Source organism: Callospermophilus lateralis, chromosome 2 (assembly GCF_048772815.1).
Source record: "Callospermophilus lateralis isolate mCalLat2 chromosome 2, mCalLat2.hap1, whole genome shotgun sequence".
In the NCBI taxonomy this organism is placed as follows: domain Eukaryota; kingdom Metazoa; phylum Chordata; class Mammalia; order Rodentia; family Sciuridae; genus Callospermophilus; species Callospermophilus lateralis.
Genome location: NC_135306.1, coordinates 204,158,014 through 204,269,408, shown reverse-complemented (window position 1 = coordinate 204,269,408; position 111,395 = coordinate 204,158,014). Strand labels below are relative to the sequence as shown.

Genomic DNA, 111,395 nt, shown 5'->3' with positions numbered 1-111,395 from the left:
CAGGGCTCTGCGGGGAGCAAGGCCAGACCTCTGTGGCCCTGGGGGCCTGGCTCACAAAGGATCAGAGAACAGAGCTGCTGGGACAAAGGGAGGTCATGTCCAGGCACTGTTTCTGACTGTGAGGGCCAAGGAGGCCTGGCCGCGTGTTGGGGCTGGACCGGACAGGCAGAGTGAGCCTTTCAGGATCTTCGGCACCAGCACTGCGAAGGGTGAGCGGGCAACTGCAACCCCTTTTACAGGTAAGGAAACAGTCTTGCAAAATAATGTGACAAGAAGAACAGACAACCAAAAAGAAATCAAATACCTGAAAGTGCCTGAGAGGCAGGGAGTACCTAGTGCGGGTTCCAGTCCTGCCCCACACAGCTTAGGCTCCAGGACTCAGCTCCCCTTGTAGTGTGGGGCAAGGGTTTTTCTGAGAATTCAGCATTCAGAGAGGTTAAGGGAGGAGCCCAGAGTTACACAGGGAAGAAGCCAGGACCTGGAGGCTGGGCCAGTTGGCCCTTGAATACCCACCCTGGGCTGTGTTGGGGTGGGGATAGGGAATCAGGATGCCCAGTCTGCGGTGGAGTACGGGTAGCAGAGAAGTCCGTCTTACTGCCTAGGACTCCTTACCTGCCCCCTAACTCTGGCTGAGAACTCGATTCCCGCAGAGCGCCTGCCCCTCCCCTGGTCTCTGGCGCCCCCATGTGGCCCCCTCTTACCTTCTCTGGGCCCCACCCGAGCTGGTCCCGAAGGAAGGCTCAAAATCCCTTAGGTGAGAGCCAGAAGGCCTCAATCAAACCGTCCAAACTCCGTCCCTACCCTTCCAGGAGACCCAGATGCAGTGATGAAGATCCCCAGATTTGAGTTTTAATCCTGGCTCCTCTTCCCACCTGACGAATTCGAGAAGCACCCCAATTTTTCTTCCATTTCACACATTGTGAGCCCTAGGAGGCCCCAAGGCATCATGTCCGTGAAGATCACATTGAACACCCGCTGTGTCGAGAAGACCCAGCCTGCAGCCAGAGGTGTCCAGCTCCGTTTGGCAGACATGACAGAGCGTCCCTCCCCCAACCCGGGAAACCCTCCCTGTCCCATCCCAAGGAGCTCCCTAGTCTGGAAGGTGAAGGAAACTATTAAACAGGTCTTCTAATGAAAGAATGTTTGTCTAAAGTGACTAAAATGTCCTCCCCATGGCTTCGGGTCCAGGCCAGCTGGTCACAGCTGGGCAGAAGTGAGAAACAGCATTAGACAGAGTGGGCCCCTTCCCCCCGCGGGGCCTGCTCCAGACATCTCGGACCTTTCCTGCCCTCCACATTCCAAGTCGGGCCGCAGGCCCTGCTCAGCAAGCCTGTGGTGGAGGTGCCAGGTCAGGCCACATGGGGTCTAGCTTCGGAGTCTCCTCACACTCGACCCTCATTCACCTTCCTCCTCCCAAGCCTCAGTGTGCTCATCTGCCAAATGGGTGTGACCAAACCTATCCGATCTACCTCTCATGTCACTTCTCACGATTAAAAAAAAAAAAAAAAAGTATGATCAGAAATTTGGGGTGGGGTGAGGGAGTGCTGCCAAGCGCAGCGGGCAAACCCGGGAGAGAGCGAACTACAACTCCCATCCGGCTCCGGGGCCGCGGCCGTCCCCAGCCCCTCTCCCTGGGCCAAAGGGGAGGCGGCCGCAGCCCAGGGCGCGAGGAAGTTGTAGTGACCCGGGCAGGCACCATCTAGGTTAGGGCCGGGCGAGGGAGCAGGTAGGGCTGGGTCTGGAGCCGCGCAGGGGTACAGCGGTCGTTTCGACCCCAACGGACCCCCCCTCCCCGCCCCGCTCAGGAGTTGCTTTTCACGGCCCGCCCCCCCGCACTTCCTGGCCGGGAGTTGGCCCCGCCCCGCGCGCCTCCACCCTCCCACCTTCGCCTTCAGCCGCAGCTCCCATTGGCCGGCGCGCACCTGCCCGTCCGTCGGGGGGCGGGGAGGAGGGCGGGGCGCGGCGCCCAGGTGAGGGTGCGCGGGCGGCGGCGGAGGAAGGTGACAGCGGGGAGGGCGGGAGGGTGGGGGGACGCCGCGCGGACCGACGGACGCACGGACGGATCGATCCACCGACAGGCGGGCATGCCGACGGCCTGGCTCTAGTCCGGGCGCGGGGCTCCGGCCGCGGCCATGGAGCAGAGGCTACGCGCGCTGGAGCAGCTGGCGCGGGGTGAGGCCGGAGGCGGCCCGGGGCTCGACGGCCTCCTAGATCTGCTGCTGGGGCTGCACCACGAGCTCAGCAGCGCCCCCCTGCGTCGGGAGCGCAATGTGGCGCAGTTTCTGAGCTGGGGTGAGTAGCCTGGGCGGCATGGGGTGGAGGGTGGACGAGCTGCCCTAGGGACACCGCGCTGGGACCCCCCGCGTATTCCACCTCCTCATGCCCTCACGCAGTAACGCACACCCTAGAGACCCCCCTTGAAGACTCTCCCCATCTCTGCACTTGGCTCTAACACGTGTCCCCGGACCCCAGGGCTGACCAGCTGACTCACCTGCACACCTCAACGTCATTCACACACGCTGGTTCCCACTCCCAGACCCCAGCAAATACACAACACGTACTTAACACAGTCACACACAAACTTGTCCCCAGGTGTAGACCGCAGACGTGTGTACCTAATACACACTCTCCTCAACCTTATGTACAAGATTCCTGCCCCAGCCAGGACCCCTCTGCGTGTCACACAGACACACAGGCTTTCTCAGTCTCCCTCATTCCCCACGCGCACATTGAGACACATGCTGCTCATGAAGGGACCCAGGGAGCCCTGCCTGCCATGCTGTGGAACACCTGGATCCCTCTGACTCTCCTACACATTCACAGACCTGTAGGTGCTCATATTGGCAGACATCCCACACCCTGCACACAGTCCACCCAGCCTGGACTCCCCCTATGTGCCATGTGCTTCCTGAGGGCCGTGTCTGAGGGCTAGAGAGGGGGACCTGGCTGGAGGTGGGTCTGTGCCCTTTCCTGGTTGACTCATCTGAATCACTGGGAGTGGCTGGCAAGGGGGTGACCCTGAACCCAGCGTGGGCACTGGCGCCAGCCCGAGGGTTCCCTGGTCACACCTGGCCAGGACATGGGGACCCAGCCTGGAGGGTGGGGTGAGGTGGGGTGTTTGCCCAGTGGGTGACTAGCGTTCCTGGCGCTCCTGAGCTGTGGACAGGCACAAGGTTCCACCTGTACTGTCAGAGGCCTGCCACCTAGACATGCTCCTTGCATCTGGGGTGGGGGCAGTCAGGGCCCTGCCCCTGTTGTCTGCTGGTCTACCCAGGACTCACCCATATTATGCTAGTGTTTCTGACTGTGTTGTCATCACGCACCCCTCCCCCATAATGCCCACACCCACGTGTGTGTGTTTGCACACACGCGTGTGCTCCTCCCTAACCTGCGCCTGGCATCTCTGCCTAGGACCCTAGCGTGGGGGCCTGTCTGTTGACATCTCCCGAGGTAACTCCAAGGGCGTGACTCACTCCTCTCCTGCCCTAACTTGCTCCTGCTCCTGCCCAGAGCCCCCATCCCCTGTGGCAAGGCTGGGGCACTGAGCCTCCTGTCCTGGGGGCGTGGGTCCTCTCGGTTCTGGACCCCAAGCCTTGGCCCATCTGGCTGGTGGGGAACTGCCCTGGCCTCTGTCCCCCTTGGAGGCCTGTGGCGGCTCCTCCCTAGCTCCATGCACAGACCTGGGAAAGAGACAATTAATTTCTGTAATGAGGTTTCCACACCACCCCCACTGCGGGGGTTCTGCCTGATAAACCTGTGGAGCAGCTCTCCGTCCCACCCACAGGCCCGCCCAGCTGGCAGGGAGTTCACCTCCTGGCAGGGGGAAACTGAGGCAGGGCGCCAGACCGCAGCTGCCCCCAATCCTGACTGGTTGCTCCTGCTTCCCTCCCTCTGTTCCAAAGACCCAATCCCCCTGGCCCCGGGCCTGTGGCCTGGAGAGGGCCTGGGAGTGACTGGAGATGTCCCTCTTGGAGCTATCAGAGACTGTGACACAGGGGGAGGCTCTTGGCAGCCACAAGCCCCATCCAGAGAGAGAGAGAGGACTCAGAGCAGCAGTGCTGGTCAGCCTGGAGGGGACCCTCAGGTGCTGATCTCAGGTGCCAGAAAGGGGTTTGTGGACCTGTTTTTGAGTCTTGTGAGCACCTGAGACGACTGGTATCTATGTCTCCAAACCAGGGAGCCCCACTTGGGGAACACAGACCGTCCTCCCATAACCTCGCAGAACCCTCCCTGCCCTCCAGGCTGCCCCACCTCACCTCAGCCAAGTACTTCTGCACCTATAGGGACCCTAGACCCAGGCTCACAGTTCCTGAATGGTAGAGAAGCCTCTCTGGGGACAAGGAATGTCACTTGTCCAGTTTCCCAATACAGGCCCCTGGCTGACCCTGTTAAGGGCCAAGAACTGTGCGCTGGGGAGGGAATGGTGTCCTCATCCTCCCCAGGGTGACCTGGCCGACCAGGTTAGGCCCCAGGCAGGGAGGATTACATGTCCTGTCAGGGATGGAGGCTGCCTGGAGTCCAGGGAGGTGGGGGCCAGGTGGAGTCTGCTGAGCCAGGACCTTCCCCTGCAGCTTCCTGGCCAATGCTGAACGGGCTCCAGGTCTTATCAGCCCCTTGGCTGTCCCAGGGAAGGTCCTCCCTGCCCTGGCCTCATGGGAGTGGCACCTCCCAGCTTTCCCAAGGTGAGAGAGGAAGCTGGCCCTCTCACAGCTCACTGAGCTACCTGCTCTGTCCCCTCAGCCAGTCCCTTTGTAACCAAGGTGAAAGAACTCCGTCTACAGCGAGATGACTTTGAGATTCTGAAGGTGATCGGCCGAGGGGCCTTTGGGGAGGTGAGCAAAGGGCCTGGGGTGGGAGGGTTCAGGGGATTTGCACCTGACCTGGCTGACCCCACTTCTCCTTGTGTCCTCAGGTTGCTGTGGTGAGGCAGAGGGACAGTGGGCAGATTTTTGCCATGAAAATGCTGCACAAATGGGAGATGCTGAAGAGGGCCGAGGTCAGTGTGGGCTCTGGTCTCAGGAAACCTACAGATGGGCAGAGGAAGCGTGTGCTGCCAGCAAGACCCGCCAGGCACTCAGGGGAAGGGGCAGGGCAGGACCTGGCTGCCAAGCAGGCAAAGGATTCCATCCTCGACAGCCACCCATCTCATGTCCCTTCCTCACAATAAGCCCGAGTCACATCCCCAGCCCTTTTTATTTTGAGACAGAGTCTCACCAAGTTGCTCAGGGCCTTGCCAAGTTGCTGAGGCTGGCCTTGTACTTGCGATCCTCCTGCCTCAGCCTCCTGAGTTGCTGGGATAGCAGGCGTGGGCTACCTAGCCTGGCACAGTAATCCTTTCTGAAGAGTGGGCAGAGTTGTTCCCACTTTCTGTAGGTAACAGAGGCCCAGAGCCATAAAGCATGGATTTGGCTCATCCAAGGTCAGCCTGGGGCAGAGCAGAGCTATACCCTCAATCTCAGCCCCGAGGCTTATGAGTCCTTCACCATCCCCTGAACTGATGAGGGTCTTTCCTAGGCTCTGATCCTAACTGCTGTCTGCTCCCCCAAACCTATTACAGACTGCCTGTTTCCGGGAGGAGCGGGATGTTCTGGTGAAGGGGGACAGCCGCTGGGTGACTGCTCTGCACTATGCCTTCCAGGATGAGGAGTACCTGGTAGGACACTTGGGAGTGGGGGCAGATCTTTCCTGGGGACAAGGAGAAGCCCCTTGGGGGCCAGGGCACTGGGTCCCACTCAGACCAGGAGGCAGCCTCTTCTCACCAGTTCCTGGGCCTAGAGCCTCCTGCTGAGTCTCGCTGGGAGCTGGCCACCCCTGAGCTCTCTGGAGGCCAGGCCCTGCCTTCCCAGTGCCCCAGGGGGCTGCTTCTCCTATTCTGATTCTCCCTGCACTTTGGGCAGTACCTGGTGATGGACTACTACGCTGGCGGGGACCTCCTCACGCTGCTGAGCCGCTTTGAGGACCGCCTTCCCCCTGAGCTTGCTCAGTTCTACCTGGCTGAGATGGTGCTGGCCATCCACTCGCTGCACCAGCTGGGCTATGTCCACAGGTAAGGCCTTCAAGGCCCCCGCTGCCCGGCCAACCCCTGGTGACTGCTGGGGTATGGCATTGCCATGTACCCAGCACTGTGCAGGGTACTTTGTAAGTTTCTCTTGACTCCTCCTTCCAAAAAGCCCTATGAGGTGGGGATGCAGTGTGTCCCTTTCACAGTGAAAGAAGCCATAGCTAAGCACAGGCAAGCCCCCAGCTCAAGATGACCTAGCTAGCGGGTGGTAGAGCTGAGGTCTGCAAGGGGTGGTCAGGTCTGCAGGTAGCCCCGCATCCCCTGCAGCTTGTCCCAGGACCATTCTTGTGGGACTTTTCCCCAAGGTAGCCACCATCTTTCTCCTGGCCACCAGCCTTCTCTCTTCCTGCATGCACGCACACACGAGGCCCATGAGTGCCTTCAGGAACACACATGGGTAGAGCAGGTGGCACCTGGACACATGCCTTAAATGGGCATCCACATGGAGCCATCCCTCACTCTCCCTGCCCCACTCCAGGGATGTCAAGCCAGACAATGTCCTTCTGGACATGAACGGGCACATCCGCCTGGCTGACTTCGGCTCCTGCCTGCGTCTCAACAACAGTGGCATGGTAAGGACCACGCCCAGAGTGGGAACTGGAGGGGTCTAATTCTCAGGGGAACAGGGGGCACCAGGGCAGCCCGCCTCTGGGGAGTGTGGCCCGGCCCGGGTGAGGGCCTGGCAGTCTCAGCCAAGCCTGGAAGTATCCTCATAGCATCTGACACCAACACCCACAGGTGGATTCATCGGTGGCAGTAGGGACACCAGACTACATCTCCCCTGAGATCCTACAGGCCATGGAGGAGGGCAAGGGCCACTACGGCCCGCAGTGCGACTGGTGGTCCCTGGGAGTCTGCGCCTATGAGCTGCTCTTCGGGGAAACACCTTTCTATGCTGAATCCCTGGTGGAAACCTATGGCAAGATCATGAACCATGAGGTCTGGCCACTGGACCCTGGGATTCTGGGGAGACAGTGGAACAGCTGCAGGCCAAGGTGGGCCCCTGGCCTGACCTGCCTGGCCCCTGCTCTGACCCACAGGACCACCTGCAGTTCCCCTCAGATGTGCCTGATGTGCCAGCCAGTGCCCAAGACCTGATCCGCCGGCTGCTGTGCCGCCAGGAGGAGCGGCTGGGTTGTGGCGGGCTGGATGACTTCCGGAACCACCCCTTCTTCCAAGGAGTGGATTGGGAGCGCCTGGCGAATAGCACAGCCCCCTATATCCCTGAGCTTCGAGGACCTATGGACACCTCCAACTTTGATGTGGATGACGACACTCTCAACCATCCAGTGAGTGGCACATGCCACTGCAAGAGGGGGCTGCCCTGCCCTATGAGGGCTGTGAGACTCCCCAGAGGTTCCCTAAACAGTTGCTGGCCTGGGTGAGGCCTTTGGGGGCTCACGAGAGTTAGGGTTCACCTGGTTGGCTCTCCTGCACTGAGGTGGATGTACCACATGAAAGCCGGGTCTTCCTGTTAACCAGAAGAGAACATCCAGCAGCCCCTGAACACCACAGCCTCAAGGACTTATGAGAGATGTGATTGGTTTTGTCCCTCTGGGTTTGTGTCTGAGCAGGAAGAGGTTGACATGCCCATTTCTGGGGTCTCCTGGTTCTTGAGCATCAGCCTGGAGTTGTGCCTGCTGGTTCTGACTCTCCTTCCCTCTCTTGCAGGGTACCCTGCCACCACCCTCCCATGGGGCCTTCTCAGGCCACCACCTGCCATTCGTGGGCTTCACCTATACCTCCAGCTGGTGAGTCTAGTTGTCACACACCTGCTGGGAAGCTGGGGGCATTGTTCATCGAGAGCCTGAGAAAGGGCTGGAATGACTTCCCAGAACCAGCATGTGGCAGTGAGCCTCACATCCTTAGGGTTCAGGCAAAGCCATGCCCATATCCTGCAGCCACATGCTAGCATGTGGCCTTCATGATGCCCTACATGGCAGGCTTGGAATACATCGGACTCAGAGGAGAGACTTGCAGTTTGGAGGGCTCCTGCTTCTCCTGAGCATCAATTTGTACCTCTGTAAAACGGATGGGAGGATGTCCATTTCTGGGGCTGGCCCAAGACTAAAGCGAGGGCCCAGTGTAAAGTGCCGTGAGATGGGAGGAGTGCTTTGAGCAGTACATGCTGAAGACCCACTGTGTGCTGGTGTGGGGCCAGTGGGCCCGTCTTACCTGGGCCTCCATTTAGCCGTGTGAAAACTGAGGCTCAGATGTTAAATGACTGTCCAGGTCACCCTGCTTGTGAGGGCCAGGATGGCCCAGGGTCTCCTGAAGGCCTGGGTTGATCTCGCTCTCTCTCTCTCTCTCTCTCGCTGGCACAGAGCCCAGTCCTGGGAATGGAGCTGGCATTCAGTGGGTATTTCTAGGATGAATGGAAGCAGGAGGATGGAGGAGGCTTTGGGGGTGAAGTTTCCGGTAACTCGAGTTGCCCTGTCCTCCTCTAGTTCTGCTTCTGAGAGCAGATCTGAACCTGGGGCTGCCCTGGAGAAGTTCTGCCATTTGGAGCAGGAGAAGGTGGAGCTGGGCTGGAAGCACCAAGGTAAGGGGCAGCTGGGTCAGGCTGAGGGTTCCAGCCCTGGGGGCTGCTGCTGCAGGACGAGCTGCTCACTTTGGGCCCTCCTTGCCAGAGGCCCTGCACGGCCGCTCAGACCACCAGGAGCTGGTACAGCTGCGGACAGAAGTGCAAACTCTGCAGGGGAGGCTGTCAGGTATCGCTCCCCCTTCCCAGCACAGGCCGTGTCCTCCCTGTGTCCCCATCCTGCACCTGCTCTGCCCATGCCATATGGTCTTGGGGGAGAGGCTCTGAGCCTCCATGTGGAAAATATGCCTGGGAGACCCACCCACTGGGCTGCGGGGAAGGTTCCATGAGATCCTGTGGTGGAGTACCCTGAGGCTGGGGAGGTCAGTACATGCGGGTGTCAGTGACTGTTCCTGCAGAGATGCTAAGAGATAGCAAGACCCACTTGTCCCAGATGGATGGGGCTCCTGCTGGTAGCCTAAGCCAAGACCTGTGGCAGGAGAAAGATCGTCTCCAGCAGGTGAGAGCCGAGTGAGGGGGGTGAGTGGCCTGGGCTCATACTGCAGAGGTCTGTGCCCTGACTTGACCTCGTGCTCCCCATCCCTGGATCCCTAGGAGCTGGCCGAGGCTCAGGCAGGGCTGCAGGTGCAGGGTCAGGAGCTGCGCAGAGTCCAGGGCCAGCAGGAGGAGTTGCTGCAGCAGCTGCAGGAGGCCCAAGAGAGAGAGGCGGCCTCAGCCAGCCGGATCCAAGCCTTGAGCTCCCAGCTAGAGGAAGCCTGGGATACCCAAAGGGAGGTGGGTGACGGGAGTGGGAGGGAACAGCAATGGACCCTGTGCCTGTGTTCAGGAGGAAGCCTGCAGAACCTGGTTCAAGGAGCTGGGAATACCATATGCCTCTGTGTCCCACATGTGGCTGGGGGAAGCTGAGCCAGGGCACCATGGTGGGGAAGGGTGTCTGGGAACCCACTTCCTCCTCTAGCCCACTGTGCCTGGCAGAGCCTGGGAATCTGTCAAGTTGAGGTAGAGGGATTCGGGTGGCAAGGCCAGCATTGACCTGATTGTACCCCCTCACAGCTGGAAGGCCAGGTGGCTACCCTGCGCCAGGAGGTGGCGCAGCTCCAGGGACAATGGGAGCGAAGTCTTGAGAAGAAGTCTTCCCCAGCCAAGGTAGTGAGGCTTCAACCCCTGGCCAGAGGCACTCCCACCAGGGTCCCTGTCCAAGCCCCTGTCCTATGGTGGAGTGGGCCATGGCCGCTTGGGCCCGCCTTGCCTGACCCCTCCTCCACATCCTCAAGACTGTCCACACAGCCTCTGAGACCAACGGCACAGGCCTGCCTGAAGGTGGACCTCAGGAGGCCCAGCTGAGGAAGGAGGTGGCAGCCTTGCAGGAACAGCTGAAACAGGCCCACAGCCGTGGGTGAGCAGGCAGCAGGGACAGTGGGAAGGGCTGGCCTGGGCCTCGCTAGGTGTCACCACCACCTCTGCCTTTTCCTCGCCAGGCCTGGAGAGAAGGACGAGGCCCTGTGCCGGCTGCAGGAGGAGAACCAGCGACTGAGCCGGGAGCAGGAGCGGGTGAGCAGGGTGGACAGAGAGGACTGGGGGACTGACAGGCAGGACAGGGCGAGTGTTGGTGGGGTAGGTGGGCAGAGCTGCCAGCGACGTGGCTGGTGGGCACGATGTAGCAAGTGAGAAGGGTGAACGAAGATGGGCTTCAGGGTGGTGGAGACATCTGTCAGGAGACTGGCAGGGGTTAGGGAGCTGGCAGAGAGCCAGGGCTGCTAGGCCTCCTGAGGACTGAGGCCATCTTCCACCTGGCACCAGCTGGCAGAAGAGCTGGAACAGGAGCTGCAGAGCAAGCAGCGGCTGGAGGGAGAGCGACAGGAGACCGAGAGCAACTGGGAGGCCCAAATCGCAGACATCCTCAGCTGGTGGGTAACAAGGCCCGGTGGGTCCCAGGTGGGCTGAGGGCCCAGGCCATGACCTTGAGCCCTTCCCAATCAGGGTGAATGATGAGAAGGTCTCTAGAGGCTACCTGCAGGCCCTGGCCACCAAGATGGCTGAAGAGCTGGAATCCTTACGGAATGTGGGCACCCAAACGCTCCCTACCCGGCCTCTGGTGAGCCCCAGATTTGCACTGTGGGGGTGGGAGTGGCAGAACCAGGGCTTTGGACCTGACTAGGTGGCACAGGCAGCATGTGGTCTGGTGAGAGGGAGTTCTAAGGCAGCCAAGCCCAGAGGACATCTTATAGGCTGCCCTGTGGCCACCAGGACCACCAGTGGAAGGCGCGCCGGCTACAAAAGATGGAGGCCTCTGCCCGGCTGGAGCTGCAGTCAGCGCTGGAGGCTGAGATCCGTGCCAAGCAGAATCTGCAGGAGCAGCTGACGCAGGTGCAGGAGGCCCAGCTGCAGTCTGAGAGGTGAGGCCAGTGGCAGGCAGGGTTGGGGGCCGGGGCCCCACGTGGAGGCCTGGGGTAAGCCTTTTCCTGCTTCCCCCCAGACGCCTGCAGGAGGCTGAGAAGCAGAGTGGAGCCCTGCAGCAGGAGCTGGCTGCCCTGCGGGAGGAGCTGCGGGCCCGCGGGCCAAGTGGTGAGTGGCCACAGCATACCTGTCTGGGAGCTAGTCCCCCACCCTGACCTCATGGTCACTAGGAGGCTCCCATGACAGCCTGGCTGGGCTATGGAGAGAAAAGTCTGCCCACACTCAGCAACTAAGCCCAGCACCTGTTACCCAGTACTTATTCAGCACCTGCTGTGTGCCATCTCCCCTCCCTCCTGGCCTGTGGTCATTTCCCCGCTGACGAAGCTGGGAGTTGAGATCCCCCATTGCTGCCTCTGTTTTCTCAGGCCAGGAACCCCACCTCCAGTGACCCATGCTCTCTGTTTGCAGATACCAAGCCCTCAAACTCCCTCATCCCCTTCCTGTCCTTCTGGAACGCAGAGGTGAGAACCAGATAGAGGGACTGGCTGAGCAGGAGTCCTAGGGAGAGGCAGAGGCCGTGACTATTGTCCCTCCCTCCCTCTCTCATCCCCAGAAAGACGCAGCCAAGGACACTGGCATCTCAGGAGAGGCCCCAAGGCCTGGGGCGGAGCCAGAGCTGAGACCAGAGGGCCGCCGCAGCCTGCGCATGGGGGTGAGGACGTGAGGACGGGGGAGATTCCATAAGTGGGGGCTGGGCCATGTCCCTGCCCCGTGCTTGTCTCACCTACTCGGGTCCCTCCTGCAGGCTGTGTTCCCCAGAGCACCTGCTGCCACCATTGCCCCTACAGAAGTTCCTCCTGCCAAGGTCAGTGCTTTGAGGAGCTAAGAGGGATGGGGACTCCAATCCATTCTGCCACTCTCCATGCACATGTTGGGACTCTTCACAGACATCACCGCAGGCAGACCGTGCTTGTGGTGGCAGCAGTGGCCAAATGCACTGCCATAGTCCCACTGGGCCTCAGAGTGGGCACTGTGACACTGTTAATCTTTGTCTGCCTGCCTGATGCCTCAGATGGTTATAGAGCCAGCCCTGGGCGTGGCAGGCATGGGTGATGGCGTGTCCCTCCTCTGCAGCCTGGCTCACACACACTGCGTCTCCGGAACTTCTCGTCCCCTACCAAGTGTCTCCGCTGCACCTCACTGATGCTGGGCCTGGGCCGCCAGGGCCTGGCCTGTGATGGTGAGAACCCCATACTCCATACTCACCCATTTCCCCAGCTAGGCCCCAGGCCCGAGGGGTGTGGCCCTGATACCCCCAGGTTCTTTGTCTCCAACAAGGGTCATTGGTGCTTCCTGGTCAAATTTCCCACCACTCAAGTTTTTCTTTTCTCTTTGATGGGCAGTTGATGGTAGTTGAGGTGCCACTGTAGCCTCAAGGGAACGGGGGCTAGGAAGGCCCAAATCTTGGGTCTGGGCTGTCACCACCCAGCCTCACACCATCCTATTCCTCTGCTTCCCCTGCAGCCTGTGGCTACTTCTGTCATTCAACCTGCGTCCCCCAGGCCCCACCCTGCCCTGTGCCCCCTGAACTCCTCCGCACAGCCCTGGGAGTGCACCCTGAGACAGGCACGGGCACTGCCTATGAAGGCTTCCTGTCGGTGAGCTGGGGCTTGGGGGAGAGGGAAGATGGGCACAGGGGCTGAGGACACGCGCAGCCCTCCCATGCTTACTTCCCAAAGGTGCCACGGCCCTCGGGCGTCCGGCGGGGCTGGCAGCGGGTATATGCTGCCCTCAGTGACTCACGCTTACTGCTGTTTGATGCACCTGATCCGAGGGTCAGCCCTGCCAGTGGGGCCCTCCTGCAGGCCTTGGACCTAAGGTAGGTGCCGGGCCGTGGGACAGGGTAAGTGACTACTGGGTGAGATGGGCAGCCAGGGCCAGTGCAATCTCTGACCTGCTCCATGCCCCTCCCAGGGATCCCCAGTTCTCAGCCACTCCAGTCCTGGCCCCAGATGTTATCCATGCTCAATCCAGGGACCTGCCACGCATCTTTAGGGTGAGTGCTTAGGGCAGGGTGGATTCAACCACTGTCCACCTTGCCATCCCCACTGTGGCCATAGCTGCCCCCTTGGTCAGTCCAGTTTGTCTCCTTGTGAATGGCTACACAGGCTCCTGGGCTGCCTTGCGGGAACCTGGCCTTGTCCTGCCTTGCTTAGGGCCCTTGTATAGCTTCCCATTGCCCTCAGGGGGCTCTGAGGCTCATGGTTCTGACCCCACAGACCTCCCCCACCCTCTATCCTGTCACCTCTCTGCTCCAGCCACACGGTACCTTCTCCAGTTCCCAAAGTGCCTTGTGCTCATGCATGCCCCCTCTTTGGTTCTTCATATTCTCTTCCCCTGTGCGGACTTGCCAGCCCCAGGCCTGAGCTCACCATGTTGACCAACTCCTGGTTAGCTGCTTGTCCCCTGGGCCTGGGTAGAGCCCTACTTTGCATTTGCACAATGCCTGTCCTTCCCCCTGTGGCCCTGGGGCCAGCTGAGTGCCTGCCTGACCGTACTGTCTGGTTTATCCTCTGCTTTCCTGTGCTTAGCACTGCACCCAGCAAGCGCAGTCCTCAGCTGGTGAAGGAGTGGAGGGAGGAGGGCAGGATAGGTCTTGTCCTGCAGCCCCATGGCCTGGGTTCCCACCCACAGGTGACGGCCTCCCAGCTAACAGTACCACCAACCACCTGCACCGTGCTGCTACTGGCTGAGAGTGAGGGGGAGCGGGAGCGCTGGCTGCAGGTGCTGGGTGAGCTGCAGCGGCTGCTGCTGGACACACGGCCAAGACCCCGGCCTGTGTACACACTCAAGGAGGCCTACGACAACGGACTGCCACTCCTGCCCCACACATTCTGCGCCACTGTCATCGGTGAGCCTCTTGCTGAGGGAACTCTAAGCAGCTTGGGGAGAAAGTCCAGGCCTACAGGGAGGGGCTGGCCCAGATCGTCATTAAGGCCACTGTCAGTGCCCTTTCCAAGAGCTGCAGACCCTCAGGAACTTAGCAAGACTATATTAAAAAAAAATTAAAAAGGCTGGTCATATAGCTCAGTAGTAAAATACTCCTGGGTTCAATACCCAGTACAGTATCCCCCCCACCCCCTGCAAAAAAAAAAAAAAAAAAAATCACAAGTTCAAAGCCAGCCTGGGCAACTTAGCAAGACTGTGTCTTAAAATAAAAATGACTGCAATGTAGCTCAGTAGGACAGCACCACTGGCTTCCATCCCCACTACTAGGGGAATAAAAGATAAACAAGGGTCCCAGTCCTGGTTGTCCTGCCAGCTGATGGGTGACCATGGAAGAGCCACAGAACCACCTGAAGCCTCGCAATGTCTCCAGTGTGGAGCTGCCAGATTCACTTGGGGTTAGCTGGGAGCCTGGCCTCAGCAGGAGTGAAGCAGAGATCTTTGGCTTCCCCAGCAGCCGAGGTCCTGAGCCAGCTGGAGCCATGCAAGTCACTTAGGGTAGAAGCCACAGGAGAGACTGTGGGTCTCCTGGGTCACATTGGAGCCAGAGATTGAGGTTGTTCCTTGGCAAGGGGTTGTCCTTGGTGCTTGTCCTGCACTACTTCATCTCCTCTGCACAGCACCTGTTTACAGGTCTTTAGTTTATGTAAGGGGAAAAGGAGGTTCCATGATGTACCCAGAATCCCACAGTTCAAGATGGTGGGGCTCTCACCCTGACCCCTGCCATGGAGGCCCTTCCCCTTTAAGTCAGCCCAGACTGTGGGAGTGACCTGCCCACTGAGGGGACAGTAAACAGGATCCTCGCCCCCATCACCTCAAGAAACAGAGACTCAGCAAGGCAAGTGAATGCCCCGACTCCCCAATCTGGTTTGGCCCTCTGACCCTTGACCCTCTTCCCCTCCCAGACCAGGAGCGGCTTGCCTTGGGCACAGAGGAGGGGCTCTATGTGATCCATCTGCACAGCAATGGTACATGAAGGGTTGGGCCAGGGTTGGTGGATGGAGCCAGCCCCAGGGTATGGCGGAGGATGGGGACTGGGTTGCTTCTCACCCACCTGCTTTTTTCCCCACTCCCCAGACATCTTCCAGGTGGGGGAGTGCCGACGGGTGCAGCAGCTGGCTGTCAGCCCCTCTGCAGGCCTGCTGGTTGTGCTGTGTGGCCGTGGCCCTAGTGTGCGCCTCTTTGCCCTCTCGGAGCTGGAAAGCACTGATGCAACAGGTGCCAAGATCCCCGAGTCCCGAGGCTGCCAGGTGCTGACAGCTGGGCGCATCCTACAGGCCCGCACTCCCGTACTCTGTGTAGCTATCAAGCGCCAGGTGCTCTGCTACCAGCTGGGCCCGGGACCAGGGCCCTGGCAGCATCGCATCCGGGAGTTTCAGGCACCTGCATCTGTGCAGAGCCTGGGGCTACTGGGTGATCGGCTATGTGTGGGTGCCGCTGGTACCTTCGCCCTCTACCCGCTGCTCAACGAGGCTGCACCCTTGGTGCTGGGGGCCGGCTTGGTGCCAGAGGAGCTGCCACCATCCCGTGGAGGCCTGGGTGAGGCCCTGGGTGCTGTGGAGCTCAGCCTTAATGAGCTCTTGCTGCTCTTCACCACTGCTGGAGTCTACGTGGATGGCACTGGCCGCAAGTCACGCAGTCATGAGTTACTGTGGCCAGCAGCACCCACAGGCTGGGGTAAGGCCAGTAGAGGGCCTGGCTGGATGGGGCTGGGCACTGCACTGTATTGAGGAAGACTGGGTTCTGCCCAACCTCCTGAGCTTGGCACTGCAGCCAGAGCCTGGCATGTCCTGTTCTGCCTGGGTGTTGTACCTGGGATTTTCCTCTTCTGTCCTTCGTTTCTCCTTTTCCCCTCCCTGTGCTGTGCTGCCCTCCTTCCACTTGTACCTGGCTAACTCTTTTTTTTTGGTGGGGGGAGGGAGGGAGTACCAGGGATTGAACTCAAGGGCACTCAACCACTGGGCTACATCTCCAGCCCTTTTTTGTATTTTATTTAGAGACAGGGTTTCACTGAGCTGCTTAGTGCCTCCCTGTTGCTGAAGCTGGCTTTGAACTCTTGATCCTCCTACCTCAAACTCAAAAAATACTAGGATTAGGGGTGTAAGCCACAGTGCCCAGCCATGGCCAACTGTTTTATTTGTTTGGTACTTAGGATTGAACTCAGGGCCCCTTAACCACTGAGCCACATCCCAGCCCTATTTTGTATTTTATTTAGAGACACGGTCTCACTGAGCTGCTTAGCGACTCACTGTTGCCGAGGCTGGTTTTGAACTCTATATCCTCCTGCCTCAACCTCCAAGTTGCTGGGATTATAGGCATGCACCACTGCACCCAGCTCCTGGTCAGCTCTTAAGTCAAGCCCTAATGGCACCTCAGGACCTGGAGCTAACAGGCACTCCATGACTGCTGTCATCATCATTATTGCCTTCCGGCTCCCCTCCCTGTCGTGCCCTCTCCTGTCACTGTCCTTGGCTTCTCTTTGCTTCCCCACCTCTTTTCTGGGCTCCTTTCTCCTACTTCACAACTGGTTTGGTGCACTGGGAGCCTGCAGAATAGGTTGGGACTGGTTTCTTCCTCTACATCCAGCACCCAGGCCAGGCAAGCACACCCTAGGGGCTATGGATGTCAGGAGCAATGTGCACTGAGGTGGTCTGGGGCGTCCATGGAGTGACAGGATAAGGGCTAGATTAGAGGGACAGAGCTTCCATCACGACCAAAGTCCCTTCTGGGGTGAGGCCTAGGTTGGGTGTAGCACAGACATTCGGTTTCCAGTCCCTCTGCAGGTTGGGGGTGATGTGGTACCTGCTGGGAGTTGTTGGGAGACTTAAGGGCGTCGTGGGGGCGTGTAGGGAGAGCTCCCTGGTTACCTCACTCCTTAGGGAGAGGGCGGGGCAGCCTGCGTCTTCAGGGAAGGACCTTTGCAGTGGGGCTTGGAAGTCCCTGTACTGTGGCAGGGCACAGGGTCTTCCCCTGGAATGGAAGCGGGATCCAGCTCAGAGAGGTTCCTGGCTTGCCTGGGGCTACACAGTACAGGCAGTTTCCCTCCTGCAGGTTACACAGCCCCCTACCTGACAGTGTTCAGTGAGAACGCCATTGACGTGTTTGACGTGAGGAGGGCAGAATGGGTCCAGACGGTGCCGCTCAAGAAGGTGAAGGCCTGCCCAGACCCCTGGGGCTGCACGTGGTGGGGCTGGGGGCACGGCCTGACCCTGGTACCTACTGCCTCAGGTGCGGCCACTGAACCCAGAGGGCTCCCTCTTCCTGTATGGCACCGAGAAGATTCGCCTGACCTACCTCAGGAACCGGCTGGCAGGTGAGGGAGCGTGGGGTTCCACGGGTGAACACGTGTGTGGGGGGGTGACCCCAAGTGCAGCTGACCGGAGCCCTGCAGGCTTGTGAGCACGCCCACCCCCCAGCTCTCTGCTTCTCTCTCAGAGAAGGACGAGTTCGACATCCCCGACCTCACCGACAACAGCCGGCGCCAGCTGTTCCGCACAAAGAGTAAGCGCCGCTTCTTCTTCCGTGTTTCGCCGGAGCAGCGGCAACAGCAGCGCAGGTGCGCATGCGCGATGCGGGGCCGCTGCTGGGCGGAGCCTTCCACCATTGGGGGCGGAGCGAGCACCAGCTTGTCAGCCCTGCGCCTTACGCCCCTCTGCCCGTAGGGAGATGCTGAAGGACCCTTTTGTGCGCTCCAAGCTTATCTCACCGCCCACCAACTTCAACCACCTGGTGCACGTGGGCCCTACTGACGGGAGGCACAGCGCCCGGGACCTGCCCCGAGTAAGTCCTCCGGAGCCAATCACAAGCCTCCCTAGTGGGGCCAAGCCAATCACCGGGCTCTCGGGTGAGCGCGAGCCAATCACAGGTCTCTGATTACCTGACTGCTGAGGCCTGTGACTCATCCCTCTGATACCTGGCCTGGAGCTGAGTGTTCATCCCGTCTGTTGTGCTTCCCGCTGCCAGCCTTCTGCACTGTCCCTTAACAGGCTCCGGAAGAGAAGGGCCGAGGTGCCCGCAGCTCCGGCCCGCAGCGGCCCCACAGCTTCTCCGAGGCGTCGCGGCGCCCTGCGTCCATGGGCAGTGACGGCCTCCCTGGAGACACAGACCCCAGTAAGGGCAGCCCCTCAGCTTCCCGTACTCCACACCCAAGTCTCCAACCCTTCGGACCCCGCAAATCTGACCTAGGCACTTTTGTTCTCTTCCCCAATCCTGCTCCTGGAGCAGTGAAGAGGAAACCTTGGACTTCTCTGTCCAGCGAATCAGTGTCTTGCCCCCAGGGATCCCTGAGTCCTGCAGCATCCCAGATACAGGTGAGCCAGAGGGAGGGCTTTTCCCTCCCCTATCCAAAGGTCAAGCATTCTTGTTTTCCTCTGAGCCCTGCACCGTGTTGTGAGGCCAGAGGACAAACTGAGCCCTTCCCTGCCCTCAACCCTAAGACAGGCAGAATCTTATCTGCCTCGGCCCCTGGAGGCAGGTGGGCCTAGGCCGCTCTGACTGTTCTAGCTGCGTGCCCCAGTGGAGCCCAATTCCCTAGGCCTGCCTCACCTATAAAATGAGGTAATACTGTGAGATCGGTATGAGGTGATGTTACCTGGAATTGGAAGTGCCCCCGGAGAGTCCTCGGGTCTCTCTCTTTTTTTTTTTTTTTTTTGTCGGTGGTGGCAATCTGGGGCTGGGGACAGAATGCAGAGCTAGGCAAGTATAATACCACTGAACTCCAGCACCAGCCCCTGGGATTCTTCAGACCCAGCCTTTGGTTTGGGAGAGAAGGCAGGAAGGAGCAATTTAATGTGTAGAAGCAGGGAAGACAGTTTCTTTCACCTTCCAGCCACCTCTCCATCTGTCTCCCAACACACACACACACACATACACACACACATACCCATTCTCTCTCTCTCTCTCTCTCTCTCTCTCTGGTCACACAGGGCCACTCAGAACCCCAGACTTGCCTTGGTCTTCTGTACTTTCAAGCTCTTGCCCCTACAGTCCCTCCTCCTTTGAATGTCCTTCTCTGTCTTCAACCTGATTAACACCCAGGCCACCCAGGCTGCCCACTGATCCTGGAGGGGAGAGGAAGTTTTCCTGGCCACTTGGTTAGGTGGTCACTGCCACCCCATCACCCTTTCCTTGTGTATCCTGCCTTGCTCTGGTTTTCTTCTGGGTACCTAGGCTCTTTAGTGGACTGTGGGCTCCTTGCTGGTAGGAGTCAGGTTTCAAAGTTTTGCCCAGAGTAAAGCCAGTTTGTTGACTGGGTGCCGATTGGAGTGAATGAATGATGGACTTTGGGTTCCTTCAGGGTTGAGTAGGAGTGTGTGCCGATTGGAGTGAATGAATGATGGACTTTGGGTTCCTTCAGGGTTGAGTAGGTTCTTCCAATGACTCAGTTACTCCTATCCCTGCCACACTGCACATCTAGCTTCTGCCAAGGCCCTGTGATGGGTCCTAGGGAGGCCTCTGGGAGGCACTGGCTTGCTGAGGACAATCTTCCCTGCCCCTTCCTCCCTGCTTCTTTTCTCCCTCTAGGTCTCAGAGCGGCCCCGGAGCCTCCCACCAGCTGCTGAGTCAGAGAGCTTCCCTTGATGCACTCTGCAGGGCCCACCCCAACCCCAAGACAGAAGGATGTGAGGGAGCAAAGAGCTTGAGGAACGCCATACTCCGGCTGGTCCCGGATACATGGAAATTGGACTCAGGGAGGGCCTGGGCGGGTAGTGCCCAGGAGGCTTGCCTGGATTCCCAGGGCTCAGGGTCCTGACTCCTTACCCTCATCCTGCCTTTCCCCTTGGCTCCCATCCCCAGCCTATGCTGGCCACTGGGAATAGAAAGGCCCTGGTGCCCCGGGGTGACAGTGCCAAAGCCCTTCCTTCCAGTGGCAAGTCCTGGGGTACTTTTAAGAGTCAGGGTGAGGAGGATGGAGAGGGACAAGGTCTCTGGGAGCAGGTCAGGGGTCTTGTGTAGACACTGGCCCCCAGCTGAGATGAAGATGGGGCATGTCAGGGTCTCTGCTCAGGGCAGGGTGGGACAGACAGGCTCTGATTCAGAGAAAAGAGTAGAAAAAGGAGGAGGCAGGATGTAGGTGAAGAAGGTGAGAGGCCAGAGGGGGAGAGGAAGTGGAAGAAGAGATGATAAGGATTGAAAGGTGAGAGAGGGCATCCAGAGGAGAGTGGAAGGATAAAGGAGGAACCAAGAAGAAGAGGAGGGGAGAGGGAGCTGAGGGGGAGAACCAGACCCTGGGGCTCTTCTCTGGGAAGGGCTTGGTGGTACTGGGAGCAAGATAGACACTGTCAGCTAATCCGCCCGGGGGCGGGGGGGGGGGGGGATAATTTGGGATGGGGAGGGTATTTATAAGGCTTCTCATGGGAGACGGACACCCGTTGGGGGCCACTGGGCGGTCTCCAGGCATACTTTGGCCCTTCCCAGAAAGAGGGGTCCTTTTTCTCGAAGCTTCAACCAACTGTGTATTAGGGGAACCTAGGGGGCATTTTATTATTGATCATAGTCATTATTATTATATTACTATTTTTATTAAACCTCCTCCTACTAAAGCGTGGGGGGCAAAATAAGTATTTATCTCCTCAAATGCCACATCCCTGGGAGGGATGGACCTGATGCTCTGAGGCAGCAGGAAACCAATAAAGGCAACTTTGTAAGCTGCTGGCCTCCCAGCCTGGGTTTGTTCTTGGGGGGAGGGGTTGTAAAATGGAGGATGGGAGATGGAGGAAGAGGGGCACCTTGTAGATAAAGACTATCTGTTTTTAGAAATGTGGTGATACTCCAACAGGATGAGAGTTTAGTCATAAAGGGAGGGTGTACAAAGGCACATGCAGTGTGAAGGGACCCCTTCTAGGAGCTGCAGTGTCCCAAGGCCAGCCAGCAGGAAGACTTGTAATGGCCTGGCCATGGCTGAGCAGGAAGGCAGCCCAGGAAGTGAATCTCTGGTATGTGGCTATGTCCTTTTGTGAAATCCAGCCGGCAGCCAGAGGCCTCAAGAGCACAGTTATTGCAAGTGGTAGAGGGCAGCCTTGGAGACTTCCTTGGGCACCCCTCTGCCCACTCAGGTGTGGCAGCTCAGAGAGGGGGTGGGAGAAGGTGGAGGGAGGGCCTGGAGGGGTCTTACTTTTTAATTGGAGTTTCCATGACTAGGCAGGACATGGATCCTGGAAGCTGGTCTTCCCCGAATACAGAGAAGGAACTGGGGTGCCACCATCTGGTTGGTAATGGGGGTTGGAGGCTGGGTATGGAATTCTAGGATCTGGTTAGGAGCCCAGGCTGGAGTCAGACAACCTGGGTTCTAGTCTGTCTGTGCAAGTTACCTGGCCTCTATAAGCCTGTGTCCCCATCTGTAAATGGGAATCTGTAAAACCCATGTCAGGTGAGCTTTATAGTGAGACAGTGACATAAAAAGCTTTCAGACCACTCAGGAAGTGTTTCTTCCACCTATTGGGGGGCACAGGCCCAAAGAGAGGACTTGTGCTAAGACTGAAGCTACTCCTCACCCAATTGGGAGAAAAGCCTCCTTCCCTGGCACCCAGCAATGAGTTAAGCAAAACACTTTCAGTATTCCAAATTTTGACACCTTTGAAAAGTTAATTTTTCTCAACATTTTATATTTTTGGTGCTGAGGATTGAACCCAGGGCCTTGGGCATGCGAGGCAAGCACTCTACCAACTGAGCTGTATCCCCAGCCCTTAAAGTCATTTTAATGACAATAATATGCAAATATTTTTTGTAATCGATTTAGAGACTGGATTCCCCTTTGTCCCATAAGATGGCGGTATTGATGTTCCTGTGTGCAGTGTGTAGCATGCATGTCCTGTATGAGTGGTGGGAAGAGGCCCCTGCCTGGCCTCCCAGCTGCCAGCAGCAGAAATCAATTTGGTGCTCCAAGACCGTTGGGGTTTTTAGCCCCCTGTTCCCTCCTGACCTGTGGGAGAGATTGGGGGAGCACGCCCCAACCAGCATGAACCAAGAAAAGTAAAGGTCCACTGGCCGCCCGCACCCAGCCCTCCCTTGCAGGAGGACAATCAGACTTGCCAGGGAGAACAGTCAAAGCAGGATCTCGATAAATGAGAAAACACACACAGCTAATATAATGTACAGGAGCCAATCAGGGTAAAGGTCAGCAGGGTGGGGGGAATTTACATCTACACCCATCCTACAGACAGTAATGTCTGTGAGGGCAGAAGGGTTCTGAGCCTATCCTAGAGGTGGTCTGATTCTTCATCACAACCCATGGCAATGCCCTCTGGCTAATCGCTAGGTGCTCTTAGCCACTTGTGGCCCCAGGACTGGGAAGTGGGTAGCAGCCAGCAAGTTAGGTTTCCTCTTTTCTGATGCAACATGCTCCTCATTACATCATGCCCTACACAAGACCTGCCAGATCCCTGCCTTCACACTTGACTGGCTCACCAACCCCCACCCCATGTGTTGAGACCAGAAGAAGGGGTCACGCCCTTTATCCTTAGAGGTCAGGTTCACTCAGGAGACTCTGGCTTCCCAAGTTCTGCATGTCTGGGCCATTCTGTGGCCCATTCCTGCCCCTCAGCCCCTGATAGCTGCCGTGTGCCCTATGTAGATGATGGTCCATCTTCAGCAAACCCTCCTGGTCCTCATCCCTTTCTCCAACAGTCCTACCCTCCTTGAGGTCTTGGCTGTGCCCCCCACTTCCCTGCAGACCTTGCTCCTCCTGGAGGAGGTGGTGAGGGCACTTTCCTCAACCCCCATCACCACCTACATATGTCCTCCTTCTTCCCTCTCCGAGACACTCAAGTTCAGACTTCCCTTGTCAGCTGTTCCTGCTCACTCCGTTTCTGACATCTCCCAGCCTGGGGTGGCTCACCTCCCATCTCCATCCTGTTCCTCACTCTCCAGTATGCCACATACATGACCCAGCCACCAGCTCTCTCAGGTCCCTGGAGCCCTCATCTCCCAGCATTGCTCACACTCACAGGCTATCCTGGATGAGAGCCGCCAGCCAAACAGGGCTTGAGAACACTGTGGCTCCTTGGAATGGACATGCATGTGCTGAGGTATCAGCTGCTTACCTGCTTCCCAAGACTCGGTGTGAAAGAAATGGAAATTATCATTAGTAATTTTTATATTGATTACAAGTTGAAATAGCATCTTTTCTTTCTTCCTTTCTTTGTTTCTTTATCAGTACTAGGGATTGAACCCAGGGGATCCTCTACCATTAAACTATATCCCTAGCCCTTTATAGTTTTTATTTTGAGATAGGGTCTCACTAAGTTGTCCAGGCTGGCCTCAAACTTGCTATCCTCTTGACTCAGCCTCCTGAGTCACTGGGTTTCAGGTGTGTATCACCATGCTCATCTCAGCAAGTATTTGTTGACATCTCTATGTGCCAGATATGTTCTAGGTACATGAGACACATTAGCGAAGAAAACGCACATGTTCCCTGTCCTGTGAAACTGATATTTTGGTGGTAGGAGGTAATTACACTGAGTCAGTACATTGGATGCTAGAACAGTGGTTCTCATCGTAGGGCTATTTTGCCCCTCAACAGACATTTGGCAAGGTCTGGAGTCAGTTTCAGTTATGACACTAGGCAAAGGGTGTTATTGGCATTGAGTGGGGAGAAGCCAATAGATCTGGGCAGGGTAAAGGTGTTGGTGGAGGAATTTAGATCACATAGTGTGATTTGAGGTAGAATGGTTGGGTCTGCTGGGTTGGCCTTGTTGAGAAGGTCACATTTGAGCAGAGGCGTGAAGGAGGAGACTGGTGACACTTGGAGAGCAGATGATGACTGATTGGGCATCTTAGTGCACTAGGAAAACTGGTGCAGCCCTCACCTGTGCCTGACTTCTCTGCAGCTATGGTGGCTCACTGTCCATGCTCCTGGCAGAGCCAAACCTGCACGGGGAGCCCATTCCCCTCACTCATTCAAGGCCATGGAGTTCTCTATGAATCACGCACAACCTTCCTCCACCCTCTTCTTCTCCAGTTGTCATACTTTTCTACTTCCCATTGCTGTGAAGGTCACTGGGAGAGTCCTGTGTTAGCCCAGTCTCCAATTACTCTCTTCCCCTTTTTCATGAGCCCAAGCACATCAGAATTTTTTTTTTTTTTTTTTTGTACCAGGGATAGAACTCAGGGGCACTCGGCCACTGAGCCACATTCCGAGCCTTGTTTTGTATTTTATTTAGAGACAGGGTCTCATAAAGTTGCTTAGTGCCTCGCTTTTGCTGAGACTGGCTTTGAACTCACAATCCTCCTGTCTGGGCCCCACAAGCTGCTGGGATTATAGGCATGTGCCACTGTGCCCGGCCACCCCATCAGACTTTTGCTCCTAAACTATTCTTCATAAGGTCGTCAGGGGCTTCCACAGTGATACTTACTGCTCAGTCCTTCAGCAGCAGCTTCTGCCACTGTGGATCACACTTCTGCCTTTGTACTTGGTCTTCTTATGTCCTTCAGGTTTTTACTCAAATCCCCCCTTCTCAGTGAGGCTCTTTTCAGGCATCCTAGCTAAAATTATAACGTCCCAGGCACTTTTTTTTTTTTCAGGTTTCACTCACTTTCTTTCCCCCTTTTTTTTTTTTTTAACCTTTATCCTTTATTTATTTATTTCTATGTGGTGCTGAGGATCGAACTCTGGGCTTCGCATGTGCTAGGTGAGTGCTCTGCCACTGAGCCACACCACAGCCCCCTCTTTTGCTTTTTTTTGATGTTGGGCATTAAACCCAAGGGCACTTTATCACTGAGTTCCATCCCTAGTCCTTTTTATTTTTGAGACAGGGTCTAAGTTGCTTGGGGCCCCTCTAAGTTTCTGAGGCTGGCTTTGAATTTGTGATCCTCCTGCCTCAGCCTCCTGAGTCCCTGGGATTGTAGCTGTGTGCCACTGCACCTGGCTTTGCTTGATTTTTCTTGTATAAATACCCTGTGTTGTAGCCACAGGTGGAGCCTGGATCTTCTGCACAAAGTCTCTGGTATGGATTTTCACAAGGTGATGAATTCCTGATAGGGAGACCTGGTTAACACAGTCTTTTTGCAGAGATTGGGGTTCAGGAGTTATATGTCTTGGAGATGGCATGGAAGGTTGCCTTGGCAAAATTGCCCGAGGTGGCAATGCAGCCCCTGGCAGAAGTGTAGCAGTCACCAATACCAGCAGCAGCAGCAGCTTCTTGGACACAGGGGCTGAGATGATGCCAGTGCCTCTGGGGGCAGGGATGGGACACACCCACACAAAAACACAGTGGCTTGTCACCTGGCAAGGGACAGTTTAGGGCTTGCCCATCTTGTTCCCCCAGTAGCCTCTCTGCACAGGAACAATGGGGAGTTTGGTCAGTATGATGGCCCCTCAGAGAACAGTGGCTACCTTCTTGGAGCACTTAACTCCCAACCCTATTGACCAGTGCAGTCCCAGATAACAGCAGATGCCTGGCACCTGCTCCCTGGCCAGCGCAGGTCTGCTTCTGCACAGGCATGAATTTGAAACTTCATCCTTGGGTGATGCCCTCAGAAAAAAGTCAATGACTTCAGAATCCTTGATGGGTAGAAAGAAGAGCTAGATTTCCATGGACTAGATCTTCAAGTCCTTGGCCAGGGATCTCAGCTTGGTGACTGGCATCCACTCCTGATCCTCAGCCTTGCCTCAGCCACAGTTTCAGCCCCAACCCCCGCCTTGGAGGAGGTTGCCAAAGCTTCTGCAGCAGCTGCATCCCCTCAGACTTAGGCCAACTGGGATGGTTGGTCACCCAATTTGCCAGTTTTTCCACCAAAGTACCTTTTCTCTTCCAGGATTCACTCCAAAATACATGGTATTTAGTTGTCTTGTCTCTTTAGTCTCTAATTTACAAGCTTCTGGATCTTTCCTTGTCTTTCATGATCTTGACACTTTTAAGAAGTACCACTAACGTATTTTTTAGAATCTCCCTCAATTTGAGTTTGCCAGGTATTTTCTCATAATCAGGCTAGAGTTATGATTTTTTAAATTTGAATTAATTTATTACATTTCTTTAAATTTTAATGTTATATATGACAACAGAATGCATTACAATTCATATTACACATATAGAGCACAATTTTTCATAACTCTGGGTGTACTAGAGTCACATCCTTTGTGTCTTCATACATGTACCTAGGGTAATGATGACCATCACATTCCACCATCTTTCTTACCCATATGGCCCCTCCCTTCCCCTCTCTCCCTTTTCCCCTCTGTCCCATCTAGGGTTCATTTCATCCTCCCATTCCCCCCTCCATTATGAATTTTGAGAGGAGAAAATACTACAAATAATAAACAGGACAGGAACTTAATCTGGTTATTCACTACTTTATACCCAGAGCCCAGATGGAATGCCTGAGTTATTGTAGGACACACATACACATTTGTTAACTGGGCGTGTAATCCTAGCTATTCAAAAGGTTGAGGCTAGAGGATGGCAAATGAGACCAATCTGGATAACTTAGCTAGACCCTGTTTCAAAAATAAAACAAAATAGAAAGGGATGGAGGTGTAGGGCAGGGGAAGAGTGCCCCTGGTTCAATACCCAGTCTGGAGGGAAAAAAATCCTTTTTTTTTTTTTTTCTTTAAAGAGAGAGAGAGGTAGAGAGAGAGAATTTTAATATTTATTTTTTTTTAGTTATCGACGGGCACAACATCTTTGTTTGTATGTGGTGCTGAGGATCGAACCCAGCCGCACGCATGTCAGGCGAGCGCGCTACCGCTTGAGTCACATCCCCAGCCCAAAAATCCATTTCTTGAGTGAATAAACGAATGGATGAATGATGATGTAGAAACTTTTTAGTATTGTTTTCAATGTCACTAATATAAATACTGTCCTAGCATGCCTATTGTTCTATAGCTCTTTTCTTGCAATGGTATGCCCTGAAGACCCATGTAGGAAGCTCAGAGCTACCTACTTCACTCTCTTTTTTAAACTTCTTCTATCCTAATATAAATAACTGCAGAGGTTCTTTCAATGTTCTCTGCCTGTTAGATTTTTCTCATGTTCAGAATGAGGAGAGAATTATTATACACGGAGTAACATGAGACGTGCGTTACTGGACATTGCTAAATTGTCAAGTACATGGCTGAACACATACACACCCTAGCAGTGTTTAAAAATACCCGTTTTGCTCACATCTTGCCAACCTACAGCAGCGCAAGCACCCACCCTGGCACTCTGGTCACGCCGGAGACTACATTTCCCACAAGGCACCGCGTACCCTATTCCTTTCCTGAGCTGCGTGGAAAGAGAAACCAATCCCCGAGGACCGCGGGAAGGTGGTGCCACCTCCCTTCCTACCTGCCTCCCGGATGTCCGGACTAGCGGACTACCTTTCCCACAAGCCACCACGGCCATCCAGGGTGCCACCATTTCAAGACTCGGCGAGGGCGGGGCACAGCCTCGGACTCCACTTCCCGGCAAGTAGTGCGGCTCGAGGGGGCGGGACTCCATTTCCCAGCAGGCTCCTGGCGGCGGGTGCCGCGGTGCCTTGTGTGGGATGTAAGCGCGGAGGTGGGCGCGGGGGTCCGAGGCCAGGACTCTCCTTGGGATTTAGGGGGGCTGGCCCGGGAGCGCCTTCCGGACGACTCTAGGGGCTCGGGGATACGGTCGCAGGAAGGAGGCGGAGCGGCCTTTGGGGGACCTCAGAAAAATCCTTGGGTTGCACCCCATCGGGGCTGGGGGTCCCAGGGTTGTAGGGGACGAGGAGGCCCTGGAGCCTCGACTGAGGGGTCTCGCCGACGAAGGACAGGCAGCTGGTGGAGCGGAGGGTGAAGGGGGCAGAGAAGCAGGGGAGCTGCGGGGGTAGAATCTTAGCCGAGCCTGGGAGGGGGCTCTCCCGCCGAGCCCGACCCTTCCTCCCCCCCCCCCCGGCTCCTCCGCAGGCCGCCGCCCGCCGCCATGGGGCTGAAGGCCGCCCAGAAGACGCTGTTCCCGCTGCGCTCCATCGACGATGTGGTGCGCCTGTTTGCTGCCGAGCTGGGCCGAGAAGAGCCAGACCTGGTGCTCCTCTCCTTGGTACTGGGCTTTGTGGAGCATTTTCTGGCTGTCAACCGCGTCATCCCCACCAACGTGCCCGAGCTCACCTTTCAGCCCAGTCCTGCGCCCGACCCTCCTGGTGGCCTCACCTACTTCCCGGTGGCCGACCTATCCATCATCGCTGCCCTCTATGCCCGCTTCACTGCCCAGATCCGCGGCGCGGTTGACCTGTCGCTCTACCCGCGAGAGGGGGGCGTCTCCAGCCGGGAACTGGTGAAGAAGGTTTCGGATGTCATATGGAACAGCCTCAGCCGCTCATACTTCAAGGACCGGGCCCACATCCAGTCCCTCTTCAGCTTCATCACAGGTTGGAGCCCGACAGGTGGCCAAGGAGAAAATGAATTTGGTCCACCTCCTCTTAACACTGTGTGGTTTACAGAGCCCTTTTGAGACCTGTAAGCCTTGTGAGGTGGGGCAGGTGTTAATTTTCCCTTGGCAGTTGTGGAAGCTGAAGCTCCAAGAGAGGATATGATGTGCCAAAGTCACAGAATGGCAGGGCTGGGACTGGAACCTGATCAGTTGATTCCACATCCATTTACTGACCCTTGGCCCCTGAGCACTCCCAGCCCTGCCATTGAGCAGCCACAGGAGTCCTACAGCCCAGCATGAGGCACAGAAATGGCCACAGATTGGAGATGGGAGAGAGAAAAAAAGAGGGCTGCTTTGGAGACACTTAAATGGAATGATATCTATAAACCATTTTGAAAGGGAACAGATTATGAACTTGACCTTAAGAAGGTTAAGGCTCAGGGTTTGCAAAGAGTCTGTGCCAAGGCCCATGGATGGAGTTGCATCCTCGTGCCATGTTGAGAAGGAATCAGGTCATTTCTGGGCTTAACAGGAAAAAAATGTAGAACTAAATTAGGAATATCTCTTGGTGGGTGTGTGAAGTGTTGTCCAGAGTGCCCTGTTATAATTAATAGGTGTAGTAAAACAGGGAAATCTTTAAGAAAAACAATATAGGGTCACAGAGAAAGGGAAGGGACAGGGTCAAAGTGGGTCAAGCTGTGGGAAATCCAGAAAAGTCTCTTGCTGGGAAGGGGGAAGTAAACGGGGAAGGAGAGGCTGTGAAGGAGGGCAGGCATCAAGGAATGAGGGGCAGGAGCACCTCAGGCACGGGCACAGGCTGGGGGGCCGTGGGAAGGGGCATCAAGAGCTGGGCTTGTTCCTCCAGACCAAAGTCCAGAGGATCCTTTTTCATTACTGTCCCCTTCCACAGGTACTAAACTGGACAGCTCAGGTGTGGCTTTTGCAGTGGTGGGGGCCTGCCAGGCCCTGGGTCTCCGGGATGTCCACCTGGCCCTGTCTGAGGATCACGCCTGGGTAGTGTTTGGGCCCAATGGGGAACAGACAGCCGAAGTCACCTGGCATGGCAAAGGCAACGAGGACCGCAGGGGCCAGACAGTCAACGCGGGTGTGGCAGAGCGGGTATTGTACCCCCCACCTTGTCTCCTTTGTTCTCTGCTAGATTAAGCCATCTAAGGATTACACTTTGGGCTATACTCCCCTCTTCCCATCACCACCTACATAGGGTCCCCAAAGCAGGCACAGGGTAGGCCATCGTGAGACATCCAGTCTTGTCCCCTTTCAAGAGCTGGCTGTACCTGAAAGGATCATACATGCGCTGCGACCGCAAGATGGAAGTAGCCTTCATGGTTTGCGCCATCAACCCTTCCATTGACCTGCACACCGACTCCCTGGAGCTGCTGCAACTGCAGCAGGTAAAGGGTATGCCCAAGGGGCAGCCACGGACAAGGCTGGGCCGCTGTGGGGTCAGGGGTACTTTCCCTTCTGGAGCCTCAACTCTTTTGTAAGAGGGGTGAATGATTCACCATTCCCAGGGCTCTTGGGAGAGTGAAATTGAGACATGAAGGGGCTTTGATTCTGTTAAAGGGCTGGTTTGTGAATTTTGCCCTTTCCTACCTGGTGGGAGGTCCCTGCTGGTTCTGGATCACACCTTGACCTTGCCTGATAGGCAGCTCCCCTTCCCACAGTTCATAATTCTTCTTTGGCCCCTAGAAGCTGCTGTGGCTGCTCTATGACCTGGGACATCTGGAAAGGTCAGTAGGGGGAAGTGGCCAGATCGAGCCTTGGTGGGGCCAGAGGGCTGGGTGGTAGCCTGGATTTCTGATCCTTTCCTAGGTACCCCATGGCACTAGGGAACCTGGCAGATCTGGAGGAGCTGGAGCCCACCCCTGGCCGGCCAGACCCACTCACCCTCTACCACAAGGTGAGGGCATCTCAAGATGGGGCATAAGGGAGGCCCCAGAAATGACTGGGGTCCCCTTCTTTCTGGGGACAGGGAAGATTCATGAAAGAACTTTGTGAATTCAGGAGTATTGCCCACCTAGGTCCCACTTTGTACCAACCATGTATGTAATTGGCGTAATTAGGGTTGTCTGAGATGTGTTCCCCAGCCTATGACTGACAGAGGTTGGGTTGTTCCGGGAACTCTGCATTTTCTGCTGTCCCTCATTGTTCTTCCTGTGTCCTGTAGCAAAGGTCAAATGTGGTGGGAGCATTGGGGAGGGGAGGTGGGGCAGGGGGTCACTGGCCTTAGAAGTCTGATGTTTTATGTAGAAGAGTGTGTAGGAAAGACCTGTCCTAGGTCCTACTCCTCCCCTCCCCAACCCTTGTTCTGTGGGGGTCCCCACTCTGCAGTCTGTCCCAGACTGGCAGGCAGGGAGTGGAGGTAAGGTTGGACTTGAGGAGGACTCGAGATCTTCCTTTCACCCCTTCTGGGTGTGACCTGATGGGGTGCTCATGCCAGCCCAGGCAGCTGGTGGCTGCTTCCCTGAGGCTTTTCTGCCCCATCCCCCAGGGCATTGCCTCAGCCAAGACCTACTACCGGGATGAGCACATCTACCCCTACATGTACCTGGCTGGCTATCACTGTCGCAACCGCAATGTGCGCGAAGCTCTGCAGGCCTGGGCAGACACGGCCACTGTCATCCAGGAGTGAGGATCCCCCCAGTAGGGCCCCTAGCCCGTCCTTTACTCTTCCTCCACCCAGTTTCCAGTCACTCTTATCCAGGCATGAGATCTGAGTCCCAAGCACTGTCCCCTCTCCATCCAGTCCCTAGGCAGCCAGTGCCACCATCACTCAGGAGGTAGGGATCTCAGAGCCCCTCCTTCCCCCTTCTGCCCAGTTGTTGATCATCCAGGGATCCACCCCTAGCTGCATGCCCCTCCTCACTTTTGCCCTGGGCTGACAGATTCCATCATGTGGGGGGAATCATTTATTCATTCAGTCTGTGGATGACCCTGGGAGAGTCCTGGACTGTATCCTCCACCAGCTCCCTAGGGGTTCCCATGGCTGAGCCCCCACATGCCCCACTGCTCTCACAGCTACAACTACTGCCGGGAGGATGAGGAGATCTACAAGGAGTTCTTTGAGGTGGCCAATGATGTCATCCCCAACCTGCTGAAGGAGGCGGCCAGCTTGCTGGAGGCTGGCGAGGAGCGGCCAGGGGAGCAGAGCCAGGTGAAAAGGCTGGAACTCACCAGTATCCACCCTCCCATCATTGCAGTGCCCCAGCCATGGCACTGCATAGGCAGGGCTGGGGTCTGGGCATTCAAGGTGGCCCAGAGAAGAGGCCTCTATTCCCTTTTGCTGTAGCTGAGGTCCTGGGTCTGGGCTTGAGGGAACCAAGGTGTTTCACAAGTTTCTACCCTGTAGACGGAAGCCTGTCTCTTTTATGGCCAGGGTCTCACATAGGGTAGGATGGAGATAAGGGATGGTGCCCTTTCCTCCATCCTGGCTGAGGACTGGCTTTATTTTAGGAAGGAAGTTCTAAGATACTCCTGACCCTGGCTTACCTTTGCAGCCAGGGCTCTGCCTAGGCGCTGTCTTGACCTGCACCTTGTGTTAACAGAGTCTGACTGTGACCTTTCTTCCCCTTTCCTAGGGTACCCAGAGCCAGGGTTCTGCTCTCCAGGACCCTGAGTGCTTCGCCCACCTGTTGCGATTCTATGATGGCATCTGCAAATGGGAGGAGGGCAGCCCCACGCCTGTGCTACATGTGGGCTGGGCCACTTTCCTTGTGCAGTCCTTGGGTCGCTTCGAGGGACAGGTGAGGGCGACTGGGCGTTATAGGGACTGACTGCAGCCATGGGGAATTAGACCTTTGTGGCCCAGAGGCCACACCTGCCCAGCCATCTGGGTGTAGATGAGACTAAGACCTGCAGATGGCTTGGCAGAAGTTGGACCTTGGTATTCCAGCCAGTGGTCTTCAGCTTTCCCCCAGCTTGCTCTCTTCACCCACCCAGGTCCGGCAGAAGGTGCACATAGTGAGCCGAGATGCGGAGGCAGCAGAGGCTGAGGAGCCATGGGGTGAGGAAGCCAGAGAAGGCCGGCGGCGGGGCCCCCGGCGGGAGTCTAAGCCCGAGGAGCCACCACCGCCCAAGAAGCCTGCTCTGGACAAAGGCCCTGGCTCAGGCCAGGGTGCAGGGTCGGGACCTCCCCGAAAGCCCCCAGGTACAGTCCCCAGCACTGCGCGGGGTCCTGAAGGTGGCAGCGCAGCTCAGGGGTCAACTCTCCCGTCGTCACCCCCGCCGGAGGGCCCGGTGCTCACTTTCCAGAGCGAGAAGATGAAGGGCATGAAGGAGCTGCTCGTGGCCACCAAAATCAATTCGAGTGCCATCAAGCTGCAACTCACAGCGCAGTCACAAGTGCAGATGAAGAAGCAGAAGGTGTCCACACCCAGCGATTACACTCTTTCTTTCCTCAAGCGGCAGCGCAAGGGACTCTGAACTGCTGGGGACTTCTGAACAGCTCACAGGGACCCAGGCCTCATCCTCAGTCTGAGGGGAGACTTCCCCAGCCCCACACCCAGAGGCCAGGCTCCGCCCCCAAACCTCACCCCTACCTGAAACTTCAGGTCCCAGATTTAGAGACTACACACCCCGGCACCGAACCTGTGATTTGCTCCAGCTCGCAGCCCAGGACCCTGGCCTGGTGGTTAGAATGTAGGTCCCATCTTCCAGAATCCCAGCTGGCCAACTGGAATCCCGGCCCCATCTCCCAACTAAAGTGCTGACCCTAAGCCAGACAGTGTTGCTCAGGGTTTCTCCCAGTTCCCTTAGCCCACGGAGCACATATCCTGCCTCCACCCTGGGACGAAGGACCCTACTCAGCCCCTGGGAATACGTTTCTGTACTTCAAAACTCCATCCCTTGGGAATTCAAATCCTCAACCCCGAAGAGCTTAAGTCCCGTTGCTAGAATTTGGGAATCCTATTTTCCTCTCCTCCCTGTCCCTAGAGTCCACGAAGCTCCACCCCTAGCTTGTGTGGACACTGAGCCCCGCCCTCTTCCTGACCAAACTGGCCCTAGATCAGAGCAGGACCTCTTCCGACCCTCTGGGAACCTCCCTAAGGTTCAGACTATCTCTGGGGAACCAGGAGGAAATCTGCAGGGGGTTGGGAGTGGGTGAAGGGGGCCTGATCTCTTCCTGTTTTGTACATAGATCTATTTTTCAGTTCCAAGGAAGATGAATACATTTTGTTAAAAAAAACACGTGTCAGTGTTGCATCTGGTAAATTGGGTATGGGCCGGGAAGTGGGACGGCCCGTCTTTCCCCTGCCTTCTTCTGGCTCTGGACTTTGCGTTCCCACCTGTAGAGCGCAAGAAACCGGTGCCTGGAAAGGACCCAAGCTCCGCCCGGGTCTCGGGACTTCCCCGCGATGCCAGGGCCTGTCCCGCGGGCGCCTCCTCCCGGCCGGGCGGCGGGGCATCCCTGGCATGGCCCCGCCCCTGGGCCCCGGCCCCGCCCCCGCGGCCTCGGAGCTACCGGCGCCCGCCCCGCCCCGCCCCGCGCCGCCCCGCGCCGGCTCCGCAGCTCGCGCCCGCTGGGCGCCGGGCCATGGCGCTGCTGCGGGATGTGTCGCTGCAGGATCCGCGGGACCGCTTCGAGCTGCTGCAACGCGTGGGGGCCGGGACCTATGGCGACGTGTACAAGGTGCGCCGGGCGGCAAAACGGGCGGGAGCGCGGAGAGGGGGGTGCCCGCTCCCGCGCCCGCCGCAGACGCCAGCCCCCAGCCCCGCCCCCTCCCATCCCGCTTCTTCCCCTCGGCCCGCAGGCCCGCGACACCGTCACGTCGGAACTGGCCGCCGTGAAGATCGTCAAGCTAGACCCAGGTGAGGGCCCAGGCGGGGCCTCTGCGCTGGAGAGAGGCCGGGCGCGGGCGGGCGCGCTGTCGGGGGCGAAGAGTTGACATTTCTAGATCCCCTGAGAGGCAGGCTCCAGGAGGAGCTGTGGCCTGGCACCTGTCTGGCCGAGGAACAGGCACTCTGCCCATTTTGCAGATGGGACACTAAGTCAGGGCGACCCTTACCCACCACCCCATGATGCCTTGTGCTCCTCAGGGGACGACATCAGTTCCCTCCAGCAGGAAATCACCATCCTTCGTGAGTGCCGCCACCCCAATGTGGTGGCCTACATTGGCAGCTACCTCAGGTGAGGTTGCTTTATCCTCTGCCCCAGGCAGCCCCCATATGGCCTGCTGTGTGCCCACCCCCAGCTCTGTGTCCCCCCAGGAATGACCGCTTGTGGATCTGCATGGAGTTCTGCGGAGGGGGGTCTCTGCAGGAGATTTACCACGGTGAGGGCCAGGCTCTAGGCTTCAAAGGGCCATGACCTTCCCCCCACCCCAATATGGGGGAAAGAGAGGGAGTCCAAGATGGACTTGGGCTCCTCTTCACTCCTGACTGGCTGTGTGACCTTGAGAGAAATGCTCTCCTTCTCTGGGCTCAGAATCCCAGACTGTGCTGGGAGGGGATGTGGCTACTACCTCTTGACCTAGTGGTGCTTGGTGAAAGCACTGGGTAGTTGGGAGGGTTGCATACCCTGGAGACTCCTGTGTCAGCCCCTTGCCCTTTCCATTTCAGCCACTGGGCCCCTAGAAGAACGGCAGATTGCATATGTCTGCCGAGAGGCACTGAAGGTAGCTATGCCCATGAGCTACCCACATTCCGTGGAGCCAGCTGACCCGTGGTGGGAGGGTAGAGTGCCTCAGGCAGGGCTGGCCCCAGGGTCTGTGGGTCCTGGGGGGAAGGGGCCTCAGGCCTGTTGCCGGAAGCAGCCCATTTCCCTCTTGGCTCAGTCACTTCCTGTTTGGGGAGTGGGGAGGAGGAAGCGGCTTGGGTGGGGGGCCCAGTCCTGAAAAGGGGCGGAGGGGAGGGGAGAGTACTAGGGGGCTGCCCTCAGGGATGCCTCTTTGTCCCCAGGGACTCCACCACTTGCATTCTCAGGGGAAGATCCACAGAGACATCAAGGTAGGAGTGGACCGAAGGCATGGTGAGGGGGGAGGAGGCGGCCTTGGGGACACCAGACGGGATTCTCTCTCCTCCATCCCCACAGGGAGCCAACCTTCTCCTCACTCTCCAGGGAGATGTCAAGCTGGGTCAGTACCGGGAATGCAGTCAGGGAGAGGGCTCAGTGGGAGCCCTGGAAACCACAGGTGCCGGGTTACCAGGGGCAGGCCACTTTACTGCTTGGGCCTCGGTTTCCCCGCTTAGAAACGCAGCAGGACTTCCTACTTGCTGGAAGTTGGATGAGGTTGGTCTTGGTGGAGGCTGAGGCGGGACCAGGAACTCAGTCAGGGATAGAGGGTACCCAGCCCCTCCAAGGGACCTGCCTGGCCTCAGACCTGTGGCAGCTGTGGCTGGACCTGGGCCACCTGGCCATCTGAGCCTGAGCCCTGGGGTGGCTGGCAAATGGGACAGAGGCTGGGAGAGCAGCTGTTCTTCCTTGCAGCTGACTTCGGGGTGTCGGGCGAGCTGACGGCATCTGTGGCCAAGAGGAAGTCTTTCATTGGGACTCCGTACTGGTGAGGCTGTACCCTGGGCAGAAGGCTGGGCTGTACCCTGGGCAGAGGGTGGGGCACCTGGCCATGCCATCTGTGCTCTCTTCTAGGATGGCTCCAGAGGTGGCAGCGGTGGAGCGCAAGGGTGGCTACAATGAGCTGTGTGATGTCTGGGCCCTGGGCATCACTGCCATTGAGCTGGGCGAGCTGCAGCCGCCCCTCTTCCATCTGCACCCCATGAGGTCAGCCTCATACCTGCCCCTCGCCTGACCCTTGCTCTGCTGACCCTTGACCCTGACCTCCCATCTTCCACAGGGCCTTAATGCTCATGTCAAAGAGCAGCTTTCAGCCACCCAAGCTGAGAGACAAGACACGCTGGTGAGGACCCTTCTCTCCCCGCTGCTGGGACCTCTGACTCCCAGGGCAGGCATGGAGTCAAGAGCCCTGCTTTTCAGGCCCCCACAGACCATCTGAGTGATGGTCTGGGCAAGGGGGACCAGTGTAGACAGGAAAGAAGGGCAGATGACCGGGCTGGAGTTGCTGCCATGTCACAATAGCCATGTTGACAGGCAGCTCCCTCCTGGGTGGGCCGTCAGTCCTGGGCTGGCAGGACAGCTGGCAGGATGCCCCACCCGAGGCCTAACCTGGGCTGGGGCGGTGGCTCTTGTGCCTACCAGGACCCAGAATTTCCACCATTTCCTCAAGCTGGCCTTAACCAAGAACCCCAAGAAGAGGCCAACGGCTGAGAAGCTTCTGCAGGTAGGAGAAGGGGACGGGTCTGGGGCTTGATGCTTCAAAGCAGGGCCTGCATGACAGGGCCCAGTCTGATCACCCCTCCATCCTCCAGCACCCATTCACAACCCAGCACCTCCCACGGGCCCTCCTCACACAGCTCTTGGACAAGGCCAGTGACCCCCACCTAGGAACCCCCTCCCCTGAGGACTGTGAGCTGGAGGTAAGTTGAGAGAATGCTGGGAAATGGGCTTTGGCCTGCCCAGGTAAGGAGGAGGTACCCAAAGGTGATATCGTCAAGGTCCCTTTAAGTTGCCTATTTCCAGCACAAAGAGCCTCCCTTCAGCTGAGCCTGCCCATCAGGAATCATTCCCGGCTGGGTCTGGCTTCCCTTTAATAACCACTTGATAAGTTCCTGCCTTGGGCCCAAACTGACCACGGCCGTGACTAAGCCTTCTTGCTTTATGTGTGATCCTTGGCAAGTTACTTGACCTCTTTGTGCCAGTTTTCCCATCTGGGAAATGGGGATGCCATTGTACCTCACAGGAACCTCGGTGGGTTGTAGGAAAATAAAGCACACCCATGGTATAAAGAACCTGGAAGACTTCCTGGCAGCAGGTGAGGCCCCCAGGTGTCCACCGTGCTTGTTCTTTTTTAGACCTATGACATGTTCCCAGACACCATCCACTCCCGGGGGCAGCATGGCCCTGCTGAGAGGACCCCCTCCGAGATCCAGTGTGAGTCCTCTGGCAGGAAGACGCGGCTCAGATTAGGTGTGGGGGGCTCAGTCCTAAGCTGTGCCCCTCACCCTGTACTCTGGGCCCCCCAGTTCACCAGGTGAAATTTGGCGCCCCACGCAGGAAGGAGACGGACCCCCTGAATGAGCCGGTGAGGGGTGGCTGCGGGAGGGGGACAGCCGGGGGCGTTGGGCCGATGAGGCTGAGCACCTCAGCAGGGCCCCGGGGGCCAGGGGCTTCTTCTGGGGCCAAGTTCTTTGCTCAATGGGCTGGAGGGTGGCAAGATGACCATACCTGTCTGAAAAGGGGCCTGTCACAGAGCCGAGCCCCCGTGCTACCTGCCCCTGTCAAGCCACACTTCCCAGCATCTGTCACTGATGTGTCACTGAGGTCTCTGCTGTCTGTCTCCGTCACCATCAGAAGCTGTCTTGCATCCAGTGGCCCTCCCTAAGCCATCCTCTGCATGTCTGTCCCTTTCTGCTTCCTGTTTGTCACACTCACCATCTCAGGCCCTCTGTCTTTTGCCTGCTGTGTTTGCACTTTCCATCTGTCTGTCTGTCGTCTGTCCGGCAGTGTCTTGATCACTCTCTGCCTCTCTCCCTCCACCTGCCCCATCTCTCTGACACGGTTTCCCCCAGTGGGAGGAAGAGTGGACGCTGCTGGGAAAGGAGGAGCTGAGTGGGTGAGTGACGGAGGGGAAGTCACGGGGTGGGGGGTGGGGACAGCGGTGAGGCTGACCTCTGACCCCTCTCCCTCCACCAGGAGCCTGCTGCAGTCAGTCCAGGAGGCCCTGGAGGAAAGGTGAGGGGCTGGTGGCCCTAGTGGTCTCCCTCCAGATCCGCCTAGTCCTGGTTGCTAACCTTGGGTGGGCAGGACAGGGACAGCCAGGCCGCCTCACACTCGCTGCTCTTTGCTTTGTCTCTGCAGAAGCCTGACCATTCGGCCAGCCTCGGAGCTCCAGGTGCGGAGTGGTGGGAGAAGGGCTGGGGAGTGGGAGAGTGTGCAGAGGGGCGATTGGGCTGGGGCAGGGTCATCTACTAACAGCTGGCTGGGGCCTCTTGCCAGGAGCTGGACTCCCCAGATAATGCCATGGGAACCATCAAGCGGGCTCCGTTCTTGGGGCTGCCCCCCACTGAGCCCACAGTTGAGGCCCCTCTGCCCAGCCCCCCAGGTGAGTCCTGGGCTCTGGAGGCCAGGAGGCAGAGGCAGGCCCAGGGCGAGGGTAAAGGCTAGAAATCACTGTGGCCTGTGCCTGCAGGAACCCTGGCCCTAGTTCCTCCTGGCCCTGGCAGCCCGCCACTCCTGCCCACTGCCTGGGCCACCATGAAGCAGCAGGAAGATCCTGAGGTGAGGGGCCTACATGGGGGTGGGGAGGTAGGCCCCGGGGCTTGCCTCAGCCCTGACTCTCCCCCTCCCTCCCAGAGGTCATCCTGCCATGGTCTCCCCCCAACCCCCAAGGTGCACGTAAGTGTTTGCCCACAGCCCCTGCAGCCCTGCTCCCCATTGCCCACGGCGCCCTCACTGCCCCTCCCCGCCTCTGCAGATGGGTGCCTGCTTCTCCAAGGTCTTCAATGGCTGCCCCTTGCGGATCCATGCTGCTGTCACCTGGATTCACCCCGTTACTCGAGGTAGGCCAGGACTGGGAGAGGCTTTACCTGGATCCGCGGCTTGAGCCAGGGTGCGTGGCCAGCCTCTGACCTTCCCCGACCTGCAGACCAGTTCCTGGTGGTGGGGGCGGAGGAAGGCATCTACACCCTCAACCTGCACGAACTGCACGAGGACACGCTGGAGAAGGTGAGGTCGGCCAGCTGAGGGGGGTGGAGGCCCTGGGCCCTGGGGCTGACCACCTGTCCCCTGCCTCTGTGGCTCCAGCTCATCTCGCACCGCTGCTCCTGGCTCTACTGTGTGAACAATGTGCTGCTGTCACTCTCAGGTAGGAGGTGGGGAGTGGAGGCGGGAGGAGGGATGCCACATTCATCCTGTCTGAGGCCGCCTCCTCCCTCCTGCAGGGAAATCCACGCACATCTGGGCGCATGACCTCCCGGGCCTGTTTGAACAGCGGAGACTCCAGCAGCAGGCCCCCCTCTCCATCCCCGCCAACCGCCTCACCCAGCGCATCATTCCCAGGTGAGGGCTGTTGTGGTCTTAGATATGTCACTTAAACATGTCACCTCCCTGAGCCCCATTTTTCTCCTGATTAGTAGAGTCGGTGGCCTCCCCTCCCCTTGCCCCAGGCTTCTTGGGAGGCAGGAAAGGGACAGTGGATGTGAAAGGGCATTTGTGGATGGTGGTGCTGTGGCTCAGGATGTGGGGCTTTGTCCCACCAATTAGCCTTCATGGAGCACTTCTGCTGGGCTTGGGGACATAAGTCGTCAAGCGAGTTCTTGCTTTCCAGAAAGAAGGGAGATGCATACGGGTGGGTGGGCGGCAGACAGCAACCAGGACTAGGCGGATCTGAAGGGAGATCACTAGGGGCCAGGAGGCTTCAGTGAGACCAGGCGAGCTCGTAGGGTTTCAGAGTGCTGGAAGGTTCCAGGTGACCCGGGTAGGGATTCCGGGCAGAGGGGAGAGCGGATGCAGCCTGCAGACCTGGGTGCTCTGAGTTTGAGTCCAGGAGCTGAGGAAGCCCCCTGGGGGCCGAGCCCATCCTCTGCCTTCTGTCCCATGTTTTGGGATTTGTCTGACTGGTGGCAGCGTTGGCAGCATGTTATTATTTCATTTTATATTATTTTATTGAGCCTAAGGGCACTCAGCCACTGAGCCCATCCTCAGCCCTTTTTTGGCATTTTAGGGTCTCACTAAGTTGCTTAGCGCCTTGCTAAGTTGCCAAGGTTGATGTGAACTCTCAATCCTCGTGCCTCAGCCTCCTGAGCTGCTGGATTGCAGGCATGCGCCACCAGGCCCAGCTATTATTTATCTTTTTGAGTTAGTGTCTCCACTCGGCATTGGGGCACAAACCTGAAACTCAGCGGTTTGAGAGGCTGAGGCAGGAGAATGGCAAGTTCCAGGCTGGCCTCATCCACTTATCAAGACCCTGTCTCAAAATAAAATTTAAAAACGGCTGGGGGGAGCTGGGCACAGTAGAGCACCAACAAAAGTGGAAAATGGGGCTGGGGGTAGGGCTCAGTGGTAGATCACCCCAGTTCGATCCCCAGAACCACAGAAAGAGACAGATAGGATCTTGTCACATTGCCCAGGCTCAAACTGGCAGTCTTCCCACCTCAGCCACCACGTCCAGCTACTGTCAGCATTTTAAGAGGACCCGTCTGTGGGCCCATCAGGATTCTTCCTGCTGTAGGTGATTCACTGGCTTAAGCACAGAAAGGAGTTGAACAGCTTGTGTAACTGAAAGTGCAGGAGTCATGTTGGCTTCAGGCTCAGCTGGATCCAGTCTTAAATGACACCAGCAGGATTCAGTTTCTCGGCTTTGTTTCCTCTCATTGCCTTTATTCTCAAGCTGACTTTCTTGTCAGGTGATGGCCGCCCACAGGCCTAGGCCAGCGTTCTTCTAGAACCAGGACCGCCATTTCTAAGGCATCCTCACAAAAGCACCAGGGCTGATTGGCATTTTTTTTTCCAGCTTAAGTGTCTGCTCACCCCTGATCCAGCGTTTGGGGCCAGCGGGTGAGGAGCGCCAATGGCTAGGCCTGGGTCACCATCACCCATCCACTCCAGAAGACTGGGGGTGTAGAGGGGGCTCATTAGCCCCACACAGAGGAACATCGGGTCCTCTTGCCAAAAAGAAGAGATATTGGGCGGATAAAGACCAGGCACATCTGCTGGAGAGCTGTGGTGGACAGTGGGAGGGTGAATCAGAGGAGGGGAGGTGACAGCTGGAAGGAGGCTGGTGTGGTGGCCCAGGGCATGGGTTGGGCTAGGCCCTGGGGAGGGCCTGATGGCTGGAGCCATTTAGGAGGTGGAGTGGCAGAGCCTGGGGGCTGGTGGAGGAGCAGATCGCCTAGGCCGCTAGTGTTGACACTGTGTGCGTGCCATGTACTGTTCTGGGGCCTCTGCGTTAAAGGGACACTGCCCCTTGTCCCCACATCACTTGCTTGTGGTGGGAGGCAGATGATAGGCAACCAGAAAACAGAGGCTGTTTGGGAAAAGAGCGGGCGGAGGAGGGCCAGGCCTGTGCCGATCCTGGCTTTGGTTTATCATTTTGTCTTTGAGTCGTGGGAATTGGACCCAGGGCCGAGCACATGCTGGGCAGGTACTTTTCACTGAGCCACATCCCTAGCCTGCCCTTTTTACTTATTTGATTTTAAAATTTATTTTTTATTTTAATTTTTTTGGTACAAGGGATTGAACCCAGGGGCGCTTTAGCACTGAGCTTTGTCCCCAGTCCTTTTTCACTTTATTTTGAGACAGGGTCTCACTAAGTTACTGAGACTGGCCTCGAACTTGTGAGCACCTCCTGCTTCAGCCTCCTGAGTTGCTAGGATTACAGGCGTGTGCCACCGCACCCAGCTCGCTCAGCCTGGGGCTTTAACCAGGTGCTCCTAGAGGCTCCTCTGGTAAAGTGCAAAGACCTGGAGGAGCTGAGGGAGCCGGCCCTGTGGCTTATGGGGACAGCAGAAGTGGGCCTGGCCTGCCCGAGGAACAGCAGGGCAGTCTGTGTGGCCAGGAGGATGGCGTGAACAGTAGGCGATCAGGGAGGGTCCTGTGGCCACAGGGAGGCTTTTGGCTTTGACTCAGAGAAGCCCGGGGGCCACTGCCGAGGAGTCACACCTTGAGATCTCCAGGGATTTTTCAGCTCGGGGTGGAGGAGAGGCTGAAGTAGGTGAGGGTAGAAGTGGGGACCTATCTGGAGGCTGTCAGGGGCAGGTAGGAGGTGATGGTCGGGTGGACCTGGGTGGCAGTGGAGGAAGTGAAAACCAGTCCCATTCTGGCTGCTTTGCAAATTGAGCCAACAGGATTTCCTGATGACAGACGGTGGATGGAAGAGAAAGGGGGTCAAGGTTGGCCCCAAGGCCTTGGCTGGGCAGTGGGAAGGATGGAGCTGTCATCAGCCGTGGGTGTAGCAGGTTTCAGAGGGAGCTGAATTCAATTTTGTCACGTTAACATGCTTATTCACATGCTGTAATCTCAGCTGCTTGGGAGGCTGAGGCAGGAGGATCACAAGTTTGAGGCCAGCCTGGGCACCTTCGCAATACTCTGCCTTAAAAAAAGGGGCTGGGGGTTTTGCTCGGTGGCAGAGCGCTTGCCTAGTGTGTGTGAGTCTCTGGGTTCAACCTCCAGTACCACAAACTTAAAAAAAAAAAAAAAAAGGCGCTTATTTGCCTTGCAAGTGAGATCTCATCGGTTCATGGCTGGAGGGTGCTGGTACTCTAAGGAGAGCAGGCCAGGCTGTGGGCTCAGTGGATGGTTCTAGAAGCTGGTGCGCCAAGCAAGAAGGATGGGGCCAACCAGGCCAGTGGCAGCACCAGCTGGAGACTGGGAGGGCCAGGTCCTTCCTGTGGTGTTCCCTCGAGTCCCTGGGACTGCACCTGGTGCTCAGTGGTCTCAGGGCCTCCCTTCCTGAGCTGGGTCAGCAAGGGAGCCTCTGCTTTGGCCCTGGACTGCAGGAAGCAGACCACTGGAGCTCCTACGAGCCCCGCATCTGTGGGAAACCACAGAGTCACAGGGTCCACTCAGAACATGGAGGAGGGAGAACCATAGTTGTTTGGAGGAAAAATCAAATACAAAATAAATGCCACTGTCTCGCCCGAAGGTCAGCTGGGGAAGAGTGGGAGGAAGAAGGAGGGCAGAGGGCAGGGAGGGGCAGACGCCAGCTTCCTCCCAGGGGCCTGCATCCTGGCAGAGGTGCAGACAGGGCCTGGCCACTGGATGGAGGTGGCAGGGCCACAGGTAGCCCTGTACCCCAGAGGAGGAAACAGGCTCAGAGGGTACCCTGGGGGTTGGGGAGCTCCCCATGATCAAGGCAAGGACCCCTTTGATGACCACCCCCACCTCTTCTCCCAGGCAACAAGACAGACCACCCACTGGTCCTGCAGGGCTGTAAAAGGCATGCCATTTGCTATTAGAAGTCCTTGCCCTTCCCTGGGCCCATCTGTGAAATGGGCCACGTGTGCTCTGCACTGTGGGAGAATCAGATCCCACCTCGATTCCTGACCCTCCATAATCTCTTCATTTCTTTATGCCTTGCCTTTGCCTAAAAAAGGAGGTACAGTGACTCAAAACAGCAGAGAAGCAATGGTCCTGGGTGCAAGTGCCCCTCTGCATTAACTCATTTAAGCCTTGCTATGACTCTTTGAGGTGGGCTCCGGTGATATGCCCATCATACAGATGAGGAAATTGAGGCACAGACAGGTGGAGTAACTTGTCCAAAGCCACACAGTACTAGGTATAGTTTTGTGATCCAACCCCCCCTGTCCAGAGTCTATGGGGACACTGCATACTAGACAGACACAACAGGGCTATAGATCCTCTGTCCCTTCCAGCTGTGAAAAGCAAGTTGCTTTGCCTCTCTGAGCCTCAGTCTTCTACCTGTAAACTGGGAAGATGAGCCAGAGCAAGGTAATGCATGCCTGTAAATTCTAGCAACCCAGGAGGCTGAGGCAGGAGGATTGCAAGTTCAAGGCCAGCTTTGTAACTTAGGGAGACCCTGTCTCAAAATAAAAAATATGAAGGCCTGGGGATGTAGCTCAGTCGTAGAGCACCCTGGGTTCAATTCCCAGAACTGGGAAAGAAAAAAAGGCAGGAATGTAATACTTGCCACCTCTTGAGGATCCGTGGGGACCTTGCCCACGGATAACTCCCCACACAAATGTCCTGGTTGTCACTCCTACAGGCGCTTTGCCCTATCTACCAAGATTCCTGACACCAAAGGTTGCCTGCAGTGTCGTGTGGGTAAGAGCTCGCTCGCGCGGCCTGGAAGTGGGTGAGGCCTAGCCTCCGCTGACCCCCATTTCCCCGCAGTGCGGAACCCCTACACGGGCGCCACCTTCCTGCTGGCCGCCTTACCCTCCAGCCTGCTCCTGCTGCAGTGGTATGAGCCCCTGCAGAAGTTCCTGCTGCTGAAGGTGCGGGTCCTGGGGAGGCTCAGGTGGGTGGCAGGGGACCTAGGGGAGACACAGAGACCCAGGCATCCCTGCCGCCCCCAGAACTTCTCCAGCCCCCTGCCCAGCCCCGCTGCAATGCTGGAGCCCTTGGTGCTGGAAGGGAAGGAGTTGCCGCAGGTGTGTGTGGGAGCCGAGGGGCCCGTGGGGCCTGGCTGCCGTGTCCTTTTCCACATCCTGCCCCTGGAGGCTGGCCTGACCCCTGACATCCTCATCCCACCTGGTGAGTGGAGGGCAGGGCTGCTGGGTGGGATTGGGTGTACATACGTGAGAGAGCGGGGAGGAAGGGAGGACCAGGTTCTGAGATCTCCAAGCAGGATGCCAGGTGAGTGAGTCAGAGGTGGGGCACAGCAGAGCCAGAGGTGATTCCACAGAGACCTCGCAGCCTCCCGATAACGTGCTTCAGCTTGGCTTCTGTCAAAGACTTCGTTAGACTGAACTGGGTGCCATCAGGGTGTCTGTAGGCACAGCTACTTGGTAGGCTAAGGTGGGAGGATTGCTTGCCCAGGAGTTTGAGGCCCTCTTCGGCAGCATAATGAGATCCTGTCTCAAAAACAAACAAAAAAAAGCAGAGAAGGAAGCTGGGTGCATGGTTCACGCATGTGATCTCAGTGACTTGGGAAGCTGAGGCAGGAGGGTCACAGGTTCGAGGTAAGCCTCAGTAATTCAGTGGAGGCCCTCAGCAACTTAGCAAGACCCTGTCTCAAAAATAAATAAGGGAGGAGCTGGGGTTGTGGCTCAGAGGTAGAGTGCTCACCTGCCATGTGAACCCATGCTGGGTTCGATCCCCAGCACCCCATAAAGTAAAATTAAGTCATTGTGTCCACCTAAATAAATAAATAAATAAGGGAGCTTCTGTTGTAGCTCAGTGGAAGTGCGCTTGCCTAGCATGTGTGAAGCACTGGGTTCGATTCTCAGCACCAAATATGAATAAATAAAATAAAGGTCCATCAACAACTAAAAAATATTAAAAATAAATAAATAAATGAGGGGCTGAGGTTGTAGCTCAGTGGTAGAGCGCTTGCCTAGCATGTGAGGCACTGGGTTCCATCCTCAGCACCACATTAAAAAAATAAACAAAGGTATTGTGTCTATCTACAAGTAAATATTTTTTCTTTTAAATTTAAAAATAAATAGAGCTCCGGTGGTAAAGCAAACCTCTGGGTTCAATCCCCAAAACCAGAAAAAGCGGGTGGGGTAGGGTTTTGTTTGTTTGCTTTCATTAGACCAAAGGGCATGCAGCTGAGAAAAAAGTGGTTGACATGCTCAGGTTGTGGCAGGGGCCTGGGGAAGCAGCAGATCTGTCGGGGGCAGGGCTAGAGGCCTCCATTTTCAGCAGGGAGGCAGGACGCTGGGCGTGGGGACAGCTCAGGGGCAGTGGGTAGGCACATGTGGACTGAGGCCTGCTGGGAAGATCCTGGCCAGAGGCCTCACTTGCAGGATCTCACTGCAGATTGTCACAGCCGCCCTGCAGATCAGGTGTCCTCAGGCCTGGGTTACCAGGAGGAACCAGAGCTCAGAGAGGCACAGTGACTTGTTGCAGGTCACATGGGAACTGAGTCTTAAACCCGGTTTGCCCAACTAGAGCTCTCCCTGGGATGCCTCCTCTGGCCCCAGGAGCCCAAAGGTCCCTTACCTTATCTGAGTAGATGAGGTATCTTGTCCCCACTGGTGGTATGAGGCTGGAATGCACTCATGGCCAAGGGCTATCTGGTGCATGTCCCCCATGTTCTCTGGGGGTCAGAGCAGGCTGGTGGCTCAGCCAGGCTCTGTCTCCCCTCTCTGCCCACAGAGGGGATCCCAGGCCCAGCCCAGCAGGTGATCCAGGTGGACAGGGATACAGTCCTGGTCAGCTTTGAACGTGAGTGTCTCTGGGACTAGGGCTGGGGGCAGCAGAGAGCGGGTGTGAGGAGGCTGTGTGGGGCTGCCTTCCTGGAGGGAGACCCACCATCCCCCCTCTGCAGGCTGTGTGAGGATCGTCAACCTGCAGGGCGAGCCCACGGCCACCCTGGCTCCTGAGCTGACTTTCGACTTTCCCATCGAGACTGTGGGTGAGTGAGCCAGAGGTGGGGCACAGCAGTGTCCCTGACTCCCAGCATATGAAGTGGCCCAGGGCCTGGGGCTAGCAGTGTGGGGAGGAGGCAGCATCCCTGGCCCCTCTTGGAAACCACCCTGGTCACCTAAATTCAGTGAGGACCTCTGTGGTCCAGACCTGTGTCCTGGTGGGGCTGTAGGAGCCAACCGCCTGGGGTCAGGTGGGGGCTGATGGAGCCAACCCCCCGCCCCCCGCCAGTGTGCCTGCAGGACAGCGTGCTGGCCTTCTGGAGCCATGGCATGCAAGGCCGCAGCCTGGACACCAACGAGGTGAGTGGGACTGGGACTCGGATGTCCCGGCCCTTTAGAGAGGATCTGAGGGGTGGTCTTAACACCCTTTGTCCTCCCAGGTGACCCAGGAGATCACAGATGAGACAAGGATCTTCCGAGTCCTGGGGGCCCACAGGTAAGCGGGGACACCCAGCCTCTCCTTCAGAGGCCCCTGGGGCAGAGGGAGGATGGACAGGCCTCTCCCCTGCCCCACTCACTGCTTGTGTTCCCTCAGAGACATCATCCTGGAGAGCATTCCCACTGACAACCCAGGGGCACACAGCAACCTGTACATCCTCACCGGCCACCAGAGCAGCTACTGAGTGGCCTCCCTGCCCTTTTGGGCCACTGGGCTCTTCCCAGATTAGAGGAGCCCAGGCGTCGGCTCTGCTGGAGCCAGGGGTACACCCATCCTGGGAGGTGTCAGGACTGGGTGAGCAGCAGAGCCCCCCAGGCCTTAGCAATAACTGGACCAGAGGAAGCTGCTGTTGCCTCCCCTGCCCCATGGGCAGCTCTATCCCTGGCAGGGGACCCTGGGCAGGAGGGGGCTCCTCTGCCAATCCATTCCATTTGTTCACATTTCCTTTCCGCTCTTCCTGCCAGGAGCCCACCCGGCTCTGCCCTGGGGAACGTGTACTTGAGAGTGCTGTTGGTATTAAAGCTGGTTGGTTTACCCCACTGTCCCTCTGGCTGTGCGGAGCTGAGCCCGCCTCATCTCCCTCCTCCTCTCTCCCTGCATCCGGGTGGGCACCTGGTTCTTCCCCTGTACGCTCCATGGAAGGGCAGGGCCACCAGAGTGCTGGGAGTCCAGTGGCCCTAGCAGTCACCTTAGGGGCAGTGCTACCCTCAGACTGGCAGCTAGACACCTTCATCCCAAAGACTCATGCAGGGGAGGGGCCTGAACAAGGGCCTGTCATTCAGGGCAGCCCTGATCCCTGTAGCTCTCACCAGGAAGGGCACCCCAGGGCTGCTCCACCAGCCCCAGAGGCTGCTGCCCATGGAGACAGCTGTGTGACCTGGGCTCTCCCCCTCCTGCTAACCACAGTGTCCCGTGTCAGGCCAGAAACGTTACCCTGTGGCCTTCAGGTTAGACTGGGAAGATTGGCCTGTGACCATCAGCACACACTCCCGAGGTAGCCCTAGTGCCAGGCTCTCGAGTCACCACTGGATGAGGACTAGCCCTCAGAGCAGGGGCCGTCCTTGCTGGGCACAACTCAAGAGCTCATGTGTCCTCCTGTGGCTCAGTTCGACTTTACCTTGTTCTCCTACAGTCACCAGAGTTCCCTTCAGAGGGCTCTGGGTGACCGAGCCAGGGATCCTGTTGCCCAGGTGCTGAGTGGCAACTTGTGACAAGAACCTTTGCGCACAGCAGGCCATGGAGGCAGGACGGGCGCCCTGAAGGGAGGGTCTGAGGGCACAGGCAGATCTCAGGAGAGCTGGAGCAAAGGCACGGGCTCAGGTAAAGGTGAGTGTTGGCATTAGACCTGTACACCTGGGGGACAACAGTTAGTGTCAACTCAGTAAAGCTATGGGGGGAGGCAGGACAGGGCAGTTCCTGTGAACAGACTTGTGGTCCTTGTTGTCACACTTGTCCCCTTGTCCACCCTCCAGCAGAGCTCTACTGCTGTTTCCAGTGAGTAGCAAGGGAATGGGCTCTACGCCAGGTGAGGGGTACATCCCACATTCCTGGTGAGACCCACAGGATGGTGAGAGGCACCTTCCAGCTCTGAAGGTTGATGTCCATCAGGGGATACCTGATGGGATAAGAGTGGCAGGGTAGGGGAACAGTGTGTCCCCAGCTTCCACCTGTCCAGATATCTTGGAGGTTTGCCAGGTAGGCGGGTGAAGGTGAACTCCCACCCTGCAGAGGCTCACGCCCCAGGGTGCAGGTGCCCTCAGAGCAACAGGCAGCAGACAGCGCCGCCTTGTGGCAGGCCGTCCAGCCCTCAGTTTGGACCTGAAGCGGGGGTGTGAGGTGGGGGAGTCCCATCTCATGAAAGGCAAGGCTATGAGCCAAAGAATGGCCAAGAAGCCGGGGAATATATACTAAAAATCTAATATTTATTTATGTGTTTGTTATACACAACCTTTAGTCAAGGCACATAATTTTTTTAAAATGCAACAATGAAAAGTGTTCCTTTCACCCAACTGGCAGCCCCCCAGGTTCCAGGCACTTAAAAACGCTTTTAGAAATATTTATACATAGGTTAAGTGTTTCAGTATGCTTTACCCACACCCCGCTGCTTCCTTATACACATGGTAACATACTCCGTGTGTTATACTGACCTTGCCCTTTTAAAATACATCCTGGAAGATCTTTCCATTATCTATTTTGCCCTTTTTTTTTTTTTTTTTTTTTTTTAATAGCTGAGGGTGGTCCATGGAATGGGTTTCCATAACCAATGTTAATGAACTGTAACTGGATACCTACTGATGGAAAATTATGTTGTTTCTACTACTGTGATATTAAAACAATGCTGCAATAAATATTCTTATGTCAATGCCACTCAGCACAGTCAGGTGTCTCTGGAGAATAAACTCCTGGAAACAGCATGCTGGGCCAGAGGTGGCCGTGTTTGTCATGGTGAGGGCCATTGTCAGATTGCCTCTGTGGACAGAAACCTGCAGAATGGGGAGACCAGCCTCTTTAAAAGTCTCAGTGTGGATAAGGAAGAGATCTGGTCATCTCAGATGTTCAGGGAACGGGCCCTTACCAGAAGTGTATCTGGTGGTGATGGACGAGGGGGAGAGACCCCTTGATGTATGGCTGTTTGCTGTAGGTGCATGGGGTCCCCAAGAGGAGTGAGTATGACGTGGTGCCGAGGATGTTTCTGAGCGGGGCCCCTGACTGGACGAGCAGCCTTACTTGATGAGCTCTAGGTTCCCTAAGGTACACCATGTCTTAAACTGAAGACGGGGTTGCTGGGAGGCCTGGAGTACCGTGATGTGCACCTGCAACACCACAGGTGAACCTCAGAGATTAAAACAGAAATGTGTCAAATTACAGAGTGTGACAGCATGCTGTAAAGCTTAAAAATAAGCAAATGAAACCATCTACTGTTTGGCCATGCATACCCATGACAAATATATTAAAAATCATGGGAGGAGGCTAGGCATGGTGGCACACCCCTGTACCCCCAGCAACTCAGGAGGACGAAGCAGGGAGAGTCCAAGTTCGAAGCTAGTCTGGCCAACTTAGGAAGAACCTGTCTCAAGTCTAAGGAAGGTAAAGTACAAAATTTGAATGGCAGCCTGTTTGAGGGGAATGGAGATGGCACAAGGAAGGACCCAGGAATTTGCAAAGGGATTGATGGGTCATGTTCTGGCTCTCGGGGAGGGTGGGGGTTGGAGTCACAGGGTGTGCAATGTCTAACTCAGTTTCTAACACATTAGATGCCACACGTCCTTTTGTATCAAATGTGGAAAATTTTTTTTTTAAGTCATGCAAGGCAGTGCATGCCCGTAATCCCAGCGACTATGGAGGCTGAGGTAGGAGGATCACAAGTTCAAGGCTAGCCTCAGCAATTTAGCAAAGCACTGTCTCAAAAACTGTTAGGCACGGGGGTGCACACCTGTAATCCCAGCGGCTCGGGAGGCTGAGGCAGGGGGATCAGGAGTTTCAGGCCAGCCTCACCAACCTAGTGAAGCCCTGTCTCAAAAAATAAATAAAATAGTCTGGGGGACTGGGAATGTAGCTCAGAGGTAGAGCATCTCTGGGTTCAATCCCCAGTACCCAAACAAAACACAAAACAAATTAGCTTTAATGGGAAGCTATAAACATGGCTTTACGTGAATAAATATTTATATGCCAACATTTTAAAAATGGGAAGCTATAAACATGGCTTTACGTGAATAAATATTTGTATGCCAACATTAAAAAAAAAAAAAAAAAAAAAAACATGGCGTTCAGGGGAAAGAATTATGGAAAGTACTTGGAGCACCATGGAGCTCACTCCATGGTAGAGGGCAGCAAAGGCTGGATGGACCCTGAGTCCAGGAGTTTCTTTCCTGGGGAGTCGGGGTGTACCACCCTCCTGGCACATCCCCATATTCCCCAACCTGGAAGCTTTCCCTGCCTCCTTTTTCAGTTTCGTTTCTTTTATTTATTTATTTATTTTTAGTTGTAACTGGACACAATAACTCTATTTTGTTTGTTTACAAGGTGCTGAGAATTGAACCCAGTGCCTCACACATGCTAGGCAAGCGTTCTACCACTGAGCCACACTCCTAGCCCTCCTTTTTCAGTTTCTACTGAGGTTTAATTACAGAGTCAAGATAAATTAAATCACTGGCTATGTGATTAAATTCAATCTCCAGCCCCTTTCGCCTCAGCAACTTAGGCTCTAACCAGCTTCGTGAGACCCTGTCTCAAAATTAAAAAAAAAAGGATGGGGGCTGGGGATGTGGCTCAAGCGGTAGCGCGCTCGCCTGGCATGTGTGTGGCCCGGGCTCGATCCTCAGCACCACATGCAAACAAAGATGTTGTGTCCGCCGAAAACTAAAAAATAAATATAAAAATTCTCTCTCTCTTCAAAAAAAAAAAAGGGATGGAGGTATATCTCAGTGGTTAAGTGCCCTTGGGTTCAATCCCTGGTACCACGGAGGGGGCATGCTTTTTAGATATTTCAAGGTAATGTTATAACTGTAACAAAAGTAGAAATTCATAATAAAAATAATCAAAATATTTTAATTTGGTAATTTAAAAATACTCAAAAAAATCCTGGCTCAAAAGAGGCAATTAAGCTGAAATAACCAGAAAGCGTGAAAATGACTGCCCCATGGGACAGTCACAACTGCAGCCCTGATGTTCATTATTTATTAGCTATTATTTGTGTATTTTTCTTTTCCGTTGTTAGGCTATGATTTTTCTTCATTTACTGTGGCATCCAACATGTTTTGCACTCAATAGCTGCTCAGACATCGAATGGCTTTTCCCTCCTCCAGAGAACTTGTATTTACAGTATAATTTTTCCTTCTCTCCATTTTCAAAATAGATGATGTTAAACTGGGGATTGAACCCAGTGCACTTTACCACTGAGCCACATGCCCAGCCCTTGTTTTTATTTTGAGACACGGCCTCACTAAGTTGCTGAAGCTGGCTTTTAACTTGCCATACTCCCGCCTCAGTCTCCCGAATACCTGGGTTTACAGATGTGCACCACCCTGCCTGGCAACTTCTTGATTCCCTTACCAATGACATGGGATGTGCTGTGCAACTCTCAGTAGCTTTCTCTATACAGTCAGCTACCCACTCGTTCCCCGTCATGGATTCAGCCAACTCTGGATGGAAAATATTCAGGAAAAAAGAAAATACAGTAGAGTGTAACAGCTACTGGCATAGCATTTACATTCTGTTAGGTATGAGAGGTCATCTAGAGATAAATCATACATGAGGATATGCACAAGTTATACACAAAGTCTATACCATTTTGTATAATGGACTTGAGCAACCACAGATTTTATATCCCAGTGGGGTTCTGTAACTGAGGGGTAGTACAAACATGCACACACACACATATAGGTTTTTTTTTTGTTTTTTTTTGGTGGTGCTAGGGATTGAACCCAGGGCTTTGTGCAGGCGAGGTAACACTAACATATCCCCAGCCCCCACATATAGGCTTTTTGTTTTGAAAAGACAAGATTATGTGATATGTACTTCTTTTGCTCCATAGTAATATATCACAGAAATCCCTTAGTCTACTGGTATTGATAAACAGCTTTTCAAGGCTGCCTAAGAGTCCAATTTATGAATATTGAGGGAAACCCACTGTTTCAAATTTTGACCATTACAATGATGTAGTAAATGTAGAGGACTTTGAACACATTTTATAATCACTTGTCTTATTTTTGAGGGCAGGTTGCCAGCAGTTCAATGCTGAATTGAAAGGTTTTGTACCGTTTGAAAGTATTTTGGAAAGTGGTTTTTTTCTTTTTTCTTTTTTTTTTTTGAGACACGGTCTATTTGATCTATTTACCCAGGCTAGTCTCCAACTCCTGGACTCCACCTGCCTCAACCTCCCAAGTGCTGGAAAAATAGGTGCTTGTCCTGGTGCCCAGCTCTCAAAAGAGATCACATTTCCTTTCCTTTTTTTTTTTTTTTTGCTTTGCTGGTCATGAATCTAGTGTCTCACTCTTGTTTGGCATGAGTTCTACCACAGAGCTACATCCCAAGCCCACTTCCCTTTAAATTTATTATTATGTGGTGCTGGGAATGAAACCAAGACTCTTCTGTGAACTAGGCAAGCACTGTACTACTGAGTTACATCTCCATTTTGAGACAAGGTCTTGCTAAACTGCTCAAGCTGGCCTCAAATTTGCAATTTTCCTGCCTCAGTCTCTCTAGTGGTGGGGATTACAAGCATTTACCACCATGTCCTTCCCAATATTGGCTTTTATCTGTAAAATGTGGTAATCGCCCCCCCCCCCGTGACTTTTGCATACAATTTTAATTTTTTGCTTATCAAGAATATCTTTTTCCTGGGGCTGGGATTGTGGCTCAGCGATAGAGTGCTCGCCTAGCACGTGCGAGGCCCTGGGTTCGATCCTCAGCACCACGTAAAAATAATAAATAGAATAAAGGTATTGTATTCAACTACAACTGAAAAATAATGTAAAAAAACCGAATATCTTTTTCCTGTCCTTGTAGTCCCTCCACCCTACCCCACCTTTACTTACTTTCTTGGTACTAGGGATTGAACCCAGGGGCGATTTACCACTGTGCTGCATTCCCAGCCCTTTTAGTTTGGAGACAGGGTCTCCCTAAGTGGCTGAGATTGGCCTTGGAATATGTGATCCTTCTGCCAAAGCCTCCCAAGTAGTTAGGATTGCAGAAGTGCGCCAACACCACGCCCGGCTCTGATATTGTTTTGAATCCTTCCACAAGGATACCCTATTTTATAGCCCTTTTAGTTTTTTTCATAGAAAACAGGAAGTCCCTTCCACCTGCGGCGTCAACAGATCCGGTTTGCCTACGAGCCTGCCCCTCCTCCGCTCGGGCCCCACTATTCCCGGTTACCACAGGAACAAGGACTGACGTCACTTAAAGCTTCCGCTCCAGATCCAAGGGTCTCCAGTGGAGCGAGAAGCGGAGAGGCCGCTTTGCCCTGATGTACGCGTGCGCACTGTCTGCCCCACCCCTCCCCCGCCGCAACTCTCGTTCTGACCCGGGCTTTTCCGCCACGACTTCTCGTCTAATCCCGGCGCAACTGCTCCCTGGGGGAGGAGAGTGGAGAGAGGCTCGAAGTAGAGTCAGCCAATCACACGACATTACGAGGCAAACGCGATTGATTGACTCCATCATCTGCAGCCAATGAGGGAGTTCTCTGACCCTACGTCATAGAGTTTGCCCCATCCTATCCCCTCTTTCCTGGCCTGCGAGCTCAGTCCGCGCAGTAACAAATGGAAGTGCGCGCTGCGACACCTCCCAGCCCACCGGGGTCCGCCGCCATTTCCTCGCCTGGCCTAACGGTTTGGCCAATCGCAGCGCGCATCAAGAAGGACTAGCGCTCCGCCAATCGGAGGCCGCCGGCTTCGACCCCTTGCCTCTGCCCGGCCCAATCCAGGCCGCGGCCCCGTCGCCCCCAACCCGCCCCCGCGGCACCCTCTCTCCTCCCTCTTTGTGCGTCTCGCGCCGCCGTCGCCCGCCGCGTGAGAGGACGGGCTCCGCGCGCTCCTCGGCAGCGTAGTCTGGTCCCCTCCCCCCCGGAAGGTTCGCGAAGGAGAAGCCGCCACCGAGGAAGAGCCGCCGCCGGTGCCGGTCCCCGGGGGCGCCATGGCGACCGGAGCGAACGCCACGCCGCTGGGTAAGCTGGGGCCCGCCGGCCTCCCCCCGCTTCCCGGGCCCAAAGGGGGCTTCGATCCGGGGCCTCCGCCCGCGCCTGGGGCGGGGCTGCTGGCGCCCGGGCCGCCGCCGCCCCCAGGCTCGATGGGAGCCCTGACCGCGGCCTTCCCCTTCGCGGCGCTACCACCGCCACCGCCGCCGCCGCCGCCCCCCCCGCCTTCCCAGCAGCCGCCGCCGCCGCCGCCGTCCCCTGGCGCCTCGTACCCGCCGCCGCAGCCGCCCCCCGCGCCGTCGCTCTACCAGCGCGTGTCGCCGCCGCAGCCGCCGCGTCAGGACCAGCAGCCGGGCCCGGCCGGTGGCGGAGGAGGTGAGTCGGGCCGACAGCGCGAGAGGCGTCGCGCGGACCGGCCCGGCCCGGCCGGCGGAGGGGCACGCTGCGGCGGCGACGGCGGCTGCACGCGGCAGGGGCGCGCGCGCGCGCGCACGGGGAGGCCCAGGCGGAGGCGCCCCAGGGTGCGCGCGGCCTGGTTCACGGGGCCTCGAGCGCGCTTGCGCGCTGTGGAGGGCGGGGGAGGAAGGGCGGAAGGTGCGCAGGCGCAGCGTGGCTGCGGCCTTGGGCCGCCCAAACCAAAGGACCTGGGGTCCACGCAGGTGCAGGGTGTAAGGGTGAAGGCCGGGGAGGGGTTCACTGACGACGAGGAGCAGCTCCCATTCTGGTCTTAGAGAAATCTGAAAGGGAAACAAATAGCAAGAATCTCTATTTTTTACAATAAACTGTGTTTCCATTAATGTGGAAGAGGTTGGAAGGCTTCAGGTGGTGATTGGGTCCGATCTTTTTTGGCATTTGATTTTCCTTTATTTACCCTAAGATTTCTCACTGTGATCAGTTTCCCACTTAGTTTTAAAAAGGCTTTCTCTCTGGGCTTGTACCCTTTGGAAGTATACGTACGACGTGCTACGTGTAGGGAAATGGCATGTATCGGGGAATGAGAATTTGTGTCTTGTTGAATTTGGTATGTCATTTAAGAGTTCTGATTCTGTCGGCCCAACTGATAAGGGAAATTGAATGCTAGTCTGGGCTGCACCTTTTTCCTGGTGAAAAAATCATTTAGTAATTTGGTTTGGTTGTGCTCTGATCTCTTTAGAGGCTGATTCCTTTTTTTTGTGGTGCTAGAGATTGAATCCAGGGCCCTTGTGCATATGGGGCAAGCACTCTACCAACTGAGCTATATCCCCAGCCCCCTGATCTCTTTAGAAAGGTGACTGGGACAGGGGAAGGTAGAATTGGGAAGAGCCAGCAGTTCTCAGTACTGCTTTATAGACTGATTCTTCAGTCTTGTCTCTGCTGGACCATCAGTCATTTGTAAGTAATAGTGTATGTGTTTATAATACTTTATATGGAACTTGGGTTCCATACCCATCCCTGGAAAAAAAGTTGTTCACATGCTTTACAGTGTTCTTCTAGACAAAAAAAAAAAATGTGTATATATATATATATTTTTTAGTTGTTGATGGATCTTTTCACTTATTTACATGCTGTGCTGAGAATCAAACCCTGTGCCTCACACAAGCTAGGCAAGGGCTCTACCACTGAGTCACAACCCCAGTCCTTCTAGAAAAAAACTTTGAAATGTGAAATGTCAACTTTCCTGACCCAGAACCAAGTACCCTTGTAGTGGCCGTGTTTTCATCTCTGACCTTTGAAATTTGTCTTTCCATTCTTTGCCATTTAAATCTTAAGTGGAGTTCTCAGTTTCAGAGTGCTGACATTCTGTATATATATCCTAAGAAACCTGAATTGCCTGTTGGTAATACTGTGCAGGCTTATATTTGCACCTGATGGTCTTTGTCTGCCTTTAGACTTCCCAAGTAAGAAGCGGAAACGGAGCAGATGGAATCAAGATACAATGGAACAGAAGACAGTGATTCCAGGAATGCCTACTGTTATTCCCCCTGGACTTACTCGGGAACAAGAAAGAGCTTACATAGGTAAATACACGTTCTGTATCCAAGTGTATTTTTAGATGATTATTTATTCTGAGTGCTGTATCTGTCGAAAGTCCTATAGTTTTTTTTTTTTTTTATTATTATTGTTACAGAGACAAGATATGGTCAGATGTATTCTCGTGTCATTGGTATAATGTCAGGTTTTGCTCAGCAAGTGTTGCATTTGTAGTTCCTTGTTTTGGTCTGTTCATAACAGCAGTGTTCTCCACGAGTGCCAGGAAGGGTCCAGGGCCCCATTTAGGAATGAGAATAGTCCCCATTCCAGCAGCCCACCTTTTTCAGCTGCTGTTCATTACCAGTTGGTGAGGTGAGTGTCTTGTCTGCCTCTCTGGACAGGCCCCAGTGGAGAACACTGCAGGTATTGTAAACCAAGTACCTTTTTCACAGCATGGCCTTTCACCATAATTTCATATTTCTCCCTTTCCCTAAAATGTGGTTTTACTTTTTATAGGTTCTTTCTGAAAGGAAAAAAAACAAAAACAAAAACTCAGTTTGAACAGTGTTCCTTGACAGTGTGTTTACAGTTCACCCCTTTTTACCATTTTCTTGAATTTAACCTTCCCTTCAGCATCTTCTGGTTTGGCCTCTGGAGAGCTGTCTTAAGAAAGGCTCTTGTATTTACTTCTAAATAACTCTGCTGGGAAAGGGATATTGCTTGATACACAGTAAAAAGTGGTAGCTTTCCCCTTGATATTTCACGACTATCCACAGTGGGATTGAAACTAACCTCAAAATTACTTTAAGAAAATAATACAAGGTCTAATGCAATCTTTATATACTTGTCCAACTGTCTCAGAAAGTATGCTTGATAACATATCCTACTAATCAAGTAAACATCTCTCCCTTTGCCCGCTCACCCCCTTGGGAGGAAATTAGGGCAAAGACTTCTTAGGCTTTATGAGGCTGTCGCCTTCCCATAAAAGCTTCAAGGCCCCATGGCTTAATTTTGGAGACAGTTTTAATTTTGTGGTTTTTATATTATGGGGCGGGGGAGGTGCTTTGTTTCTGGTACTAGGGATTGGACACTCAAGAGCATTTTCTGTTTCTGAATTACACGCCAAGCCTTTTCTTTAACTTTATTTTTTTTGAATTAGTTATTTTGGGTACTGAGGGTTGAACCCAGGGGTGCTTAACCTTTGAGCCACATTCCCAGCCCTTTTTTATATTTTATTTAGAGACAGGGTCTCACTGAGTTACTTTAATTAAATTGCTGAGGCTGTTCTTGAATCTGTAGTCCTCCTGCCTCAGCCTCCTGAGTTGCTTGGATTAGAGGTGTATACCACTGTGCCTGTCTTCTTTAACTTTATTTTGAGATGGGGTCTCACTAAGTTGGAGAGACTGGCTTTGAATTTAAAATCTTCCTGCCTCAGCCTCTTGAGTTGTTGGAGTCTTAGGTGTATGCCACTGTATCCAGTAATTGTTGGGAATTTTGAGGTATTAGAATTCTGTACGATTTGAGGGTTTAACCCAGGGGACCTTTACCATTGAGTTACACCTCCAGGCCCTTTTTAAATTTTGAGACAGGATATCATCTGCCTAGAACTTGATCCTGGCCTTGATCTTCCTGCATGTCCTCACTAGTTGTTGGGATTACAGGCGTTCTATCTCCTTTTTCACAGTACTACTAAGACTTTCCCCACTCTTCCTATCTACTCCAGCCTACTCACTTGTGTCTCATTAGACTAGTGTGGGACTTCACAACCTTGTGGAATGCCTCTAGTGGAGTCATAGCACAAAAATACAAGCAGATCTGAAAATGGGGACAACAGACTCATTCTTTACAACTTGATTTCCTCTCCCTGTTGGCCTCATTAATGCACTGAGCCCTAAGGGCTGTTTCTAGCCATCATCAAAGAGTAGATAGAATCCAAGCAGAGATTGGTACAGGCCTCTGATCCCAGGAAGATAGCAACACTTTTTATAATTTCAGTATCAACTATTTATTCAGCTCAGAACCTACACCCCCACAATCCACCTGAGAGGACTGCCACATCATTGACTATGAAGTCAAAAGTGTCTGGATAAAGGAACTTGCAGAGCCATGTCTTACTCGCCTTCTGTCTCTCACAGTACACAGTGTCTTGTCCAGGGTGCCCCTAATATTGTCTTTTGTATTAATGGATTTTCATTTCTTGAGAAGTTCAGTGTGAGGGTGTGGTATATATCCCCGTGTGATGTACTTCAAATTAGAAGGTATCTGGGATTAGATGTACATTAATATATCTAGGAGCCAACTCAACTCTAATCCAACCCAGTTAGCCTTGCCCTTGATAGAGGTGCCTACTAAGAACTCTGAGATGCTGCAAAGGTAAGAAATAGGTGGTTGATTAGTTCGTTGAAGAAAGTACTCTGGCTCTGCAGTTCCTATTATTTTGGGAAATCAGCTGTGTAACATTTCCCTGGATTCTCTGGCAACTTTTGTGAAACCCTCATCTCTCTTTTGGGTACAGCCTCAGGTCAAGGCCTGAGGGCCACGTATATTCTCCTTGATCCACACTTTGCATCTTCTACATACCTACTCTCCACATCAATAGCAGGTCTGAAAATAAACTCCTAGCACCTTATGCCTATTGGTGTATGAAGATAAAACATGGTTTTCCATTTAATGTTTGCATAAAAACCACAGGTATGGGAGACCTTTACTAGTAGGTCTGGATATATAGAAAGTGTATGTATAAATTGTTATAAGATGTCAAATTGGTTATTGAATGTATTGCTTGTTCAGAAGTTTAAAACCTGGTCTTAATTGAAATGATATTTGCTCAACTGGTATTTTTCTTTGTCCCATGTTAATTGGGTCTCACTTTGGGCTATGTTTAATATTTCACAAAGAAAAATTAACTTCGCAAGTCTTGCCCTCAAGTAATTTGATGGGAACCAGGTACCGGTGATATCACACAATGGGTGTTGGTTTGGGGTGCCAGTTGTAATAAGCAAGTGTTGGTGGGGAGGGAAAAGTGAACACCTCCTGATAATTGCTTTGATGTTAGCCTTAGTGAACAGTCTTTATTGCTAACCCCTCTTCCAACAAACGGTTTGCTTCCTTAAGTGATAACCATTTTGAAGTGAAAAAATAACCTATAGATGTAAGTGGATTTCTGCCAATAGGTGGTTGGGGGTTTTTGCCTCAATGTGTTCACTGATCAATCAATCGTCCCTTTCAAAGTCTCCGAGTTCTTCATGCTTGTTGTTGAGATTTGAGATGTTTTTTGGTAACATTGTCTTTTTTCCATCCTTTTTTTTCTTTCCTAACCTGGTTTCTTCCAGTGCAACTGCAGATAGAAGACCTGACTCGTAAACTGCGCACAGGAGACCTGGGCATCCCCCCTAACCCTGAGGACAGGTTGGGAAACAGTTTTAACCAGCTGACAGTAACGCTTTTACCTTTTTCTCAATACATTTTACTGGTGGCAACATTGTGTCAGTTCGATAAAATCCTAGTTAAAGAGACTGGTGGTCTGACCATTCTGGGGACTAGGGTTTAATTAGTAAATGTATGTGGTCAGTCAACAGTTAGAAAATTGGAATTTTAACTAAAAAAGAATAAAAAGTTACATAAAAATGGACAATTGGTTTCCAATTGGTAAACATGTAGATTTAACCTGATTTACCCACCCTGAGGGACAGTGAGAGGTGGCCATTAACCTGCCTTTTCAGTGCCTGCTTTGGCTGCAAGCCCAGGGTGTAGTTTTTCTCACAGGTACATGATGCAGGGGTTAAGAGTATTTTTGAGCATCACTGAATTAAGCGTGGCAGAAAATTAGACCAGCTCATTGATACACTATTTCTGCTTAAGGTTTTGAGGTGGTTTTAAAAGTAGGTGAGATTTCTAACCAACTTCCTTCACTGCCAATTAATTTTCAGCCTTGGCCATTGCCTGGGGGTTTGGGGAGGGGCCAGTATATTCTTACCTCACCTGTTTTGGGAAGGCAAGCAACCAATCCTAAATTACTTTTTTTTTTTTTTTTTAAGGGAATGTGGGCCTCAAACAGCTGTGGTCATGTCATTTTCAGTTTATAATTTTCTCTCACCTCTAAATAAAGTAAAGTTTATGTGAAGGAGATGGACTTTTTAAACTGAAATTGTATTGGCTGATCTTTGAACAGCTAACATCTGATCACTTAATAAGATAGTAAACCTTCCTCTCACTGAAATACTTCTTAGTGCATGCAGCATACTTAAAAAGACTTTGCTTTAAAAAGTAGTGTTTTTGGTTTTTGTTACCCAGTCTGGCTCATTCAGTCAGGAAGATGATAGAATGGCTTTACAAGTCACTCACGTGCATCTTTCTGCTGCCTTTTGCCAGGAAACAGCTTCGTTATTTCTCCATGTTGACTCTTTAATTTTACTTAATAAATCCGTTATATTTTTACCTGTAGATTTTGGTTGGAAGATTGTGTTATGTTATATTTCTTTTTGAAGATTTTTTTTTTCTTTTTAAGATTTCCATTGTAGGTTATAGACCACAACTGTTTAGTTGTCTTTTTGGCCTTTTCCCCTTTAATAATGTCTACAGGTTACAGGCAATTCCTCTAAAGGATTGAGTTTTTAACAAACCTCTTTGCTTCCTGGAGAACTGGGATTAGAATTTAGTAGATGTGCCCGATGCCTATTCAGGTGAAGAAGTCCAGCCAGCCTAACCTCTAGATTATTAGCTTTTGCCTTTCACAATTTGGGAAGAGGTTAAACTGTGAGGCCTTTAAATGGCCAGTTTGGGACTGGTACAACTTGTTCTGGTGATTAGCCAGAAGTGCTCAATTCTAGACAGCTGTGGGGTGGGCATAGAAATGTCAAACATGTTAGAAATAAAACCAGAGCAGGATTTTTCTTCCCTTGCACTTAGTTTTGAAAGAGGCCCTAATGCCTGATTGGTTTTGCTTTTGAGCCCAGGTTGGAAGGAAATGCATGAGTTTCTTACTTTAATAAGATTATTTCTTAAGAAGGTATATCAAAATTAAGCCACTTCATATGCTATTTTGATGTTATTTAACTTGCACAGTTAAAGGTGTTTTAAAATCTCTTGTAGACCTTAATGTGTAAGATGATAGTCTAATGAGCTGGGGTATGTTTGCCTGTGTTCACTTTCACTGGATTGTGCTAACAGTTTATACAAATGCTAGAAACGGAGGTGTCATTTAGCCGTCATTAGTCATGAACAAACCTGACCTTTTATTCCATCGTGTGTGTGACGTGGTATGACATGGTTACCTTTAGGCTGAAGACAGTGGGAGCAGCCGAGTTCAGTCCTTGCTCTCCATCTAGGCAAGGTTCTCTCAACTAAACCAAGGGTGTAGGAGTCTGAACTACTTTCAGGATGTTTTTTTAATAACCTGATCCACATGGTCTTTCCCTTCTTGCAGCTGCTACTAAATTTTCATACAGAATATCAAGCTATGGTCCTTTTTGTAATCTTAACTCAGAATTCTAGGAGTGTAACTTCTCTTTTTTTTATTACCGCAAAATCCAGCTGTGGTAAACTGACCATTTTATCATTACTATTTTTTTGCTTGTAGCATCAGCATTTTACTCCTTAAAAAATGAGAGAGAATAATCTGCTTTCTGGACTTGTAAACTCTGGCGGAGAATCATAGGTTTCCCCCTTGCTGTTGGCAGGTTCAGACCCTAGACAAGTATTTGACCAAATCTGCATTTGCAGCTCTAGCAGAAGCTGCTTTAGCACTTTAACGGTTTTCTCCATCCAGACTCCCCACCTCGAACAGCCAGAAACAGGTTGTCTCCTGGGCCTTGGACACAGCCAGCCAGGCCATTGAAGGAAAAGCAGAGACGAAGCCTTGAACCATCTCTCTCCATTGTGGGGACCAAGTAGCTGCAATAGCTTGAGTCCCAGCTGCTTTGGGTGAAAGAGCTCGTGTTCACTATGTGTCAGGGGTACAAATGCTCTTCCTGATAGGCATGAGCTCTCCAAGAGAGAATGTTTCACCTAAACTCGGGTTTCTGTGGTTAACCAAGTTGGGATATTGCATTTTTTTTCCCAAATGAAAGAAAAATCATATTTGGCAAGGAGACTCCTGTGGATGAAACTGTCCTTGCCACTTACAGTCCAGAGATTTCCCCCAAAGGACAGACTCCCCCTCACATCAACTTTTAGAAACAAAACCTTTTTTTTTCCTTTCTCACACACACCCCAGTCCCCAAAATACTAAGCCAGTTTCCATTTCCCCATTCCACACGATCTCAAATAGCACACGTTATGGTCGGTTCCTCCGAAGAGTGTTAGGGTCTGAGAGGCAGAGGGGCTGGGGAAGACTGTTATAGTCCATGTGGGACTGAGGGAAGTAGGGACAGAGCAGTAACGGGGGTCTGTTTCCCACAGGTCCCCTTCCCCTGAGCCCATCTACAATAGTGAGGGGAAGCGACTTAACACCAGAGAGTTCCGTACCCGCAAAAAGCTGGAAGAGGAGCGGCACAACCTCATCACAGAGATGGTTGCCCTCAACCCTGATTTCAAGCCACCTGCTGATTATAAGTAAGCAGAGGGACTAGGTCCCTTGGGACAAGGTCACATGTCTGTCAAATGTGACCTGCTGGGGCAGTTTTGGTACTACTCACCACTTGTTCAAGATAACCCATAAATAATACTGGTGTTTAGTTTTAGAAAAACTAGGTGATCTCATCTGGAAATGTGCAGAGTTGGTGACTGTCTTTCTTCTTTAGACCTCCAGCAACACGTGTGAGTGATAAAGTAATGATCCCTCAAGATGAGTATCCAGAAATCAACTTTGTTGGGCTACTAATTGGGCCCAGGTGAGTAATTAGTAGCTTATTGGGGTATAGAATTCCTTAGAGCCTAGATGTGTCTCCTTGTGCCTAATTGGGGTGCCATTCATTGGCTTTGTTTTAGTAAGGCATTGACTTTGGCTGAACTAGGCCATTCTGTGAGAACTCTTGTCAATATTCTCTTTTTACTTCAGAGAAAGAAAATCCTCAGATTCGCTGTGACTAGCTTTACCTTAAAGGGCACAGAGTTTTCAGTGGGAAAATTTGATTCTCTATAGTTGTAATTTTCCATCAGTTTGCACCCAGCCCAGCCTCTGTCGAGTGTGAACTTGAGTATAGAGTATTAACTAAATCCTTTCTGCCTCTAGAGGGAACACCCTGAAGAATATTGAGAAGGAATGCAACGCCAAGATCATGATCCGGGGGAAAGGGTCTGTGAAAGAAGGGAAGGTTGGGCGCAAAGATGGCCAGATGTTGCCAGGGGAAGATGAGCCACTTCATGCCCTAGTCACTGCCAATACAATGGAGAATGTTAAAAAGGCAGTAGAACAGGTGAGTGATGAGCCAAGAAAGGAAACCTCTTAATAGAAATCTGGGTGGTGGCCCAGGCATGTAGCATGTAGGCAGCTAGCTGCTACTCTTTTTTTTTTTGTACTGGGGTTTGAATCCAGGGGCACTTTTCCACTGAGCTAAGTCCCCAACCCTTTTTACTTTGCGATAGGATCTCACTAAGTTGCTTAGGGCCTCACTAAGTTGCAGGGACTGATCTCAGCCTCCTGAGTCATTGGGATTACAGTTATGCATGACTAACTTCTCGTTGTGTCTTCACTAGATCAGAAACATCCTGAAGCAAGGTATTGAGACCCCAGAGGACCAGAATGATCTACGGAAGATGCAGCTTCGAGAATTGGCTCGCTTGAATGGTACCCTTCGGGAAGATGATAACAGGTAGTGATCAGTTGAGAGGAGTGTGCAGAGACCTGAAGCAGCTGTCTTGTAAGTGGAGAGGGTGTTCACAGCCTTTGAGTTGATTTTCTCTTCTCAACAGAATCTTAAGACCTTGGCAGAGCTCAGAGACCCGCAGTATTACCAATACTACAGTGTGTACCAAGTGTGGAGGAGCTGGCCACATTGCTTCAGATTGCAAGTTTCAAAGGTGAGGAACTAGCTGTTCTGTGGGTTTTCTGGTAACCAGCGACATACAAGATAGTCTCTTTAGCACATGGTTGGGTGATGGTGTGATTGATAAAACTGAGAAGGATTAGAAACAATCTTACAGAACAATTCTGTTTTATTGTTTGTCTTGTGTCCAAGAAAACCAAAAGGTTTCTATTCTGATTATTTATTTAGTACTAGGGATTGAACCTCAGGGGAACTTTTATCTCTGAACTATATCCCCCGTCCTTTTTTTATTTTGAGAGGGTCTTGCTGAGTTGCTGAGGCTGGCCTCAAACATGGCGTCCTCTTGCAAGTAACCAGGATTATAGGTGTGTGCCACAGACCCAGATTGGTTACTATAATGTTTTCACTGAGGCTCAATAATAGTTCACTGCCTTTGCTGCTTAAAGATTTGTTCAAAGCTGGCAGGAGGCTGAGGCAGAGGATCCCAAGTTCAAGGGTCCAAGCAACTTAACTGAGATCCTTTCTAAGAATTTCAAAGAAAATAGGACTGAAGTTGTAGCTCAGTGGTAGGGCACTTGCCTAGCATGTGTGAGGCACTGGGTTTGATTTTCACTCAGCACCACAAAAAAATAAAGGTATTGTGTCCATGTACAACTAAAAAATATTTTTCAAAATTTGGGGGCCAGGCACGCTGGTGCACACCTGTAATCCCAGCGGTAGGAGGATCAAGAGTTCAAAGCCAGCCTCAGCAATTTAGTGAGGCACTAAGCAACTTGGTAAGAACCTGTCTCTAATAAAATACAAAATAGGGATGGAGAATGTGGCTCAGTGGTGGTGCTCTGGAGTTCAATCCCTGGTACCCCCCCAAAAAAAAACACAAAAAAAAACAAAAAAACAACTTGGGGATTCTAAGGCTTTGTTAAGGTTCTTTCTGGCAGTTGCCCAGTCTTGGAGAAACTTACTTTCTTTCATAATGGGCAAGTAGGATTTGATGAAACTGGAGAGTGTGAACCTGTGTTCTTGTGACTATCGGGCCTGGTGCTTCCTCACCAGTTCTCTTGGCCCAGGGCTTCTGCTGTGGCAGACACTGGTGCTCTAGATGAGGAAATGGCCCTGAACCAAGGAGCTGGTAGGATTGTTTACACTATATGCCAAGTAAGAGGTTAGAAAGAAAGGGTGACCTGAGGACTGAATCTTAAAACTGTATATTAAGGTTTCTCAGAATCAAAGTTTCCCCTGCTCTCTGTATCCCCCACCCCGCTTCAGGCCTGGTGACCCCCAGTCAGCTCAGGATAAAGCACGGATGGATAAAGAATATTTGTCCTTGATGGCTGAACTTGGGGAAGCCCCTGTCCCAGCATCTGTGGGCTCCACCTCTGGGCCTGCGACCACACCCTTGGCTAGTGCACCTCGGCCTGCTGCTCCTGCCAACAACCCGCCTCCACCGGTGAGCCTTGGGAGGGTTCTTTTGGCCTGGTCCCCTAGTCTCTTCCTCAGAGACTGGAAGCTATGGCCAAGTGCTTTGGGTGGAGCTGAGTGATGGACATGGATGGCAACATTGTTCTTCCGGAATGTCTGGCCAGTGGAGGACTTCTTACTTTGGGAGCCTCTTGTGTTTTTATCCTGGTCCTGTGGCGTAGCTGGAAGAACAGTGTTGCCATCAGGGGGAGCAGACAGGGACGTTGGCCGGAAATGCTCTCACGTAGTCTCTCATGTCCACCACCCAGAGCCGCCCACCCTGGATGAATTCTGGCCCTTCAGAGAGTCGGCCTTATCATGGCATGCATGGAGGTGGTCCTGGTGGGCCTGGAGGTGGCCCCCACAGCTTCCCACACCCATTACCCAGCCTGACAGGTGGGCATGGTGGACATCCCATGCAGCACAACCCAAATGGACCCCCACCCCCTTGGATGCAGCCACCGCCACCACCGATGAACCAGGGCCCCCACCCACCTGGGCACCATGGCCCTCCTCCAATGGGTAAGTAAGTGTCAGACCAGAAACCTTGGGGCTCTGGGGTAAGCACGGGCTTCTGTCAGGGTCCCTGTGAGCTGAAAACAGTTCTCACAATGGCTTACTAGTGCACTGGGCCTACTGGCCTTGCCAAGTCTTGGGGTCTAGAAGGAGCAAGACTATCTGAGTAAGAAATGCCTTATGCATGGGGAGGTCCAGCACTGCCTCCATATGAAGACTTCAGAGCTGCTGTCTCAAGGGTAGTGTTCAAGCTATGTGACTGAGGAAGATGTTGGGGGGTGTCTTCCCTGGCTGGTTCAAATGTCCTGCTAAGTCCCTGCTCTTTCCTTCCATCAAGATCAGTACCTGGGAAGTACGCCTGTGGGCTCTGGGGTCTATCGCCTGCATCAAGGAAAAGGTAATATTGTCTGCTTGCTGTGGGTCTCCACCTAGGTCTGGGTTAAGTAAGCAGGGGCTCTGGCCCAGGTCCTCTTCTTCCCTGAGGCCTCACCCTCCTTTGACCTACCTGCAGGTATGATGCCGCCACCGCCTATGGGCATGATGCCGCCACCGCCGCCGCCTCCCAGTGGGCAGCCCCCGCCCCCTCCCTCTGGTCCTCTTCCCCCATGGCAGCAGCAGCAGCAGCAGCCTCCACCACCCCCTCCGCCCAGCAGCAGTATGGCTTCCAGTACCCCCTTGCCATGGCAGCAAAGTGAGTGCAATATTTTGGGCTTGTGGGGGTGGGTGGGACAAGGGTTGGGGTTTAGAACAATAAGACCTCGTAGCTCACACACCTTGGGAAGAGACTCGCTCTCGGCTGGGGGATTTGGGAGGCAGAAATGGAAGGGGCCGCCTGGCCCTGGGGGTGTCTTGGGGAGGAAAGCTGATGTTTGGTGTGGTTGTGTCTGGGGAGAGATTTGTGGGGATCTAGAGGGGAGCCTGCAGTTGTAGGCAGGGTATCGGAAGTCCAGGCTCTGCCAGCTGAGTGAACTGCTGGCTGGCCCGTCTTGTACATAGGGCCGAGTGGGAAGGTGCATGCTTGCTCTGGACGGGGTTGTGATTGGGCCTGAGAGACTGCAGAAAAGGGACTGGGCAGTGGGGAGAGAGCAGCTGTGGCCTTGAGGTTGAATGTGCCGTTCGGTGGTGGCGGCGGCTGGGCGGAGGGACGTCAGAGCCGGTTCTTGAGTCTGGTACTTTTCCCTCAGCCCCTCCAGGGGCATTGGTGACAAAGGGCTTATCCTGTTAAGCCCAGAGACATTGAGGCTGACCCCAGGGTAGTCCTGCCCACCCCTCCACTCCCCATCACCAGGACAGCCCTGCCCGCCCGCCCCCCACCACCGTACCGCATGCCAAGCAAGGAGCAGGCGCCCCTCGCCCCCCATCCCAAGGCAGCAGCCGCAGAGAGCCGCGGTGTGCCCCCCGCGCGTGTGACCTTGGGCTTCTTTACCACCCCAGATACGACGACTACCACCACGAGCGCTGGCACAGGGTCCATCCCGCCATGGCAACAGCAGCAGGCGGCTGCCGCAGCTTCTCCAGGAGCCCCTCAGATGCAAGGCAACCCCACTATGGTGCCCCTGCCCCCCGGGGTCCAGCCGCCTCTGCCGCCCGGGGCCCCTCCCCCTCCGCCGCCTCCGCCACCTGGTTCCGCCGGCATGATGTATGCCCCGCCCCCTCCTCCTCCGCCTCCCATGGACCCTTCTAACTTTGTCACCATGATGGGCATGGGGGTGGCGGGCATGCCACCCTTCGGGATGCCTCCAGCTCCCCCACCGCCTCCACCACAGAACTAGACTCGTTTTTTAAGAAAATATATATTATATATAGAGAGAATTGGTCTCGTTTAAACACACGCCGAACCTCACCATATGGAGCCAGACATTGGGACGCACGCATGTGATTGTGTGTGCACGCATGTGTGTGTGTGCACGCACCGGGCTGGGCCAAGCGACTGAGGACTCGCTTGGGAACGGGCAGGATATAGTAGGGGCGCCAGCTTGGGCTCTCCTGGCGCCCCGTAGCATCGAGTGTCTTCTTTGTCTTCTTTCTCTCCTCACCCAACTCCCTTTGCCTCTCCCCAAACTGGGCCGCCAGGATCCCTCCCCGCAGCGGCGATGGCCCGAGCCATGAGAGTGAGGACTTTCCGCGCCCATTGGTGACCCTTCCAGGCAGACAGCCTCAGCAGCGCCCCTGGTGGACAGGATGGTTCGGCAAAGCAGCCTGAGTTATTTTTGTGGACGGAATCGGAACACGCTGGCTCCATATCGTGAAATTTTTATTAATTTTTTTCTTTTTCCTTTGTTATTTCCTTATCTCTTCCTTTCTTCAGACTCCGTCCAAGGAGATGCTCTCCCCGGTCTTCTGCTGCAATTAGAATCCTTCCCTTCTCTCCATTCCTCCTCCTCCTCCTCCCCCTGCCAAGGAGAGGGGAGCAAATGGTTTTAGGCACAGGCTTTGACTATTAATGTTAGGCTGGGGGGGGGTCCTTTGGTTCTAAGTGTTTCAAGGGTCCATAGCCACCCCTAAAGATATTTGTCTTAAGTTTTTGAGTAGCAGTTTATCTCTGCCACCTTGTCAAAGAGACTTGTGAAGTTGCCAAGGGTGGCTTTTCATAACCATCCTGCACTCCTGCCAGCAGTAGGGACACAGCTGAAGCCACCTTGGGCTGGCCTGCCAGCCCAGAGTCCTTTCCATGCTCCCCGACCACCTAAGCTGCCACAGAATCCATTTGTTCCTCTCCTTCCTGGAAGCCTTCCTCTTTTATTTTAGTCCCGAATGTCTGTATGTTTTGCAGTGTCTAGGGGTTTGAGCCCCTCGTTCTTTGTTCTGCTTCTCTCCCCGCCCCTTCCCTCTTCATGGAGTGATTATGTTGACAATAATGTGTAACGCGCGTTCTCTTCACTGGTTTATCTACAGAAATTTCTCTGGGCTTTTTTTCGGTGTTTGATTCAACACTGCACTAAAGGGGGGTGTTCCGTTGAATAAAAGAGCAGTGTGGTTTTCTGGGTCTGTTTCTTTATTTTAACCCTCTGCCACCACCCACAGTGGCCTCAAGGTTGCCATACTTTGTTTGTGTTCAGCATCTGGCCCCTGTTCCCCCTTCTGGAGTGAAGCCATGGGACATTAATTAAGGAAGCCTTCCACCTGCTCTCTGCGAGACTGAGTTTCCGGGAGTGGAGCATGTGGGTGGCCCCTCCGTCTCTGTCTTGTTTCTGGTTCATGCACTGGGAACCAAGCTTACCCCATATCTCTCACGTTTGTCCTTTTGAAGGCCTTTCCCTGGCACTTCGACCCCCACATTTGCTAAGCTGCAGTGGTGACTTGTGCCTGCAAGCTGCCACCTGACTAAGGCCCTGGGCCTGGGGGGCCATCAGCACTAAAGGTCAAGCCAGCTAATCCTGCCTGTCAGGCATAGTAGCTAAAATTAAAACCGCCAAGTGGCTTTTTTTCTTTCTCTGCTGGTGGCTCATGGCTGCCAACACTGTAGGCTTGGGGAGTGGTGGGGGCAAGATAGCGCTCTACCTTGTGCTTTGTCAGCACATCTTCATGGAGGGTATTAGGCTGGCTGTTTCTTTGTCTGGGGCTGTCATGGTACCTATTGTGGCATCAGAAAAATTGTGTTACAAGTCCATGAGGTAGTGAGGCTCTTGGCCACCCTCTGCTGCTGTTGCTTGGCTGTGCCACTCCTGGGAAGAGCCACCTTAGAACTGGGCTGCTCTCCAGTTTTGAGCTGGGGCTACTTCTGTTCCCTGGAGCAGAGCCGGCCATCTGGGCCTGTCCAGGATGCTGTGCTTAGCCACAAGCTGCAGGGATTGACGAGTGCTTGGAAGCAGACGAGTGGGGTGGGCCTCCCTAACTGATCCCTAAACTAGAAAAGGGTGGGCCTTTGCTCTTAATTGACAGGAGTTGGGACAGGGCCTTGGAACCCAGCTACCCTCTTTGACCTTGGCTTCACCTCATTGCTTCCTCCACAGGCTTGGTTTCCCTGGTGGGCTCATTGGGCGGTTAATTAGCTCTTTGAAGCTCTGGAAGCAGCAAAGTGGCGCTATGTGGGTTTTAGAAATAAAAATCAATAAATGACTTAACCACAGCCCAGCTATCTCCTCCACCTCTCTCCTGGGGCCAGCTGTATTCCTGTGCTCCCTCCCTCTCAGCCCCCAGCCCCAGCTTTTAAGATTTTGGAGAGTAACAGTGGCTAAAAAGGCATCTGTCTACACGAGTGGAAGCTGTTGGTCCTGTTGAGTGGCGGCAAGCACCTGCCCGGTGGCAGTGTTTGGAAAGATGGGAAACACTTGCCTACCTGCCTTACCTTGGGTGTAAGAAAGACCCACCCTCCTATTGTGACAGGGCTGTTCTGGTTTCTGCTGCTGCAGCAGTGAGCGTCCCAGCTCCCTCGAACTTGGCCAGGGGCATGCCAGTTGGGAAAGGTCAGCATCAGGGCTCTGTTACTGAGACTGGGCCAGACACCCTGCAGAAACCCAAGATTGGTCCAGGGAGGGAGGCCGAGTTTCTGCTTAGAAACCTGAACATAAACAACCTCTACTTGGTTCAGGTGGAAAAGTGAGCTTTCAGGGTTCATGCCCCTGGGGTGAGGGGCAGTTTAAGGAGAGTGGAGAGGATGGGAAGCTGGAGGTGACTTTGAGCCTCAGGGTTGACATGCTGGGCTGGGGTGTGCAGAATAAAGGTGGGGCCCTGTGGTGGTGTCACCCCAGGGAGAAGAACCTGGAGATAGTCCAAGGGTGTTGTGCCACATAATGGGAAACCCACAGAAAAGCCAGAGCTCAGGTGACCTGTAGGCCAGTACCTGGAGTGCAGGAAGATAAGGCTGGGGTGGGAATGGGGCCAGCACCAAGCAAGGTACCCACCCAGTAACCTTGGTGTCAGGTAAGGTGGGGATGGTCTGTTGGAGTCAGGTCCTTGGCAATAGGCTGAGTTAAGTCTTGGAGGCAATAGGGGGCAGTGGAGTTTGTGTGACCCCAGCATGCTGCCACCATCAGGGTGGTGAAAGTCTAGATAATGAGCTCAGGCTTGTCAGGTGGTGACTCCCAAGAAATCGCTCTGCCACAAGTCTCTAAGGGAGAATGCAGGTCAGGGCCACCTCACACGGGGCCATACCAGAGGCTAGGTGCAGCCGAATGCAGATGGGGATTGAATTGTGAAAGGGAGCTGCCAGGCATTTTTTTTTAATTTTCTCCATTAAAAATGGGAAATAGGAGTGGTGGTGCACACCTATAATCCAGAGGCTCAGGAGACTGAGGCAGGAGGACTGCAAGTTCTAAGCCAGCCTCAGTGGCCTGGGGGATGTGGCTCAGTGGTTTAAGTGTCCTGGTACCAAAAATAAAAGGAAATAGTGCCTCAGAAACTATGCTTGAGGCACTGGGCTCCATCCTCTGTACCACAAAGAAAAAAAAAAATTGTCACTGTCTACCCAAGTGCTTTTCATTGTTTTCCTGATCTCTTTCTGGAAATGTGGCCTCCCCATCCGCCAAATACAAGCAGGCCAACACCCCTCTGTCTGGGGCAGGTGGAAGAGTGGAGGCCTTGCAAATGGGCCTGCACTGCTGGTGACTCCAGGGTCTGGTCTGCTGCAGCTTAGTCAACAGCTTGGCTGACCTGAAGCAGACTCAATAGCACCCCACAGCTGCCCAAACCTCTCTGACCTGCTGCTTTGGCCCTCAAGTATAACAGCCAGTTCTTCCCCTGGACTAGCCTGCCACCCTGGGAGGCCCAGCCAGCCTTTGAAATAGTACAGACTCCTAGGTTCTCTTTGCCCAAAGAATAAAAACAAGTTCCAAAGTCTACCCTCAAGAGATTAGGGCAACTGGAAGAGGCAGGGTTTATATAGCCTCAATTTGAGAATATAATTTTTTTTTTTTTTTGAAAGGGGTATCAGGGATTGAACCCAGGGGCATTGAACTACTGAGCCACATCTCCAGCCCTTTTTTATATTTGGAGACAGGATCTCACTGAGTTGTTGCTGAGACTGGCTTTGAACTTGTGATCCTTCTGCCTCAGCCTCTGGAGCCATTAGGATTATAGGCATGCACACCCAGCAGAAGTAGACAATGGAATCTAAAGCTCAGAAAGCTAAAGCGACCAGTCCAAGGGCACACAGCAAACCAGTGTCAGGGACAGGACATAAGCAATGAATGGGGCCTGAAGCCGAATGGGGGAAAGGTGCAGAGTAGATCCCATTTTTAAGTGAGGTCACAGAGCCATGAATCCTGACCTACTAATCCTTGCCCTGTGTGGCCCCCGATAGGCAGAGGGGGGTGAGAGAGGGCCTACGCTGAGCTTGTGGGTCCCAGGGAGACCCGAATGCCACTAACCACTATCACTGAACGAGTGGGGATGCTTCAGTTTCTCCCCTCACGGTGGCCCACAGGACTACAGTTCCCAGGGACTCCTGCTCCAGGCTGGGAGCCTCAGCACAGCTCGCCTGTAATCTGACCATGCCTCACGGAAAGGTCACTGCAGAGCTCCTTGAGGGACAGCAACAGGGGGAACTTAGTGTGGCTCAACTTTGGTAGGGGTGGGGTAAGGGCAGTTTCCCTATCTTAGGCAACCCCCCCCCCCCATGCCACCTGCTGGAACTCAGGTCCTGGTCCCCCTTCTCACAGCTGGTCAGTGTCTTGAATGCTGGCCACACCTCTGTTCAAGCCACACTGACCCTTAGTTCTTGGCCCCTCTTGCCATAACATGCGGCCCTCCTACCTGTGTGCAGCCACCAACGGTGCCCCAGCCCAGGTTCTCTGTCATGATAAACCTGACCAGGGCTCATTTTTCCTCAGTCTGCACCCCCTGGCAAATGTCTAAAGGGCTGAGGATATCACTTAGCAGGACCTGGCTTCCATCTCCAGCACCACTAAAAGAAAAGCAAAAAAGTGTAAAGCAAGCCCTGCTGCTCTGCTGAGGGTAGATCGTGTCTAGAACCCAGGACTAGGCCTGCTGAAACCCGTTCTCCGTGACAGCCCCTCAGCCTCTGCAAGAGTCCACAGTCCATGGGGCTGGGATTGTGGTTCAGAGGGAGAGCGCTCACCTCACATGCATAAGGCACTGGGTTTGATCCTCAGCACCACATAAAAATAAAGGTATTGTGTCTGCCTATAAGTAAAAAAATAAACATTAAAAAAAAAAAAAAAGTTCACAGTCCAGCCCCACACTTCATCTGTAGCTCAGGAAAGGGGCCCAGCAGGGGATGCCTTAGCCCAAGTCACCGCCTCCCAGTCCAATGCTGCCTGCCTCATCTTGCCTGGAAACCTGCAAAAAGCAGGAACAGGACAGAAGACGGACTGTAGGAAGTGGGTCAGTACAGGCTGCAAACAGGCCTCCCTTCCCTCCCCTCCTCTTGCCCCCAAAATAGCTCCAAGTCTCCTGGCCAAGACCCTCCCATGGCAAGGGGAGGTGGGGCAAGCCACTCTGAGCCAGGCTTTAAATCCCTTCTGGGCTGGGGAGCTCCACTCCCTGGCTGGAGATTCTGCAGAGGCCGCCTGTCCACTTGCCCCTCAGTCCGGCCCGCCCTCCTGCAACCATGTCCCGGCCCCTGTCAGACCATGAGAAGAGAAAGCAAATCAGCGTTCGTGGCCTGGCCGGCGTGGAGAACGTGACTGAACTGAAAAAGAACTTCAACCGGCACCTCCATTTCACACTGGTCAAGGACCGCAATGTGGCCACCCCACGCGACTACTACTTTGCACTGGCCCACACTGTGCGTGACCACCTCGTTGGGCGCTGGATCCGCACACAGCAGCACTACTATGAGAAGGACCCCAAGGTGCTACTGGGGGCACCCTTGAGGGGGGGGATGGGCTGGGATTCTGCCAGGGAGCTGGGAGACCCTGACCAAGTGGCTGCCCCTTCCTGGGGCCTGGGTTTTCCGTGACAAAATAAAGGGTCACCTCAGGGTCTTGGGGTTGGAGGATCCAGGTTGCCAAGCTGAAAGGGTGAGGCTAGGGGCTAGGCAGGGGGCTGAGGGCAGGTGGCTGCTTGCAAAGGGCTAATGCCCATTTAAGGTTGGAGGGGCTGCTGATGGCAGGAAGGTTCAGGTGGCCTGGTTTGCGCCCTCGGTGGGAGGACATGTCACTGTATGTGTGTGTGGTATGCCTGTACCATGGGTGGGGCAAGGCTAGGGAGTCTGGGACGGCAGGGATCAAGTGTCTGGTGGGGTCATGGATAAATGTCAGCAACCTAATACCCCATGCCAGGGGTGGGGGAGGGGCGGGAGGGGACCAGGAAACGGGGAGACCAGGCACTATCAGCATCCTCATGCCGGCTGTCTCTCCATCCGCTTCTTGGCACTGAAGCTAGAGGGCCAAGAGGAACTGGGCACTGCATGGATGGGAGGCGGCAATCTCTAGCCCTGAGTCATTGTGTGACCTTGAATAAAGGCCTCTTTTCTCTGGGCCTTGTCCTTGTCCTTTGGGGGAGTACTTATAGGTGCTTCTTTACATCCTGACCCCCTGATGGACTATTGGGGGTGTGTGGGTATGACTGAGGGGGACTCCACTTCTCCCAAGCACCTAAATTCCTGAGGTGGGTCTGACCAGCCCCATTCTCCAGATGGGGAAACTGAAGCCAGAGAGAAAAGGCGTGTGTCTGAAGTCAGAGGAATGATGTACCTTACCTGTGCCCTGAAGTCTGAGGACAAAAAAAAAAAAAATTGGGAACAGATATGAGACATGCTGGGGCATGGGAGTGAGACAGGAGGGTGAGAGACTGAACGCTGATGGTGACTCTGACCCCTTTCCTGTCCGCCTGTCTCTCTGGGCAGAGGATCTACTACCTGTCTCTGGAGTTCTACATGGGACGGACACTGCAGAACACGATGGTGAACCTGGCCTTGGAGAATGCCTGTGATGAGGCCACCTACCAGGTGTGGGGGGGTCTTTAGGACTGGGGATGTTCTCTGCTGGCACTTGGTGCTGACCACTGCCACCCCTCCCCACAGTTGGGCCTGGACATGGAGGAGCTAGAGGAAATTGAGGAGGATGCAGGGCTGGGCAACGGGGGCCTGGGACGGCTGGCAGGTGAGAGGTGGCTTACAGGAGTGGGCTGGGCAGAGGGTTCCTTCCTGTGGGTCCCTGACACCCACCTCCATGAACACCCCCAGCCTGCTTTCTGGACTCCATGGCAACACTGGGCCTGGCTGCCTATGGCTACGGGATTCGCTATGAGTTTGGGATTTTTAACCAGAAGATCTGCGGGGGTTGGCAGGTGAGCAGCTTTGGTCCTGACCTTGTGGCTGGCACCCAGTCCTGATGCAGAGGTCTCCCATTTGGTCATCCAAATAGGATAGTTCCAGAATCAGCCCCAGCTTCCAAAGAAAGCACCCCGGCCCCTCCCCAGTTGCCCTCAAACCAGCTGGTGACCCCTGGAATATGTGGTCTACACTATGGACCGCTAGGGACAGACATGTCCTACAGGACAGCCCACCAAACCAGGGCCCACTGTAGAGGGCGCTCCAGGCCTCTGCTCCTGCCCTGCCTCATCAGCCACCATGGCCTGGGTCCCTGGGTCTGACGCTGCCTTCTTTTGCCCTGACCTGCCTTCCACTCAGATGGAGGAGGCTGATGACTGGCTTCGCTACGGCAACCCTTGGGAGAAGGCTCGACCTGAGTTCACATTGCCTGTGCACTTCTATGGCCGAGTGGAGCACACGAGCCAGGGTGCCAAGTGGGTGGACACTCAGGTGAGGATGAAGGGCTGGGGGAGGGAGCTCCTAGAGGAAAGAGCCTGGAGGCTATTGGACCCAACCGCCTGAGGATCAGAGAGTTTAAGCACTTACTTAGAGTCACACAGCCTGAGCCAGGAAAGGCTGGAATGAGGATCACAGGGGGCCCAGGCTCAGTGCAAAGGGAGGAGAGAGGCTGTCCCTGCTCCAGCAATGCCTCTCCCCTGCCCCCACTACTGTCCACACCACTAGAGTCATCAAAGGAACCTGACTCCTGCAGAGCTGACCTGGGGGTACTGAGGAAAGCAAACCGACAACCTCAAAAGGGGCCAAGGGGAGAAAATTAAGGCCTCCCGAATACAGTTGCTCTGCATCACCCAACAGCAAGTTACAGGGGGCCTAAAGCTAAGCAGGCAGCTGAATCCCTGGTCAGTCCCCTTGCTGTGGCTGCAGGTCACGGCCTCTAGATGGGCCACCCAGAAGCCTCTATGCTTTCACAAGTGGCATTTATTCCACTGATATTCAGAGTGAGGCCCAGGGGCTGTGGCGGCTGGCACCTGCGGCTCCGGCTAGAACACCAGAGACTGGCTCCCTCGGGCTCTGCCAACCTGTGTCTCTGCTCTTGGATCGGTTGTTCCCCCTCCCAGTTTCTGTGCTCCAAGTGGGAGAGTGGCTGATGTCTCCTCAAGGGGCTCCCTTGGAGGAGTGGATGTGCCTTGGCACTGAGGTGGCAGGCCGAGTTTAGCAGCCATTACTCTGAGGGAGACGGAGACAGCATCAGTCACTGCTAATTACCTCCATGATCAACCAGACATAAGACCTTTAGATGGACTTGACCTCTGTGCCCCTTCATAACCCAGGGCTCCCTTAGCCCTCTCATGAGTCCAGAGTGTCCTCTGGCTTTTGCTCAGCCACATCACTGCAGAGTGGCCACCAACACAGCCAGCCCTACCGTGGGCTTTGGATTTGTCACTCTGTAGCTTCCTAGAACACTCATGAGAATGTAATAAGATCGAAATTGGGGGTTTCTGCTTCTTCTAGATGAGATCCAGAGAGGTCATCTGTTTGCTCATAGTAACACAGCTAATGCATTCATTAGCACTGGGCCAAGACCAGGGCTGGGAGGTGACAGAGTGCAGGGGCCACGCCTTCAGCTCCAGCCCTGTGGGAGAGGGAGGCTCCAGAGTCACAAGCAGGCAGATGTCCAGGGCTGCCCCCACCCGGCATCTCTGACAGAGTGCTCCCTGCAGGTGGTGTTGGCCATGCCCTATGACACACCTGTGCCCGGCTACCGCAACAACGTTGTCAACACCATGCGCCTCTGGTCCGCCAAGGCACCCAATGACTTCAACCTCAAGGACTGTGAGTTCATCCTCCCGTCCTGCTAGTTAGCAGCCCACCCGCCCCCCCCGCTTGGCTCACGCTCAGCTCCAGCCTGACCCTGTCCCCACTTCATCCCTCAGTCAACGTTGGCGGCTACATCCAGGCTGTGCTGGACCGAAATCTGGCTGAGAACATCTCCCGTGTCTTGTACCCCAATGATAACGTGCGTTGCCCTTTGGGCTGGCATCTGGAAGCTTGAGTCCTTGGGAGAGGGGTCAGGGGAGCTGGGGAGGGACACTCTCTGCTGCCCTAGTGTCATTAGAGCATATTGCTGGCCCTGTGTGCTCTGTGTCCCCCACCTCGCTCTTTGAGTGGGAGGACACCTGAGTCCTGAAGGAGGCAAGATAGGGTAGCTCATCATGGATGGCTGTCCCTGGTGACACCCACAATACCCCCAGTCCCTCTGTGCCCCTGTCCCTGACTCATTCCTGCTCTACTCCTTGGGTCCGGGGGGCCTGGGTAGTTCAGGGCCTCTTCTGGCCCCGCCCACGGCACTCTAGGCCACATCCCTGTCATCTCTCACTGTCTCTAGTTCTTTGAGGGGAAGGAGCTGCGGCTGAAGCAGGAGTACTTTGTGGTGGCTGCCACCCTGCAGGACATCATCCGGCGCTTCAAGTCTTCCAAGTTCGGTTGCCGTGATCCTGTGCGCACGAACTTCGATGCCTTCCCGGATAAGGTACGCCCCCAAGACTGCCTTTACCCTGTCCGGTGTGTGACACCACCTCTCCCTTCCCGCCTTAGCCGGCCTCTCTCCGCCGTGGGTGAGGAGGTGGCTCCCTTCAGCAGGCGCGGAGCTGCACTCTTCCTGTCTGTTGCTGGGGCCCACTACCCCTGGGCACCTGGGTCCCAGCTCAGCCCCAGAAGGGGCAGAGGACAGTCACCACGCACTTGGGTCAGGGCCCATATTGACTCCTCTGCCTCCCCCTAGGTGGCCATCCAGCTTAATGACACCCACCCCTCCTTGGCCATCCCCGAGCTCATGAGGATCCTGGTGGACCTGGAGCGGCTGGACTGGGACAAGGTGGGCTCAGGACCCTGCCACCTTGAGCTTATGCTCTGCCTCAGGGTCCCCTTCCCAGACAGGAGGAGGACAAGAGCTGAGCGGGAGACCTGAAGGTGGGGGCTGTGGTGTAGAGGGCCGTGCCCTCCAGCCTCGTCCTAACGCCCTGCCTCGTGTCCCAGGCCTGGGAGGTGACAGTGAAGACCTGCGCCTACACCAACCACACGGTGCTGCCCGAGGCCCTGGAGCGCTGGCCTGTGCACCTAATGGAGACCCTGCTGCCCCGGCACCTTCAGATCATCTATGAGATCAATCAGCGCTTCCTCAACGTGAGCCCGGGCGGTGGCAGTGTGCCTGGGAGCGGGGCGTGGCAGGGGTATCCAGCCAGGACCTGAACCGTGGGCACGTGAGGGCTATGGGCAAGGCTGGGCAGGTGGTAGGAGCTGGGGACGCGAGTTCCTGGGTCCTGGTCCTAACTCTGGGCTCTTGCGGCACAGAGGGTGGCTGCCGCATTCCCCGGGGACGTAGACCGGCTTCGGCGCATGTCACTCGTGGAGGAAGGTGCGGTGAAGCGCATCAACATGGCGCACCTGTGCATCGCCGGGTCGCACGCGGTCAACGGGGTGGCTCGCATCCATTCTGAGATCCTCAAGAAGACCATGTGAGCCGACTCCGAAGACCCGCCCCTCTTTCGGCCCCGCCCACCCCACCGTGCCCTGGAGGTGCCACTCAGTTCGATCATTCAGGCACCCCCTCATCCCTGGTGGTCCCTTCCAAAGATGTCGGGTTTTTACATACACCATAACCCTTTCCAGTACAGTCCTGTTCCCAGCTGACCCCTCTTAAGCTCAGCACCCCACCTCCCCCAGGGCTGCATCCCCCACTCTAGATATTAGAGTAAGGACCCCAGGGAGGAGAGCCCTGCTGGCGTGAGTGGTGACTCCTACCCAACCTCATGTTGCAGCTTCAAGGACTTCTATGAGCTGGAGCCTCATAAGTTCCAGAACAAGACCAATGGCATCACCCCACGGCGATGGCTGGTTCTGTGTAATCCGGGGTTGGCAGAGGTCATTGCTGAGGTGAGAAGCCACTATAGGGCCAGTAGGGCCAACACAGATCCCTTCAGGCATCAGATGGGTACCGTTGTGCAGGTAGCTCACTGTGCAAGTGCTCCCAGGTGAGGGCTGAAATCCATCCTCCATTGGGTTCCCAAGCCTAGCACGTGTCCGGAGAGAGGAGCACCATTTCCTTATCTGCCTGAGCTGTACTCAAGGGCTAATGGGGGCCGGCTACAGAGGTCCACCTGGTGGAGTTCACAATCTGTTAGAAGGGTCATCAACAGGTCACATCTGAAATGAGACTCTGAGAGGCTGATGTCTGATAGAGGAGGCTCAAGGTTATGGCGGAAAGGCCAGGGATCCAGGAAGGCCAGCTGTGTTCAGCGGGGGTCAGCCATCAGAGCTCAAGGTCGGGAGGGGAAGAGGATGCACCATGCCCTCACAGTGGGGCTGGAGGAGGAGCGGCAGGCGTGGGGAGGAGCCTGGCTGAGCTGGGAAGGGACCCCTCCTCTATGTCTGGAGGTAGGAGGTGGAGGGGCGGGGCTTGGCTGACCCCCATCCTCCCACAGCGCATCGGGGAGGAATACATCTCGGACCTGGATCAGCTGCGCAAACTACTCTCCTACGTGGACGATGAAGCCTTTATCCGGGACGTGGCCAAAGTGAAGCAGGTGGGGAGGGCTGTCAGCTGGGACGGCTATACCAGGGCTGGCATGCGGTGAGCGCAGGAGGACCCAGACACCTGGGTCAGGATGGCAGTCAGAGCCCATCTCCCCTGCCAGACCCAGGCCTTGGCTGGAGTTGCGGTCAGTGATGGAGGGCAGCATGGACCTCACTGGGAGCGTGTGGGCATGGACTACAATGTCTGCCTTGGAGCAGGGGTGGAAGAGGGTGGCCAGTGAGCCTCCTGCGTCTACCTTCCTGAGCCTGGGTGAAAGGAAAGACGACATGAGGACTATAGGAATTCTTTTTTATTTTTATTTTTTTGTGGCGCTGGGGCTTGAGTCCAGGGTCTCAGGCAGAATCTCTACTACTGAGCCACATCTCCAGCCTGGACTGGAGGATTTCTTGATGAAGACTACTAGTAAGCACCCCACTGTGCCTGCAGGAAAACAAGTTGAAGTTCTCCGCATACCTGGAGAGGGAATACAAAGTCCACATCAACCCCAACTCACTCTTCGATGTCCAGGTGAAACGGATCCATGAATATAAACGTCAGCTCCTCAACTGCCTTCATGTCATCACCCTGTACAACCGTGAGTGGCAGGGTCTCCGCCTGTCCCTGCTTGCAGCTTCTAACACCACACTGTTTGATCCAAAGCTCCTTGGGCCTGGTGACAACATGGTATTATCCCCATTCCACAGATGGGCAAATTGAGGCTCGAGAGGGGGACGAGGACAGCCACAGGGCAAGTAATTGCCCAAGTCAGGCCTGCTATCTTCTAGTCCAGGCCCTGGCTGCCTAGGTGCTCTCAGGGGCTTCTGCCCTGAAGGAAAACTGGCCTACTTCATCCTCTCATTTCCATAGGCATCAAGAAGGAGCCCAATAAGTTTTTTGTGCCTCGGACTGTGATGATTGGAGGCAAGGTGAGAAGCACAGACATCTAGGTTGAATCCACCCCACTGGTTTGTGGGATAAAGGGTCAGGAACAGGGTGGTAGCACTGACCCCAGACTGTGCTCTTAGGCCGCACCCGGGTACCACATGGCCAAGATGATCATCAAGCTCATCACTGCCATTGGGGATGTGGTCAACCACGACCCAGTGGTGGGAGACCGCCTCCGTGTGATCTTCCTGGAGAACTACCGAGTCTCGCTGGCTGAGAAAGGTGGGGTGCGACTGGCAGGAACCTAGGGAGGCCCTGACTAGTTAGGTCCTAGGAGAGGCATTGGTTATTTTTTCCTGGGGTGCTTGCACATTAAAGCAGGGGTTGTAGAGGGCTGAGCTGCGAACATGAGCTCCTTCAGTGGCGGCAGGGCAGGGTGCAGTCCCAGGGGAGCTGGGTATTGGTGGTGCCCTTCAGATCACACAGTGGAGGATTCAGGTTGGCTGGCTCCTAGATATTGGTGAATGACAAGAGGAGGAGGGTGGGAGTTGGAGACGGAGATTGGTTAGTGAGGACTAGAGGGATAAGGTAGAGGGGACCCTGATCTGGCTCTGCCCAGGCCAGCCTAATACAGCTGGGATGGGGCGGTTCCCCAAGTTGACATAGTTCTCTGCTGCTGCCCTACAGTGATCCCAGCAGCCGACCTCTCTGAGCAGATCTCCACAGCTGGCACAGAGGCCTCAGGCACCGGCAACATGAAATTCATGCTCAATGGGGCTCTGACCATTGGCACCATGGACGGGGCCAATGTGGAAATGGCAGAAGAGGCAGGAGAGGAGAACTTCTTCATCTTTGGCATGCGGGTGGAAGACGTGGACAGGCTTGACCAAAGAGGGTAAATGGGGGTCAAGGACTCCAAAGTTGAGTGTTCATTGGCAGGAGGCACTAACTATGGCTGTTGGAGTGCAGGGTTAGGAGGCAGGGGCATGCCTGGAAAGGGACCCAGGCTGTGCAAGGACTTAGTTATGGCCATGAGTATTGTGGAAGACTTCTGAGGGAGCTTAGAGTTCATAAGGTGAATGAAATGGGAAAAGAAAGAAAAACACAGAACTGAAGAGAAAGAAACAGAAAGTCATGTCAACCCTAAGGGATAATATTATGATGGAATTGGAGGTAAAATTAAACCATTAGCTACCTGGAAATCATGGCCAAAGAGAAGACCGTACGTAGAGTTGTAGTTACAACTGTGCTGTGGTCAGGAGCACAGTTATTAAAGGAGGCTTTTTTTTAAAAAAATTTTTTTGTTGTTCAATGGACTTTTATTTTATTATTGATACGTGGTGTTGAGAATAGAACCCAGTGCCTCACACATGCTAGGCAAGTGCTCTGCCACTGAGCCACAATCCCAGACCTACAGGAGACTTTTTTTTTTTCCCCATTAATTTTTTTTTTTGCCCAGGCTGGCCTCAAACTCATAATCCTCCTGCCTCAACTTCCCAAGTAGCTGGGATTCCCAGCTAAAATTTTATTTATTTTTGTGGTGCTGCAATCTAATTTGAGGGCTCTCCACATGCTAGGTGAGTACTCTACCACTGAGCTACATCCCAGCCTAAAATTTATTTTTTAAATATGATTTTTTAATTATAAAAGTAATGCCTCCTCATTAATTAGAAAAATATAAAACAACAAAGAGTAAAATAACTGTCACCCATAATTGCACACCTAGGTTAAAAGCCACAGTTCCCTTCTTTATGTGTGTTTCTATGTATACACACTCTCTCTCTCTCTCTCTCTCTCTCTCTCTCTCACACACACACACACACACACACATATATATGTGTACATGCATATATAGTTTTTAAAAAGTTGGGGATAAGGGCCAGCATGGTGACACATCCCTGTAATCCCAGGGGCTTGGGAGGCTGAGGCAGGAGGATTGCAGGTTTGAAGCCAGCCTCAGCAACTTAGAAAGGCTATATGCAACCTAGTGAGATGCTGCCTCAAAATAAAAAATAAAAAGGGCTTGGGATGTGCTTCAGTGGTTAAGCATTCTTGGGTTCAATCCCTGGTACAAAGAAGAAAAATGTTTAGCAAAAGTTGGGAATAAGGTATGTGAATTTTAAGCTCTGATACCTTATTTAATACTGAAGAGACCTTTCCTTTCTTATTTTTTGCAGTCCTAGGGATTGAACTGAAGGCTTCACACATGCTACAGGGGACTGTGTGGGGCCCAAAGTGTCAGCTAAAGCAGGGCCTGGAATCAGAGACATTGTGGAGGAGGCCTTGATTTCTGTTAGGAAAGGGCATCTCCAGCTCTTTTATTTGTTATTTTATTTTAAGACAAGGTCTTACTAAGTTGTTGAAGCTGCCCTTGAACTTGTGATCCTCTTCCCTCAGCCTCCTGAATAGCTGGGATTACAGGCATGTGCCACCATGCCTGGCTAGAGAGACTTTTTTTGTTTGTTTGTTTGGTACCAGGGATTGAACCCGGGGCGCTTAACCACTGAGCCACATCCCCAGACCTTTTTTTAAAATTTTATTTTAAATTTATTTTTTTAATTTTTAGTTGTAGATGAACACGCTAACTTTATTTATTTTTTTTATATGGTGCTGAGGATGGAACCCAGTACCTCAGATGTGCTAGGCAAGCTCTCTACCACTGAGCCACAACCCCAGCGCCCCCAGACCTTTTGTGTACTTTATTTAGAGACAATCTCACTGAGTTGCATAGGGTCTCACTAAGTTGCTGAGGCTGGGTTTGAACTCACGATCCTCCTGCCTCAGCCTCCTGAGTTGCTGGGACAGGTGTGTGTCACCATGTCTGGCTTAGCAAGACATTTTCCATGTCATTAGTTTTCAAAATCTTTTAAAATGTTTGTATAGTGTTCCATCTTAAGGACATGCATTATTATTATTATTATTATTTGGACTGGGGATTAACTCAGAGGCACTTAACCACTGAGCCACATCCCCAGTCCTTTTTTTTTTTATATATATTTTATTTAGAGAGAGAGTCTCACTGAGTGGCTTAGGGCCTTGTTAAGTTGCTGTCTGGCTTTGAGCTCACCATCCTCCTGCCTCAGCTTCCTCATCAGCTGTGATTACAGGCATGTGCCACTACACCAGGCTTATATATTTAATTCATTTCATATGGTTGGACATTAAGGTTAATTTTGCCTGTTAGTCTAAACATTACTGTAATGAACAACCTTTTACATCATTGTTCCCTTAAAAGAATTACTAGAAGAGTTTTTGTTTTGTTTTGTTTTGTTTTTGGTCAAAAATTATGAGCTCTTAAGGCTCAGACACAGATTGCCAGATTGATTCCAGTTTATACTTCCACCAATAGCCTCAGAGAGCTGGCATTCAATGCCAAGAAGAACCTCTCCTGTGAGGCTTGACTAAAAATTGGCTTTGTCCTTTCGGCAGGAAGGTGCTGTGAAACATCCTGAGCAAGGTCCCACATTTTTAGGATTAGGCTTTAGAACAGTTCTGGTTGCAGGGCAGAGACTGGATTGTAGGGGGTGGAGGGGGGACTGTGTGGGGGCCCAAAGACTCACCTAAAGCAGGACAGCACAGGGGCCTGGGATCAGAGACATTGTGGAGGAGGCCTTGGTTTCTGAGAGGAAAGGGCAGGAAGTGAAGGAGGCCAGGCTGGCCTTGTGGAGGGTGTCGAATGGGGAGTCTGGGGAATAGGTTTTGCCATCTCAGAAAGTGGAGGAAAGCTGGTACGCCTGCAGTGATCTGGGTTGGATTATCAGAAATTAAGGGACATACCTGAGGATGTACCTGTTGATGCCACCTGGAGCTCAAAGACAAGGCCAGGGATGGGCTTGGGATGGTGGCGGATAAAGACATTCACAGAGGTTTTTTCCTTTCCTTTCCTTCTTTTTCTTTCTTTTTTCTTTCCTGGTGCTGGGAATAGAACCCAGGGCTCTACCACAGAGCTGCACACCAGCCCAGGCCATTCATGGAGGAAGCAGTAATGGTGTGGAAGAGCCCGTGTTTGGGCCCTTGGCTCTAAGACTTACCTTTCCATCCAGGCTGAGTTTCCTCATCCACAAAGTGGGAGAGGAAAAGTGGAGCAGAGTGGAGGGGACTGCTGGGAAGGGACCTCCAGAGGGGGTGTAGCAGCTCAGGGAGGACAGCAGCAGGCTGGGCCTGGGTTTGACTGAAGGAGGATTTCCCAGATCTTTTTTTTTTTTTTTTTTTTTTAATTTTTTTTTTTTTTTTTTTGTAGTTGACAGAATGCCTTTATTTTATTCATTTATTTATATGTGGTGCTGAGGATCAGACCCAGTGCCTCACACATGCTAGGCAAGCGCTCTAACACTGAGCTACAACCCCAGCTCCTTCCCAGATCTTCTCTGGAGGAGGATCCAGGAAGCCCTTACTAGGGAGTTGACCACAGCTCTGCCCTGGCAGGTATAATGCCCAGGAGTACTATGACCGCATTCCTGAGCTCCGGCAGGTTATTGAGCAGCTGAGCAGCGGCTTCTTCTCTCCCAAACAACCTGACTTATTCAAGGACATTGTCAACATGCTCATGCACCATGACCGGTGAGCTGGCTGTCCAGGCAACCATGCAACTGGGCTGCGGGGCTGGGCAGGGCTTAGGGGTGGGGGTGGGGAGGCTGAACAGGGTCCTTAGCAGCTGTGGCCAGGTTCTTTTTTTTTTTTTTTAATTTATATTTTAGTTTTATTTAGGTGGACACAATATCTTTATTTTTTATTTTTATGTGGTGTTGAGGATCGAACCCAGGGCCCTGCATGCCAATCCAGCGCGCTACGGCTTGAGCCACATCCCCAGCCCTGTGGCCAGGTTCTTTTGAAAGCAGCATCACTCTCCAAGTCCCTAGCTATCCACTGGGGCAGAATGACCCAGACCTTGCTGCCTCTCCTTTCCCTTCCAGGTTTAAAGTCTTTGCAGATTATGAAGAATATATTAAATGCCAGGAGAAAGTTAGTGCCCTGTACAAGGTGAGAGGTCCTGGGCCGGGGGTTGGCAGGGCTTTGGTGCCCTGGCTGGGATGAGGCAGAAGTTGGGGAACATGCTTACGGGAGTGAACTCAGAGTTCCCCTTTGGCCTATAGAACCCGAGAGAATGGACGCGGATGGTGATCCGGAACATAGCAACCTCGGGCAAGTTCTCCAGTGACCGCACCATTGCCCAGTATGCCAGGGAGATCTGGGGTGTAGAGCCTTCTCGACAGCGTCTGCCAGCCCCTGATGAGAAGATCTGAGCTTCCAGACCAGACCCCAAGCCTGCCCTTGAGTGTTTGCTATCCCTTGGGCCAGCTCCAGCTGGTCACCCTGAGAGTGGGCCACTGGAGTTAGGTCTTTAGGCCCCTTCCTGGAATCCTCATTTTCTCAGCCTCTAGGTCCCAGCATCCTGGTAACTAAGGACATTGCCCTCTTCCTGTCCTTGGGCTCCCTGTCCTCTCCTATTTATGGGGTCTGACCAACTTCACCCACTCCCCAATAAACTGATTCTCCCTGGAGCGTCCTTACTCTGTGGGAAATATTTTTAGCTTTTGGCGGACACAACAGCAGCTGCACAATCACCCTCTTAACCCTCCTACCCCTGCCAGCAGGTGCGTCCTGGGCTGGGGGGGAGCGGCCCATGGGGGCGGGGCCTGGGACTCTCCCTTACCCTAGTGTCAGCCTCCACGCCTTTCTTCCCAGTGCTGTGTCCATACTAGGTCAGCTGCCAGCTAGGCTGGCTGAAGGCGGGGCGTCCTTCTGGGTGGGGCCCACTGGGGCTGGGAGCCGGGACTTGGGATGAATCCTCCCGGACTACCGAGGATCCACACGGTCGCCGGAGGAACCCAAGAGGGGGCGTGGCCTGTGGGTGCTTGGCGCCCTCTTAGCCCCGCCCCTATCCCCGCCCCACTGCGGCGTTTTGGGGTCTCTTAGCAGGTGGCTCAGCTTGGTAGAGTCGTGGTGGCGTTAGGACTGGGGAAATGCACGGACCGTTTAGACTAGGCCTTTGTCATCCCCTCATTATGGGGAAACTGAGAGCCAGGAACGGCCTGTTTCTGAATTTCACGGTACCAAGACTGAGGTGTGGGAGGAGGTCCTGCCTCCCGGCCTCAGGCAGGGAGGGGCAAGCCTCAGCAGGGAGGTTTGGGGCCCGTGGTTTCACAGTGAGTGTGTTTGAACCGAAAAGGCCGGAAACGGTTACCAGTTCCCTTGGCCCGGCTTGTGGGGACCCCAACTGCTTGCGGCTGCCCCTCCCAAGTTGGTCTTCCCGGGGCCCAGGCCTCCAGTCTCCAAGCTGCGGAGAACCCAACCGCCGCTTGCAGCTGCCCCTTTCCATCCGGCCCGAGGACAGCCACGCCCTCCCGAGTGAACTGGAGAACCCCTTCGCCCCGTCCCCAGACATCCAGGCCGCATCTCCAGGTAGCTGGATTGTCATCCCTCGCCCCACACGGGACCTTCTCCCCCCAGTGTTCCACCTCGTCCTAGCCCCATCCCCCAGACTGTCACAGGGATCCTCTGCCCCCAAACCCCCCCGACCTCCATCGGGCTAGCGCCTCCGCCGCCCGCAGGAAGACGCGCGGCCCGGCACCGGGTTAGCCCCGTGGGAACGGTAGTATCGAAAACAGGAACCCGGGCCGGGGGGCTGGGCGGGGCGCCCCTTCCCCACCGCAGTCCGCTTCCTGCCCCTCCCGGTTTCCTCCGTCCGACACCCAGGCGGGGCGGAGGGCAGTGGGCGTCCGGGGTGGGGGAGGGGGCTTTTAGATTAGTCCCCCGCCCCCTCATCCCTCCGTTTGCCAACCCTTGGCGCGCCTCGGGGCGCAGCCCCCAGCCTGCGGCGCCGGCGTCCGGGGCGGCGTGGCAGGGGAGGGGTTAAGCTGCCGCAGGGACCGCCGCGTGCTGGGCGAGGGGGAGCCCCGGTGGAGAAGGCGCAGCCGGCGGTGCGGAGCCGGGCGCAGGGGCGGGAGGGGCAGGGAGGGGAGGGGAGGGGGCGGCTGCGGCGCGGGGGCGGGGCGGCAGGGAGCTGGGCCGCGGCGCCGAGAGCGGGTTGGAGCCGCAGCCGCATCGAGGTCGGCGGGCGGGAGCGCACCGAGGTGGCCGGACGGACCGGGTGCGGCGGGTCCCAACAGTGAGTGAGCGAGCGCGGGCGGGGCGCTGGGCGGAGGAGGGCGCGGCCCCTAGGGTCCCTTGGGGCGGCGCGGCCAGGTTGGGGTGGCGGATGGGTGGGGAGTCTGCCGTCCCTGTCCGGGGTAGGAGAGCTGCATCGCTCTGGACTACCTGCGGGAGGGGGGGCTTCTACAGTGCACCCAGTTCTTCCCTGCTACATCTCTCAGTCTGACCTTTCCCTACTAGTCCCCATTTAACAGATTGGAAAATTGAGGCTGAGAGGCCAAGTGATTCTCAAGGTCACATAGCATGGAAGCAGCAGAGCCAGGGGGGACAGCTCTGGTGACTGCAAAGAAAAGTCAGCTCAATAACTCCGTAGAGGAGTCCCCCTACCCCAGAATGGGGGAGTACGTGAAGGGGCGGGGTACCTTTCTTTGGGGCAAGGCTCTGCCAGGGTCAGGGGAGTCAGGGCGCTGGGGCTGCGGGGCTGGCCCTGGACGCAGATGAAGGGGGAGGGGCGGCAGAATGGGCGTGTGCGCGCCCACGGGGGTGTGTGTCTGTGTGTGGGAGAGTACATGCGTGGAGACATACTGCTTTGCGTGTGTGCACACGTGTGGGGATGTCAGCGCCACTGTGACCAGAAACTAGAGGTTGGTTTGGCTCAAGTGAACAGCAGGTCTGGGAGGCGACCTCGTCCTCGGATTTGAGTTCTAGGGTGGATGATCTGGGAATGTGTGTGTGCCTGGGGGTTCTCAGTGTAGGTGTGCACAGGGCGTGGGTGCCATTGTGTGTGAGACAGAGGGTAGGAGGCAGGTGCTTTGTGGCCCTGGTGTGTGGGAGATGGGGCTTGCACCTAATGTAGGTCCCTGGCCTCCAGAATATAACTTGGGTATGGAATGAGTGTCCCTGCATGGGTGCGTCTAGCCCCCGTCAATGACCAAGTTGCTGGTGGTGTCAGGCCCGCAATGGCCACCCCCACGGCGCTAGCGCCCCCTTCTGGGCACCCTACTCTGTGTGCGCTCACGATTCGCCAGTGCAGAATGAGGACCCAGGGCTGGGGAGGAAGAAGGCCCTGAGGAAGGGCTGAGCCGGGACCCCTGGGGCCTTCATGGAGTTGGATAGGGAGCGCGCGGTTCCCAGGCTTAGGCTTCCCGCTGACGCCTCCGGCTGGAGCCGCCCCCCCACAGGAATGTTCCTCGGTACTACAGCCCGCCTCCCCAAGGGCAGGCCCCTGGGGGACGCCTCGGCCCCGCCTCCCCTCGCCGGGCGCCTAGGAGGGGGCGACGCGGGCAGGACGCCTGGGTTCTCTCCTCACCCTCCCATCCCAGGGAGAAATTCCTCCGAGGTCCCCTCAGGCTCTGGGTTCCCAAAATAACCCTGCGGGGGAAGGGAAGCTGTGGAGGGAGGGAAGCGGGAGGGGCGCACAGCCGAGCTGCGGGGTGCTGCAGGTGCTTCTGGGGAGCAGGCGCGAGAAGAGGGCCTGAAGGGGGCTGGGACACCAACCAACCAACCCCAGGAGTCCGGGATGGTCCTCATCCCCGTGGAGCCCTTAGACCCTCCCGCGACTCGGAGGATGGGCCGGAAGCCTCTCTGCGGGTCCATTTCCCAACTAGAGGGTTGCACCATCCTGGGCCCTGACCGTTTACCCCGGGGGTGGCCGCGGAAGACTACTCCGCCCCTGCCAGCAGGGGGCGTGCCCGCCCCGCCCCGTTCCTGCCCCCGGGCCGCTCCCCTAGTTCGCGCCTCCGCAGACTCGCGCTTTGCCTTTCTCCTGGGACAGATCGGTCTGAGCCCCTTGGGGAAGCTTCCGGAGCGTAGCCTGGGCCCAGCCCACCGGCCCCGGCAGCCATGGCGGGCACCCTGGACCTCGACAAGGGCTGCACAGTGGAGGAGCTGCTCCGTGGCTGCATCGAAGCCTTTGGTGAGTGGCAGGGAAGACACAGTCCCGAGCCTAAGCCCGCGCCCCTACTTTCCAGGGCAGACCCTTGGCTAGGACCCACCCACCCTTACCATCCTGCAGCCTCCTTAATGGAAGCCTGTGTTTATCACAGGGCAGAGAGGTGCCCACGCTTCAACCAGATGAATGTTTCCCTTCTTCAGTCTTCCTGAGCCTGCAGCGAAGGGGGCGAAGGGAGGGCCAGGGTCTCAGACTTTGATACACGCGGGGACATTATCTCTCTCTCCGCGGGATCCGGAGGAACTTGCTATCTCTGGCCTGGAAGCTGTTTCCGGCAGATGCGGGGTGGGGGGGCTGAGCGGGTGAAGGGGTGCCCCCCTCCCCCCCCTGCTCTCAGGAAATGACCTCTGGATTCTTGACCCCCGGGGAACCCAGGCTCTTTCCGCCCCAGCTGGTTCCCCTCCGGACGATGGACCGATGGGCTGGGCCGGCTTGGACGCTCCCTCCGCTCCTTGGGCACTTTCTTACCCTTCTTTACCCCACCTTTTCTTTTTAATTTGCCTCTTGGTTTCCTGGGAAAGCAGGAGGTTGGCTGGGTCAAGAGTGCAGCCCAAGGGTCCTGATACCAGAGGGCTGCAGGCTAGGGCTTCAGGATCCGAGCTTGGGGACCAAGGGTCAACCGGCTTCTCTTTGACCCTTCCGAGTTAGATGACTCCGGGAAGGTGCGGGACCCGCAGCTGGTACGCATGTTCCTCATGATGCACCCCTGGTACATCCCCTCCTCTCAGCTGGCTGCAAAACTGCTCCACATATATCCTTGGCGGGCCTCACCCAGGCCCCTGATGTTGGAGTCTCTGAGCGAACTCCACTGCGCAGCTTAGATGGAGAATGAGCCTCAGCCCTGGAGTGCAGGCTCCTCCTATATGCCAGAATCCAGGCTTGGCCCTTTCTCCCTCTAGGGTCTAGGTTCTGCAGCTTTCCTCCCATCCTAATTCTTGCTGGCCTAGGTCTTGCCCTCACCCTCTCAGAGTCTGATTGGCTTCTGATCCTCAACTGGGTGGCCTCTTGCCTCTCAGGGCCCAGGCCCCACTCTCAGCCCCTCCACCCCTACCTGTGCCCCTACCAGAGCTCATGCCCCACCCTGAGCATCTTCTCAGAACCCAGGCTTTGCCCTCAGCTGCTTTCCAGAGGGGGCGTCCCATCCCACGCTGGGAGCCCAGGCCCCGCCCCTAGCTCCCTGAGTGCTCAGACCGCCTCTGCCTCCCTTCTTAAAGTCAGGCTCCTTATGTTTTCCTTAACTCCCCTTTACCTACCAACAATCCCGGAAGGACAACTCCAATTCACTGCAGGTGAAAACTTGCCATCTGGTCAGGTGAGTCTTCCTCCAGGGTCCTGGCCCCTTCTCTGGCTCCTTTCTCTCTGTCTTCAGACAGGCCAGAGGAGGGGACCTCATGCCCTTGGCTCATGTGGGTTTTAATTCCTGGCTCTGTCCAGGTGGGCTCTGCTGCTACAGGCTGCCTGCTTCCTCCACGAGGCCTTTCTCTTCCTTTTTGCTCAGTGCGGGTGGATGTCTCAAGAGGCTCTGTAACCTGGGGGAAGGAAAGAGCTGGGAGAGGGGGAACTCCTCTGTCCCTCTCATTGGAAGACTCCAGTTCCAATGGTGCTGCCCACCTGGGGACAGAGAGCTTGGAAAGCTCGGCCTTGTGTGACTCCACCCCTCCAACCAGGTACTGGATCTCAGCATTCCCAGCAGAGTTCGACTTGAACCCAGAGTTGGCTGAGCAGATCAAGGAGCTGAAGGCTCTGCTAGACCAAGAAGGAAACAGGCGGCACAGCAGCCTCATCGATATCGAGAGCGTGTGCGTGGGGGGACCTCAGGGGGGGACTCAACATCCTAACACCATCTGCACTTAATAATAAATGTCTGTTGAATTGAATGAGTGAGGGTCATGTCACTCTCTTGCTTAAAGACCTTCCATGGCTCCCTGTCGCCTTTGAAATGCCTGTCTGGCCATGGAGGCCTTTCACGGCCTCTGGCCAGCTTGGTGTTCCTGTCTTATCTCCCACGGCCCACTGCCCATCCCACGCGCCTCATACCTTGGCTACACCGGGTTCATCGCCTGCATCCTTCCCCACCATGGTGCTCCGCTCCTGTCATTGCCCTTGTCTCCTTCTCCGTGCCACCAAGACTTGGCTCAGGGTGAAGTCTGCAGGCTCTGAGGGCTTGGGCTCTTCCAGGGCAGAGCTTGTTGCTCCCTCCTGTTTCCCATGGCACTCTGGACAGACTCCTGTGCAAAAGCCTCGGTACATGTGTCACGCTGTCCGGTGATCGTGTGTTTCTGTGTCTGTCTCCCTCAGTGGACTGTGAGCTCCTCGAGGGCAGGAACCGTGTCTTGCTCACCTCTGTATCCCAGCGCCTAGTGCAGTGCCTGGCACAGAGTACGTTGTCCATAAATGTGTGTCGAGTGTGTGACGAGGGGGAGATGTGGAAGGACTGGCGGGACGAGGGCCATTAGTGCCTAGCACAGTGGCTCCCCAGTCAGCCCGAGTGGCGTGTCTGCGTGAATGTGGGGCCACAGGAGAGGGGGTGTCCCCAGCACAGGGCTCACTTCCCCTGCCCCCTCAGCCCCACCTACAAGTGGAAGCGCCAGGTGACCCAGCGGAACCCCGTGGGACAGAAAAAGCGCAAGATGTCCCTGTTGTTCGACCACCTGGAGCCCCTGGAGCTGGCGGAGCACCTCACCTACTTGGAGTATCGCTCCTTCTGCAAGATCCTGGTGTGGCCCCAGGGCTTGTGGTTGGGGTCAAGTGTGCTGGGAAGGGGGCTCCAGGAGGGGCAGGGTCTCTGGGGCAGGATGGGTCACAGGGAAGGCCAGGGGGATTCATCAGAGGAGGGTGAGGCGTGGTCATCTGCAGGGAGAGGGGCCAGCAAGGTGCTGAGGCTGTTCCACCTGCCCCCAGTTCCAGGACTACCACAGTTTCGTGACTCATGGCTGCACCGTGGACAACCCCGTCCTAGAGCGATTCATCTCCCTCTTCAACAGTGTCTCGCAGTGGGTGCAGCTTATGGTCCTCAGCAAGCCCACAGCTCCTCAGCGGGCGCTGGTCATCACACATTTCGTCCACGTGGCTGAGGTGCCCGCTTCTCCCCTATCCCCCCGGCCTCCCTGCGGCTAGACAGGCCAAGTCCATCCTTCATACGCAGCCACCGCCTCCTCCCCACCAGGCTGCCTCAACTCCTGACTCATTGCCTCCCCTCTCCATTGCCCTCTCAGAAGCTGCTCCAGCTGCAGAACTTCAACACTCTGATGGCAGTGGTTGGGGGCCTGAGCCACAGTTCCATTTCCCGCCTCAAGGAGACCCATAATCACGTTGGCCCTGAAACCATCAAGGTGCCTGGGATGGGGGCGGGCCTGTGCTGTGCTCCCCAGTGGTGGGGTCTGAGTGCCACCGTCCTCATTTGACAGTTGGGGAAACTGAGTCTTGGAGGGGTTGCATAATGCTGGTGACAGCGGGGGACTCACAGGCCAGCCTGACCCCAAAGCTTGTTCTTTCTCCTTTTAAACAGTGGGTAATATAGACACAGAAAAGCGCATAGAACGTGCGAACAGTTTAAAGAAAAATTATAAAGAAGACACCTGGGTAACCACCCTCCAGGCCAAGGTATAGAGAGCCTTGCCAGGGGTGTAGCTTAGGGGCAGAGACCCTAGTACCTTATTCCCTCGCCACCAGAGGCAGCCAACGTTATGACTTTTGTGACAGTGACTTCACTTTTCTTTGTAGCTTTACATCTAATGGGGATTTGGGGAGCCCTTTTAACAACCTCCTATGAGCAAAATCATGTCCTGTGTTATTTTTTGTCTTGCCCTGTCTTTCCACTGGGGTGGGAGAGTCTTTTCATCCTCTCATATGGAGCAGTCGTTCATTCATTTTGTTTTCAGACCATTTGCTATTGTAAGTCCTCCCCAATTTATGCATCTGTTCTGTCATGGGACATTTGGGAGTGTGCCAGTTCTTCCTGTTACCGACTATAGAGCTGGCAGCATCCTCCCAGTTCGTTGGCCTGTGCCACCTCACCTCCCTGAGCCTCAGTTTCTTTTTCCGTTAAATGTTGGTGGCATCCTGTGCCCAGGGCTGGTGTGCAGGTGTGATACTCGGCAGCAGATGTTGCTTTGAACTCAGGAGCAGGTGAAGGGGGATGATAAGGGGAATTTAACCTTTTCTCCATCCGGTGTCCTTGACTCATCTTTTTCCACATCTCCAGGGTGATGTGGGGAGGATGGTCCAGTGTGTGGGGGGGTGTGATCTTTTGCCCTTTGTTCCCCAGCTCTGGGAAGGTCTGACGGAACTAGTGACAGCTACAGGCAACTATGGTAACTACCGGCGCCGGCTGGCAGCCTGCGTGGGCTTCCGCTTCCCCATCCTGGGCGTCCACCTCAAGGACCTGGTGGCCCTGCAGCTGGCACTGCCTGACTGGCTGGACTCTGCTCGGACCCGGCTCAATGGGGCCAAGATGAAACAGCTTTTCAGCATCCTGGAGGAGCTGGCCATGGTGACCAGCCTGAGGCCTCCCGTGCAGGCCAACCCTGACTTGCTGAGCTTGCTCACGGTGAGGGGCGGCTCTTGGGCCTGACAGCTGTACCTGGTCCTGGCTGTGGGCTTGGCCTTAGGTTCTGGGTTCTGCTCAAGAAACTGAGATCCTCCTGGGCTCTGGAGCTTGAACTGAGCTGAGATGGGTTGCAGACTATGGTCAGGGCTGGGACCTGAGGTCTCATATTGAGGCAGGCAGGAGGACTGTGGGCTGGCTTGAGGCTGGGCATGTGTCCTGGGTCCAATTTCTGGAGGTGGATTATGTTCAAAGTCTGGGAGTCAAGCTCTGGATTCTTCTAGCAGAGGTAGTTTCTAATATAGTTATTCCTGTCCTCTGAGTGACGTTCTGACCTTGACATTGTACTGGGTCAGGATATCTAGAGTGGGAATCAGGTTCTGGGCTAGAGCTGGCTAGTTCTGGATACTGGGCTGAGGCTTAAGTGTGAAGGTTTGGAGTGAATTCTTAGTTGCTTCTAGACTGGATGGGCATCAGGGTTGAAACCTGAGCTGGATTCTGGATGAATGTCAGAGTCAGGCTGTTCTGAATTGGCCTCTTGACTAGAGTCTTAGCAGTGCGTTGAGTACCCGGTTCAGGGCCAAGCTGTGTTCTGGTCTCTGTGTAGGCTGGCGTGGGGGTTGCTGGGGTGTATTCTAGGCCATGCTTTGTTCTGAGTCTAACTGGGATCTGAGCTGACTGATAGCCTCTAGGTGGCCCTGTGACCCTAGACTGGAGCTCCTGAGAGTAGCAGGGACCGGACCATTTGACCAGACCTGTGTACCCTAGGTATCTCTGGATCAGTATCAGACGGAGGATGAGCTGTACCAGCTGTCTCTGCAGCGGGAACCACGCTCCAAGTCCTCGGTGAGGGAGGGGCTGCCTGCTTCCCCACTCTGTCTGTCCCACTGAGAATCCCAGGGTGTGAGGACAAGAAGCCACCTTCTTCTTTTTTTTTTTTTTTGATACCAGGGATTGAACCCAGGGATGCTTAACCACTGAGCCACATCCCCAGCCCTTTTTATTTTTGATTTTGAGACAGGTCTCACTCACTGGCTTAGGGGCTTGCTAAGTTGCTGAGGCTGGCTTTGAATTTGTGATTCTCCTGCCTCAGCCTCCCCAGTCTTTGGGATTACAGGTGTGCACCACTGCACCTAGCAGGAGGAGCTCTTTGAAACTACCCTACTTGCTTGCCGGACAGAAGAGTTCTGGGCAGGCCTTGGGCAGGTTCCCCTCTCCTCTAAGGATCCCTTTGTTCCCCTGGGCCTTGGCTCTTCCACCTTTGGCCCTAGTATGGTCCTGTCCATTCCCACAGCCAACTAGCCCTACCAGCTGCACCCCACCTCCCCGGCCCCCAGTGCTAGAGGAGTGGACTTCGGCCGCCAAGCCCAAGCTGGACCAGGCCCTTGTGGTGGAGCACATAGAGAAGATGGTGGAGGTGAGACTCCCGGAGCCCGAGCCGCGTGGGAAACAAGTCTGCTTGGACGCTGCAGCTGGTAAAGGGCAGTTTTGCTAGAGCTGCCGTGGGAGCCACCACCAGTGCATGTCCAAGGGCCAGTGCTCTGTCCCCAGGAGGCACAAGGCAGAGCAGGCTAGTGCACGGAGCCGAGGTGCAGACAGGGTGGTCGTGTGAACAAGGGAGGTGCCCTTCATAACACAGGTTTGTGGGAAGAGCTGGGCCCTGATAATCCTTTTATTCTCCCCTCTCCTGCCCCTCATGTCCCTCTGCGTACCCCCAGTCTGTGTTCCGGAACTTTGATGTCGACGGGGACGGCCACATCTCACAAGAAGAGTTCCAGATCATCCGTGGCAACTTCCCTTATCTCAGCGCCTTTGGGGACCTGGACCAGAACCAGTGAGGAGGACTGGGGGCTGGGGGGGTAGGCAGCCCGGTTCCCTTCTCCTAGGGCTTCAGTTTTCTCTGTAGGGTGAGGCCATTGGACCAGATGACCTTGGCCGGGAAGCTGCCCATGCTGGGAGGGGCTCCTCAATTTTTCGTGGGTGGCAGGAGGCTGCCAGCCTTAGAGGGGCAGCTTTACCTCACTAATTCAGACAGAGGGGGGCTCCATCCGAATCTTGCAAAGACTGAGGCTTGGGGTCCATTGCTACATAAATACTATTTTATTTGTGGAGCTTACAGCTGGCAAAAGTGTAGGCAAGTCGAGCTCCTGGGTAGCCAGTTTTAATGAATAGATAAGAAAGGCCTGTAATTAGCAGCACCCACTTGCTTATCCACAATTCATATGCTGACAATTTGGAAAAACATCTGGTTCTCTGAAGTAGGTTAAACATGCCCCCAGCAACCATGTCTATGCCCCATTTTTGCTGAGCAGGCAAACCCCTAAAGAAAATATCCAGACCATCCTAGGTCCATCATTTATTTTAAAATGTGACCTGTATTTCAAAACTATGTTCTTTTGTTTTTGTTTGTTTGGTACCCGGGATTGAACCCAGCATGCTGTACCACTGAACTCTATACTCAGCCTTTTTCATTATTTAATTTTGAGATTTGAAACAGGGCCTGGCAAGTTGCTGAGGCTGGCCTCCAACTTGTGATCCTCCTGCTTCAGCCTCTGGAGTTGCTGGGAGTGTAGGCTTATGTCACTGTGCCTGACAGTCTGTCGTTCCATGATTTCCACATGACAATAATCTGAGGTTAAAAAAAAAAAAAATCAGGTAGTAAGAAGTGAACGTCCCCTCCTCCTCCCCACAGGTGAGCAATGTTAATGGTTGGGCAATATATGTGTCCTTCCAGTCTTTCTTCAGGTTGAAATACATAAAGACTTTGTTTGTGTGGTGTGTGTTTCATGGACAAATAGGATTATAGTATAAATCCAGTTCTGCCAGTGGCTTTGTTGGGGTTGCTTTGTTTCTTGTTCCAGAGCTGAGGCAGCAGCAGTGAGGCTGGGGTCCTTTAAGACCCTGGAGGCCCAGCTCCAGGCCCAGCTCAGCCTTAACTCTACCTCGTGTCTGCTTCCCGGGCCTAGTGCCCAGCACCAACTGGGTATCAAGCCCCAGCGGCCAGCTCACAAAGAGGGAAAGCCTGGAAGCTGTGGTTGCAGCTCAGAGGTAGGGTATGTGCTTAGCATGCACAAGACCTTGGGTTCCATTCCCAGGACCCAAAGGAAAAGAAAGACCAGCCTCGCCCTCCCAGGACCAGCCCCGGCTCGATGCTTCCTCCTGGAGCTGTTTGTTTCTGGAACCTGAGGGTTTCTATGTCGTTCTTGCAAAATCACGTATGCGTTTAAACTTTTTGATATAGTTTTAAGAGTATCTAGGTATCTGTAGCAGTGGGCTTCTCTTTCTTTTTTTTTAATCACCCTCTTGAAGGAACTGTACCGCCCCCCCCATTTTTGTCCTTGGTCTTTGTTCCCACTCCATCGTGGACCTCTTTCTGTGTGGATTCATGTAGAACTACCTCATGCTTTAGAACAGCTGCGGAGTGCTGCCCTGCGTGGCTGGGCCGGCGTTCTCCTACCCATCCTCCTGCTGGTGGCCATGTAGACCGTTCCAGTGTCTTTCTATAATTATACGCCACACTGCTGTGAACATCTTTGTACCCATGCACTCAGGCCAGTATTTCTGTAGGAGAAATTCCTAGAAGTGGGGATAATTGGATCAAAAGATATGCACATTCTAAATTAGGAGAGAGCCTGCCAAGCTGACCTCGCACAAGGTTGTACCAGTCTGCACCCCCATCCGTAGCCTGAGTCCTAACTTCCTTGCCAAGAATGGACGCTGTAATAAGCCTGACAGTCGTGCCAGTCTCATTGGCAAATGGTGTCTTGGATAAATGTGCATTTCTTTAATGTGTTTGGGGCTAGCGTCTTTATTTATATGTTTATGGGCCACGTATATTTCTTTTGTTAACTGCCTGTTCATATTCTTTGACCAGTGTCCTACAGGGTTTGTTGGCCTTTTTCTCATTGGTTTTTAGAATCTCTGTTAATGGATATTAATCTTTTGCTGTTGGAGGTGTTGAATATTTTCTCCCTGTGTGTCATTTATGTTGTCTCTTTCCATATAAAATTAAAAAAAAATTTTGTGTGTCCAATATGTCAGTCTTTTCCCTTAGGACTTCTTGAATTTGTGTTATGTGTAGAAAGGATTACAACATAATTCTCTTATACCTTTTCAGATACATGTATACTTTTTATTTTTTTATCAATGTTCTTCATTCAGTGAGAGTGTAATTTTCGCCTGCAGTATGAGGTTGACATGAATTGTATATTTTTCTAAATGGCCAGTTGTTCCCAATGCTCCATGGATTGGAAGGATCACCTGGGTCACATTATGGAACCCCCAACATGGTGGGTGGCAATTTCAAAACAAGAACCAGCCCTGATGGAAATCACTCTTGGTGGCTGAGGACCTACTACGCACATGGACACCTTTATGCATTATCTCATTTAATTCTCACGAAAATCTTACAGGCGTAGGAAGTATGTCCCTGCGTAGATAGGGGAAGCAAGGCACAGGGAGATTACCCAGCACAGGTCACATGGCCAGGAGGCAGTCTGGAATTTGAACTGAGGTCTGCATCCAGAATACATGCTCCTTTCTCCCCTAAAATAAATAAGAAAGGGGGCTCTGCCCTAAACCCTGGGATAGGAGGGAAGCCCTGGAGCAAAGGCGTCTTTCCTGTGGGATTATGCAAGAAAGAGTGAGCCGGGTATTGCTTTCCCCAATCTCACCGGGCCCCAGAAGGCATGGGAGAGGCACTGCGCAGAGCACACTGTGGGAACCACGGGCTGAGATCCCCTCTCGGTTGACCCACCAACTGCGAAGTGTGCACTCAGGGAGGAGGAAACCCTCGCCAGTGACTTGCCAGAGACCACACGACTAGTTAGTGGCAGCTGCTACATCTGTCTAGCTCCTGGTCTAGCTGATTTTCTCTTCCCTGTACCAAAGGTGCAAAACTTGAGTTCCGCGAGGACCTGGCGGCTGGGAGTTCCCCAGGGGGGTGGGGTGGGCGAGGCCGGTGGCGGGCGGTGAGGAGGAGGCCGGAGCTCAGGCGCCCCTCTCCACCAGGGATGGCTGCATTAGCCGGGAGGAGATGGTCTCCTACTTCCTGCGCTCCAGCTCGGTGCTAGGCGGCCGCATGGGCTTCGTACACAACTTCCAGGAAAGCAACTCGTTGCGCCCTGTCGCCTGCCGCCACTGCAAAGCCCTGGTGAGCCCCCCAGCTCCCCAACTCCGCCCAAGCCCCGCCCTCCCTGTCGGCCCCGCCCCTGCCAGAGCCGTCCAGGCCCAGGCAAACCTGGTCAGTCCCATCTGCCTCTTCTCCTCTTGTTCTGTCCCCCGGGCCGAGGCGGGTTCTAAGGCTCCAGTCCCTGCCCTCGGGAAGACAGAGGGAGACCTCACCTCTAAGCCCCTACTCTCAGCACGGTCTCCTCCTCTATTGCAGATCCTGGGCATCTACAAGCAGGGCCTCAAATGTCGAGGTAAGATGGACTGAATAGCGGGGCTGCTGGGCCGAGGTGTTTTGGAGAATTAGTTTCTGGGTAGGAAGTTGTAGTTTGGTGAAGCAGTTGCCAAGAAGCGACGCACTTTGGAAGCAGCGGGGTATGCTGATGGATGTGAAGGGTTGGCTCCTAAGAGAGTGGCTATTTTGGTGAGGCAGCTGCCTAGGAGCAAAGAACTTTTGAGGGGATAGGCTAGCAATTAGAATGAAAGGAACATCTTGGAAGGGACTCTTATTTTGGTGAGGCGGCTGCTCCAGAGTGAAGGAACCTGGGGAGAAGTGCAGGGCTGCAGGATGGGATGGAGGGTTTTCCCACCAGTGACCGTGGCGGGGTTCTTCCATCCCTCAGCCTGTGGGGTGAACTGCCACAAGCAGTGCAAGGACCGCCTGTCAGTGGAGTGCCGGCGCAGGGCCCAGAGTGTGAGCCTGGAGGGCTCTGCACTCTCCCCCTCCCCCACGCACACCCACCACCGGGCCTTCAGCTTCTCCCTGCCTCGCCCTGGAAGGCGCGGCTCCCGGCCCCCAGGTAAGAGCCTCATAGCTGACTGGCCTGTACAGGGAGGGAGGCCGGGCTGTGGTAGCAGCCTATTAAGCCTATTAATTTATCCAGGAAGGAACTCAGTGCAGAGTTTGCCATTCTCTTATTGCCCTTGGGATTATTAAGAAGCATTGGTAAGGGTGCCAAGAAGGTAGCCACGGAGCTCTTGACCTTCCAAGGCTGGGCAGGAGAGAGACCCTAATTTATGAACTGAAAGGGGCTTCTGTCCTCTTATTTTGTTAGAGGGATTGGCAAAGGATTGGAAGAATCACATGAACCATTTGCCTGCATTTCCTTTTTATTTTTTGGTATTGAGGATTGAACTCAGGCACCCAACCGCTGAGCCCCATGCGCAGCCCTATTTTGTATTTTATTAAGTGACAAGGTCTCACTGAATTGCTTAGGGCCTTGCTAAGTTGCCCAGGCTGGCTTTGAACTTGCAATCCTCCTGCCTCAGCCTCCTGAGCCGCTTTTTAACTGAGAGAAAAGTCCCTGGTCCTGATAACCTCCTGGCTGCTTTCTTAGGGTCTCCAGGGTTTTAGATCAGTTGGCTGAATGACAGTTTACCAAATGATGACTTTGCTGAGAACCATTTGAACAGCTATGTTAAACTGAGGTCTAAGGCAGGTGACCATTGCCATTTGCGTTAGCCTAGGTCCTCAAAAACAGAAGCAGGCACAGGGCATTTGTCCTCAAAAATAGAAAAGATAAAACCATTTGCATCGAGCCTTCCAGAAGTGCTGGGGTCTGAAATGTGAAATACACACAAAATTGACATTTAGGCTCATTGCTCAGACAAATCTGTGGCTGTGGTGGAAGCTGCAGCAAAACTAAAACTTAGAAAAAGTGCCTTGAAAATTGGGTCGTTGGGTCATTTAGGGAATTGATTTTTGGTGGATGGATCTGCTTTCCGCATAGGGGGTGTTTCCGTGAAACAGGGAGGGTCGCACCCGGGATGGGGACTCAGGGGGGGTTCTGTGAAAACCCTCCCTCCTTGCAGAGATCCGAGAGGAGGAGGTGCAGGTGGTGGAGGATGGCGTGTTTGACATCCACCTGTAAAGATGGTGAGTCCTCCCAGGGTGGCCCTGAGCTCCCCCTGAGGGCAGGAGGCAGGGCAAGGGGCACACTGGGAAATGTGCTCCATCTAAGTGGTGGCCTGCACCTGGCTGTGGGGGAAGGGGGTGTCCTCACAACTTTTTTTTTCCTTTCCAGCTGTGACTGTATCAAGGACTCATTCCTGCCTCGGAGAAAATATTTGGACCAGAGCAGGGAGCCTGGGTTCTGGGGCTTGGTGTGAGGGTGGCATGTACTGAGGGCAGGGTGGGGACAGTGTCCCTAAGGTTGTACAGACTCTTGTGAATATTTGTATTTCCAGATGGAATAAAAAGGCCCGTGTAATTAACCTGGACCATCCGAGCCTAGAATCCTGGGGGGCTGTACTTATAGGGCCAGTCTTGTGGCCAGAAAGACATGGGAAATCTGGTTTCATGTGGCTGGAATTTGGGGGAATGGGACCTAAGAATACCTGGGAATACAAGAATCTTGGGGGGAGGGTCTAGAATCTGAGAAGTCCAGAATATTGGGGATTGAAACCTTGAAACTAGTGTGTCTTTGCACCCCAGAACTGCTGGGCCCAGTAGTCACACATAACCAGAGGCTTGGGCCTGTAATCAGAATTGCATTGCTTGACAGGTGGCCCTTCAGCCCCTGCTTGAATACTTCTAGCAACTGGGTGCTCACTGCGGGGATCCTTGGAGGGCCAGGGCAGTTTAGCTGCTGTGGACAGAGGGGCATGCACAGCCACAGGCCCCTGCTGGGCTTGCGTGCCTCCGGGCAGGTGGTGGGGGCACTCCTCAGTCAGGCAGCCTCCTGGCCTGGTGCTGCTGCCAGCCGGAAGGACAGTGACTTCCAGAGGAAATGTATATTGATCCTGTACTCAGCCTCCGGAGGCCTCTCCCACCCCAGCTCCTCCTTCCCTCCTGAGCTTGCAGCATGGAGGTTTTGGGGGTCACAACTACCTGGAGAAGGCTAAGGCCACTTTTAAGGCTGACTGGGTGGAAAGGGCTGGACAGCAGCTCTGAGAATGGGAGCTACCTCCCCAGGCCCCCCAAATTGGGGGGTAACCTCCAACTATGGGATTATCCTGAGGGTAGAGACAGACACTCCCAGCTCCTACCTGTGAAGCAGCTCCCCTGTGAATGCACCCCCAAGGATCCCCCCACTTTGTGTCCCTCTCTGATTTCTCTAACTCACTCTTCCTGGCCTTTTACTTATTTTGGGTCACCCCCTTCTCTCTCCCTGTCACATCTCGGCTTCAGCTGTATCCCTCATTGGGTCTCCTGCTTTGCCCCTGCCTCTGTCCTCAGCCCCCTTCCGCCCTTCCCCCTCTTGAGGCTGTAATATCCGTTTCACGATTTGGGGGCTGAGTTGCTATAACAACAGACGGCGATTGTGTTGTGAAGAGCAGCTAGCTCCTGCACCGCCCGCCAGCCTTCCGTGCCGCCTCCGTCCCTGCAGCCTGGTCGCTCCCCTTCCCACCCCCAGCCCCAGCCCGGCCTCTTCCTAGTGTGTGCACACGAGTCTGTGGGCTCAGGTCTGCCCCGCCCGGGATGTGACGTGTGCCCGTCTTTTCATGGTTGCATGTGTCAGAATCGGATGTCTGCGCTTCACGTATGCGGTGTGTGCCTGTATGTGTGTGTGCAGGGACATGCACTCTATTTGCTGTGTGTCCCCACTGACCTGTGCACACTGGAGAAGGGCTTGTGTTCTCACATCACTGGAGTCACAGTGGGAGGGCACCTGTGTGTTTGGGGTGTGTGTCTTGAAGTGCTGGGTCCCAAATGCCTTGGGGATCTGACTCCAGGACCTTTCTGTGAGACATCCCTGTGGCGGGAAGGGCAGACAGGGATAGCAGCCACCCCGTGACCTCTCTGCCCTTGATGGGCAAAGCCTTGTGTGGCCAGGAAACAAGTGCTCACCTTGACCTCCCTCCCTGCCCAGACTCATTAGAAGGGTCTGAGAGCTGTCACTGCACCTAGCTGTGTGTCCCGCTCTGCTCTGATGCCTGGGTGGGCATGTGTGAGAAGGCTGCAGGAAGAGGCACAGTGGGGGTGGGGGGGCAGTAGGCTGTGGGGTCAGAGAGGTGATTTCACATCCACAGGCCCTGACTCAGCAGTTCCCATTCTCTGGCTCCTCCAGTGGCTTTGGAGGGGATGGCTTGAGGGTCTCTCCAAGGTCAGAGCTGGCCTGAAGTCCGGGACCTGTCTCCCTCCCAACTCTTAGGAAACACCTCCTGCAACCTGGGTTCCCCTTTTACCCTCTCATAGTCCCCCTGTGGGAGTGTCCACATTCATCTACTCAGTAATTAATCACTCTTAATAACGCACTTAGAGGGACAGGATGACCCTGTGGGCAGGGCCCCTCTTTGTACCTGTTCCCCTTAGCATGCATTTGCCTTTGAGTGTGAAGGCACTTGTGTACCCAAGTGTGTGTGTTCTTGAGTAATATGTGCTTCCTGTGGATGCCTTACCATGATGGGGCGTTTCTGCAGGTGTCCCCAGTGTCTCTTTGGAATGCCTGTGTGCACAGATAAGCGTGTTTGGCTGGGTGTGCATATGCATGCATTAGTGGTTTAATGTGTCTTCTTGTACACTGCCTCTGGCTACGAGATGCCAACTACCACCAGCTGTGCAGATCACAGACCCTGCAACAGGAACCAGGGTCCTGGAGTGAGCTGGCAAAATGGTCTAGCGTACACACACACACACACCACAGCCTCATTCAGAAGCCAGTGTCCAGCCTACTTAGTGGGACATACACTAGGTGCTAGGTCCACCTTTTCTTGGCTGAGTGAGGAAAGGGATGTCCCCTCCCCACCCTCAACGCAGCATGCAAAGTGATGGAGCTGTCGCACACTCCAGTACCCACCTGAAACTCAGGGCTGGCGGGGAGAACAGAGAAGGGGGCTGCTGCCAGTTTCCCTCAGTGACCACGCATGAGTAGCCGCAATCCCAGCCCCAAACTTATTCCTAACGCAGCCCTGTCTCCCAGGCAGACCTGGGAATCCGGCTTCTGACTCTGGAATTCCCATAAGACTGGGCTGGGAAACCCCAAGCCCCTAGGTTTACCCCATCCCCCATCTCTGCTTTTCCCTTCCCCACAGCCTTCCACGTTATTCCACCAAGGATCTTATCTCTTGTGTTCTGGACGCTCCCAGCTAGGATACCGCCCCCCGCTCCCCGCCCAGCAGTGGGAGCCTCGGGGCTGGAAAAAGCCCCTAGCTGCCAGCCAGGGTCCCCTTCCCTAGGCTCCTCTCAGCCGAGGCCAGCCCCCGGGCGCAGCCAGCAGAGGGCGCTGCGGCTCAGGCCCCGCATCGGTCCTGCTCCCTCCGTGCCCCAAGTCCGGGTCCCCGCCTCTCCTTTGGCTTGTCCCAGTCCTGGGCGCTGACACACAGGACCCGCCGGCTGAGGTGTGGAGGGCGTAGGACCTGAAGGCTCGACCCAAGGACGAGGAGCTAGGGCACCTGGGTTTCCAGAAAAGACATCGAGGCTGGGTTGGGAGTCAGCTTGGTTGGGGGCTCGGGCGTCTGGGCTAAAGACCTCGAGAGGCCGGGAACAGCTCTGATGCCCTGGGGCCGGGACGCCAGGGTCCCGCGCGGGGGAGGGAGGTGGGCCTGTGGAGCCGCGGGACTGGCGGCTTCTGCGCCTTCGCATTGGCTGCGCCCCTCGTCCGTTGGCGCAGCGTGGTCCAATGCGCGCGCCTGGGGGGCGGGCCCTGGTGCTGATGCTGCCGTCAGTCGGTGTTGCAGGGATGCGGCGGCGGGAGCAGCCGCCCTGACTCGCGGAGCATCCTCCTCAGAGCGGCACCGCGGCGGGGCGGGCGGGGACGCGGCTGGGAACGAGAGAGGCGCAAGGCGGCCCAAACCGCTGGTCCCAGCTCTGCCACCCGCCGGAGACGGGGCGTCCCCGGGGCTCTGATCCCTACTCTCTTGCTCCTGGCGCCCCCAGAACTAGGTACGGGAGGGGGGGCTGCGGCGGAGACGGGCGGGGGGCGGGAGCTAATCGGGGGAGGGGAACGATCGGAGGGGGCGGGGGAGGCAGGATGGATTGGGGGGCGGGGGCGCCGAGCTGAGAGGTCTGGCTGGGTGACAGCTAGGAGGCGAAGCTGCTGGGGGGGCTTGGCGATGGGAAGCTCCCTGTGGAAGGGGGCATTGGCCCTGAGCTGGGGTGAATGGAGGGGGGTTAGAGGGAGGGTCGTTGGGGGAAGGGATGGGGAGGGAAGGAGGGGCATCCAGAGGGCTGTGAAGAGGGGCTCTGAAGAGGGGTCCCCAGTTTTTGCTAGCCCCAGGAGCTGGAAGCAGTGCTGGGCCAGAGGGGCTGTTAGCTGTTGTGCTGTGAAGGGTCTGCAGGGGAGAAACCAGCGAGGAACTGGGCTTCGTGGGAGGAGAAGGAGAGGGGGCTGGAGAGGAGAGAGAAGTGGAGAGGAAAGGAGCAGGGGCCACAGGCTTGGTCTGGGGGAACCACTGAGGACTCGCTTTACTGGGGGAGGGGAGCCAAGGGGAGAGGAGGTTATGGGGGGAGCAGAGGGGAAGGTGCCACGGTGCTCAGACAGGGAGGGGTCTGCACTGGGGGAGATCCGGCAAGGTGGGAGTCTGAGGGAGAGGAGCAGAAGCTTGCCGGGCGAAGGCTGGGGGGTGATGAGCAGGAAGCCTGGGCAACGGGTAGGAGGGGGCTCTGCTGGGGTGGGAATGCGCTGGGGGAGGCAGCAGGGTTCTGGTCAGAGAGTGCTGCAGGGGGAGAGGAAGCTGCAGGGCCCTGGGCTTGCTCCCCCACCCCTGAAGAGGAGGGGATCATTTTTTCATGTCCCAGACTCTCCCCTAGCTGAAGGAGCAGTCTGCCCTGGGTTCTTTGGCTGGAGTGTGAGCTTCTTGAGCCTTGATGGGCTGTTGGAGGCAAAATTGGCTTTGGGTGGGCTTCTCCTCTACTCTCACCCGCTTGAGTCCTGGGAGACGGCACTTGGTGCCTCGGTAAACCAGCAAAAGCTGGGAGGGGCAGTTTCTCGGTGCCTGGAGGTGGAGGTGGAGGCATTCCAGACCTGGAGCGATGAAATAAATCTTAGGGGGTGGGCCTGGGGTTTTTAGCCTTCCTGACTGCTTTGGGGGTTCTGTACACATTGGCTTTTATTTGTGTTGGGGTGGGTGGGGTGGGTGAGGACCTTCTCTTCATTCTGTCCTTCCTTCTGGTCCACCTTCCCAGTGTCTGGGCGTTCCTTCCTGGGGGAGGGTGGACTTTAAGGTTTTACATTCTCTGTCTTCTGAAAGAGAAGGAGAAAGAGGGAAGGGAGCAGGAAGGAAGAAGGAGAGGAGGGAGGTCAACTGGTCCCTTAACTGTGGGGCCTTTTATTTTGGGGGTGCTTTAACTGCTCCGTTTCTTGGTTCCAGGGATGGCTCAGGGATGCTGGCATCCAAGGCCAGGCAGGATGTTTCTGGGGGCAGGGGAGAAGGCTGGCTGGGAAGCCTTTATTCCTGTTAGGGGAGGTGTTCTCAGACCTATCCTGTCCTCAGCTGCACGGGTGGGCGGGACTGACTGGCGGGTAGTGGCTGCTGGGGACTTCTCTCCAGGAGCCTGGGCCTGTCCTGGCTTCTCTGCCTGCTGAAACCACAGAGACAGCAGGCTTCCGAGAGGAGGGGGCTAGGCTCCGGAGAGACTGTTGGGGTCTCTCATCCCTTCCAGGGGAGAGGAGGTTATGGGGGGAGAGGAGGTTATGGGGGGAATCTCTACAGAGGTCCAGCCGCTCTCACCTGCCCGCCCTTGCCAGTGACACAGATGCCCTGACACCGATACACATGCTCGGTGGCACCCACCCAGACACACGCCTCCACAGGCACACACACCTGCGTACACAGTACACTTCCTGGCAGCACACCACCCACACTCCCCGCCCAGAGAGACTGCCACCTTGCCGCCTGCCTCTGAGACCTCCCCCAGGAGTCCTGCTTTCATGTACATGACACGACACGTCCGTGCCCCTGGTTCCCACAAGACAGCATGCCAGCCCTTACCCTCAGACATGCGCAGGCCTCCATCCAACAATTCACCTCCCTGTGGCCACAGGCATCTCAGGTCCCCGCGTACTCCTGCCACACATGCCTTCCTCCCTGGAACCACCCTCCCTCCCAGGTGTGCCCAGACCCCCATCATCATGCACCATGCACTCCTCGGGTCCTAAGCACTTTGCCTCAAGCCTTTGTGTGAGCGTGTATGTGTGCACCTGCACCAGATACACACACGCTGGGTTAGTATTATTTTGAGATGGGGCCTCACTGTGTTGCTCAGGCTGTTCTTGTACTCCTGGGCTCGCGTGATCCTCCTGCCCCAGCCTCTTGAGGAACTGGGACTGCATGTGGCCTGCTGTGCTGCCTCACACACCCTTTAGCCTTGGCTCACCTCCCAAGTTCATTCTGTCACCCCCTGTCTTATCTTTGTACCCTCAGAAAGCCCCCAAACCCCAGGCCCTCCTGGTCTAGCCTGGCATTCAGCCCCACCTGGCCTCCCTTAGAACCCGGGTGTGTCACCTCCAACATCAGTCCTTACACACAGGGCCCTGCCCCTGCCTGGCACCAGAGATGCACTGGTCCATTCACTGGAAGCTCCCACCCGGCCCCCATGAGGATGCCCCCATGTGTATCCTCACACGGCACCCACCCTGCAGCTCCATCTGTCCATGAGGCTCTCCCGTCTTGCCCCTTCCATGCTGACAGGCCTGTTGGCTCCCGAGACTCATTCAACAAAGAATCCAGTGTACATGGCATCTTACTGTCATTTTCAAAGCTGTTCTTCCACTGCCACCACCATTGAACATGGGGGAGGCAGCAAGGGTGAGGCTGCATGGACTCCACTCTGCCCCGGGTGAGCCTCAGCTTCCTCATCTGTTAAATGGGTGCTCTCGTACCTACACCGCAGGAATGTTACCAGGACTAGATGAGATGATATGATGGCATCAGCAACGACTATGTAATGTGCACCTACTCTGTGCCTGGTTCTGTGAACTTTATTTCATCTGATATGAAATCTGCTAAGCCCCAAGGCTCTATCGCCCACTCTGCCAAGTCATTCCTCTGCACCTCCATCCCCTGCCCACCCTTTCTCCAGCCCCGCTCTCTTGGCAGAGCCTCCTCTGTACATTTTGAACTGCCACCCTTATCCCCAGACCCTTTCTACTCCCCCCCAAGCACACAGAGACCTGCTCAGTGGACCTTGCAAAAACACCTGCTCACTCTCAGCCCCTGCTGGTGTCCGTCTCCCACTTGTCTACCGACCTCTTCATCCCTTCTCCTTCCTTCCCAGGCAGGTGGAGGTTCCCGGCAGAGTAGGAAAGAGCCCGGGGGCCCAGAGGTTAGATAGAACCAAACCTGAGTCCCAACTCTGCCACTTATGAGCTGTGGAAAAGGGGGCAGTGATAATACCTGCCTAGCTTACACCCCCATCGGGTTCTGGTGAGAATCAAAGGAAACATTAGATGTGTAGTTTTGTAAATTGTAAAAGGCTGAGATGAAGAGTTTTAGAAGTAATCATTAACATAACACACCCTCACGCTTCAGTCTCTGTGAGGTGCTGTTCTAAGTGCTTTACACATATTAATTCTAATTCTGCCAACACTATTACCACCCCTGTTTTACATGTAAAGAAATGGAAGCACAGAGAAGCTAAGTAACTTGCTAAAGATCACACAGCTAGAGAGAGAGAGAGTTGGCATTGGCAGCCAGGCTCCACAGCCCATGCCTCTGACTAGCGTACTAGCTTGTTCTTCTCCATGCCGAGGCTGTGGCTGGGTGTGGGCATGCCCAGGTCTTCCCTTGTCTCTCCTAGATTGTCAGAACTAGAAGGAAGGAGCAGGAAGGGGAATAGGAACTCTGTGTCTGTCAGTCTTGCCTGCTGTTTCAGGAGGGAGAGGGCACCTTCTAAAAAACATGCCGAATCTGAGGGTCCTTAGGGTTGAAGCAGTCTGATGCCCCCACCCTGTGATTCAAGAGCCCCCTCCTGAGCGAGCTGGCAGTAGTCATCTCCACACCTCCGCAGGAGGAGCTCGCCTCCGGAGGCAGCCTACTCCACTGTTGCACGCAACTTTGGATCACCAGCAAGTTTCTCTTTAGCTTGAGCCAAAATCTACTCCCCCCATAACACGCACTTCTCCCACCTGTCCACGGGCTGCCTTCTGGGGCCACCAGAATGTGTATAAACCCAGCTTTTCCCCCCTGGCGCCTGGGGGAGGCCCCTGCTGTCTCAATCCCAACTGGCATGAGAGGATCTTGGCGTGAGGCGAGGAGAGCCAGAGGGGGGCTAGCATTCCCATGGTGGGAGGTGTGCGTGCGTGTGTGCGTGTGTGCTGTGGGCCAGGCCTGAAGGGGGCTGAATGGATGCTTGGAAAGGGCCCACACTAGGGTTCTGCCCGAGTGGGCTCGGACCAGCTCACTCCGGAAGTCGCATTCATTTGCCATTTTGCACTGGTCAGGCAGGAGGGCCGAGGTCTGATCAGCTGATACAGGGGGAGTTTCCAGAAGGCAAGGCTAATGACCTTGGGTCTTGCTTTTCTGTGTGATCCCTGGTCAGTTTCTGTTCCTCTCTGGGATTCAGTTTCTGCCTCAGGAAAAAAACGAGAGGAGTGAACCCCAGTGGCTCGAGGCCTCTGTCTTCAGTCCTGGCGTTGGGCTTGGAGTCTGGGGTGCCTCTGAGGGCAGTGTCCCCTGTGGAGGCCAGACCAGGAGAGGGTGGTCTTTGAGTCTCAGTGCTCTGCAGCTATGGGAGGGGCAGAGTAGAACAGCCATGGACTCAGGAGCCAGCAGACCCTTGATCTATTGGGCCAGTGAATTCATCCTTCTGAGCTCAGTGGGACAAGGTGACAAAACTGCTTCTTAAAACCAGGGGAAAATAAGATGGTGGCAATGAGTGTCCAGCCTGGGGAGCGCCAAAGTTGCAGCCCAATGCCACAGTGGCACTGAGGATGAGGCCATGAGATGGTGGGAGAGGGCCATGAGGGGAGGTATTCAGAGGCCCAAGGTCAGCCCTCCCAGCCCCTCCTGGGCCATCACCTTTTGCCCATGGCTGCTGAGGGTATCTGAAAGAAGGGGGTGCCGGGTGCTGACTGGGTGCAGAATCTTGGGATTCCATGGGAGAGGTCAGTCCTCTGAGGAACAGTGACCAGGGAGAGTGGGGGCTGGCAGCAAAAACCATACTGTCGTCTGTGAGCAGGCAGGGTAGCCTGGGGGCCACTCTGCCAGTGTCCTTGCACTGGTAGTGGGCACTCGAGAAGTGTGGGTCTTGGGGACCAGTGTTTGATGGGTGTTGACAGCCTCCATTTCAAAGCCTGCGAGAGGGGCCTTGCCTTGCACAACTCCTGGGGACACAGTTCACGTGATATAGTTGTGCAAGGCAATGGCCCTGGCCCAAGGAGAGCAGGTCCCTGGAAGTAAGGCTACTGCTGAGGCTGGGGAGCCCAGGAGCAGGAGCTGAGCAGGTGCCTCCTAGTTCCCCCAGGACCCCGTGAGTTGGAGGTGGGGTCAGCAGAAACCTGGTCCTGTGTGGGGGAGGCTGGGGGAGCAGCAGAGAGCAACAGGTGTCCTGTGCACTGCAGGGTGGGGTGGGGTGGGAAGGACCCAGGTGTCCACTTAGCTCATGCTCCCCTTGGGGTTTTCTCTGCTTCGAAAACCTGGAGCTGCCCCTGAAGCTGCCTCAAGGGCCTTTGGGTCCCTGGAGAGAGGACCTGGGGAGAGCTGGGGCTTCCTCCTGGTTGGCCCTGCAGCCCCTGTGCCCCCGGCGCAGAGCCAGGCCTGCCTGTGCTGCAGAGCTGCGGGCTGTGGGGAGAATG

General features: G+C 54.8%; 6 protein-coding genes and 1 pseudogene across 43 annotated transcripts; 6 read left to right on the top strand and 1 right to left on the bottom strand.

Moving 5' to 3' along the window:
- The first annotated feature begins 2,077 nt into the window (after positions 1-2,077).
- On the top strand, positions 2,078-20,282 carry Cdc42bpg (CDC42 binding protein kinase gamma). 3 transcript variants are annotated; one of them, XM_076847512.2, is made up of 37 exons: positions 2,078-2,292; positions 4,741-4,832; positions 4,913-4,996; positions 5,558-5,653; positions 5,898-6,046; positions 6,540-6,633; positions 6,800-7,000; positions 7,102-7,350; positions 7,733-7,812; positions 8,509-8,603; positions 8,692-8,772; positions 9,002-9,102; positions 9,198-9,377; positions 9,657-9,749; positions 9,878-9,999; positions 10,082-10,154; positions 10,404-10,510; positions 10,584-10,698; positions 10,851-10,999; positions 11,080-11,168; positions 11,469-11,521; positions 11,614-11,712; positions 11,806-11,865; positions 12,135-12,240; positions 12,525-12,658; positions 12,776-12,879; positions 12,975-13,056; positions 13,695-13,911; positions 14,912-14,974; positions 15,084-15,683; positions 17,058-17,155; positions 17,235-17,319; positions 17,442-17,562; positions 17,669-17,786; positions 17,993-18,116; positions 18,228-18,316; positions 19,530-20,282. In XM_076847512.2, exons 1-37 carry the CDS (start codon positions 2,133-2,135, stop codon positions 19,584-19,586), a joined length of 4,620 nt encoding a protein of 1,539 aa, XP_076703627.2. In that variant the 5' UTR covers positions 2,078-2,132; the 3' UTR covers positions 19,587-20,282. The 3 variants fall into 3 exon arrangements, with proteins under 3 accessions (XP_076703627.2, XP_076703626.2, XP_076703625.2); XM_076847511.2 differs by having other exon boundaries at positions 12,740-12,879; positions 18,231-18,316; XM_076847510.2 differs by having other exon boundaries at positions 12,740-12,879.
- Positions 20,283-22,954: 2,672 nt separating this feature from the next.
- Positions 22,955-27,424, bottom strand: LOC143390572 (small ribosomal subunit protein uS5 pseudogene; annotated as a pseudogene).
- On the top strand, positions 27,399-33,495 carry Men1 (menin 1). 2 transcript variants are annotated; one of them, XM_076847509.1, is made up of 10 exons: positions 27,399-27,484; positions 27,856-28,316; positions 29,229-29,437; positions 29,602-29,730; positions 30,029-30,069; positions 30,152-30,239; positions 30,831-30,967; positions 31,358-31,493; positions 31,918-32,082; positions 32,279-33,495. In XM_076847509.1, the coding sequence occupies exons 2-10, from the start codon at positions 27,872-27,874 to the stop codon at positions 32,759-32,761; spliced, it is 1,833 nt and encodes a 610-aa protein (XP_076703624.1). In that variant the 5' UTR covers positions 27,399-27,484; positions 27,856-27,871; the 3' UTR covers positions 32,762-33,495. The 2 variants fall into 2 exon arrangements, with proteins under 2 accessions (XP_076703624.1, XP_076703623.1); XM_076847508.1 differs by having other exon boundaries at positions 27,418-27,472.
- A 325-nt stretch (positions 33,496-33,820) lies between these two features.
- Positions 33,821-49,211, top strand: Map4k2 (mitogen-activated protein kinase kinase kinase kinase 2). Of its 2 annotated transcripts, XM_076847477.2 has the most exons (32): positions 33,821-33,968; positions 34,090-34,147; positions 34,376-34,466; positions 34,547-34,611; positions 34,898-34,953; positions 35,237-35,284; positions 35,370-35,412; positions 35,766-35,838; positions 35,925-36,056; positions 36,130-36,192; positions 36,492-36,573; positions 36,662-36,769; positions 37,205-37,283; positions 37,376-37,434; positions 37,922-37,965; positions 38,046-38,084; positions 38,211-38,244; positions 38,349-38,454; positions 38,542-38,630; positions 38,706-38,747; positions 38,827-38,911; positions 38,998-39,077; positions 39,156-39,216; positions 39,293-39,410; positions 44,074-44,132; positions 44,202-44,305; positions 44,387-44,564; positions 46,134-46,202; positions 46,306-46,392; positions 46,635-46,705; positions 46,786-46,841; positions 46,941-49,211. In XM_076847477.2, exons 1-32 carry the CDS (start codon positions 33,873-33,875, stop codon positions 47,026-47,028), a joined length of 2,463 nt encoding a protein of 820 aa, XP_076703592.1. In that variant the 5' UTR covers positions 33,821-33,872; the 3' UTR covers positions 47,029-49,211. The 2 variants fall into 2 exon arrangements, with proteins under 2 accessions (XP_076703592.1, XP_076703594.1); XM_076847479.2 differs by lacking the exons at positions 33,821-33,968; positions 34,898-34,953.
- Positions 49,212-54,081: 4,870 nt separating this feature from the next.
- On the top strand, positions 54,082-69,308 carry Sf1 (splicing factor 1). Of its 26 annotated transcripts, none has more exons than XM_076847507.2 (14): positions 54,082-54,507; positions 56,346-56,474; positions 59,760-59,835; positions 62,827-62,979; positions 63,168-63,257; positions 63,599-63,782; positions 64,063-64,178; positions 64,279-64,386; positions 65,619-65,799; positions 66,059-66,332; positions 66,664-66,723; positions 66,838-67,017; positions 67,761-67,965; positions 68,400-69,308. In XM_076847507.2, the coding sequence occupies exons 1-14, from the start codon at positions 54,477-54,479 to the stop codon at positions 68,527-68,529; spliced, it is 1,917 nt and encodes a 638-aa protein (XP_076703622.1). In that variant the 5' UTR covers positions 54,082-54,476; the 3' UTR covers positions 68,530-69,308. The 26 variants fall into 26 exon arrangements, with proteins under 26 accessions (XP_076703622.1, XP_076703621.1, XP_076703617.1 ...); XM_076847506.2 differs by having other exon boundaries at positions 54,082-54,852; XM_076847502.2 differs by lacking the exon at positions 67,761-67,965 and having other exon boundaries at positions 66,080-66,332.
- Positions 69,309-73,746: 4,438 nt separating this feature from the next.
- On the top strand, positions 73,747-86,472 carry Pygm (glycogen phosphorylase, muscle associated). The gene is made up of 20 exons (XM_076847466.2): positions 73,747-74,079; positions 75,076-75,177; positions 75,253-75,331; positions 75,415-75,518; positions 75,862-75,993; positions 77,226-77,337; positions 77,439-77,521; positions 77,891-78,034; positions 78,287-78,379; positions 78,541-78,687; positions 78,856-79,019; positions 79,323-79,437; positions 79,986-80,087; positions 80,525-80,672; positions 80,945-81,003; positions 81,103-81,244; positions 81,650-81,857; positions 85,388-85,522; positions 85,876-85,942; positions 86,056-86,472. Exons 1-20 carry the CDS (start codon positions 73,837-73,839, stop codon positions 86,203-86,205), a joined length of 2,529 nt encoding a protein of 842 aa, XP_076703581.1. The 5' UTR covers positions 73,747-73,836; the 3' UTR covers positions 86,206-86,472.
- Positions 86,473-86,511: 39 nt separating this feature from the next.
- On the top strand, positions 86,512-101,914 carry Rasgrp2 (RAS guanyl releasing protein 2). 9 transcript variants are annotated; one of them, XM_076847476.2, is made up of 18 exons: positions 86,512-87,364; positions 89,829-89,969; positions 90,654-90,756; positions 91,255-91,317; positions 91,504-91,596; positions 91,673-91,804; positions 92,572-92,722; positions 92,907-93,080; positions 93,221-93,337; positions 94,273-94,554; positions 95,320-95,397; positions 95,846-95,968; positions 96,270-96,385; positions 99,562-99,703; positions 99,938-99,974; positions 100,344-100,520; positions 101,533-101,596; positions 101,745-101,914. In XM_076847476.2, the coding sequence occupies exons 2-17, from the start codon at positions 89,897-89,899 to the stop codon at positions 101,589-101,591; spliced, it is 1,920 nt and encodes a 639-aa protein (XP_076703591.1). In that variant the 5' UTR covers positions 86,512-87,364; positions 89,829-89,896; the 3' UTR covers positions 101,592-101,596; positions 101,745-101,914. The 9 variants fall into 9 exon arrangements, with proteins under 9 accessions (XP_076703591.1, XP_076703585.1, XP_076703586.1 ...); XM_076847470.2 differs by lacking the exon at positions 91,504-91,596; XM_076847471.1 differs by lacking the exons at positions 86,512-87,364; positions 91,504-91,596 and adding an exon at positions 87,735-87,882.
- Positions 101,915-111,395: the final 9,481 nt, after the last annotated feature.

Excerpts from the sequence above, each read along its gene's own strand:
- Pygm (XM_076847466.2), top strand. The coding sequence starts at position 73,837 with ATGTCCCGGCCCCTGTCAGACCATGAGAAGAGAAAGCAAATCAGCGTT. Across the intron at positions 75,332-75,414 it reads GGGCCTGGGACGGCTGGCAG|CCTGCTTTCTGGACTCCATG; the intron begins GTGAGAGGTGGC and ends GAACACCCCCAG. Across the intron at positions 75,994-77,225 it reads CCAAGTGGGTGGACACTCAG|GTGGTGTTGGCCATGCCCTA; the intron begins GTGAGGATGAAG and ends TGCTCCCTGCAG.
- Sf1 (XM_076847480.2), top strand. The coding sequence starts at position 54,477 with ATGGCGACCGGAGCGAACGCCACGCCGCTGGGTAAGCTGGGGCCCGCC. Across the intron at positions 54,853-56,345 it reads CCCGGCCGGTGGCGGAGGAG|ACTTCCCAAGTAAGAAGCGG; the intron begins GTGAGTCGGGCC and ends GTCTGCCTTTAG. Across the intron at positions 63,783-64,062 it reads TTAAAAAGGCAGTAGAACAG|ATCAGAAACATCCTGAAGCA; the intron begins GTGAGTGATGAG and ends TGTCTTCACTAG.
- Map4k2 (XM_076847477.2), top strand. The coding sequence starts at position 33,873 with ATGGCGCTGCTGCGGGATGTGTCGCTGCAGGATCCGCGGGACCGCTTC. Across the intron at positions 36,057-36,129 it reads TTCCATCTGCACCCCATGAG|GGCCTTAATGCTCATGTCAA; the intron begins GTCAGCCTCATA and ends CATCTTCCACAG. Across the intron at positions 46,203-46,305 it reads AGTCCTGGTCAGCTTTGAAC|GCTGTGTGAGGATCGTCAAC; the intron begins GTGAGTGTCTCT and ends CCCCCTCTGCAG.
- Cdc42bpg (XM_076847510.2), top strand. The coding sequence starts at position 2,133 with ATGGAGCAGAGGCTACGCGCGCTGGAGCAGCTGGCGCGGGGTGAGGCC. Across the intron at positions 7,813-8,508 it reads TTCACCTATACCTCCAGCTG|TTCTGCTTCTGAGAGCAGAT; the intron begins GTGAGTCTAGTT and ends GTCCTCCTCTAG. Across the intron at positions 13,912-14,911 it reads ATTCTGCGCCACTGTCATCG|ACCAGGAGCGGCTTGCCTTG; the intron begins GTGAGCCTCTTG and ends TTCCCCTCCCAG.
- Rasgrp2 (XM_076847476.2), top strand. The coding sequence starts at position 89,897 with ATGGCGGGCACCCTGGACCTCGACAAGGGCTGCACAGTGGAGGAGCTG. Across the intron at positions 89,970-90,653 it reads TGGCTGCATCGAAGCCTTTG|ATGACTCCGGGAAGGTGCGG; the intron begins GTGAGTGGCAGG and ends CTTCCGAGTTAG. Across the intron at positions 95,969-96,269 it reads ACATAGAGAAGATGGTGGAG|TCTGTGTTCCGGAACTTTGA; the intron begins GTGAGACTCCCG and ends GCGTACCCCCAG.
- Men1 (XM_076847508.1), top strand. Across the intron at positions 29,731-30,028 it reads AGCTGCTGCAACTGCAGCAG|AAGCTGCTGTGGCTGCTCTA; the intron begins GTAAAGGGTATG and ends TTTGGCCCCTAG. Across the intron at positions 30,968-31,357 it reads ACGGCCACTGTCATCCAGGA|CTACAACTACTGCCGGGAGG; the intron begins GTGAGGATCCCC and ends CTGCTCTCACAG.